Source organism: Dermacentor albipictus, chromosome 9 (assembly GCF_038994185.2).
Source record: "Dermacentor albipictus isolate Rhodes 1998 colony chromosome 9, USDA_Dalb.pri_finalv2, whole genome shotgun sequence".
In the NCBI taxonomy this organism is placed as follows: Eukaryota; Metazoa; Arthropoda; class Arachnida; order Ixodida; family Ixodidae; genus Dermacentor; species Dermacentor albipictus.
Window position 1 is genome coordinate 21087053 of NC_091829.1, and position 129477 is coordinate 21216529.

General features: G+C 48.2%; 5 protein-coding genes and 1 pseudogene across 6 annotated transcripts; 3 read left to right on the top strand and 3 right to left on the bottom strand.

Annotated features, from left to right (window-relative positions):
- Positions 1-3775: 3775 nt before the first annotated feature.
- Positions 3776-22634, top strand: LOC139049422 (phospholipid scramblase 3-like). The gene is made up of 5 exons (XM_070524737.1): positions 3776-3893; positions 7999-8552; positions 11465-11685; positions 16261-16590; positions 21931-22634. The coding sequence occupies exons 2-5, from the start codon at positions 8093-8095 to the stop codon at positions 22021-22023; spliced, it is 1104 nt and encodes a 367-aa protein (XP_070380838.1). The 5' UTR covers positions 3776-3893; positions 7999-8092; the 3' UTR covers positions 22024-22634.
- Positions 22635-28979: 6345 nt separating this feature from the next.
- Positions 28980-50669, top strand: LOC135917345 (phospholipid scramblase 2-like). Its single transcript, XM_070524738.1, has 5 exons — positions 28980-29110; positions 35959-36521; positions 42586-42806; positions 47163-47492; positions 50448-50669. Exons 2-5 carry the CDS (start codon positions 36053-36055, stop codon positions 50520-50522), a joined length of 1095 nt encoding a protein of 364 aa, XP_070380839.1. The 5' UTR covers positions 28980-29110; positions 35959-36052; the 3' UTR covers positions 50523-50669.
- An 842-nt stretch (positions 50670-51511) lies between these two features.
- Positions 51512-56623, bottom strand: LOC135917347 (sentrin-specific protease 1-like; annotated as a pseudogene).
- A 2522-nt stretch (positions 56624-59145) lies between these two features.
- On the top strand, positions 59146-66061 carry LOC135917300 (uncharacterized). 2 transcript variants are annotated; one of them, XM_065450856.2, is made up of 4 exons: positions 59146-59525; positions 61688-61759; positions 62813-63106; positions 65512-66061. In XM_065450856.2, exons 2-4 carry the CDS (start codon positions 61702-61704, stop codon positions 65817-65819), a joined length of 660 nt encoding a protein of 219 aa, XP_065306928.2. In that variant the 5' UTR covers positions 59146-59525; positions 61688-61701; the 3' UTR covers positions 65820-66061. The 2 variants fall into 2 exon arrangements, with proteins under 2 accessions (XP_065306928.2, XP_070381545.1); XM_070525444.1 differs by lacking the exon at positions 59146-59525 and having other exon boundaries at positions 61598-61759.
- A 7795-nt stretch (positions 66062-73856) lies between these two features.
- Positions 73857-84485, bottom strand: LOC135917319 (uncharacterized). The gene is made up of 6 exons (XM_065450889.2): positions 84180-84485; positions 83947-84069; positions 80904-81069; positions 77084-77261; positions 76255-76545; positions 73857-74605 (listed from the first exon to the last, which is right to left on the bottom strand). Exons 1-6 carry the CDS (start codon positions 84187-84189, stop codon positions 74102-74104), a joined length of 1272 nt encoding a protein of 423 aa, XP_065306961.2. The 5' UTR covers positions 84190-84485; the 3' UTR covers positions 73857-74101.
- A 17040-nt stretch (positions 84486-101525) lies between these two features.
- Positions 101526-109435, bottom strand: LOC135917318 (uncharacterized). The gene is made up of 3 exons (XM_065450888.2): positions 108996-109435; positions 103694-107623; positions 101526-101907 (listed from the first exon to the last, which is right to left on the bottom strand). The coding sequence occupies exons 1-3, from the start codon at positions 109353-109355 to the stop codon at positions 101791-101793; spliced, it is 4407 nt and encodes a 1468-aa protein (XP_065306960.2). The 5' UTR covers positions 109356-109435; the 3' UTR covers positions 101526-101790.
- Between the last annotated feature and the right edge of the window lie 20042 nt (positions 109436-129477).

The following is a 129477-nucleotide window of genomic DNA, read 5'->3' on the forward strand; positions in this document are numbered from 1 at the left end:
GAAGACGGCGCGCACCCTCCCCACCTTACACCATTGCGCGAGCGAGAACAAGCCATCCCCCTCTGCTCACCCTCGCACGCTTTCACTCGCCCCTACAGCATCCAGCGAGCGCCCACGGTGTTCCCGAACTTGGATTCTATAGAGAACATCACGGCGACGGCGACACCGATATCGGCGGCTGAAGGGCGCCTGGAGTTTCCATATAAACGCTGCCACAATAAAAAAAAAAGCTGATTCGATGTCGTAACACTCAATATGTAGCGACAAGAGCAGTGCGCGTTGCAGCTATGCCTCGCAAGCTTAGCAACAGACGCTTCGGTTAGCGCTTAAGCAATCGGGTAATGATCTGCGAAATGTACATTGCAGCAGTATTAACGCGACAGCGTTAAGGAGCTCGTGTCGCAGAAAAGCCGGTGTCGTCGGCGTCGTCGGCGTTGGCCGTGAGCGATAAATCGCAGCAGGCACTTCATGAATAAAAACAACTTGCAAGATGGGCTGGGTGGGAATCGAACCAGGGTCTCCGGAGTGTGAGACGGAGGCGCTACCACTCAGCCACGAGCTCGATGCTTCAAAGCGGTACAAAAGCGTCTCTAGAGGATGCGGTGTTGCCTTAGAAACGAGCTGTTTCTAAGGCTCAGGCGTGCGTCGCTTGCTCAGGCGCACATTTCGTTGCCGCGCTGAACGCGGCACTGCTCGACGCCCACCGCGTCCGATGCGGGGCGCGTAGTCGCTGCGCCGTAGCCCACTGTCTTACAACCCAAGGCGGCACGACGGGAACGCTGTCGCGTTCCACTCTTGAAGGCGAAGCTTAAGCGTCCTCCAATTTTTTTTGTTGGGGTGCTGTTTTCTGGTGGTCCAGTGCAAAGAGTTACTCGCATCGCCGTAATTAAGCTGCGAGATCGCCTGCGCATTCTTAAATTTATGCGAAGCAATGTACGTTACCAAGAAGCCCGTTCACCTATTAAGACAGATTCACCATTGTCACTGCAAAAAGTTCTTTAAAATTATTTGCACCTCCTCACAGAAGAGTTTATTAGTGAATAGAATTAATTTTTGGAGGTTAAATAGTCAGATATATATATACATAGCGTTGTCCCGAGTGAATGGTCATCGTTCCAGCCGAGCCCAAGTTGTCATCAACGATGTCGACATCTGCTAATCTAACACATTCTCGTTCTTACTTCGAAAACAGACAAATATAATGAAAACATTTCATTTTTTGCTTCTATACTTACAGGTAGTCCACTTAATTTGGGTTCAGACTCACGGAGGATTACATCAGAATGAAATGGCGGATTCGCTTTCCAAAGCTTTCCTCGATTGTCCGGTAGTTTCGGTTTTGCCGGTTACTGAGTAGGTCTCTTCAGCAAGATGCAGAAAATTCCGACTTTCGTCAAGCGTATACGAAACAAGCAATACTATAGAATTTTGATTTCCAGCATATGCAGTTAGTTAAAATGCAGCTCCATATATGAGATTGCGATGCCACATTTACTGGTTAAATTTTCATTTGCACATGGCTCATCTGACGCTGTCCTCTGTTTTTCACTTCTGTTTTAAAATGCAGACAAAAGACCATTTCTTTCTGTTTTGTCGATTTTAGGTACAACGAAAAAAATTAAATTATGGGGTTTTACGTGCCAAAACCACTTTCTGATTATGAGGCACGCCGTAGTGGAGGGCTCCGGAAATTTCGACTACCTGTGGTTCTTTAACGTGCACCTAAATCTGAGTACACGGGTGTTTTCGCATTTCGCCCCCATCGAAATGCGGCCGCCGTGGCCGGGATTCAATCCCGCGACCTCGTGCTCAGCAGCCCAACACCATAGCCACTGAGCAACCGCGGCGGGTGGTACAACGAAAGAATACTTCTCAGGGCACCGTTTCACCAACTCACTCGACACGATTGATTTTCCCAATTAACGATGATGGTGATTCACTTCACATGACAAATACCCACTTCAGTATATTGGCCACGAAACGCTTGGTCCAATTAAAGATTGTCCTTTCTACCGGGGATTCTGCTCTGGACTTCAGCTACAGGAGTCTCGCCTTATGTAATTTCAGTGGGAACAGAGAAATATCGGCGCGATAAGTCGATATTATCTTCATCCTCCCTAGAAAATTGTTGACGCACTTACGAGTTTCATTTCATTCATTTGCAAACAATCCTGCGTAATTCATATAGTGTTTTTATTCCTCAGCACTTACATCGCCCTGTACATCTGCCTTGATTCTCATTTTACTTTTGGTATGGCGGTCCTAGGCCAATCCATCTTTGTAGGTACGTGCCATAGTTTCGAAATCGACAAGCGGGCAGGGAAGCTGCGTTTCGTGGGCTGGTGTCAGTGGGGATGCAACACTGCTATCAACATAATACTCACTCGACAAGTGTCATGCCAATCTCAAAAGGTAGTATCATGTACACCACGTATATCCACGCGACGGAGAAAGCTACCTGCCACGTGCTTGTGAGTGAGTGAGTGAAAGTGAGTGAAAGTGAGTGAGTGAAAGTGAGTGAAAGTGAGTGAGTGAGTGAGTGAGTGAGTGAGTGAGTGAGTGAGTGAGTGAGTGAGTGAGTGAGTGAGTGAGTGAGTGAGTGAGTGAGTGAGTGAGTGAGTGAGTGAGTGAGTGAGTGAGTGAGTGAGTGAGTGAGTGAGTGAGTGAGTGAGTGAGTGAGTGAGTGAGTGAGTGAACTTTTTTTGGGTACAGCAAAACGCGGTAAAACGCGCACCCGGCTAATCCCACGACGAGACTGACAGATCTAGCCTGCCTGCCCGATCGCGGGCGTGCTGGACAGCCAAAATTTGGTCCTCAAAGACGGGACTTCGCAGGAGCGCGTCCAACCTTTCCTTGGTGAACTTCCGGCCCAGCGACCCGCACTCCCAGAACATATGAGGCAAAGTAGCAACCTCACCACAGGCCACGCAAGAACAATTAACAGCGTACATCTGGGGATATACGCTGTTAAGGGACGCCGTATTTGGCTAGGAGTTCGTGTGCAAGAGCCTGAGCGTGAGCGCCTGCGGTCTGCTTAGCTTGGAGTGAGGCGGCTGGAAAACCGTTCTCCCTAAGTAAAAGAATTTACTAAAGTTCATTGTGCGTGATAGGAGCGTCTCTGTGTCCGGGGAAGAGAGTGTCCGGGAAGAGAGAGAGAGAGACGTGCTTGTGCCCTTCGCTACTGGTGCTTGAGTTACATCTGCCCGTGTGGTCTGCCTTTTAGTGTTGTTCCTGTGCCTAGCTGCGCGTTCCCAGCTGATGATGATGATGTTGATGATGATGATGATGGCCTGATGTTATGGCTCATACCCACACTGGGGGATTGGCCAAGAATTGCGTGCTGAAACGTTCACCTATTCTTTTTGAAGTGCCACTTATTCGATGATAAAAAAATATATATAACGAAAGAGAGATAAGAAAACATACAAAAACAAATAAAATACAAGACAAAAGTTAAAAAGTTAATCGTTTTGTTGACTGTATGTAACTGCAAACGGCATCAAATACGTCCCTGTGGCTGACCCCCATAACTGACGCACCGAAAGATAGTATGATTTCTGGTGATAACATTAACCCTAATTTTTGCGAACGGAAGTTCTAGATGTCTTTTTCTTAACAATTTGTACCGTCGACATACCAAAAAATAATGATCTAGTGATTCTGTTTCTTGACAGTATGCACACAGAGGTCCGATTATGGCTTCGTTCTCCCACGGCGTGGGTGCGTGCCATGCCCAAGGATCGTCGCCCCCATCGCCATCATCGCACCTCGCGGTGGCACGGGCTCGCGCGGTACGTGCCCGGCAGCTCGCCCCGAACGCGGCCACCGGCGGACCAGTCCTGACGACGACCTGCAGCTGCAGCCCGAAGAGACCCGCTGTGCGAGCCGTTGGGGTGAGTGGAGCTTCTTCAATAATTTGGCTGCGCACAGGCCGCCGCAGTGATGCTCGGCATCGCCGATTCAGAGCCTAGACATCCATCCGAGACGGAATGCCCAGTGGTTCAGGCTCGTCGGACGTTCAGGCCGAAAGCGGACATCGCTCACCGTAAAGCGCAATAACCTCGAAGAAGCCCTTTAAGGCCCACGTCTTTCCCAGGAGGCGTGGGGCTTTAAACGCAATCGCCTGTTTTAAGGCCGTTTGCACGTTTTGCAGACTAAGAAACATCCCTGCCTTCTCTCTTTATATTTTCCTCCCCCTGTAAAAAACGTTTTACACAAGTTAGAATGATCGAACTCCATTTTTTACATCTCGGCACATGGCGAACACCGTAAGGCCAGCTATTTCGTCCATATTTCATTTTTCTCTTTCTACTGCCCTCGCCCCCTCACTCCTTGGGCCCTTCAACCCCTCAGTCCCTCTTCGATGCAGAGCAAATAAAATGCACGCGACTTTACAAACGCTACAAAAAAATATCTGCGTTCCATTAGAGCCCTCGCTTACCGTCACTTCAGCAATTGTCCATTGTCTCATGGCCTCGACTTTGGGCTTCAGTCCATGGCGTGTTCGCTCTGCCACGCATTACTTCCTCGGTGACGCAAAAGTACTGCCGAGGTAATTTGATAGTTATTTGGTTTCTCTGTTGAATTCCAATGCAAACCCTGAGTATTTAAGCAAACCCCTTGCCTGCATGGGCCAATTTACGGTGGTGCTGAAAAGCTTGTAGTCAAGCGAAATTTGCAGCACTGTGGTAGTTGCACGGCTCCTTAGCCAATATGAAGGCCGAATAGAACTCGAGAGTTAGTCTGGTCGATATTGCTCATATTCGATGGTGAAATGGACGCCGACAAAAACGAAAAAGAAAACAATTTTCACGTAACGACTATTTTCCTTTATTTGTGGCTCGAGTAAAGCGTCACCTATCATCCAGACTACTGATACCCACTGAACTGCAATGACGGCAAGATCCCTCCTGTTCATGCCCGCTGTTAGTGCCTTAAATTCACACGCACACATAACCGCCGCCCCCCCCCCCTTTTCGTCAGTTTTCCCCCTTATGGGAGCCGAAACGATGTTGTTTAATTGTGTTTATGTTTTCGGTCGACGTTCGCTCTACCTTGGACTATGAGCAATCCCGACCAGACGAGTTTTCGTCAAGCCCTTGACTTCGTTAACAAGAGAGGCGTTCATCCGCGTCGTCTGCTATATTCTAGTCGTCTGCTATATTCGCGGTATACGACATGCGTGCGCAAAGCTCCAAACACGTCAATATCTCTAACGTATCACGCACAAAGCAAAAACGAGACTTTCTAATTAAGCCATAATTCGGACGGTAACGTCCGAGACTGAATTCAGCCGAGTATACATTGTCAGTGTACACGTCCAGCTTTGGGCAGTATTGCAAACGACATGAGATGGAGGACAGAACTTAAACGACCGGGTATCTAGCACGACAACACTAAGAACCTGGCAAACGAAAACGTTGACACGAGTAAGTTTGCCTTAGTCGCGTGCAGGCCCTGCCTTTCGCAAACCAAGAAGGACAACATTTTAGTGGTTTAGGCTGCAACGATCAATCTTATAAACTGTCAGTGTGTAGCCTCGGGCATCCATCCAATCGCTAGAGTTATTTTTACTGTATTTTACAATGAACGCATTCCCTTTCACCCCAGTCTACCTTTAGGAGATAACCCACTTGTAGGAACTTCATCTGTTTTTAGTTTTTTGAAACACGCAGCGATCCTAAACGAAATATATCACAGAACTACTAATTCTAAAATTTCTTAACCCAGTTTTTTCAGGCATCTTATGATGCACCGTACCCATTTTCTGAGTCCTGAGAAGAAAGCTGAGGTCGCCATTTGATTTGTCGGGCTCCTCAGAGTCCTTGTCCGGACAAGGACTTTCGCTGAGGATACCCAATTTTTGAAATAAATTATACCATGTGTTTGGCGCATGATAGCCTGAGTTGCTTATGCGCTGTAAAACTCAATACAATACAATATATTTGGCAGCTGCGTCTCTCCTTTGTGCAATGCACCCGTGTTACGTGCCCTATAAGGGGTCTCCAGCCGCAGGAATGTTTCGACTTTCAATAATGGCAGAGATAGAAATATTTGAAAAGTGCCGCGACCGAATGACTTCACGAGGTGAGCATCACTCCACGAGCATAGACACTCCCTCCACTTCCCCGTCTAGCCTCCGCAAGCGAAATTGCTTACCTGCGTTCTGCCACATTGGAGGCGGACGGTCGCGTGACGAATACGTCACGGGCCTCGCCTTCCCTCTCTCACGCGCACGTTTTAGCTGAGTGGTGCACTTCCGGTGGCGGTCTCGCGCGCTGGTTGTCGCCTTCACTACTTTCGCTGTGCACAAGAATTCGCCGGTATAGCGGTACAAGTCAGAGCCACCATCACGAGCACTGAAGCAGACGCGAAAGCATGAAAGAGCATGATTGCGGCGCTGGAATGCCGTCGAATAAGACGTAGTTTCGTTCTCTGCGTGCACGACTGCACGACGTGACAAAGCAGCCGAAATGGAAGTGCACATCTCTTGCTACCGTAGAAGTGGAAAACAAGAAAGATATTCCAGAACTTTTTGTTGGGTTAGTTGGTGCATGTTACTGAAGTACTAAAACGCCAAACAGACGACACAAGCGCTCGTCCGTGTCTCTTCTTGTGTCGTCTGCTTCGCGCTTTAGTACTTCAGGAAAAACAAGAACACGCCAAGATTCGGTTTGCATGTTTTGTTATTTCTCTGAACATTAATCAGTCGAGTGAAGCAACCGATTTAAAAAAATTGCAGACGCTGGCTTGAATAATTCTCGCTGTCACTGTGAGTGACGTCACAGCACTGCCAGCTAAGTAGGCGCACATGCGCTACCGACGTCGACGCTGCGGCTGGGAGCGGGGTGCGCGCGTGGAGAAGGGCAAACGGCGTTTCGTTTTGAAATTTGAACCCTTTCCGCGACGCCTGGGGATGTAACGCTTAGCAGCCACGATCGTTAGCGCGCATTGTACGCCCTGTGCTTGTGATCTGAAAATGGCCAGACCTGGTGAGGTGTCCTTTAAAGGCACAGACAATCGCTCGATCCATGAATCGAGATGAGCCCGCTGATGGAAGGATTGCCTATCGACTTTTCTAAAACGAGCCCCGATTTTCTCATTAAACGTGTATTTACATCTTAATCGTTTCACTAAACGTGTCGAAAAATAATCCTTGGCGCAACACGTAGCAGAATGAAGATGCACAAGTGACCACTCACGTGACCTAAGACTAAGTCACGCGGTTCCTGATTTTTATATGACTATTGAGACACAGTACACTTTTTTGTCATTATAAGTACGTTTTTCTAACTTAACAACGCGTAGAGAAGCGCTCGCTTGTTTTGAGTAGAGAAGTAGAGAAGCATTCACCTTCGTGATGGACGAGTTGGTTCGGCTCGAGTATCGACAGAATATTGAAGACGGGGACGAGCCAGCCGTGACCTGGGCGTGTACTTTGGCATAAGCACAGCATAAATGTAAGAAAGGTCTGTACAGCAACGCTAACCTATTGTACAAGTTTTTATTTTCGAAATGGCGTGAACAGGTCGAAACATAGGTGGTTCACCACAGTTTCGCTGACTCCTATGAAAGCAGAACGATGGGCGGCATTCACAATTTTCGAGTCGTGCTATTGGTATTGCTCTCGCTTCGCAGCGTAGCTGGAGGAGTGAGAGCTGGCTGCTCCAAGTCGAAAAATTCTGCTTGCAAAATATCCACGCGCTTTTGGAAGTAACCCCTGCAGGTGTAAACATTCGCTGCGCCAGATGAAAAGAAGCTGGGTCCCAAACAGTCGTCCGTCCCTTTAAAAGACACGATGGTGGGAGAGGGGAAACGGGCATACAGATTAACTCAGTAAGTATGAAGTTATACCCAAGTGTTAAATATATATGTAACTGTCTCCCTTACACGCGCAGCGTTACACGCTCTCACGGCCAAAGCAAATGACCGCTCGGCATGGACCGAGAATGCTTCCCCACGTATACTCTTCTCACGGCGCGCGCTTTCACGTCGCAGGCATACCGCGACTGAGGAGTCTGCGAAGGAGCTGCCAAGGCGCTCTCACCCGCTGCCGCGCTTTCTCGAAAAGAAAGGAGGCGTCACACCCGCGATGCCATCACGGCAGGCCTCAAAGCCGGCATCACAGCCGAAATCGCGGCCGACGTCACCGCCAGCACAACCGGCGGTACCACGGCCGGCACCATCGCCAATACCTCCGCCGGTACCACGGCCGGCACCACCGCGGGCACCACTACCCGCTCCGGCACCGGCAGCAGCACCTGGAGGATCGCCGGCGCCGAAGCCCACGGCGACCGTGCCAAATACCGCAATGGCCGGAACGCCCACAACCGGAATGCCCGAAGCCAGAATGCCAGTGGCCGGTATGCCGATGGCCGGAATGCCGGTGGCTGGCAGCTACATGGATGCGCTGCGCCCACCCTACGTCCAAATGCCGACCCCGGGATTGGCGCCACCGGCCGTGCCGATCATCCCGTGCTGCCCCAGGGGTCTGGAATACCTGGTCCAGATCGATCACCTGCTTGTTCACCAAGCTGTACAGCTCATGGAAGGTACGTGTCACTCCCCGCTGCGGCTGATTGCAGGAGAGAGACGTGTAGACTTCAGCGGAAACGGCGCAAGATGACCAGGCGTGAGGGAGACTATAGACAACCGCGCTGACTAACAAGCCAAGTTTTCATTCTTTCAACAGCATGTATAGATTGAGCGGAGGAAGCGGGCGGAAAGGGTGGAAAACGTTTAATTGGGGAGATTTAAAAAGCACGGTCACATTGTACAAGGCTGAAAAACCCCCGCTCCCCGCTCTTCTTCGGAAAAACGTCCAACGGCTCTCAGGGTTGCTTGACCTGGTCTCCGAATACATCTATGTTTAGAGCTGAAGCTCACAATAGGTATGCCACTTTGCAAGGAAAGCGCGGGAACACGTCAAGGGAGTATGCGTGAACGTAAAACAATGCAATCTCTCCGATTAGAACGACTTTTCCTTCGGAAGGAGTGGAATGGCACGGAAATTTTACACCACTGTTGTGGATGTGGAGGGTGTCAGAGGTTAGCCGTGCGCGCTCGTCATTGCAATTTGAAAATACGGCACACTCTAAAAAAAAAAAAAAGTTGCTCACGGCCACTTTCAAGGCAATGCAATGACAGGTGGCTAGCTATCTCTTCCTAGCTTACTGACCTCATTAGAGTGTTTGCGCACGAGCTCATTCAGACAACGCCTCGTTTGTCCGACATAGAAACGTCCGCATGAAAGACGAATCCGGTAGACGTTACAACCACTTTTAGAAACTGCCGTCCGCCCCCCCTCCCCTATCCTATGCATTCTTCCGCAACTTTTTTTTATTGTCGGTGTCGCCATCGGCTTTTCGGCACAGGCTACCAAGAAAATTTGGGGCAGTGAATTAACAGCAGCCTAACGCTTGATCTCTTGAGTGAGATGTGATATAATCTGATGATTATCAGATCTAATAATAATGATATATACTGTTATGATTTGTTGTTTCGTTTTTTGACTCCTTTGTTACTTGCGAGAGATTATCTATTGGTCGCCTTGGTGCCTTACTTCACACTTGAATTAAAGAAAATTATGGGGTTTTTATGTGCCAACACCACTTTCTGATTATGAGGCACGCCGTAGTGGAGGACTCCGGAAATTTCGACCACCTGGGGTTCTTTAACGTGCACCTAAATCTAAGTACAAGGGTGTTTTCGCATTTGGCCCCCATCGAAATGCGGCCGCCGTGGCCGGGATTCGATCCCGCGAAGCTTTAATTCCTCGATTCTAGAAACATACTACACAAATGCCAGCTGTTGCCTTGAATAATTCTCGATGTGTCACCACGAGCGACGTCACACTGCGGACACGACTACGTAGGCGCAGGGGCACGACTACGTCACCGTCCGGCTTGAAGCAAGGCGGCCGCGTGAATGGAAAGCAGCGTTCGGTGTGAAATTTCATATCCTTCGGCGGCGAGTAGCGATGTAACACTTTACAGACACGGTCGTTAGAGCGCAGTATATGCTCCGCGCTTGTCAGCTCAAAACGGCCAGACCTGGCGAGGGGCCCTTTAAGAGAGATCGCGCGAAGGAAGACGAAACCGGGCATGTGGACTTGGCACGAGCTCGTTGGTGGCTGCGCTGCTCTTATAAACAAATAGTAATTAATGTTTTGTCTGTGTCTTTCAGCACGTAACAATATGGTTCGATCACTGGCAGCACGACTCTTCGGGGCCCTTAGATCCTGCTTTTGATTCTTGGGCGCGGCCATGTTGGGCTATTGAACGAACAGTTTCCCAGTTTTGTGCAAATTGACGTCGAATAACATCGCCGTGGAAGATTGAGCGCATTTCTAACATGATTTCGTAATGAAATAATGAAGGAAAAGCTATGAGTGCCGAACTTCTGCACATGTGATACCGCGCCAATTAGTCAGGCCACTACCTCACTAGCAGCAGATATTCAATGTACGCAGCATTCCACGTACGAGTGGTTCGTGTTTGTCGACACCGGGGGAGGAAAAAGCCGAAAAATAGGCCAGCTTTAACACTCAGCAGTATGCTTTGTCTTACATAGGCGTTGTAAACAAGTTCTATATGTGCTCTTTCCCCCAGCTTAAACTAACACGGATGAAAATGCGGGACTGTTTCCTCAAGCGTTCTCTGCCGTTCGCCCTTTACCTTCGTAGCCCTCCCTGCATTGCAACAAAAAGTTGTCAAGGGGGATCGGGTTGTCAAACCTGCTTTACGAATTTAACTCCAACTGTGCTCGGCAAAACAAGTAACTCTCAAGACGATGATAGTATCGAGCACACTCGTCGATCGTCGAAAATTTTCTCTGTGGACCACAAAGCTTCGCCAATTCACACACCGCTCAGTGAACCTTCCAGTGTATTCGCATTGCGCTCGAGCAAGTTATAAAATCTGCACCACCATATTCGCGTCGTCCATGTAACCAGCTCACAGAAGGCTCAGCTGCACCATAGGCAAGGGACAGGTCGAGCGACAACATTCGGGAAAGTTCCGATACAGAAAGGCGCGCCTTCCACTGAGGGTTATGACGTCGAACATTCGTTAACCAGTGACAGACACCCTATATTGCAGGAAAGGATAAGTACACGTGTCAGTACGGTCTCTTCCTTTACGCTTTGAAATGGCGAGTGACTGCACTAATTACATCCTTAAGGCAGCTGACCGGACGAAAGTCCACGGGGTGCACAGTTGCGTTCCCGCACCCCGCCCCTCGCACCCGCACCTCCACCAGTACCCCACACCTCCACCAGAAATGTTACGTGTGGAAAGACACAGACGACAGATGCTATTTACACGCTATTTACACTGGAGCCAGGTAGCCAAGCTGACACTCGCTCGTGCCAAGGGCACCAACCAACTTCTTCGTCGTTCTCGCGGCGGCTCGGTCTCTTGAGCATCGCTAAATGATATCGTAATAATATATTCAACTCGCGCAGTGGTGACGTCGTGGGAGATGCAAAACAAGTACGTCGTGAAGAACACCATGGGCCAATTCGTCTTCATGGCGATCGAGGAGAGCGGCTGTTGTCAACGCCAATGCTGCGGCAACATCCGATCGTTCCAGATGACGCTGCTCGACTACCGCAACGTCCAGGTGCTGCGGCTGTTCCGGCCACTTCGCTGCGAGTGCAGCTGCCTCTGTTGTTGCTGCCTCCAGGCACGTATACATCGGCCGACCCATACCGCGAGGCTGGAGTTCGATCGTACATATAACGCATACGCCGTTCCGAAATCGGAAACTTGTTTCATTGCGTACCCACAATGTACTCTCGAACTCCGTGGGCGTCGCATCAATAACCACTGCAATTATCCGTGAAACCCCTACCCCCACCGCAAAAGCATAATAATGTTGATGATTTAATGGCATCCCCTTGGAAACGGGCGTGACAAAGTCACCTAGCCTGCTTGATTTAATGAGGCATGTTATACATGTTTTCATCTAGCATTTCTTTATACATATCCTTAACCTTTCTTTTTCTTTTTTTTTCTTTCTGCTTCAAAATGCCCCTTGCAGCGCAGAGATCCGGTCGCATCAACCTCTTACCTGCTTTTTTTTTTTTTGTCCGCCAATACTCTAAATCTCTCTTACTTAGCTCGACTGCTGACCGGTTGACGCTTCCGTCCACTTTAAACCCAAGCGCTTCTGGAAAGTGTTCGTTACCTACGGTAAGCATTGCAGAGAGTGCAGCGCTTACCTTTCTGCTAGCGTGTAACAGTCCAAAGGGAGGCAGATAGAATGGCAGAGAGGAGGGTGGGGAGAGGAGGCAGAGAAGGGGTGGAAACGAAGCTGTCGGGAAACGAGTGAACAGCCTTGGCACTCTTCGCTCCCAGCTCCCATACTTGGGGGGATGGGGGAGATGAAAAAGGCAACGTAAGAAGATAAGGAAACGCTACTACTAAATTTAGGTGGAAGATGCGGTGCGTTTTCAGCATTTTCTGGGAAACAAACACCGTGCAAATTTGTCAAGCGGACAACTCACGCAGCGCGTGTAGACGTAAAGGCGCACTAAAGCACCTAGGCGACACTTCAAAAGTGGCCGCACATCAAATCAACACTTCCGTGCCCGCCACAGTGGCTCTGCAGCTATGGCGTTGCTCGAGATCGCGGATTCGATTCCGATCGCAGCAGCCACATTTGGATGAGAGTGAAATAGTAAAGTGCTCTTGTACTGTTTCGTTGCGCGTTAAAGATCTCCAGGGGGTCTAAATTCACTCGGAGGAGGGCGCCACTACGGCGTGCTTCATTATGCGATGGTGGTTAGGGTACGTGCAGCTTCATAATACAAATGAAGTTCAAAACTTCTGACACGATGCGATGTGCCGTGTGAGGCAATGAGATTCCAACCTCGTATCAGGCAATGAACAATGGCGCACAACTACGCCTCAAGCAAACACGTCTCGGTGCGTGTTTTGTTCACTGCGCAGCACAACAGCAGTGGTGCACGCAAGGTGACGATTCCACACCAACCCACCGCTCTCGTATTGCACTAAACGCTGAAGAAAAATAAACATTCGCCGTCAACATCATCGCTAATTATCGTCAAACAAATGCAAACAGCACGGACAGCTTCGCCTACATCGATTCTCACAGTGCTTGGGATCCATATGATGATGTTTATAGAACATTATGTCAATCCATGCTATGCTATTTCGTGCCATGTTATTTCTGTACCCGGAGTGGTCGCTTAGTGGCTAGAGCTTTGTGCTCTTGGACCAGACCAGACTGGTTCGATCCCCACTGCGGTGGCCGCGTATTCATAAGAGCGAAATGGGTGAGCGTTCGCGTACTTCATTTAGGAGCACGCCGATAATCCATAGGCGCTTAAAATTCATGCGCAGTGTACCAAAATATAGCGCACCCCGGAATGTGATTGTTGTGTGTTTAAATGCACCTGCGCAAACACCTACGCACACACACACTCCAGTGGACGCACGAATTCACGCATTCTTCACCGCCCCCCCCCTCCACACACACACACAAAGAAAGAAAGAAACAAACAAACATAAATCTTGTTCGAGCAGGCAAGTATCAACCCCGTATTTCAACTGTGACAACAATCAGACATGGCTTCAAGTAACATGCAAGGTATATATACCTGGGGCTAAGCTTCCATTTAGGTCCACACGTTCAAAACATGGCGGTTCCTAGGCGGTTCATGGGGATTACCGCCATCTTATGACTAGGGAACACTTCCGGCGGAAGAAAAAAATAATGTCGCTCCATATCCGTTAAAAACACACGCGACGCCATTTTGTTATCAAAGGCCCGAATTTCCATTTGGAGACCTGCCATTAGAGCTGTATATTCAGATGCACCGCCATCCGACTTGATGGCTGTTTCGAGATATCAGCGCGAAAAGCGTTGCAACAAAGAGGTCAGCCGTATGGGTGTCGAAATCGCACCCCTGCACAGAAGATGCTTTCTTTTCGGAGGCCGACGAAATCTTTGGGCGTTGAGTGCTCGTTCTATCGTCGAACGCCAAGCCTGTCGGCCAGGGTCTGAATTTCCAAACCTCCCAAACGAGGGCAAAACCCTCACGCTCTGTAATGGAATAATTGCGCTCAGCGGCTGATAGCAGGCGGCTAGCGTAGGCGATGACACAGTCATGGCCACGTTGGCGTTAGGCTAGTACTGTACCAAATCCATGGCCACTTGCATCGGTGTGGATCTCAGTAGGCGCTGCAGGATCAAAGTGGGCATCTTTTGGAGGAGTGGTGAGCAGGCTGGTGAGGTGCGAGAACGCAGAAGCCTCTTCAGGGCACCATGAAAAAGGCACGTCTTGCCTCAAAAGCTCAGTAAGTGACCTGGCTATGGCCGCAAAGTTCTTTACGAAGCAGCAGAGGTACGAGCAGAGCCCGAAAGCTGCGGACATGCTTTGAGAAACTGGGAAGTTCCTGACTGCACATATATTTTTTTTTCGGGCCTGGTTGTGCACCATTAGTGTCTACAAGAGGGCCAAGCACCATGATTTGGTGGTGGCCAAACTGACATTTGGAAGAGTTCAGCTGCAGTCTGGCCTGACAGAAAACGTCGAGGACGGCTGAGAGGCGCGCCATATGAGTCTCTAAAGTTAATTATTGGTGAAGAAACGATAACGTCGTTCAAGTGGCATAAACACGCGGACCCTTTGAAACCGCTGATCAGAGAGTCCGATCATGCGCTCAAAGGGGGCTGGAGCGTAACAAAGTCCGAACGGGATGAGCTTGAATTGGTAAATGCAATCAGGTGTTACAAATGGCGCCTTGTCACGGTTCACGTTGTTCACACCCACCTGCCAGTACCCGGAGCGTAAGTCGGTTGAGGAGCAATAGCGGGCACCATGCTGGCATTCAAGAGCATCGTCAATGCGTGGCAGAGGGTACACGTCCTTTTACGTAATTATCTTAAGATGCCGTAATCCACACAGAATCTCCGTGTGCAGTGCTTGATTAACGCGATAGGTGATGCTCAAGGACTGCAAGATTGCTTGATGATGTTCTTGGCGAGCATCTTGTCACCATGAATAATTTGACGCTCACAGGCGGACACTCGATATGGAGGCCCATGAATAGGAATCGCATCAGCCGGTATTTATGCGATGAGTCACGCCTGTGGCCGAGGGACGGGACCTAATGTCGAAAACCTCGAGGTATGAAAGCAGAACGAAGTGGAGTTCTTCAATCTGCTACGGTGTTAAGTCAGAAGTGATCGTCGACTTAATGGCGCTGTCACGGCAAGTATATGATTGCTGATGAGCCGAAAAGCTAAAAGTGGCCACCGTGAAATCTTACGCTTCATGTCCATCCAATGCGCAAATGAAGGCGAGCGAGATGACTTGCGGCAGCACTTGCGGTGCCAATCTGAAATTCGCAACCGGAAGGCAGATGCAGTTCGCCACTGTAGACAGGTACGGTTTGCGGTACTGTGACACCGTGGGTGACGAAGGTGTCAGCGATGTAGGCCAAAACGTAGTCGCCGTCAGGAATTAGCGGAGCCGACACGAAGTCTACGTAAATCAAGGCCTGCGGTGGCAAGCGGCCGTACTTGCTGGAATAGAGGCGGCTGAGAGGTGGGTCAGTGGGGTCCAGAAGAGGAAGATCAGCACGGAGGGTGCTGGCTGAACAGTCGATAAGGGCGGAGTGCGCGGCAAGGAAGTCGACGCCGAGGATCACTTCCTGCAGGCATTTGGCAAGGACGGAGAATAGAACTGTCTGGCGAACAGCGGGGCAAACGCTGGTAATGCAAATTCCAACAACGGCAGCTGTTCCGCCATCGGTGACCCGGGCGACTTGAGTCATCGCACGTGTCAGAATTTTTTTTAGCTTTCCGCCAAAATGAGCACTCATGATAGAAAGGTGTGCCCTGGTGTTGATGAGACCAGTGACTTGCACACCGTCGATCTGTATATCCAGGATCTGCTTGGTCTAAGGATCGTCAAAAGAGGATTTTCGGTCGGTTGAAGCAATGCAGCGCCATTTCTTGGAGCTGCATTGCTTAAAGTAGGTAAAGACAAGGCATTGCTTAGTTGTCCGTCTGGGAGCGCCGTAGAAAAGTCAGGGAGCATGGTCGGCGGGTTGTTATCGTGGCCAGTTGTTCCCACTTTTTTATATTTTCCCTTTATTCATTACTTAGATTTGCTTGCAGCTTTACTTTTTCTAACAATATGTGTGCGCCAGCTCACGCACGTTAGGGTTGTTTTTGGGCACGTGAAATGAATAACTACTACTACTATTATTTTTTCCTTGGGCGCAGGAAATGGACGTGCGCGATGCTTCCATGACCATGATGGGCTTCGTCCGGATGGAGTGCACGATCATATTCCCCAACTTCTCGGTGCTGGACAGCCAAGGGAACGTTGTCCTGCTGATCAAGGGCCCCTGCTGCACAACATCCATCTGTTGCGAAGACGTGGTCTTCGATATCCTAGCCAGGGACGGCGTCACCAAGCTGGGCGGGATAACGAAGACCTATACCGGATTTATCCGGGAGGCCGGCACCGACGCCGACAACTTCACGGTCACCTTCCCCTTGGATTTGGACGTGAAGATAAAGGCCGTGCTGCTCGGTGCGGTCTTTCTCATTGTAAGTGGTTGATTGACTGATTCTGGATTCTTGTTGCGATGGTGGGCTTATAGTGTTGATAACCTGGGGATTCTTTCCTAGCACTGAAAGCTAAGTACACGAGCCTTCATGCATTTAGCCTCCATCGATTTGCGGCCACCGCTGCCGTGCAATCGAATCGGCTACTTCGTGTTGAGCAGTGGAAAGCCACAGCAAATCGGTGGCTCCTGCGGGTAACTGCGGGTGGACGGCAGCAAGGCTCACACTCACACACACCAGATCAATGGAGCTTAACAGCGGGCGATACAACGCACTGAGAACAACATTGCTGGCAAAGGGCTGTCCCCCTGCTGCGACAGCGTTGTCGGTAGTTCACTTTCGAGGAGACAATTACTTTAGGGATGTTTCGAGCGACTACAGCACAATGCTCGTGGCAGCGAATAGGGCACAGCGTTCCTGGCACAGTGCCAAGGACTCGCCGTCTTGGCACAGTGCCGCGATACGCGTTCGGCTACAAGTGGACCCACGCATCGAAGTCTGTAGTGGCGCTGAAATCTCCCGAAAGTGAGAGCAATCTCCAAAAGCCAACGACCGAGAATGCCGTCCTATAGTGCTCGTACAGGATTCTGCGGTATCACTATGCCAGCTATACTGCAATCATTCGAGAGTTTCCGCTGGCTAGCTGCCGTTATACGCAAGGAAACTTGAAGGATTACACTGTGAATTCCTACTTTCCCTGGAAACGCATTCAAATAAACTCGCCTTCCCGTTACCTGTTGCTCGCCCACTAGGCTGATGACCATATGAGTATGCCTGTTAGACCGTTAAGATTAGGAGCATCAAAATGAAAAAAAATTGGAGGCTTATCAAGGTCAAGCCCAGTGGATGCGAAGTTAGCGTATCCTTAGCGTTTGGAGGCATCTTGACCGCATACACGCCCGGCGCAAAGACGCTGGCGCGGTTGCGGGCACAGAGACTGACGCGACGGCGGGCGCGCGCCGCTTCAACCCTGGCGTGACGTCACATATCACGTGATGCAGCGATGGTGGCGCCGCCGCCGCGTCGCGCACGACGGCGCGAACCGAAGCGTGGAGGCCTCCGCCGGGCGACGTCCGACGGCGCGATATGAGGCCACATCTGCAGCCGGTGTGACGTCATCACGTGACGTCACATCATGGGATATCACTTCAGAGTCAATGGTGGCCACCGCCGGGAGGCGACCGACGGCGCGATATGAGGCCCCATCTGCAGCCGGTGTGACGTCATCACGTGACGTCATGTCACGTGACCCCACTTCAGGGTCAATGGTGGCCACCGCCGGGCGTCGCGCGCAGGCCCGAAACCTACGTTAATATGCTTCGCATAAAAAAATGTGCGAAGTACGGGAGACCGGTCACAGGGTAGAACTCTACATGTATAGAATTATAGAATTGTACATGTATAGAATGCCGGTGGCAGACCACCGGCAGTTGCACTTCGCTCCTCAAAGAGGCAGGACACGTGTCGAGTAATCTTCCTAAACAACACATCGTAATTTGGTGAACGCGGTTTAAATCCGCGAACTGAAAAAAAGGTGCGTCGTGATGCTAACGCATTTATATCGCGTTTACCGCAAAAATCGCTATAGAACTTTGTGAAACAGCGTTGTGGCGCGTGCCTCCAAGGAAAATACAGCAAATATATGAACAAGCCAGGCGCATTTACGCCGCCATCGTCGTCAACGTGAATTTCCGCATAATTACCGTGGCCGCACGCCGTAGGCTGCAGGTGCGAGTGAAAACCGATGATGGTGGCTTGTTCTGGCGCCTGCAAGGGTGGATGGCGGGGACGCCGTCTTCCACCCCGCCAAGGCAACGAAAGCGTGTGTGTGTGGGGGGGGGGGGGGGGTGTATAACAGCTGCATATGGTGGGGCTAAGACAGTGCTACTTTGAAAGCAAAGTACTATGAGTACTGAGTGTAGGTACGCCGAAAGCCGATAGCTTTGGCTGCGCTGTGTTCGCGCCGCTTAGTTCTCTTTAAAGCGAGAGGCAGCACGAAGGTCCATTCGCTCGCTGCCGCGCTTCCTCACGCCAGCGTTTTGACAGCGAGTGTCCGCGTCCATCGAGTGTGACGTGTTTGTTTGCGGTGCGCGCACGACTTTAAGCTTTCTAATTTCGTAAGAGAATGTTGACGAGCTTTTGTGGCGCGTAAAACTACTATTGTTACGTCGTATAGCAGTCTATTAATTTGCCGCCTAATAGTTAAACACATTTATACACTAAGATAGATTGTACAATATCAAAAGTTAAATTTAGTAAAATTCTGGCGTTTCACGTGCCAAACCCACGATTTGATCGTGAGGCACGCCGCAGTGGGGGGTAATTTTCCCCACCTGCCTTTCCTGAACGTGGATCCAATGCATGGTACACGGGCGTTTCTGCATTTTACGCCCAACCGAAACGCGGTCGGGATTCGGTCCGGCGACCTCGCGCGCAGCAGCGCGACACCATAGCCGCTAAGCCACCCACTGCGGTTCTCGTATACATTGCGCTGCTTATGCTACAGCTGTCTTAGCCTCTGCACCACAGAACCATTCGCGCCTCCTCTATTGCCCACAACAGTCAAGACCTCGGAAAGGCTGAATGCGTCCGCATTCATCGCTTTACAGACACCGCGACATTGTTTCTCAGTGGGTAAATTTCTACCCTCGCACCGACAGAGACGTCCGCTTGACCACGTTGTTACCGCACGATCCCCTACCGCTCCCCCCCCCTTCAAGCGTACGTTTGGTCACATGACCTCCAGCACTGGACGTGCGAGTAGATAGCGCACATCGAGGCCAACGTGCATGCAGGCGTGCCCTCGCACGCTTTCCCTCGCACCCACAGCATATGGAACATCACGGCGGCGGCGAAAACTTACTTGAAGTGTCCGTAAATTGCTATCGCAATAAAACTGAGAGAAAAGAATACGCAGGATCTTATAAGCTCCCTAGATTAGTATGTAGCACTGTAATGTTAGGCATAATCTCGACCACTGATGCGAGTTGCAGTGCGGGTTGAGTTGCCGTGCCCTATGCAGCTCTATTGCTGTATAACAGTTACACGACCACTGGATGCGCGGCCCACGCACCGAGCGTTGGAGATCACGTGACACTCCGCTGATGCAAGGGCGAGCCGAACGAAGCGATTCTAGAAGTGAGGAGGCTGGAATGTTAACGGTCGCGTGATCCGATTGGTGTCGGAGGCGCGCCAGAGTGAACTGGTGAAGGGAGCGGCAGCGCGGAACGCTCGCTTCAAGAGGAGTACCCGCGCTCCCTTCTGCCGTCGCTCTTCACCACGCCAGCGTTGCCAGCCGACGTTATGAAAGCACGACTGTTGGGAGGCGAATGCTTACTGTAGTTTTCACTTCGAGTAAAGCTACGAGCCGTAGTATTTATGGCTTACCCCCAGTGCCAAGAAGACACTACAGTGCCTGAAAGGGTGCAATTTCCTACAGTAGTAACGACATGATAACTTCTTTCGCGATACATGAATCATTTACCATCGGCCACAAAAAACAAGGCAATAATGATATTATTAGCAGAACGTCTATGAAAAAACCTGTAAACAATGTTCAAAACTATAAATCGAATAACTATGGACTTCAAAAAGAACACTGGCAGAACCTTTTGTCCTTGCAATGCTGTTTTACTGTATCACGCTATACACTCTTGCGACAAATTTTAACTAATAGTGCATAAATAACCCAATCTGCCACCTTTCGGTGAACGTACCATAGTTCAGAAAACGTGCTACCAACGTCAACGCCGCCATTCGCAATGCAGAGTAACGTGAGTGCTGCATACACATCCTAGCGCGTTGCCGCTGTTTGCATTTCTGCGACGACAGTGACAATGCGCAATTGAAGCATTGAGGCCATCGACGTGACAACTGTGAGGACAACAAGGATTCGTTCATTCGCGCGGCCGGCAGGCGCTGAATTTATCACATGCCAAATAATAAATAATATTTGGGCTTTTACGAGCCAAAACCACTTTCTGATTATGAGGCACGCCGTAGTGGAGGACTCCGGAAATTCTGACCACCTGGGGTTCTTTAACGTGCACCTAAATCTAAGCACACGGGTGTTTTCGCATTTCGCCCCCATCGAAATGCGGCCGCCGTGGCCGGGATTTGATCCCGCGACCTCGTGCTCAGCAGCCCAACACCATAGCCACTGAGCAACCACGGCGCGTGTTATCACATGCCAGTTTCTGTTTCAGTGTTGAGCGAAAACGAAGCACATGTATCGTATTTGTACTCGAATGTCAATAATATAACATTTATTGACCACTCGCCCATACAAGGCGGGCAGCGTTACTTGTAACACTTGCACTTATCTTTTTTCGTTTTATGTAACGACGAAATTTCCATAAACCTTGTTGGCTGAACAGAAATATAGGATTGTTGAGTTTTACCCGAAAATATGAAATAACCTGAATTATCAAGGCAATGTAGACTGCCTCCTTATCAAGGGTATTCCAGTGAACGATACAGTGGGTACGGTTGCGAGTACTATAGAGAAATAAAAAGTTTAAGCAGACGGGCAAGAATTTCAGCGTCGAGCCACTAAAATGGCGGAACACATTCCCACAGTACCATAATAAAATGGCTGACTTGTTAAAAAAACTTCCATTAGGTATTTCTTATAAAGTTAGACGAATGAGAATGACGGATCTCTGCACCTGAACATTTTGCAATAGTTCCTCTAAAGACTGCTTACACTTGAACAACCTGCGATTACAATGGAAATAGAAAAGCTGTGGCTGCGAAGCGAAACCGAACGTCATTTTTTTTAACTCGCTCGCTCACCTGCTATGGAGCTGCATCCACCTTGAGTAGAAGCGTAGCGAACGAACAAGCTGCACCAAGTACCGAAATTTCGCGACGTCATTGTCCCACGTGACTACCGCGTTCGTCATGACGTCACAAGACATGTGCACCTCGTCGGAAACGAAAGCGACACTGGTCCGCAGAAAAATTCTTAGTTCACTCCTCTAGGCGGGTCGGCTGTTGCATTTTGTACATAAGTGAGACATGACGTGAATAATGAGTAGGTACTAGTTTCTGGTACCTGTGTCACATAGGGCACGTTTGATCACGATCGAGGGCGACAGAAATCGAATTTTTCCATCGCAATTGACTTCGCAACTTCAGGAAGGGGGCCGATCGCGATAGGGAAATTCGATTCGGAGGACTTGATAACAATAAATACTGCTTTGTGTGACACCGGTGTTGAGTCGATGCCTGATGTGCATCTGATATTTTGCAAAAGAAGCCCTCGACCGCTCAGATTCGAACAAACCCACTAACTCGACGTGGTTTTATGGCTCTGCGCAGGACTACATATACTTCGAGAATTCAAGTGCTCCTCCCTCCCTGGATTGCTGCCTGAATTGCTTCTGCGAGTGCTTGAAAGTTATTCTGCGCTGATCACCGATTTCGATATGCGTCCCCAAAGACGGCCGGGCTGCCCAGGAAGGCCGCAACCATGGCGTACTTCGAGGCCTTTGCCCAGTCGACGGCATGTTTGCGAACAATGCCCTTACAGTACATTTCCGTCTATTCCTGTATACCTCGCCAAAAGGATGGCTATTGTTTTACGATATTATCGCGAGTTTCTTGCGAGACATTTATGCTTGCAGCATATTGGTGCGTGTGATTTTCTTCTGGAATAAGTCGTTTGCCATGCATCTTATCGCACAAGAACCGGAAGAGCACGTTTACAAGGCCCGCGTTATTTTGCGTGAATCCTGTTGTCTGTGATATGTCTGAAGACGGGCAATACCTGCCGGCTGCACTGCGCTCGCACAGGAAGTGTAAAATAAGCAAAGCCTGGTTATGGCGCGCATGTCCCCGTATAGTGAAGACACGGCTATAGCGAAGAGCAAACTTGGTTTCTCTAAACATCGTCACCAGCAGTCCGTCTTTTTTTCTACAGATGTCTCCACCTGTCCCCATCCTGCGTCATCCCAGCCCCTGTTCTGAACCTGCAGATTTCCTCGACTTGTCACTGCATCTTATCGCCTACCAACCTCGACTATATGTCGTTCTTCCATTGGACACTCGCTATATGCTACATTAAAGGGAAGCTGAACGGTTTTCCAGAAAAAATGAGTGAGCATGTGTACATAATGGTTTTCAACCCTCCGAATTCGAATATCGTATCGAAATTGAGCGAAAGAAAGCGCAAATATATTTTATTTCGACGAAAAGTGCAGCAGCGGACACGCCCAGCTCGCGCGTCTCGTTTCCGCCTGTGATTGGTCGCGCGACCCGTGACGTCAACTTTAGCGACCGACCGCTGCCGCTCCACGTGAAGCGCGGTGCCAGGTAGTTTGATGCCGTAATGGAAAATTAAGAGGTAATAGAAAATTGAGAGAGACTTCGTTTTTCTGAAGAGTTCGGCGTTGCTCCCTACATGTACGAGCCGATTGCAAAGAGCCGGCCTCTCGAAGAAGCAAACGATGCTGGTGCGAGCAGTGCTTTCGACGAGAACGAAAGCGAAGTCTTGGGATCTCCTCGTGTTGGAAATGCTCTTTGGTGAGTATGTTTTTTGCAAAGCGATCTAGTGATCTCGCCGATCTTTCGCCGATCTAGTGAGCTCGTTTCCGGTCAACCAACTGCAGTGTTGTGTTCCTGCATACCTCCTCGTGGAACGTAAGCGGGGATGCGATCGTCGGCATTTGTGCGCTGTCCAAAGCTGTCGGCAACCTACAAAGACGGTTCAAACGCGTGAAAAGCTTCCCGATTCATGCATTACGTGTAGTGACCTTCATCTGTGCGCCATCCGCACACTACTCGTAACCGACGTCGTAAAGGCGGCGAATTCCGTCGGCTACGTGAGACGGTCGGTTTCTCGCTGTGCGCGAGAGACGGGGGGAGCGTAGCGTCCTGGCGTGCGCCGGCTTTCCAGCGCATGCAAACTCTACATTTGCACTGCGTTATGGTAGCTGCGTGCAGGCTGTTTTACAACACACGTGCAAATAGATAATTCGCGGCGCTTTGCGACGAAACCTACGTCGAGGGCGGGAAATAAACATGCACCTTCCGTTCAGCATGCTAACATGAAGGAGCTCACAGTACATCAAAATCCAGGTTTGGGCGACTTCGTGTATTCATAAGGCCTTCCAACACCAGTTATCATCAGTCAGGCCGCGCTCGTGCCGTCTTTGTTTTCATTGCTCCGATCTTTTCGCGCTGCGTTTAGAAAGCCTGCTAAAGGAAATTCTGGTGATAATCGTCGTCACGGAAGTGGTTGGAGCACAGCAGTGCTGTTCTTGAGAGCTTGAAATTCTTTCGCTTTACAGCAGCCTCCCACTTCCTTAAAAGCTTCTTGTCTTGCGGGAAGCAATGGAAGACAACATCGTCGCGGCCGCTGGTGTTCGTGCAACCGTAGGCTGCACAGAAAGACGGCATGATCGGCCCACCACATCAGTTGATGCTGCGCACGTTGACCACCACTCTATATACACACAGACGCACCAACAAAGAAATGCAGGGTCGATCGAAGCAGATTACGATGGCACGCACGCAGAAACAAGCACGGTCAGGCACGGTCGCGCAGGCTGCGAAGGAGCAAAACACTAAAGTTGACGTCACAACACCGCGGTTTCCGGTCTCCGCTCGCATCGTCAGCGTCAGCAGCAGCGCGCGGCATTCGACGGGGGGCGGAGCTACAGCGCAATTTCAACCGACGATTACGTCGCTCCTATTTGAAAAAAAACCCCCAAATTTGACCTACATGGTTTATAAGGTTCCCGCATCCGTATATGAGCGTCTTATTAAATTCGACAGACTCTTCAGCTTCCCTTTAATGCGTCAACGCTTTACCCGAGCCCTCAGTCTGACGTTCGCACGAGATGAAACTCGCCATAGAGTCGTGATAACGGTCGAACAAAACCACTCGGCCTAAACCCCAGTCGAAAGCCAGGAAACGTGTAATTGAGAACTCAAGATGAGGACTGGAACAGAGGATGAGAGTGCAACAAACTTCCAAACGAAGCTTTTCGAAGGCAGCTGTATGGCTACAGAGTTCAGAGGAAGCTGTATGTTTGTCTTAGCGGCCGTGGCGACTCGGGAGGTGAGGCTGACCAGTGTGTCGTGAAAACGCGCGAATGAAACCGCTCCGTCGATATTCTGGTCAAAAGCCCGCAAACGTGTGTGTGTGTGTGTGTGTGTGTGTGTGTGTGTGTGTGTGTGTGTGTGTGTGTGTGTGCGCGTGCGCGCGTGCGTGCGTGCGTGCGTGCGTGCGTGCGTGCGTGCGTGCGTGCAAACGAGGACCAGAACAGATGAGGATGTAACAAACTTTGCAAAAGAAGCGTTCCGATGGCGGCTATGTGGCTACAGAGTGCTTGTGCTGAGCCCATGGTCGCAGGTTCGAGGACTGGACACTCCGAAAGCACCCCTACGATTTGGTGATGAAAAAAAAACAAACTGGAAGACCAAATTGTGGCCGATGACCACGAAATGCGAAGCCTTCGTGATTTGAGCAGAATGCTTGTACCGTATGGATTATGTAAATAATTCCTCTCTAGCGTGTGGCTCATATCCACTATAGGTTGTGAGCGAGCGCTTCTGCAAAGACTATACACTACAGGGGTTATATTCACAAGACAATGTATTTAATGCCAAGATGAAGGTAAAATTAAGTGGCCCATGTGTACGCAGATACTCAGTTCGGCCGGCATTGGCACCCACCGCTTTTCTGTACCTCACAACGTGACCTTGAAACACAGAATTCTGAGGCTTTCGCCTCAAAACAATAGTTTCAACGTCAAAATATAAGCAGGTGCGAGGAGTCTCTCAAGGAGGAAATATACCTTCCCCGGTACTGTTGACTATTTTGATGCGCTCTGTGTTTGTATATCGAGAGGCTCATGTTCATGTCTACGCAGACCACATTGCATTCTTTGCGTCCGCGAGCGATATACATGCATTCCGTCTGTGAAATTCTACGTAGTTTTGTTCTCTTGAGCCATGGCTAGATGGCTGTATTATACGCCTTTAAATGAGAATAAGTGTGCCCTACTTGCATTTTGTTTATCAATTCACATTTATGTTTCCGTCGTATATCTTTAAAGTGCAATATTCCTCAAGTGGACTCCTTAAAACTCTTGGGAGTGATACAGATATAAAAACTCGCCGTTTCGCCAGGAAGGTGAAACGTCAATTGCGACAGCAAATTAGTATCCAGCTATAAGAAGTAACGATAGCACTTTTAACGGCTGTATGGTCTCGTAAACATTCGCCTAGTAACTGAACTAACAAGCATGGTGCCACTCGAGCACCGGCAAACGTCAACAAGATCTCGCTCGATGAGCGCGCACATTCACAGAACACTGGCGTTAGAAAGAGCGGCAGCAGTAGCGAGCGAACAGACCTTCGCGTTGCCTCTCACTTCAACGCCAAGTACGCGGCGAGAACTTAGCGCACACGACGCTACATGAACCCTGGGCGCACGTAGACTCTGTACCCATAGCAGATGGCTTTCCAGATAGGGCATGCGTAGCCGTGCGGCTGACACTACTTATGGCAAATAGCTTGCCAGATAGGACCCTCGCGTTCGCACCATACGCAGCCGCCAACGGAGTAGAGCGCGCCGCCTCCCCTCCCCCACTCTAAACACACATACCCTCGGTGCTTCACGCGCGGTGGGAGAGGGCGCGCACCCTCCCCACCTTACACCATTGCGCGAGCGAGAACAAGCCATCCCCCTCTGCTCACCCTCGCACGCTTTCACTCGCCCTTACAGCATCCAGCGCGCGCCCACGGTGTTCTCGCACTTGGATTCTATAGAGAACATCACGGCGACGGCGACACCGGCATCGGCGGCTGAAGGGCGCCTGGAGTTTCCATATAAACGCTGCCCCAATAAAAAAAAAGCTCATTCGATGTCGTAACACTCAATATGTAGCGACAAGAGCAGTGCGCGTTGCAGCTGTGCCTCGCAAGCTTAGCAACAGACGCTTCGGTTAGCGCTTATAAGCAATTGGGTAATGATCTGCGAAATGTACATTGCAGCAGTATTTTGTTGGCGTGCTGTTTTCTGGTGGTCCAGTGCAAAGAGTTACTCGCATCGCCGTAATAAAAAAAACTGCGAGATCGCCTGGGCATTCTTAAATTTATGCGAAGCAATGTACGTTACCAAGAAGCCCGTTCACCCATTAAGACAGATTCACCATTGTCACTGCAAAAAGTTCTTTAAAATTATTTGCACCTCCTCATAGAAGAGTTTTTCAGTGAATCAAATTATTTTGGAGGGTAAATAGTCACATATATAGGCGTAGCGCTGTCCCGAGTGAATTGCCATCGTTCCAGCAGAGCCCAAGTTGTCATCAACGATGCTGACATCTGCTAATCTAACACATTCACTATCCGTGTGCTCATCTCGATCTTACTTCGAGAACAGACAAATATATTGAGGACGTTTCATTTTTTGCTTTTTCCATATTTACAGGTAGTCCACTTAATTTGGGTTCAGACTCACAGAGGATTACATCTGAATGAAATGGCGGACTCGCTTTCCAAAGCTTTCCTGGATTGTCCGGTAGTTTCGGTTTTGCCGGTTACTGAGTAGGTGGTCTCTTAAGCAAGATGCAGAAAATTCCGCCTGTGTAAAGCGTAAACGAAACAAGCAATACTATTGAATTTTGACTTCCAGCATATGCAGTTAGTTATTATGCAGCTCCATATATGAGATTGCGATGCCACATTCCCTGGTTAAATTTTCATTTGCACATGGCTCATCTGACGCAGTCCTCTGTTTGTCACTTCTGTTTTAAAATGCAGACAAAAGACCATTTCTTTCTATTTTCTCGATTTTAGGTACAACGAAAGAATACTTCTCAGGGCACCGTTTCACCAACTCACTCGACACGATTGACTTTCCCAATTAACGATGATGGTGATGTACTTCACATGACAAATACCCACTTCGGTATATTGGCCACGAAACGCTTGGTCCAATTAAAGTAAAATTGTCCTTTCTACCGGGGATTCTGCTCTGGGCTTCAGCTACAGGAGCCTCGCCATATGTAATTTCGCTGGCAACACAGAAATATCAGCGCAATAAATCGATATTATCTCAATCCTCTCTAGAAAATTGTTGACGCACTTTCGAGTTTCATTGCATTCATTTTCAAACAATCCAGCGTAATTCATATAGTGTTTTTATTCCCCAGCACTTATATCGCCCTGTATATCTGCCTCGATTCTCATTTTAGTTTTGGTCTGGCGGTCCTTGGCCAATCCATCTATGTAGGTACGTGCCATAGTTTCGAAACTGCCAAGCGGGTAGGCAAGCTGCGTTGCCTAGGCTGGTGTCAGTGGGGATGCAACATTGCTATCAACATAATACTCGCTCGACAAGTGTCATGCCGATCCCAAAAGGTAGTATCATATACACCACGTATATCCACGTGACGGAGAAAGCTACCTGCCACGTGCTTGTGAGTGAGTGAGTGAGTGAGTGAGTGAGTGAGTGAGTGAGTGAGTGAGTGAGTGAGTGAGTGAGTGAGTGAGTGAGTGAGTGAGTGAGTGAGTGAGTGAGTGAGTGAGTGAGTGAGTGAGTGAGTGAGTGAGTGAGTGAGTGAGTGAGTGAGTGAGTGAGTGAGTGAGTGAGTGAGTGAGTGAGTGAGTGAGTGAGTGAGTGAGTGAGTGAGTGAGCGAGCGAGCGAGCGAGCGAGCGAGTGAGTGAGTGAGTGAGTGAGTGAGTGAGTGAGTGAGTGAGTGAGTGAGTGAGCGAGCGAGCAAAGTTTTATTGGGTACAGCAAAACGCGGTAAAACGCGCACCCGGCTAATCCCACGACGGGACTGACAGATCTAGCCTGCCTGCCCGATCGCGGGCGTGCCGGACAGCCAAAATTTGGTCCTCAAAGACCGGACTTCGCAGGAGCGCGCCCAACCCTTCCTTGGTGAACTTCCGGCCCAGCGACCCGCACTCCCAGAACATATGAGGCAAAGTAGCAACCTCACCACAGGCCACGCAAGAACAATTAACAGCGTATATCTCGGGATATACGCTGTTAAGGGACGCCGCATTTGGCTAGGAGTTCGTGTGCATGAGTCTGAGCGTGAGCGCCTGCGGTCTGCTTAGCTTGGAGTGAGGCGGCTGGAAAACCGTTCTCTCTAAGTAAAAGAATTTAGTAAGTTCATTGTGCGTGATATGAGCGTCTCTGTGTCCGGGAAGAGAGTGTCCGGAAAGAGAGAGAGAGAGAGACGTGCTTGTGCCCTTCGCTACGGGTGCTTGAGTTACATCTGCCCGTGTTGTCTGCCTTCTAGTTTTGTTCCTGTGCGTAGCTGCGCGTTCCCAGCTCCGATTGTGGCTTCGTTCTCCAATGGCGTGGGTGCGTGCCATGCCCAAGGATCGTCGCCCCCATCGCCATCATCGCACCTCGCGCTGGCACGAGCTCGCGCGGTACGTGCCCGACAGCTCGCCCCGAACGCGGCCGCCGGCGGACCAGTCCTGACGACGACCTGCAGCTGCAGCACGAAGAGACCCGCTGTGCGAGCCGTTGGGGTGAGTGGAGCTTCTTCAATAATTTGGCTGCGCACAGGCCGCCGCAGTGAAGCACGGTATCGCCCATTGAGAGCCTGGACATCCATCCGAGACAGAATGCCCAGTGGTTCAGGCTCGTCGGACGTTCAAGCCGAAAGCGGACATCGCTCACCGTAAAGCGCAATAACCTCGAAGAAGCCCTTTAAGGCCCACGTCTTTCCCAGGAGGCGTGGGGCTTTAAGCTTAATTGCCTATTTTAAGGCCGTTTGCACGTTTTGCAGACTCTTAAGAAACGTCTCTGGCTTCTCTCCTTATATTTTCCTCCCCCTCTAAAAATGTTTTACACAAGTTAGAATGATCGAACTTCATTTTTTACATCTGGGCACATGGCGAACACCGTAAGGCCAGCTATTTCGTCCATATTTCATTTTTCTCTTTCTACTGCCCTCGCCCTCTCTCTCCTTGGGCCCTTCAACCCCTCAGTCCTTCTTCGATGCATAAAATGTACGCGACTTTACAAACGCTAGAAAAAATATCTGCGTTCCATTAGAGCCCTCGCTTACCCTCACTTCAGCAACTGTCCTTTGTCTCGTGGCCTCGACTTTGGGAGTCAGTCCATGGCGTGTTCGCTCTGCCACGCATTACTTCCTCGGTGACGCAAAAGGACTGCCGAGGTAACTTGATAGTTATTTGGTTTCTCTGTTGAATTCCAATGCAAACACGGAGTATTTAACCAAACCCCTTTGCTGCAAGGGCCAATTTACGGCGGTGGTGAAGAGCTTGTGCTCTATCTCAAGTGAAATTTGTAGCACTGTGGAAGTTGCACGGCTCCTTAGCCAATACGAAGGCCGAATGGAATTCGAGAGGTATAGTCTGGTCGGGATTGCTCATATTCGATGGTGAAACAGACGTCGACCAAAAACGAAACAGAAAACAATTTTAACGTAACGACTATTTTCCTCAATTTGTGGCTCGAGTAAAGCGTAGCCTACCATCCAGACTACTGATACCCGCTGAACCGCAATGACGGCAACCTCCCTTCCGTTCATGCCCGCTGTTAGCGCCATGAATCCACACGTATACATAACCGCCCCGCCCCCCCCCCTTTTTTTTTATCAGTTTTCCCCCTTATATGGGAGCCGAAACGATGTTGTTTAATTGTGTTTATGTTTTCGGTCGACGTCCGCTTTACCGTTGCACTCTTAAAACGGTTGCACCCTTTGGGGTGCATATTTGTCCCACAACAGTAATCGTCATCTGCCTTGCTTGCGTTTCCTTACCTGAAAACTCGGCGCTCTCTGCTTTCCTGTCGAGAATGCTGCGTCACGCTGATAAGGCGCATGCCGTTCGTGTCTGGAAAGTACCGGGCTCGCAGCGTTAAAGAAAGGAAACGCGGGCAGCACGGATGACGATTATTGTTGTGGGACAAGATACGCCCCAAAGGGTGTAAATTTTTCTAAGAGTGTGACTATGAGCAATCCCGACCAGACTAGCTTTCGTCAAACCCTTGACTTCGTTAACAAGAGAGGTGTTCATCCGCGTCGTCTGCTATATTCGCGGTATACGACATGCGTGCGCAAAGCTCCAAACACGTCAGTATCTCTAACGTAGCACGCAGAAAGCAAAAACGAAACTTTCTAATTAAGCCGTAATTCGGACGGTAACGTCCGAGACTGAATTCAGCCGAGTATACATTGTCAGTGTACGCCTCCAGCTTAGGGCAGTATTGCAAACGACATGAGATGGAGGACACAACTTAAACGACCGGGTATACAGCGCGAAAACACTGAGAACCTGGCAAACTAAAACGTTGACACGAGTAAGTTTGCCTTAGTCCCGCGCATGCGCTGCCTTTCGCTAACCAAGAAGGAAAAGATTTTAGTGGTTTAGGTTCAGAAGAACTTCAGTTTGGCCTAGTTGGTATTTACTGCAAATCATATTGACCGCAAAAAAGACGGGGACATATAGGAAGAAAACACATTTGTTTTCTTCCTATGTCCCCGTCTTTTTTGCGGTCAATATGATTTGTGGTTTAGGTTCAATCCAATCCAATCCAATCCGGGCATCCATCCAATCGCTAGAGTTATTTTACTGTGTTTTACATTGAACGCATTCCCTTTCACCCCAGCTGGTCTACCTTTAGGAGATAACCCACTTGTAGGAACTGCATCTGTCTTTAGTTTTTTGAAAGACGCAGCGATCCTAAACGAAATATATCACAGAACTACTTATTCTAAAATTTCTTACCCAGTTTTTTCACTCATCTTATGATGCCCCTCACCCATTTTCTCAGTCCTGAGAAGAAGGCTGAGATCTCCATTTGATTTGTTGGGCTCCTCAGAGTCCTTGTCCGGACAAGGACTTTCGCTGAGGATACCCAATTTTTGAAATAAATTATACCATGTGTTTGGCGCATGATAGCCTGAGTTGCTTATGCGCCATAAAACCCAATACAAAACAATATATTTGGCAGCTGCGTCTCTCCTTTGTGCAATGCACCCGCGAGAAGCACACCCACACGTGGTTTCCAGAATATGCGAGTTCTTCATCGTGGCCGACCATGCCGCAGGCGTAGCCATAAATATCTTGTGACCAGACACGACGAGTGTTAATGCTGTTAATCAAATATGGATTGCGAAGGATTTTTAACGCCAGTGTACTTAATATTGTAGAAATTGTCAAGGACTGGTACGTGCGTATTATGTTAGTATTAAGAAACTATACATGCTTCAGCTTCTTCCTAATTTTCCGAGCAATTGAACGGAGGCAGGTGCCGTATCCTTCAACGTTTCCAAAAGCGGTCGCGCTTCCATGGAGCTGCAGCGGCTGGGAATACACCTGCTTACAGTGAAGCCCAAAAACCTTCCGGTTTTATTCCCGAGTACACACACAGACACATTGAATGCTACCTGAGGTGTAGCTATCTGTTTGTTGCAGTAGAAAAGTCAACAGCTATGTTTCGCCGCCTACATGCGAAATATATACACGATGTCGCAACTATATTTAGCCAGAGTTTAAAAATACGCGAATGCCACGTATCTGGGCCGAACCAATGCAATGTTGTTTGCCTTCGCTTGGTGATGCACAAATTGTATATATTTTTGTTTCATTCCGCCTAATTAGATAGTCCTAATTAAACAACTTCTCAAACATAAAAATTATATGAAAGGTGTCAATGAGAAAAAATTTTAGAGGGACGTGAAAAACTCCCGATACAGGTTTCTGTTGCTCAATACGTGCTGCATAAAACAGTTTGTCAAGAGATTGAAAGACGCCCGCGAAATACACGCAAAATTGCCGCGCCACTGGCCGCACGAGGCACTTCGCATGTTGCCTGGTTGCGCGCCATTGTTCATTACAGCCCGCGAGAAGCTTAGCAATATCATTGCCTCACACGGTGCAACGCGTAGAGGCAGAAGTGCTAAACTTTTAATTACGGGGCTTTCGTGCCGACCCCACAATCTCATTACGAGGCGCGCGCGGCAGTGGGTGTCACCAAGGAATCTTAAACGCGCACTTAAATCCGAGTACAAGAGCGTTATCTGCAAAAATTAATCTGCAGAAAACTAAAGTAATGTTTAACAGTCTCGGAAGAGAACAGCAATTTAAAATAGGCAGTGAGGCACTCGAAGTCGTAAGGGAATACATTTACTTAGGGCAGGTAGTGACGGCAGATCCGGATCATGAGACGGAAATAATCAGAAGAATAAGAATGGGCTGGGGTGCGTTTGGCAGGCATTCTCAGATCATGAACAGCAGGTTGCCATTATCCCTCAAGAGAAAAGTATATAATAGCTGTGTCTTACCAGTACTCACCTACGGGGCAGAAACCTGGAGGCTTACGAAAAGGGTTCTACTCAAATTGAGGACGACGCAACGAGCTATGGAAAGAAGAATGATAGGTGTAACGTTAAGGGATAAGAAAAGAGCAGATTGGGTGAGGGAACAAACGAGTTAATGACATCTTAACTGAAATCAAGAAAAAGAAATGGGCGTGGGCAGGACATGTAATGAGGAGGGAAGATAACCGATGGTCATTAAGGGTTACGGACTGGATCCCAAGGGAAGGGAAGCGTAGCAGGGGACGGCAGAAAGTTAGGTGGGCGGATGAGATAAAGAAGTTTGCAGGGACGGCATGGCCACAATTAGTACATGACCGGGGTTGTTGGAGAAGTATGGGAGAGGCCTTTGCCCTGCAGTGGGCGTAACCAGGCTGATGATGATGATGATGATGACAAGAGTGTTCTTGCATTTCGCCCCTGTCCGAATGCGGCTGGCGAGGTCGTGATCGAACCCCCGACCTCGAGCAATGCCATCACCGCAAAACAATCGCGACGGGTGCAAAAGTGTTCATCTGAAGAGCGGCCGCTTCCCTGGCGTCGCCTAGACGCTGTGGTGCTTTAATGCGCGCTTTGCATCCGCACACCCTACGTCAGTTGTCCCCTTACCGGGCTACGAGCCATTGCTGATGATGATAGATGCATGCTTCGAGCTTGTTCTTTATCGAAACGTATACGCTGTTACGTACGTTGCATGCGTGATTCCAATGAATATGTGCACTATTCACTTCACTGTGTTGAGTGCTTGTAGCCTCTGCATTACAAGGGGGAAGAGCCATTGCATTTTTGCTTGCCTAGGTGGTACAGACATTGCTGGTGAGATTTTGTTCTTCGAGGACAGCGCATGAAAAATGCCGACCACCGAGAGCCTAACAGCTTCGCTGTAAAAGACGAAGAAAGAGGGGGAAAAAAAAAAGCTTCGCTTGAAAGAGCCCCTCACTAGGCCACGTAGGCAATTTCGGTTATAGCCAGGAAGTTGTTACGTGCCCTATGAGGGGTCTCCAGGAACAGGAATTTTTCGACTTTAATTATTGGCCGAGATAGCAATATTTGGAAAGTGCCGCGACCGAATGACTTCACGAGGTGAGCATCACACCACGAGCATAGACACTCCCTCCACTTCCCCGTCTAGCCTCCGCAAGCGAAATTGCTTACCTGCGTTCTGCCACATTGGAGGCGGAGGATCGCGTGACGAATACGTCACGGGCCCCGCCTTCTCTCTTCTCTCTCTCACGCGTGCGTTTTAGCTGAGTGGTGCACTTCCGGTGGCGGTCTCGCGCGCTGGTTGTCGCCTTCACTACATTCGCTGGGCACGAGAATTCGCCGGCATAGCGGTACAAGTCAGAGCCACCATCACGAGCACTGAGGCAGACGCGAGAGCATGAAAGAGCATGAAAGAGCATGACTGCGGGGCTGGAATGCCGTAAAATAAGACGTATATATTTCGTTCTCTGCGTGCACGACTGCACGACGTGACAAAGCAGCCGAAATGGAAGTGCACATCTCTTGCTACCGTAGAAGTGGAAAACAAGAAAGATATTCCAGAACTTTTTGTTGGGTTAGTTGGTGCATGTTACTGAAGTACTAAAACGCCAAACAGACGACACAAGCGCTCGTCCGTGTCTCTTCTTGTGTCGTCTGCTTCGCGCTTTAGTACTTCAGGAAAAACAAGAACACGCCAAGATTCGGTTTGCATGTTTTGTTATTTCTCTGAACATTAATCAGTCGAGTGAAGCAACCGATTTAAAAAAATTGCAGACGCTGGCTTGAATAATTCTCGCTGTCACTGTGAGTGACGTCACAGCACTGCCAGCTAAGTAGGCGCACATGCGCTACCGACGTCGACGCTGCGGCTGGGAGCGGGGTGCGCGCGTGGAGAAGGGCAAACGGCGTTTCGTTTTGAAATTTGAACCCTTTACGCGACGCCTGGGGATGTAACGCTTAGCAGCCACGATCGTTAGCGCGCATTGTACGCCCTGTGCTTGTCATCTTAAAATGGCCAGAGCTGGTGAGGTGTCCTTTAAAGGCACAGACAATCGCTCGATCCATGAATCGAGATGAGCCCGCTGATGGAAGGATTGCCTATCGACTTTTCTAAAACGAGCCCCGATTTTCTCATTAAACGTGTATTTACATCTTAATCGTTTCACTAAACGTGTCGAAAAATAATCCTTGGCGCAACACGTAGCAGAATGAAGATGCACAAGTGACCACTCACGTGACGTACCTAAGACTAAGTCACGCGGTTCCTGATTTTAATATGACTATTGAGACACAGTACACTTTTTTGTCATTGTAAGTACGTTTTTTTAACTTACAACGTGCACAGAAGCGTTCGTTTGTTTTGAGTAGAGAAGTAGCGGTGCATTCACCTTCGTGATGGACGAGTTGGTTCGGCTCGAGTATCGACAGAATATTGAAGACGGGGACGAGCCAGCCGTGACCTGGGCGTGTACTTTGGCATAAGCACAGCATAAATGTAAGAAAGGTCTGTACAGCAACGCTAACCTATTGTACCAGTTTTTATCTTCGAAATGGCGTGAAAAGGTCGAAATATAGGTGGTTCACCACAGTTTCGCTCACTCCTATGAAAGCAGAATGATGGGCGGCCTTCACAATTTTCGAGTCGTGCTATTGGTATTGCTCTCGCTTCGCAGCGTAGCTGGTACAGTGAGAGCTGGCCGCTCAAGTCGAAAAATTCTGCTTGCAAAATATCCACGCGCTTTTGGAAGGAACCCCTGCAGGTGTAAACAATCGTTGCGCCATATAAAAAGAAGCTGGGTCCTTACAAACAGTCGTCCGTCCCTTTAAAAGACACGATGGTGGGAGAGGGGAAACGGGCATACAGATTAACTCACTAAATATGAAGTTATACTCAAGTGTTAAATATATATGTAACTGCCTCCCTTCAACGCTGAGCGTCACACGCTCTCACGGCCAAAGTAAATGACCACTCGGCATGAGGTATAGGTATGGACCGAGAATGCTTCCCCGCGTAGTCTTCTCACGGCGCGCGCTTTCACGTCGCAGGCATACCGCGACTGAGGAGTCTGAGAAGGAGCTGCCAAGGCGCCCTCACCCGCTGCCGCGCTTTCTCGAAAAGGAAGGAGGCGTCACACCCGCGATGGCATCACGGCAGGCCTCAAAGCCGGCATCACAGCCGAAATCGCAGCCGACGTCATCGCCAGCACAACCGGCGGTACCACGGCCGGCACCACCGCGGGCACCACTACCTGCTCCGGCACCGGCAGCCGCACCCGGAGGATCGCCGGCGCCCAGGCCCACGGCGACCGTGCCAAATACCGCAATGGCCGGAACGCACACAACCGGAATGCCCGAAGCCAGAATGCCAGTGGCCGGTATGCCGATCGCCGGAATGCCGGTGGCCGGAATGCCGATGGCCGGAATGCCGGTGGCCGGAATGCCCGTGGCTGGCAGCTACATGGATGCGCTGCGCCCACCCTACGTCCAAATGCCGACCCCGGGATTGGCGCCACCGGCCGTGCCGATCGTCCCGTGCTGCCCCAGCGGTCTCGAATACCTGGTCCAGATCGACCACCTGCTTGTTCACCAAGCTATAGAGCTCATGGAAGGTACGTGTCACTCCCCGCTGCGGCTGATTGCCGGGGAGGGACGTGTAGACTTCAGCGGAAACGGCGCAAAATGACCGGGCGTGAAGGAGACTATAGACAACCGCACTGACTAACAAACCAAGTGTTCATTCCACGAATACTTGGTTTAGCGCAAAACAACAGACACAAGAAAGACGACTGGACAAGGCGCTAAGTGTTCATTCAGGCGATAAGTGTTCATTCTTTTAACAGCGTGTATAGGTATGCCACTTCGCAAGGAAAGCGCGGGCACACGTCACGGGAGCATGCGTGAACGTAAAACAACAATGCAACCTCTCCGATTAGAACGGATTTTCCTTCGGGAAGGAGTGGAATGGCAAGGAAATCTTACACCACTGTTCTGGATGTGGAGGGTAACACAGCTTAGCCGTGAGTGCTCGTCATTGCAATTTGACAATGCAGCACAATCTACAAAAAAAAAAAAGTTGCTCACGACCACTTTCAACGCAATGCAATGACAGGTGGCTAGCTACCTCTTTCTTCCTTGCTTACTGACCTCATTAGTGTGTTCGCGCACGAGCTCATTCAGACAACGCCTCGTTTGTCCGACACGGAAACGTCCGCATGAAAGACGAATCCGGTAAAGGTTACAACCACACTTAGACCACAGCGGAGAGCGTGGTCAACGGGCTTTTATACTTGCCTTTGTTGTTTAATGCAAAAAAAAAGCTTTAATGCCTTAAAAGACACAAAACAGATTCATGTCGTCGATCGCTGGCACGCGGCCCGAATGCTATCGATTGCTTCGGCTGAGCTTCCGCTACGTCACGATCACGTGACGGTGAGTAGCCAATAAGCAGTTCAGGAGAGAAGAGAAAATGGTCGCGCGGTAGATACCAAGCTCCATTGACCTAACGCAAGTGCTGTACACGGAGCCCGTAACCCGGGGATCCGTAAGCGGAAATGTCTTTAAGCACAATCTACAACTCTCTAATACGCAATTGGGAACCTAACCCATACGCAACCTAACCACTTAAATATCGCGCAACCTTCGCACTTGGCAACTTGTTATAGGTTTTGTGAGGCCACTGCTTTGGGTATCATAGCGACTTTGAACATATCTCGGAGGTGACAAACGGATACATTGTTATATTGCAACAATGTTGTCCACAGCTCAATGCACTTTTTATTCTTATGAAGATGACGGTGTTGACGGTGAGAGTATGCTCCCATCCCGCGTAACAAAGAGCGCAACCAATCACAGAAATTTGCTGATGATACATGCGACGCCCAACTGTTTCGCATACAAGAAGAAACTAGTGCAAACACTAGGTATCGCAAGTAAATATTGTTGCGATACAACAGGCGCTTAGGAGACATGGCACGAAGGAAGACGGACAAATGGGCTTGACGCGAGCTGGTTTCCATTTTGCTCACTAAGCTGCACTGATCTTGTAGATACATAGCAATTAGTTCCTTTGTCTGTGTCTCTCGGCGCGTAATATTTTGATGCAGATACTTAAACCACGCCCCATAGCAAATTTTCGTTACACGCTGAAAGTTGCTGCGTGTCGTCCAGGCAGCGTTATGCTGCAAGAAATGTTCAAATCGGCTCATTATTAGCCGAGATATAAATATTTCACTGCCGCGAAGCCATTAATCCAGGAGGCGAGCTCCACTGCCAAGCGAGACACTCTCTCCCTCCACAAGCGCGATTCCTTCCCTGCGTCCTCCCAAACGGGAGCTCGAGGATCACGTGACGCGTACGTCACGGACCCCGCCTTCATTTATTTTTCTCCTCACTTTTTTTTTTTGCGGCGCGGCGCACTTCCGCTGACGGCGTCGCGCGCGAGCTGTTGCGATTAGACAGTTTTAGTATAGCGTACGCTATTCCATTGCGTACGCTAAAAAATAGCGGGTCGTCACTGCGCATGCGCTGAACGCTAAACGAAATAGCGGGTATAGCGGGCGTACGCAACGCAAACGAGTTAGCGTTAGCGTTTTTGCGGGGTTTGCGGGAAACATGGCGGCGATCCCGGCTGCCCACTTCGAATTGAATTTGGCATTGCTTTCGTAAAATGCACTTCGTTCGTAGCAAATGACTGTGTAAACGGCTTTCGCTTAGTCTCAGGTCGCTTCGACGACAGAGTATTATGGATAACTTCGTGGTGTTTTCGAGATCGCTTCTCGTTTCGAACGAGCCGAAGCCTAACGAAAGAAACGTTTGAGATGTCAGCGCCACATATCGCTACAGGCGCGAAATAGCCGCAACGACGGAATATGGCCTCAGAGATCCGAAGATATCGTCGGCCAACTAAAATTGTAGAAAACGTGCGCCGCTTAGCGTACGCTATTTTATAGCGTATAGCGTACGCTATAGTTGCGTACGCTAAACTAAAACTCTCTATTTATTTATTTATTTATTTATTTATTTATTTATTTATTTATTAATACCTCAAGGGTCCAAAATAGGACATTACATGAGGGGTGGGCATGTAAAAGGCGGGATTGATGATGTGGAAATTAGAAGGATGAGTCGGAACACTCAATGGCAGATCGAAAGCGTGCTGCATCGCGGATGAGTGCAGTTTGTCTGGGAAGGCCATTCCAGTCTCGGGCAGTTCGGACGAAGAATGACTGCAGGAACGTAGTGGTGCGGGCTTGTGGTGGGATTACGGAGTTCGGATGGCCTGTTCGACGAACACGATGAGCCAGCTGAACCAGCTGGCTGTCAGGAGGTATGGAATAAAAAAACTTGTGATAGAGGCATAGGCGAGAGATGAGACGACGAGAGGCAAGAGGCGATAGGTCTAGTTTAGATTTTAGGGATGAAACGCTAGTGTGATATGAGTAATCTGAAAGAATAAATCTAGCAGCACGGTTTTGAACGCTTTCAAGGGCTTTAGTGAGATTAGTTTGGTAAGGGTCAAAGATAGCACATGCATATTCAAGTTTTGGTCGCACAAGCGTTTTATAGGCAACTGATTTCACGGGTGGTTGTGCCATGAAGAGATTACGGCGAAGATAGCCAAGAATTTTGTTAGCTGAATTAATTATGTGGCTTACGTGATTTGTCCAAGACAAATCTTTGGATAGGTGAATTCCTAAGTACTTGAAGGAGTCGGTAGTAGATATAGTGCAGTTGTTAATCTTGTAGGCAGGGGGAATGTAGTTAGGTCGACGATGGAATGAAACATGTACAGTCTTACTAATGTTTAGGGACATGAGCCATGTAGCACACCAGTCTTGAATACGAAAGAGGTCCTCCTGAAGAGTAGAGACGTCTGCGATGGTTTTGATATTGCGGTACAGGACACAATCATCAGCGAAAAGACGTATTGCAGAGGTTACAGCGAATCGCAGGTCATTAATGTAGATTAAAAATAGGAGTGGCCCAAGAACAGTGCCCTGAGGTACACCAGATAGAACGGAGGAAACGGAAGATGTAAGGTTGTTAGCACATACAAACTGTGTTCGGTTAGTTAAAAAACACTGGATCCAGTTAAGAACAAGTGGGTGGATGTTTAGGCGTGATAATTTTAGTAGAAGGCGAGAATGTGGAACCTTATCGAAAGCCTTTTCAAAATCTAAAAACAGGGCGTCAGTCGGAATGTTAGAGTCGAGGTTTAAATGAATATCATGAATAAATAAAGCTAACTGCGTTTCACATGAGTGATCTTTCCTGAAGCCATGTTGATTAGGGTGAAAGAACTAAAAACTCGTTTAAAGAACTAAATTGTCTCGTTTCGCGCAGCGCATGAATTTGCGCGCTCTTCAGGAGGACACCTGACTAACGGTATAAGTCTTTGCTGCACGGACACTGAAACATACGTAAGCGGATCACAGAGCATGATTCCGCGCTGGAACACGGTAGACAATGACAAAGTTTCCATGTCTCCGCGCGCGGGTGCACGACGTGGGCACAGGCAGACGAAACGGAAGTACACTGTCGTCCTTTATGAAAGGGAACACGCGAGCGCGTGGCATCCGCTCTGCGATGGCTGCCTGCAGCACCATCAACCGAGAGCTTAAGAAACCACGTCCGCTTTTGGCGTCATCTGTTGGCAAACAAAATAACGAGTCATGGCCGGTGGACAAGCGCTGCTAGATTACGCTCCCTCTTCACTCGCGCAACGGGCGATGGCTGTAGCGCGTCGTCTGCCGCCAACAAATCGAGCGTGGTGCACAAGCACGGTCGTTATTTTGTTTGCCAATAGATGACGCCAAAAGCGGACGCGCTTTCTTTAGCTGTAGGTTGATGGCACTGTAGGCAGCCGCCGCAGAGCGCAGGCCACGCGCTCGCGTGTTCCCTTTCATAAAGGACGACCGTGTACATCTCTCTTGCTGCGGTGCAAAGTAAAACAATAACACGAGGACATTCTTTTTGTGTGTTTTATCATTCCTCTAAGCTTTAATTCAAAAAATTGAAATTACGGGGTTTTACGTGCCAAAACCACTTTCTGATTATGAGGCACGCCGTAGTGGAGCTAGGACTCCGGAAATTTCGACCACCTGGGGGTTCTTTAACGTGCACCTAAATCTAAGTACGTGGGTGTTTTCGCATTTCGCCCCCATCGAAATGCGGCCGCCGTGGCCGGGATTGGATCCCGCGAAGCTTTGGTTCCTCGATTCTAGAAACATACTACACAAATGCCAGCTGTTGCCTTGAATAATTATCGATGTCACCACGAGCGACGTCACACTGCGGACACGACTACGTAGGCGCAGGGGCACGACTACGTCACCGTCCGGCTTGAAGCGTGGCGGCCGCGTGAATGCAAAACGGCGTTCGGTGTGAAATTTCATATCCTTCCGCGGCGGGTAGCGATGCAGACACGGTCGTTATAGCGCAGTATATGCTCCGCGCTTGTCAGCTCCAAATGGCCAGACCTGGTGAGGGGCCCTTTAAGTGAGATCGCGCGAAGGAAGACGAAACCGGGCATGTGGACTTGGCAGGAGCTCGTTGGTGGCTGCGCTGCTCTCGTAAACAAATAGTAATTAGTGTTTTGTTTGTCTTTCAGTACGTAACAATATGATTTGATCACTGGCAACACGACTCTTCGGCGCCCTTAGATCCTATATTTGCTTCTTAGGCGCGGCCATGTTGGCCATGTCGGCCATGTTTGTCAACACTGGGGGAAGAAAAAGCCTCAAAATAGGCGAACTTCAACACTCAGCAGTGTGCTTTGTCTTAGATAGGCGTTGTAAATAAGTTCTATATGTGTTCTTTCCCCAGCTAAAGCTAACACGGATGAAAATGCGCGACTCTTTCCTCAAGCGCTCTCTCTCCTTCGCCCTTTACCTTCGTAGCCTTCCCTGCATTGCAACAAAAAGTTGTCAAGGGAGATCCAGTCGTCAAAACTGCTTTACGAATTTAACTCCAACTGTGCTCGGCAAAACAAGTAACTCTCAAGACGATGACAGTATCGAGCACACTCGTCGATCGTCGAAAACCTCTGCGGACCACAAAGCGTCGCCAATTCACACAGCGCTCAGTGAACCTTCCAGTGTAATCGCATTGCGCTCGCGCAAGTTATAAAATCTGCACCACCATATTCGTGTCGTCCATGTAACAAGCTTACCGAAGGCTCAGTTGCACCATAGGCAAGGGACAGGATGAGCGACAACATTCGGGAAAGTTCCGATACAGAAAGGCGCGCCTTCCACTGAGCGTTATAACGTCGAACATTTGTTAACTAGTGACAGCCACCCTATTACAGGAAAGGATAAGTACACGTGTCAGTACAGTCTCTTCCTTTACGCTTTGAGATGGCGAGTGACTGCACCAATTACATTCTTAAGACAGCTGACCGGACGAAAGTCCACGGGGTGCACAGTTGCGTTCCCGCACCCCGCACCTCACAACCGCACCCGCACCTCCACCAGTACCCCACACCTCCACCAGAAATGTTACGTGTGGAAAGACACAGACGAAATACGCTATTTACACGCTATTTACACTGCAGCCAGGTAGCCAGGCTGGCACTCGCTCGTGCCAAGGGCACCAACCAACTTCTTCGTCCGCGCGGCGGCTCGGTCTCTTGAGCATCGCTCGATGATATCGTAATGTATTCAACTCGCGCAGTGATGACGTCGTGGGAGATGCAAAACAGCTACGTCGTCAAGAACACCATGGGCCAATTCGTCTTCACGGCGAAGGAGGAGAGCGGCTGTCTGCAACGCCAATGCTGCGCCAACATCCGACCGTTTGAGATGACGCTGCTCGACTACCGCAACGTCCAAGCGCTGCGGCTGTTCCGGCCACTTCGCTGCGACAGCAGCTGCCTCGGTTTTTGCTGCCTCCAGGCACGTATCTATCGGCCAACCCTTACCGCGAGGCTTAGAGTTCGATCGTACGAATAGCGCTTACGCCGTTCCGAAATCGGAAACTTGTTTCATTGCGTACCCACCCACAACGTCCTCTCGAACTCCGTGGGCGTCACAACAATAATCTCTGCAATTATCCGTGAACTCCCACACCCCCCGCAAAAGCATGATGATGATGATTTAATGGCATCCCCTTGGAAACGGGCATGACAAAGTGACCTAGCCTGCTTGATTTAATCAGGTATGTTAGACATGTTTTCATGTAGCATTTCTTTATACATATCCTTAAGCTTTCTTTTCTTTTTCTTTTTGCTTTGTAATGCACCTTGCAGCGCAGAGATCCGGTCGCATCAACCTCTTACCTGCTTTATTTTTTTTTTTGTCCGCCAATACTCTAAATCTCTCTCGCTTATCTCGACTGCTGACCGGTTGACGCTTCCGTCCACTTTAAACCCAAGCCCTTCTGGAAGGTGTTCGTTACCTACGGTAAGCATTGCAGAGACTGCAGCGCTTACCTTTCTGCTAGCGTGTAACAGTCCAAAGGGAGGCAGATAGAATGGTAAGAGAGGAGGTGGGGAGAGGAGGCAGAGAAGGGGTGGAAACGAAGCTGTCGGGAAACGAGTGAAACAGCCTTGGCGCTCTTCGTTCCCAGCTCCCATACATGGGGGGAAGGGGGAGGGGGGAGATGGAGGCCGACGAAATCTTTGGGCGTTGAGTGGTGGTTCTATCGTCGAACGCCAAGCCTGTCGGCCAGCGCAGTCGCACGAAAACTACTCACTACTTTTGACTGAACGGGCTCAGAAGCGATGGATCTACGAGACCTGCTCTCGATAGATGACATAAGTGTTCTGTAGCACTACCCCCGGCGGCAGAAGCACCGTCCCAGAGCACTAAAGGGAGTCGTCAGAAGCACGGTGGTAAATCTTTAGCCTTGATACATGCACGACGTCACCGGACGGAATGGAACTGACCAGGGCAATTTAGCAGATAACAGGTGTCACCTGGCACAGTACACGGTTGGGTCCTCTGTACTGGGAAAGACGATTTAACGAGAGGCCCACGCGGCGAGAAGGGGGCCAAGGAATCACAAGCGCACCAGGAGGGAAAGTCACTTCGCGGTGCGAAACCTCATGGCGACGTCTCTGGTTGCTTTGTGACGTCGTAAGCAGAGGGCGGGCGAGCTGACGGGCGTGGTCAGCCCGCGCGATGGCCTCACGGGTGTACTCAGTAGTGCAGGCGGCAGATAGCGGGAACACGGTGTCGAGAGGTGAAGTCGGTTCGCGCGCGTACTATAGAAAGAACGTCAAAAATCGAGCGGTATCCTGACGAGAACGCAAAAAGTTACGCAGGGAAGAGCAAGGTCCCAACCAAGGTGGTCCGGCGAAACATCCATAGCGAGCGTGCCCGTGAGGGTGCGGTTCAAGCGTCCAGTTAATATGTCGTCTAACGCGGACTAATGGCTCTGGGTACGTCGATTGATTACAGGCGGCGTTGACATGATTCGCAAGTGGTGACGTAACGGCAGAAGGAGCGTGCAAGGCCTGGCCAAAAAAAAAAAATGACGTAGTCTATAATCGCGAGATACGCCAAAATGACGTATCTCGTAGTCGCGAGACACGCCAAGCTGTCCGGCAGTGGGCGCATTGTGAAGTTCAGTGCTGACACTCCGTCATAAGTTTCTAGGCACGACAATAAAGAGGTCAGGTTCATCAGGTTGGCAAATGCGAGGGGTATAGGACACCCTCATGAATTGCAATGTTGCGGGCTGATGCGTCATTAGGCGATGATTCTAGGCGACTGATGATTTCTCTGAATGAAGGGTCGCGCTCTTTTTCTTCACTTATGAGAATCTGGTCCGACGAGGAAGAAAGAGTTGTTCGTGTCCTCACCTGCGTTCTCAATGTTGTCCACCGGAGGATACCCGGACAAGCAATCTTCATCCAGATGCAAGCAGCCGGATTTGCAGGCGACATATGAAAATTTTTGTAGGCGCCGGGCCCAGCAACCAAGCCATCCGGAAGGATCTCAGAGAGACCAACCAGCACAGAGGGTGGCGGTCGGTAACTAAAGTGTGTGTTCCGTTTATATTGTGCCTTAATTTCCCAACCGCCCAAACGAGGGCCAAACAATTGCGCTGTGTAATGGAACAATTGCGCTCAGCTGCTGATTGCAGGCGGCTAGCGTAGGCCATGACACGGTCATGGCCAAGTTGGCGTTGGGCTAGTACTGCACCGAATCCATGGCCACTTGCATCGGTGCGGATCTCGGTAGGCGCAGAAGGATCAAAGTGGGCAACTTTTGGAGGAGTCGTGAGCAGGCTGATGAGGTGCGAGAACGCAGAAGCCTCTTCAGGGCACCATGAAAAAGGCACGTCTTGCCTCAAAAGCTCAGCAAGCGACCTGGCTATGTCCGCAAAGTTCTTGACGAAGCGGAAGAAGTATGAGCAGAGCCCGAAAGCTGCGGACATGCTTTGAGAAACTGGGAAGTTCCTGACTGCACATATTTTTTTTCCGGGTCTGGTTGTGCACCATTAGTGTCTACAAGAGGGCCAAGCACCGTGATTTGGTGGTGGCCAAACTGACATTTGGAAGAGTTCAGCTGCAGTCTGGCCTGACAGAAAACGTCGAGGACGGCTGAGAGGCGCGCCATATGAGTCTCTAAAGTTAATTATTGGTGAAGAAACGATAACGTCGTTCAAGTGGCATAAACACGCGGACCCTTTGAAACCGCTGATCAGAGAGTCCCATCAAGCGCTCAAAGGGGGCTGGAGCGTAACAAAGTCCGAACGGGATGAGCTTGAATTGGTAAATGCAATCAGGTAATACAAATGGCGCCTTTTCACGGTTCATGCTGTCCACACCAACCTGCCAGTACCCGGAGTCGGTGGAGTCGGTGGAGGAGCAATAGCGGGCACCATCCTGGCATTCAAGAGCATCGTCAATGCGTGGCAGAGGGTACACGTCCTCTTTCGTAATTATGTTAAGCTGCCGATAATCCACACAGAATCTCCGTGTGCAGTCTTTCTTGTCTGACTAGATGCCCAGGGACTTCAATATTGCTCGATGATGTTCTTGGCGAGCATCTTGTCAACTTCACTGAATAATTTGACGCTCACAGGCGGACATTCGACATGGGCGCCTATGAATAGGAATCGCATCGCCGGTATTTATGCGATGAGTCACGCCTTTGGCTTGAGCCAAGGGACGGCCCCCAATGTCGAGAACGTCGAGGTGTGAAAGCAGAACGAAGTGGAGTTCTTCAATCTGCTACGGTGTTAAGTCAGAAGTGATCGTCGACTTAATGGCGCTGTCACGGCAAGTATATATGACTGCTGATGAGCCGAAAAGCTAAAAGTGGTCACCGTGAAATCTTCTGCTTCGTGTCCATCCAATGCGCAAATGAAGGCGAGTGAGATGCCTTGTGGCAGCACTTGCGGTGCCAATCTGAAATTCACAACCGGAAGGCAGATGCAGTTCGCCACTATAGACAGAACGGTTTGCGGTACTGTGACACCGTGGGTGAGGAAGGTGTCAGCGATGGAGGCCAAAACGTAGTCGCCGTCAGGAATTAGCGGAGCCGACACGAAGTCTGCGTAAATCAAGGCCTCCGGTGGCAAGCGGCCGTACTTGCTGGAAGAGAGGCGGCTCAGAGCTTGGTCAGTGGGGTCCAGAAGAGGAATTGTCAACACGGAGTGTGCTGGCTGAACAGTCGATAAGGGCGGAGTGCGCGGCAAGGAAGTCGACGCCGAGGATCACTTCCTGCAGGCATTTGGCAAGGACAGAGAATAGAACTGTCTGGCGATCAGCGGGGCAAACGCGGGTGATGCACATTCCAACAACGGCAGCTGTTCCGCCATCGGTGACCTGGGCGACTTGAGTCATCGCACGTGTCAGAATGTTTTTTTAGCTTTCCGCGAAAATGAGCACTCATGATAGAAAGGTGTGCCCCGGTGTTGATGAGAGCAGTGCCTTGCACACTACAGAGTGTAGTGTGCAATCTGTAGATCCAGGATCTGCTTGGTCTAAGGATCGTCAAAAGAGGATTTTCGGTCGGTTGAAGCAATGCAGCGCCATTTCTGAATGAGGTACAGACAAGGCATTGCTTAGTTGTCCGTCTGGGAGCGCCGTATAGAAAAGTCGGGGAGCATGGTCGGCGCCTTGTCATCGTGCCCAGTTGTTCCAACTTTTTATATTTTCCCTTTATTCAGTACTTAGATTTGCTTGCAGCTTTACTTTTTCTAACAATATGTGTGCGCCAGCTCACGCACGTTAGGGTTGTTTATGGGCACGTGAAATGAATAACTACTACTACTATTATTTTTTTCCTTCGGCGCAGGTAATGGACGTGCGCGATGCTTCCATGGCCATGATGGGCTCCCTCCGGATGGAGTGCTCGATCATATTCCCGAACTTCTCGGTGCTGGACAGCCAGGGGAACGTCGTCATGCTGATCAAGGGCCCCTTCTGTACATCGTCCATCTGTTGCGAAGACGTGGTCTTTGAAATCCTAACCACGGACGGCGTCACCAAGCTGGGCGCGATAACGAAGAACTACACCGGATTGTGTAGGGAGGCCTTCACCGACGCCGACAACTTCACGGTCACCTTCCCCTTGGATTTGGACGTGAAGATAAAGGCCGTGCTGCTCGGTGCGGTCTTTCTCATTGTAAGTGGTTGATTCACTGATTCTGGATTCTTGGCGCGATGGTGGGCTTATAGTGTTGATAACCTGGGGATTCTTTCCTAGCACTGAAACCTAAGTACACGAGCCTTCTTGCATTTAGCCTCCATCGATTTGCGGCCACCGCTGCCGTGCAATCGAATCCGCTACTTCGTGCTGAGCAGCGGACAGCCACAGCGAATCGGTGGCTCCTGCGGGTAACTGCGGGTGGACGGCAGCAAGGCTCACACTCACGCCAGATCAATGGAGCTTAGCAGCAGGCAAACGACAGCACTCGTACGACACTGCTGGCAAAGGGCTGTCCCACTGCAGCGACAGCATTGTTGGTAGTTCACTTTCGAGGAGGCAATTGCTTTCGGGATTTTTCGAGTGACTACAGCGCAATGCGCGTGGGAGGGAATGGGACACAGCGTTCCTGGCACAGTGCCAAGGACTCGCCGTCTTGGCACAGTGCCAGGATACGCGTTCGGCTATAAGTGGACCCACGCATCGAAGTCTGCAGTGGCGCCGAAATCTCGCGAAAGTGAGAGTAATGTCCAAAAGCCAACGACCGAGAAAGCCGTGCTATAGTGCTCGTACAGGTCTTTGCGGTATCACTATGCCAGCTACAGCAATCACTTGCGATTTTCCGCTGGTTGCCCTTACGCAAGGAAACTTGAAGAATCACTCTGAATTCAGTCAAATAAACTAGCCTTCCCGTTACCTGTTGCTCGCCCACTAGGCTGATGACCATATGAGTATGCCTGTTAGTGCGTTAAGATTAGGAGCATCAAAATGAAAAAAAAAAGTGTGAAGTACGGGAGACCGGTCACAGGGTAGAACTGTACATGTATAAAATTGGCAGTGGTCTGCTCCAAACCACCGGCAGTTGCACTTCGCTCCTCGAAGAGGCAGGACACGTGTCGAGTAATCTTCCTAAACAACACATTGTAATTTGGTGAACGCGGTTTAAATCCGCGAACTGAAAGAGGTGCGTCATGATGCTAACGCATATATAGCACGTTTACCGCAAAAATCGCTATAGAACTTTTTGAAACAGCCTTGTGGCGCGTGTCTCCAAGGTAAACACAGCAAATATATGAACAATCCAGGCGCATTTACGTCGTCGTCGTCAACGTGAATTACCGCATAATTACCGTGGCCGCACGCCGTAGGCTGCAGGTGCGAGTGAAAACCGATGACGGTGGCTTGATCTCGCGCCCGCAAGGATGGATGGCGGGGACGCCATCTTCCACCCCGCCAGGGCACCGAAGAGAGGGGGGGGGAGGGGGCGTGTATAACAGCTGCATATCGTGCGGCTAAGACAGTGCTATTTTGAAAGCAAACTACGATGAGTACTGAGTGCAGGTATACGCCGAGTGCCGATAGCTTTGGCTGCGCTGTGTTCGCGCCGCTTAGTTCTCTTTAAAGCGAGAGGCAGGACGAAGGTCCATTCGCTCGCTGCTGCTGCCGCGCTTCCTCACGCCAGCGTTTTGACAGCGAGTGTCCGCATCCATCGAGTGAGACGTGTTTGTTTGCGGTGCACGCACGACTTTAAGCTTGCTCATTTCGTAAGAGAATGTTTACGAGCTTTTGTGGCGGGTAAAACTACTATTGTTACTTCATATCATCATCATCATCAGCAGCAGCAGCAGCAGCAGCAGCAGCAGCAGCAGCAGCAGCAGCAGCAGCAGCAGCCTGGTTACGCCAACTGCAGGGCAAAGGCCTCTCCCATACATCAACTACTGCAGAAGGGCAGCGGATTGGGCGAGTTGGTGTTCCATGGTAACAGTAAAATTCAAACAGCGCTAGACGACAGGACCAGAAAAAGGAGGAGACAAACACGGCGCTTCGAGAAACACGGCGGTTCGGGTTTTGCCTTTGTCAGCATAGGGCATATCTTGGCCAACTTACACGGTGCTCTTAGGGTGCACAGCGTGTCCCACAACCTTCAGAAGGTTGCGCAAAGGGACAGTGTTAATCTTCTCTTCAGTGCACTGTGTAAGTTGGCCAAGATACGCCCTACGCTGACGATGGCAAAACCCGAACCATGCTCTAATAAACATGCAGCGCAATACACGGAGTGCAAAAGTAACGTCGTATATGAGATACGCCTAAGTTGCCAACAGGTTTATATCGGTCAATCCGGAGGGTGTTTCAATGAAAGGGCGCGTGAGCACAATTGGGCCGTAAATAACAATGCGGGGGGCCAGCTGGCTGAACCCTGTAAACGTCACAATCGGCGTCCGTATCTTCGTGACACCAGGTTTCTGGCACGTCCTAGAGATAGACTAGAACGGGAGATATTAAAACCTTTCTACATTGCAAAGGCCGAGGGAACGTGCATTAGCTGCCCTTCGGTGACATTTACCGAAAAACAGATAGCTTTTCTAATGAGATAGAGTGGTCGTGATGTCACGGTGGTGCTGTTCTCGGTTGTATATACGTAAAATCCTGTTTCTTCAAAAAAAAAAAAAACATTTGGTTCGAAGTAGCCCTCTCCGTCGTACATGTTCCTCTTTTAGTCTGTGTCTTCGTAGCGCTCTTCAACATATGCACCTCGTCGGAAATAAAAGCGACGCTGGTCCGCAGAAAAATTCTTAGCACACTCCTTTAAACGTTCGGCTGTTGCAATTTGTACATGTGTAAGACATCACGTCAATAATGAATGGGTACTAGTTTCTGGTACCGGTGTCGCATAGGGCACTGCTGATCACGATCGAGTGCGATCGAAATCGAAGTTTTCCATCGCGATTCACTTCTTTTCGCTACAGTAGGAAGGGGGCCGATCGCGGTAGGGAAATTCGATTCGGAGAGGACTTGATAACAATGAATGCTGCTTTGTGTTACACCGGTGTTGTCGATGCCCGATGTGCATCTCCGATATTTTGCGAAAAAGCCCTCGACCACTCAGATTCGAACAAACCCACTAACTCGACGTGGTTTTATGATTCTGCGCAGGACTACATATACTTCGAGAGTACAACGCGCCGGGACTACGGGAGACGGTCCCGATACAGGACATTCAACCAATGAAAAAAATCGCCGATTTTCGTTATGCGTCCCCAAAGACGGCCGGGCTGCCCAGAAGGGCCGCAACCATGGCATACATCGAGGCCTTTGGGCAGTCGACGGCATGTTTGCGAACAATGCCCTTTTAGTACACTTCCGTCTATTCCTGTACCTCGCCAAAAGGATGGCTATTGTTTTACGATTTTACCACGAGTTTCTTGCGCGACATTTATGCTTGCAGCTTATTGTTTCGTGTGATGATCTTCTGGAATAAGTCGTTTGCCACGCATCTTATCGCACAAGAACCGGAAGGGCATGTTTACAAGGCCCGCGTTATTTTGCATGAACCCTGTTGTCTCTCATATGTCTGAAGACGGGCGATACCTGCCGGCTGCACTGCGCTCGCACAGGAAGTGCAAAATAAGCAAAGCCTGGTTATGGCGTACATGTCCCCGTTTAGTGAAGACACGGCTATAGCGAAGAGCAAACTTGGTTGCTCTGAACATCGTCACCAGCAGCCCGGCCTTTTTTCTACAGATGTCTCCACCTATCCCCATCCTGCGTCATCCCAGCCCATGCATTCTAAAGCTGCAGATTTCCTCGCCTTGTCACTGCATCTTATCGCCTACGAACCTCGACTATATGTTGTTCTTCCATTGGATACTCGTTATATGCTACAATATTGAGTCAACGCTTTATCCGAGCCCTTCCATCTGACGTTCGCACGAGATGAAGCTCACCATAGAGTCGTGAAAACGCCCTCCCCCCCCCCCCCCAAAAAAAACCGCTCGGGCTAAACCCGAGTCGAAAGCCAGGAAACATGAAATTGAGAAATCGAGATGAGGACTGGAACTGAGGATGACAGCAACAAATTTCCAAAAGAAGCTTTTCGAAGGATATATTTGTCTTAGTGGCCGTGGCGGCTCAGTAAGAGCGTGCAACCACAGTGCAAAAGCCAGCGGCATTCACTACGTTTCAATGGCGCAGCAGCAGATGGACAAACGAAGACGAGCTCCGACTTTCAATTGAAATTTATTTTCAAATAGGTAAATATATATGCACTAATATACACGTGTAAAAGCGTAAACCATCGATAATAGAAATAAAACTACATAAGCAATAAAACCATAAAATCTATAAAACTATAAAACACTAAAATCCGCGTGAACAAAGGGTGGAGGCTGCATGCAATCAGCAACGTGTCTGCCAGGCCACACACTATAGTTTGTCTTTCAGAGAGAAAACGTTTAATATAATCTTCCGAGGGAGCGGCGGCGAGCGTCAGTGATCCATCAACTTACCCGACAAGATCTCAAAGGCAATTCTATGTGTCAACGGCCGAATGTCGCGGGCGGAACAATTGAACGGTACGCCCATCTCGACGCATTTCGCATAGACACACATAAACACACCGCAATCGTGAGCGGACGCTGCCGTTTGTCTCTGTGCTCTTTCCTCGGGTATGCCATCAACACCTGGCAGCAGTTCCAGCTCTCGTGACTCATCGATCCGTACAAAACGGCCGGTTTGTTATGTTGAGAACGGCGATTGACCAGTGGTCGAAGTCGTGGATGGGCACGAGCACCGAGTTAAGCGTACCCGTCCAGTGGCGTACGGCGTCGGTGCGCCACTGGACGTCAATCGCCGTTCTCAACATAACAAACCGGTGCGTGGTCAGCGCATGAACGCGGAGACCGTCTGGAACTTCCGCGGAGACCGTCTGGAACTTCCGCGGAGACCGTCTGGAACTTCCGCGGAGACCGTCTGGAACTTCCGCGGAGACCGTCTGGCACGCTCGGCCCACAAGCCCCGTGTTGAAGTCAGTGACGACGTCATTCGGCCAGTTCGTGCCGGGCACGGTTCTCAGGTCCCCGCGAGTGACTGTAGACCGAACTCCGCACGACCACACGATGCTTGTCACCTCGCCCGCGCTCCCTCTGAAGGCGGCTCCGAATCCACTCGTCATCCATGGTCACTGCAACGGTTACCACCGGCAGCTCTTATAACCATCAAAACCGTGATTACGCAGCAACATGGCAGCGCCCCATGCAAGCTCATACCACCCGCTTCAATCCCATTTAGCGCTTGCTACTGGCTCTCTGCCCAGACAGCAACAAATAAATGGCAAAATCTTAAAACAAAGGATTCGGTATGTGTTGTCGGTATTATTGAGATCAACTGTTTTGACGCTGCTAGGACTACAGAGTCATTGCCGATCAGAAAAAAGTAGTTTGATTTGATTCCTGCGCTATAGGAAATCTTTTACAGCAAAGCTGTATATGGCTAGGGTTTCGTGCATTTTTGGTCTGTCAATGAAAACTATCATCATCAATGGTCCATACCCCCGTAAGCAAGCCAAAAATTGCAACGGCTCATAGCCCCATAAGGCAGAGGCTACAAGCACTCAGCAAAACGAAGGCAACAGTGCTTCTATCCTTACCAATCACGCATACAACACACTGAACGGCATGTCGAAAACTCGCCAATGGCTCATTGCCCTAGAAGCAACAATGCAATGGCTCATAGCCCTGTAAGGTTCGTGGCTACTCACTTTGCGTGGGTTAGTTGCGATGACACTACCCCTGTGGTCGTTGTCGGTGAATTCATTGTGGATGTGTCGAGACCGGAAAGGTAGTTGTTTAGGCGTTTCGTGTTGCAGATGTATCGCTTGCGATTCCACACCGATGCGGCCCACCCGACAACCCAGCGGCGTACGTGCATTTGTCCAAAATTCTGTGTCACCTTTGTGTCGTGTTCTAAACACCTTCGCCGGTCGCCCACCCTCACACAGTAGAATGGTTCACGATTTTTTGGCACAGGCTGGGTAGATAAATGGCCCGACTCATAGCACACTTCCTTTTCAGTGCAAGGCCGTAATGTCCCAATATGTGCATACTGGAGATCGCTTTCACAGACAGGCAATCACAGATACAGAGATAGCGTAAGGCATAGAGAGTCAAAGAACTAAAGATGACACTTGCAAAATTTCAAGGTTGTTGGGTGATTAGCATAGTAACAAGAAGCCACAAACTGAGCATTTCCGGCCCAGTAAGCCATGCACTTCACCGCGAAGCAGTAATCCTCAGCATTAATTTCACAAAGACAGTTGTTTGATGCCTAATACGTCCTTAAAAGAAGTTATTGTGGTTATCGTGTCGCTGTTTTCATATCGCCTCCATCATTCCATTCACAGATTTAAGCTATGGGGTGTTACGTGCCAAAACCATGATATGATTACAGGGCACGCTGTAGTGGGGACGACTCCGAAATAACTTGGACCACCATGGGTTCTTTTACATGCACCTGAATCAAAGTACACAGGTGTTTTCGCATTTCGCAAACATATGTCGTGTTCTTTGCTTCATTTAACTTTTCATTCCGTCTAATTAGATCATTAGTTTTCATTAACTATTTAACTTCTTTAATATTATAATTATATAAAACGTGTAAATGAGAAAATTGCAGAGCAGCATGAATGTATGCGCTCCCGCTTCTTTATCGCCCGGAAAAACACGTAGCACGTATTGAGCAACAGAAAGCTGTATCGGGAGTTTTTCATGTGGCTGCACAATTTACCCATTGACATCTTTCATCCATTTATAATGTTTGAAAAGTTTATTAATTAACACTAATTATCCAACTAGGCCGAACGCAAAAATTTATATATCTCCAAGCAACTGCAAACGAACTTACATTGGTTCTGACAGATACAAGGCATTTGCGTATTTTTAAATCTTGCTGCATGATCGTGGGGGTACCCTTTATATGTTCCGACAAAACTACGGGCAAAAAAAAAAAAATCTGACCATACAATTTATTGTGGCGAGCATGACTTTTTTGCTGTGCCTGTCAGTATAACCAGTCAAATATCGAGCAGCTAATAACGAAATTAGCAACAACAAACTACTGCGCAGCCAAGCGCTCCCACGTGACCCCTTTGGCGACAGCCAGGCAGTGACCGGGTACGCTGCGGCAGCCGTGGTGGCCGCACTTCCTGGTAATCGAAAATGGTTTGTAGAATAGCTATCGTATATAGTAAATTACTCGGGGGCTCTGAGATTTACCAGTATTTCTTCTCGGGCTTATAATAAGCCTAAGACGTTCATTAAACAAAAAGAAAAACGATATTCACATGTAAGTAATCAACGTAACTTAGGCTTGGACCAGCGTGAGCTTTACGTGTCGCAAGCGATAACGATCGCTGACGAAAACCGCGCAGCCAACGCCTGCGTCTAAGTCCCGGAACATTTCAGGCGGCAACGCACCAGAGGTAGGGTGGCTAGAATTCTAGCCACCCTATATCAGAGGCTCCATCCTGGGCAGTGCGCCATTTTATGCGTTGCATATTGCAATCACTCAGTTCAGCCCTTGGGCGCGGCCGGGCAGCCACCATTGACCTTTAGCGCAACCACGTGACGTGACGTCACGCCAGCCGGAGGAAAAGCCGGGCCCCAACTCGCGCAATATGCAACGCATTCTTGGCTTAACCAAGCTAAGCCTGGCCAGTTTTTCTTCACGTTATGACGTAAACGTGATGCGCACAAAATGGCGCCGACTTGATTTCGTAACGCGACGCAAACTTGACGCTTTGCCTAAGAAACTGAAACGGAGGCAACTACACCCTATAACCTTCTCGATAACGCGAAACAGTTTTCCCGAGTAAAGATTAAGCGGGTAGCTAAAGGCGTGCGATTTAGTCGAAAACGCCTCTCGTCTGCGTCGTCTGCTTCAACGCGCTTGGTTTCTTGCCTCGAAACAGCATAAGCGACCGACCAGCGGTGACGGTTCTAGGCCGTGTTATCGTTATCTCGCGAAACGCAAGTGACTCAGCCCGACTTGGCCGGATGAGAAGCGGTCTTAATATCACCGATAACGATGCGCGCGACACAGGTGGGATCTTGCACGACGCAAGCACCGGCTCTGCCATCTCTTGTTCACTTCCCTGGTTACTCGCACCACGTTATGACCTTTAAGCTGCCGCCTTGCATTATATATATTTTTTTCTTTATAAATTAGAAATCCGCAGTATCGTAACTTTTTATGCGAGAAGTTATATTCATCTTAATTACAGTACGAATACAGCAATAAAAAGTATGACCACCGCAAAAGATTTGTAATGTTCGACCTATGTTATTTCAAATAAACGCTCTTAAATAACGAAGGTTCACAACACCAATGACAACCCCGCACGAGAGCGATAGAAATTATATGAGCGCTTATTATGCACATATGTTTTTTGACATTTCTAAGCCTATACATTAAAATGAGGGATAGCAAGCAGAATGGGGCCACCATGGTAAACTAGCCCAATGAGGACGGAAAGTGGCTGAAGGAGACCCAAGGCGAGGTGCTGCGCCACTTGTGCGTTAATTACGTATGCACATGCAGCCTACGCTGCATATTAACGCGTTGGTTACGCCGCGCCAGGCGCCGCACAAATTAAGCCGAACCACCTTGAACGGTAACTGTCGAAGATATATGCGTAGCACTATAAGGCGGACGGCGCGGCGAGTGTTTGGCCATATTTTTTAAGCTTTGGCTAGAGTTCGCTGAAAAGCCCCGTAATAGCGAACCATTCTTTGTTCCATGCAGATCTCTCAGAACTCTCCCCAACCTTACGGAATAGTGATTGTCATTGCTACTACTACCATTACTACTATTGCTACTACTACTATACTGCTACGGCCGCATGCTGCTGCCACTAACCATCACCACCGCGGCACTTTGAGGACTCGCGAAAAGTCCCGAACTTCGTTCGTGACCACAGTAAGGAACACTAAAGGACGCTGTGACATATACCGCGCCTATTAATGCATGCATATATAGCCCTTCAACCTTATACTATTCCCCTTCGTTTCGTGGCACAGACGCGGCACTGTGTCGAAGAGCTGTGCGCTTACCTCGTGCCGTGGAACCAGTCCGCCCGCGGAAGGAACCGGCAGGAACAGCGCCGTCGAGCCCGTGCAGCCGGCAGTCAATTCAACCAGACGGTCCAGTCAAAAACTCGACGCGGTCGGCGCCGCAACCAAATAAGCCACAGCAGCCATGGGCCGCAAGCGTGTGCAGAGGAAACGTGCGCAGCGGAAACTTTCCAGCAGCCTCTGGTAGCGTCACTGACGGCCGTGTCCGCGTACGCCAAGGGAATGACGGGAACGTGATTGCCGACAAGCTACTTGATGACGCCGGCGGCAACGCGTGCCGTGTTTCTGGGGCCGCGTAATCTCGGACGATCGCTTTCCGGGGTATACGCACCTCGTAAGATATTACATGACTGGCACCGGTCGCATCGGCGCCTCCGCGGTGGGCGACAGCATTCAATGGCCGCGGCGACAGGAACTCCAGGAACGGCTTTTGCCGGCCGATGCGACCGCTGCTTGCGCAGGAAGGAATACAGTAACATGATTTTGGCTTCTAGCGCGAAGTGAAACAAGGACACAGAAAGGACCAGACACCTTGTTTCACTTCGCGCTAGAAGCCAAAATCATGTTACCGTACCAACTCGCCCAACTGTCTATCCTTTTGCAAGGAATACAGGTTGGAAAGGGCATTCGAATGGGGGGACACACGTGGATAGCGTCTGCTCGTGTTCGAATTATAGGCGACGACAAATACTAAGATCTACTGCACGCATCTCACGGCTAGTTATGACAGAAGGCTGGTTGATGATCCATAACGCTAACTTCGCAGCGCGCGGAAACCAGACAAGAAGATGAAACATGTGACACCTGTGGGCTGCCTGGTCATAGAGAAAGGAATATTGACAAATACTACAAATACTCTCCCCTACCTTACGGAATAGTGTCATTGCTCCTACTACTACTACTACTACTACTACTACTACTACTGTACTGCTACGGCTGCATGCTGCTGCCACTAACCATCACCACCGCGGCACTTTCGAGGTCTCGTGAAAAGTCCCGAACTTCGTTCGTGACCACAATAAGGAACACTAAAGGACGCTATGAGATGTGCCGCGCCTATTGATGCATGCATACAGCCCCCTTCAACCTTATACTATTCCCCTTCGTTTCGTGGCACAGACGCGGCACTGTGGCGAAGAGCTGTCCGCTTACCTCGTGCCGTGGAACCAGTCCGGTGAGTCCTCGAGGCACGTTCGCCCGTGTGGAAACAATTTTAAATCTGGCGCAAGTTTTTTTAGGTAAGCGTCGTCAAGCTTGCGGCAAGAAATGTACAGTCAACCACGAAAACGTTACGGAACACGGGATCTCAGAAAAACGTTCAATTTGCGAGCCTGCCTGTAACGGTATAGTCAGTGAAACCGAACGTCACAATGTTGTTCACGTATACTGGTACAGAGGCTGTAAATGCGAATAGTGGGCTGAGTTGGGAGGCTGCGCAGTTATTCAGCTTGTAATAAGATTTCGTGTTCCGTAAAGGTTAGTGTCTGACGCTCCACTTACTTTTTTTAACAAAACGCCGTCTTAAGAGGTCCAGGACAAATTAAACTTAAAAAGCAATGTATTTAGTCGCACAATTAAGGGGGGGGGGGGGGCACCTGGATACTGGTACCATCCTCCGAATTCCTCCTAAGTGTGGTATGTCATTGCGAGCTCAGAAGTTCACATTCGTAAATCACAAGTTGGTGCCCAGAATAGATTAGTCGAGTCCTTTTACTTCAGCGTCAAGAGAAAGCAAATTACAAGAGCGATGTAGTGGGACGCAAGTAAGAAACCATCTCAAGGCCTCACCAAGGCTTGCGCCTCGTTTACACTTGCCACAGTAGCAGACTGCGAAGGCTAGCATAATTACACAAGCCGAACGCTATGCACTGAAATGTTAACTAGTCGACTGAATTGGAATTTTCAATTTCTCGTGCAAGCAATGTCTGCCTCTTCCAGTAATCCAATTGTTTATCGTGTTGTATTGCAGAACTGCGCGAAATCTTTTTTTTTCATCTTTATTCTTTTGTTCACAATGACTATCTGTGAAGTGTGTACGAAATGGTTGTGGACACTTCAAGACCCGCATATACAGTTCACACGCAAAACTATAAGGATTGTGATGTGTACTCTATTCGCCAGTAATTTATCTTTCCGTTGAAATTGACTGTCCCGCGTTTGGCTGTAAATTGTTAAATGGCTTAAATGTTTCGCTTTACCAGCAGTCATCCTTCGCTTCTTTAACAACTTAACGTTGTAGAGAAGCCGGTGAGATATCGTGCTCGTTCCACTGCGCGATCCATAATAAGTCAGTGAACGTGTAGAAGTGCGCTGCAAAACATTTAGTGGGGAAGTTTCTATTAACGATATTTCTTTAATTCTCATTTCGCTCGTTAACATTCCAGAACGTCCAGTTGTCGCAATCTATTTATTTTTATTATTTTATTTAGTACATACTGCAGACCACATTGTGGTCCTTGCAGGACGGGCAGACATCGAGTACAAGGCATATACAAGATACGTTCGTATACATCCATAAAATATACAGACTTTACAATGATATATTGCTCACAGAAACATTTCGTGAAAAAGATCAAAACACAATGCCTAAATCAATTAATGGTGCAAACAGAACGATGTAAAAAAAAAAGGCAAGGGAATTGCACATCAAAGGCACATCACATTGCACATCAAAGGCTAGAAATATGCCTTGAAACATCTCACTTTTACGCGAACCATTTTTTGAACAGACCCTGCGTCCGGATCGGGAGTCAAGGCGAGTGCCGGGGGACGGCTTACGCCAACGGGGAGGCCTTCGTCGTTCGGGCGAGACCATTGTTTGATCGCCGTCACACGAAAGCAGCCTCGAGCGAGCATCTCTGCTGACGCGTGTCACCGGCCGCTTGTGTGTGTGTGCACGCGCTCACCGCCCGGTATATACGCGCTGCGACGACAGTCCTCCACGGCCTCGCATGGGTCACATTGTAGCGGGCGATACAACAGCGCAGGCGGTTCGGTTTTGACCCCGTTTAGACGCTCTCCTGCAGGAAGCTGTATAGACCCTCTTCTGCGAGTCTGCTATCTCCGAAGACGCCAGTTTGTCACGCAAAGCGACGACTCGGTGTAGGTAAGTACGTGCGTGCGAATCTATTTTGTGAATGCGTAGCCTACCTACCACGGGTTGCGGGGAACCCGAAACCATGTAGAGCGCTGCCAGAACGCGTCGAGTCAAAACAAGTTCAAGCAGACCAGCTCTTCGCACGCGATCACAGCCCACGATCCCGGCGGTACAGGTAGACGTCGACTTTCTCCGAGGACATTTCAGCTCTAAATAATTCATTCGCGTAGACAACACAACAGCCGTCGCACATTAGCAGCCATTGATATTAAATTAGGCAAGGTACATGCTTGAGCTACTGTACGTATTCACATGTTCTCTCTCTTGTTTACTGACAACACCATGACGCTCAGTGGCATGAAAGCGAGATTAAGGTTCGGAGATAGATTTCGTCATCAGACTTCGCCTATCATCGGTGCCGTCATCCTACCACGTATCTTAAGCCAAACTAAAGACACTGCATTTTTTGAAAGATACGATTGTGACATAAGCGCGAACGAGCCCGCCACACGGAGCACATGAGTGTTGTACACGTACGTTCTCAGCTCATTCACTTGCGTTGCAGTCGCACCTTAAAGGATGTGATAGTAACTGGAACAGGCCAACATCCTTCTAAGGGCATTTTGATTGACAGAGCTTCGCGAAACTTTGAAATTAAGCGCCTCAGCAGTAGTCACAGTTTTCTACGTCACACGAGCCGCATGTTCTGCGTGGCGCATTTGCAGGTGTCAGTGCTCGCTGGCTTTGAATAAAAGGTAAGAGAGAAACACAGTACCCTGCTCTCAACCACAGAACGTGAGAAAACTTTTGCTATATAGAACGCTCTGACGACATTTACACGCAAATGTTAAACAAAAATGTTTAAATGCAACATGGCTTCTTAATTCCGAACTTGGGAAGGTATTTTGTTACACTTTCGGTTAGAGGTTTCGTCACGTGATATGAAAAGTACGCACGTAAGGTTTGAGCTCTGGCTTACAAGTTTCATTCGAGCAGAAAAAAAAACGTGACGTTTATGAGGTTTCGTAAATGCGTTGAACGCCTTTGCTAAATTTAGCAATATCCAATTCGCCGGTTATCTGCAGTTGAGTAAAGAACAAAAGGCGGCACTTCCATGCCTTCGATAATCTGTTCATAACTCGGCTGCTTGAAATACCAAGATACCACGAGAATCTTTGCGGCCGATACAGACCAATGAATTAGCCAGACGGAAGGTGTACCGTCATAATTTTAAATGATGGATGTCAAATAAATTTCTTTTATTCTTTTCTCGTTAAATAAATTTTTTGCACATTCTCTCTCGGAAGCACATAGTTCTTAGCAGTCTAGGGAGGGAAATTCAAGGCTTCTGGAGAACTTCCAACGCCTTGGCCAGGAATTTTCGAGGAATAAAAGCAACACTATACACGTTTGACGGCTCAAATGCAAAACGCTGCCGTCAACCATGCGGAAACTTTCCTTCAATGCACACAAAACAAAAAGGTACATATATAAAAAAAGAAAAGGATTAGAGACCTAACAAACATCAGCACTCAACTAAGCTCCCAACCGGACAGAATTTGACTTTTCGATTGCACGAAATTTATACCCACATGTCCCAGAAAAATCTAGTGAGCTTAGTCATAAATGTGTTACAAGGTTTCTTAGGCGGTGCACTAAATTTATGGGTTCTCAAGACCACGAAAATGTGCTTTTTGTTCAAGCGAGTTTTCAAGATTTTTTCGGACGGCTACAAACCTTGCGAGTATTGCTATGGTAAGCAAGTTTAGCAACAACAAAAAAAAACATACTGTTCGTGCAATTGACCATTCTTCCTCGTAATTTTCCTACCGTCCCTGCAATGCAATTCATCCAGAACTTGGCCATTTTGTGGCTGTAAGCATGGTAATTAGACCTCATGGCATTTGTGATCAATAAACGCAACATGTGGAGCCTTTTCTGTTTCCTTTCAGCACACTATCCGCGTCGTATAAGTTTCCAAAGCGTAGCATCATTAAAAAAGAAACAATACTTTCACAGGCTGGTATTCGTATTTACAGTCTGTACTACTACATGCGAACACCGTGTTGTACGGCTTTACTTGCTATCCGGTAACAAAATGGTGGACAATTCAACGTTTCCTCAAATCCTGCGGTCCATGAACATCTGACGCCTGCCGTAAATCATTTCAGACATCGCGGTGACGATGAAGGGACCAAGCAAGGCGGCGTGGGTGGTCCTTGGCCTGGCGACGATTGCACAATGTGCGTATAGTTATCAGTTTAAGCTTCCTACGGTGTATGCAAAAAGGCGGGTGTCAAAGTGCACTGTGTGATATTGGCAAAATCTGACGAGGTGGACACGTACGTTATGTGTCGTATAAGATACTTAATCTTTCCTCTCTTCATTTCTAGTTGTTGTTTCTTGAAATATTGGTATCGATGTAATAAAATTACACTTGCAAATTTTACTTGCATGCTTAATACAAACGACCCTGCGAGTCCACGCACGGAACCAGATATCAACCATTGCGCCATTCGGGTCGACATATTTAAGGTTCTGATAGTGACTGAAGTACTAAAGCGCCGAACAGACGACACAAGAAGAGACACGGACGAGCGCTCGTCCGTCTCTCTTTTGTGTCGTCTGTTCGGCGCTTTAGTACACCGGTAGCATGCACCAACTAGCCCAACAAAAAGTTCTGCTGGAATAACTGATAGTGATGTTTCACTTTCGACGTCGCAAGAAATCTGAATGAACCCTTGTTCTGTTTTCAACCACGTGTTCACGCACCCCCATGCTACTCACGCTTGTCTTCCTTCCCTGCTAAACTTAGCGGGCAAAGTCAGTGGGGCAAAAATGGAAGCTGTCCAGGACCTATACATGTTAGTAAACAACTTTTTTAACGCCACTTCAACATTATCCTTCGTTGCACGTCCTTTTTCAACAAACAGAAGGAGCTAGGTGCGTCGGAATGTCGCGTATATAGCGCTTATAATTCTACACTCTTAGAAAAATTTACACCCTTTGGGGCGTATCTTGTCCCACAACGATAATAGTCATCCGTGCTGCCCGCATTTCCTTTCTTTAACGCTGCGAGCCCGGTACTTTCCAGTCACGAACGGCATGCGCGTTATCAAGTGTGACGCAGCATTCTCGACAGGAAAGTAGCGAGCGCCGAGTCATAGACTCTCTCTCTCTATGGCCGAGTTTTCAAGAAAGGAAACGCAAGCAAGGCAGATGACCATTATCGTTGTGGGACAAATATACACCCCAAAGGGTGCAACCGTTTTAAGAGTGTAACGTACGTAGCGCAGGCTTCGGCTGGAAGCACGACCTGTCGCGGCCCGTGCGAGACGACTGCTGCCGGGACCCGGACAAGTGCTGTCCCTACGGCTACCGGTGCGACATGCGGTACCGCAACTGCGTCCGCATCGCCGGCGACGAGAGGCCCGTCTACGCTTCCTCCTACTCGTCGAGCTCGCGGACGCAGCCCATCACCAACTACGCGACCGGCACGCGCGGCTACCACTCGACCTCGTACGCCGCGGGACGCTACGGAGTGCCGGACCAGGGGTTCGCGCTCTCGCAGAACAACTTCCTGCGATCGGGTACGACAGCGCGTTTGTGTCGCGTGTCTCAAGGTGCGCCCCCTCGTCAGGCGCCCTATTGAACATTTCGACTGTACATCGAAGTGCAGAAGAGCGCAGCGTTTTACCGCAAGGATTTTACGAATGAGTTCACTATTAGAGGAGGTAGGATAAATTGAAATGTCGCGCTTCTACGGGGGGCCAGGAGGCGACCTTCTGTGCAAGCGCATAGACTCTCTCTCTCTCCTGCCTATAGTAGCGTTCTCAAATAACTGCATCTGCTTTGACCCATATTTGGAGCCGAGGAATCGGGTCACGGTCACGTCGCAAGCCCTGCTTCCTTTTTTTTTTCTCTCTCTCTCTCTTTTTTTTTTGCTGCGCGGTGTTCTCTCAGTGGCGGTGTTTTTGCGCGTTGTTTGTCAAGGTCACGTGCCACAGTCGGTGACGTTGGCGGGCAGTGCGTCTTGCATGCGCCACCCCCCCCCCCCCCCATTCGTCTCAGCCGTGAAGTAAAATGACACCTTTCGAACCATGTCGTGTCGTCTGCTTCCGGTTGTCTCGAAGCCAGCGCGCGAAGCCTCTCCAAGCTCCACCGCCAACCGCCTGGCCGTCGACCCCCCGCGACAGCTATCCAATCAGCGTGTATTGCGAGCGTTCTGCCGCAGCGCCGAGCGTGTCAGGTAATTGCGGTAACCGCAGGCGAGCTGAACGTTTTGACAAGTGGGCGGAGGCGTAAGGCTCTAGCGTAAAACGTCAGCGGCTTGCACGGTGCAGCTACCTGGTGGAACAGAGCTTAACTAGCCAAACACAGAGCTACTTATTGCTCTAACCAGGGGTAAACCTTTCAAAAATGTACAAAGGAAGTGTGCTCGTGCCGAAAGTTTACACCAGCAGCAAAGTAGAATACATTTGCTTACTGCCATTTTAGCTCAGTGTTTGGTTGACAAACACCTGGCAGGCCCGTTCACGCTTGCGCCTCCACTCATCCGGTAAAACGCCCAGTCCACTTGCGCTTGCATTTACCTGAATACAGGACACGCTAACATTTTCTAGTGACCCGTCCACGGCGGCCGCATTCCGATGGGGGCGAAATGCGAAAACGCCCGTGTACTTAGACTTAGGCATACGTTAAGGTACCCCAAGTGGTCCACATTTCCGGAGTCCCCCACATCCGCGTGTCTCATAATCAGAAAGTGGTTTTGGCACTTAAAACCGCATAATTTTTTTGAAAATACTTTCTATTCTGACAGTAATCCTCTGATGTGAAGTGACGGCCGCAAACGCGTAGATGCTGGCACCAACGGGATACCGACAGCCCGATGCACTATAGCCTTGCTAAGGGACACGATGTCGCAGCATCACATGTCGCCGATCGCTAGATTTGCAGCCTACAAAGTAACAAGGGCGATCCCTGGTGCTCGCGAAAAGGAAGCTCGAAACCGACGTTGACGGCGCAGTTCGCGTCAGCACAGAGAACGTTGCAACACAAGCAGACGGCACTTGCGTTGTGCCGGGAGCGCTTGCGTGCAGTGATAAATTGTCGTCGCGTAGTCTCTTTCTGTTACTTTTTTTTAAGAAACAAATTAATCAATATTCCAACTTTTACGAACAACATTTGTTCACCATAAAGATGAACAACTTCTCGATGACGCGACCTGGGCAGCCAATCGGATAGCTGGCCCAACTGACGTCAATTGGGCTAAGTACGTCAACTGGGAGGGTGCGGCTGAAAACTCACGGGAGCGGCGCCATTGCGATCGGCAGCGACGCATATTTTTAAAGCCTTATAATAAATTACACACTTTACGCGGAGCGCTCAAATGCATCACTTGATCAGAAGGTCCTACCCTAACGACTCATACATGTGTAGAAAAAAAAAGTTTCAGGGTCCCTTTAAAGTGCCTCTCGCACGATGTGCAGGCTTGTCGACTTTTCAAAAAGCAACGAAATATACTCGCTAATATACTTTTGTCCGCAGGCACGGTACCAGCAAGCGGCCCGGAAAGTCTGAAGCAGATCATGACGCATGATAGACAACCTTTGCATGAAAGTAGTGAATGCCCCGAACCAGCATTGTCTGCTTCAAGAAAGTATTCATACAGACAAGAATATCAGAATAGGATTGCAAGCAGCAGGCGAAGAAAAGCCTCAACACAGTGCCAATGTCTTAACAAGGGGCTGTCTAACTTGTAGTTAATATCTGCAGTCTTCTGTGTAAAGAACTTCCCTTATTAAAACATTAGGCACCACACTGAGGCTTCCCTTGTTCACTTACTAATGATTATAAGTTCAGAATATAGTAGCATTTATTGGGCCCAGCATGCTTTCACAATTTCCTTCCCAAACTCATCTCTATGCCTCTCATTGCACTAAATGGGATAGAGTAAAAGGAACAATTTGGTACATTCTACTGCATTTCTTCACAGAAAACTGCCCCACTGGGACATACTGCTGGGACATTGACACCTGTTGCCTCATCCAGCATGGCTACAACAGCCTCTGGACGCGAGTGGAGTCCACCTGCTGCACGCGTTACAACAGCCCCAACTGCCAAAGGGTTCGCGGCTGCAGAGTGACCATTGGTGACCAGCGTTACAAGTCTTATCGGGAGACCTTCACTCGCAGGCCGACCTACTACGGAGCAGCACACCCAATGGCTGTTCCACCAGCTGCAACTGTCTGGGCACTTGCCATTTTGCTTCGCTGCGTTGGGCTGTATACCTTCAAAATGTGACAAATAAATTATGGGGGGCAGTGGGAGAAATCAACCATTCCAAAAGCCACATTGCACAGCAGCACCACTTCATGCCCAGAGAAATCTCATGTTTATCTTTGGGACTGTTATTCCCATTATCACCATTAGGTTATCACTATTCCGATTATCACTTGTTAGGCTTGCTTACTTGCTGAACCTAAAAAGGGCATGATCTGACTGACTGATTTTAATTCCTCAAAGGTGCATATAGCTGTACGAAACACAGTGGCAGACCACTGTGAATCGCTTTCAGTTACCCTTGATGGGACACACCAAGACGTTTTTAACATGTGCCAGGTGCTTTCAAGGGAGTGTTCTCCATTCCACCTCTGTTAGACTGTAGGCACTGGAGCCATATTTAAACCATTGTCATCATGTTCTGCAGCATAACTCTGGAGCGACTGATTGGATGCAGGGAGTCCTGACTGCCTCCTGCTCGAACCACTGAGCCTAAACAGGGCCCCTGTGAATTCTGAGCCGCACCTGAAATCTTCCCTTGCTGACCATACAGCATTACGAAAATTCAATTTTTATTTGAAAGGTCAGAGAATCTTTCTTGAAAAAGCATCCAGTTTAGTGTGCAAGACCCTCGTGTTTAGTTCTGCAAGGCAGAGTATGAGTACATGTTGCTGGGCTAGTCGCCTCATACTGCTGAGTAGACCATAAATATGATTGCTTTGGCGCAAACAAGGAAGGATGGAAGGGAACAAGGGGAGCACCAATTTTTTGGAATACGTACATGCAGGCGCAACATAAAAAAACAGATTAAATCGCGCAACACTTCAATCACAGCCGGCTATCAAAACACCTTCTCTCGGCATGCAAAAGTAAAACTGATGTGTCGCTAATGCAAGACGAACCTCGCTCTTTAATATGAAACGACTCTAACAATTCACGTGCCATGTTGCGCTCCCCTTGTTCCCTTCCGTCCTTCCTTGTTTGCACCAAAGCGATCATATTTATGGTCCACTCAGAGTACGAGTAGCTTGCCAGGACTTCCCTCCTGTATTTCCTCCATTTTGGAAGCATGTTTACATATCACACATGCAAATGCATGCAGAGTTAGGAGAAGAAATGTCTTTTCAAGGTACACAAAACAGGAAAATAATTTGAGCTGTATTATTAAACTCCTCTTGAAGAGTACCAAACAATGACAATCTTATGACGAGAAGAGGCATGGTATGCCAAAAGATCCAAAGCCACAAAGTTGATGGCGACACCACCTTGAAGTTCTCGCACCAATTTGCCACAACATCGATTTTGATGGCATCTGCTCAAGCCTGGTAAAATTTTATCAGTAAAGATTAACTACATTGTACTTAAAAAGTTTGCTTCAAGAATTGATCCACGATGAAAATATGAAAATTACTTTGAAATATCATCATTGATGTAGCGGAAAACCTGCATTGGCGCAGAATTCCAGAAAATCAACTCATAACCACTAATTAAAGAAAATAGAGTTTGGAAGGATGATTTATTAGTTACAACTGACTTAGTGTATTTCTTTAGCTTCTTTTTAAGAAATCTAGCTTGGGAGCTCATATCTAAGAGCATAGCTAATCTAAATATATCTAAAAACACATCTAATGCAATAAAATTATTGCAATATACACAGCTCTCAAACCTATCACTAATTTGTGAATGGGACATTTGCAAAACTATTAAAAGCACTGTAACAATTTCACGTGGGCTGTAAACTGAATTACAAATATTCATGAAAGATGCTCTCCAAATATGGAATATTTTTCCACGTGTAAACCAAATTAACTATAAAGTCTCTGCGGAACCTATTTGGTAAAATAAAAAAATCAAGCTTATACGTAACATTATTTGACACACGTAATAATAATACCATTTGCAATTGAATCTCCCGACTACTGAGAAGTTTCAACTTCTAATTACTTTTGACAACTGAGGAGATTAAAGGATTCAGTTCAAGAACTACACTATTTTGTTGGATTTATGACTTTGTAAACTTCGTGGTTAAATTTTTTTATGAAACGCTCATTTCTGGCATTTTTTGATGATATGAGGTCCTAAATAATGATTCTGCTTGATACAACTGCTAGAATTTAACTTTCGCTTTCAAATGCAACAAATGTAATTCAAATCAGTCAAGCAGTTGTCTTACGAAAAGCATTTCTGCTTTTTACATGTACCTGAACATCATGTGTGGGGTCTTACAGCACAAGGGTCACATATGGCCAAAGAGCATCATGACACAAAATGACGTGTTGTCAAGGAATTCTGAATGAAATGGAAAAATTGAGTGCTAATGGTAGCAGTAATACTGGTGTAAAAATGCCTAAAAATCTATCGCTGTAAATAGTGCTAAATCGATACCTATTAAAGCAATGACAATGGCCGCTGCGATTAGGACAAATAGAATTTCATTAATAGTTGATGAAATAAACATATCAGTGAAAGCAGTAACAGTGCTCCAAGAGTGCCCTTAAAGGCAAGGGCTGGTAGATACGTGCTACAAATATCCTGACCAAAGGATTCTCCAAATGTTTGTTTCGGCTAAAAGGTTAGAACAGTTTACAAGTAAAAACACAGTTCATTACTCAGAAAACATACTGGATGCAGGGGGATGTGGCCGCAATATACAGAAGGGAAAAACATTTTCCTCTCTGCTTTTATAGCAGGGCATTGAAGAAGATTAATAACTGTTAGAGTATTGCCACACTTACATGTCAGAGGACTGCTTCCCGTAATGACATAAGAGCATGTACCATAACTGTGTCCTATTCTTTATATGCAAGCAATAACTTCCTTATATTGTGCTATTTTCTCCAATATCCAGTGCCATAGTTCAGGTTTTATCAAGTGTAGTTTATTGGATACATGGGTATTCGATTGTTTCTACCAGTGCTTCTTCAATGTATGCTGTATGGTTTATAATTTAGTGTCTGACTGGAATGGGTATGCTTGTGCTGGTGTATCTAAAAGCTCGTCAGGAGCTTCATTGCCTTTTACGCCTGTGGCCAAGTACCCAGCATAGGGCAGTAACTTATTTACCCATATAAGCTGAGCACAGCAATGCCTATAGTTTGTCAAAGACAGTGCTGTTTTTGTACACTCATTAGGCCTTGAAGTACACTCATCGAGTTCGTGAACACAATAACCCTAGTGAAATTTGTTTGTTTTATGCGCTTAACTGCAGAGAGTGTTGTGTATGCCTCCTCCGTAAAAATATTTGTATGTGAATTCAATGTACCAGATTTTAAGAACAATGGTCCTGGAGCCATGTAAGCAACACTAGCAGCAGACTTCGAAGCATATGTATAAAATTCAGCACAGGAATACTTCTCCTGAAGATGTGTGAAAATGTGAATATGTGTGCCTCAGGTGCTTGTTTTGATACAATTACCAAAGGAGATATCACACTGGAAAGCCTGCCACACCAAAGGTGGTGGAAGCTGAGTAGGAAGGATTAGGACATTCTCTAGAAGAGGGACGCCTGTTACTCCTGACAGTGCATCCAACCGGAGGGACAGAGGAGGCCTAGTGGCTGGGCGGTTATAGAACTGCCTGACAATGCACACGTCGTGAATATTAGAATGACATGGATGGATGCTGCTGAATATTTGATTTAACCTTCAGGGCGTAGAAGAAACTTAAATATGTCCTTTGGAGATGTAGAGACCATTTGTTGGATTCAACATACAGGCTTTCTACAGGACTATTCCTGAAGGCACATGTAGCAAGACAGATATCGAAGTGGTGAATGGAATCTAGCATCTTCAAAGCACTAGGCATAGCAGAGTTATACCTAGACTGGCTTCGTAGCCAAGGTGCGAACATATGGGACTTTTGTACAAGCTAAAGAGGCAAGTTCTGTTACTTCCCCAAGATGTGTGTGACAAGAGCTTCAGTAGATTCATTGTCTTCAGGCACTTTACTTTCATATATATTAAGTGTGGGATGAAAGTTAACTTAGAGTCTGAAACAAGGTCTAAAAATTTATGGTCGTGGCTCATAGATAGCTGTTCTCCATTAAGATCAATAATGGGGTATGGTAGAATACAGTATGTTTCTCTTATTCAAGAAAAGGACACATACCTTTTCGGGGATTCGGCTTGAATCCATTCTCATCTGCCCAATTTAGAATAGAAAATTTATTAAAGCCGAAGCTGTACTTGTAACTCGCAGATAGTGAGATTACAAGATCTGTAACTGATTTGCACATCATGCACATACATAGAATAAAGCATTGTATGTGGTATGACAGTATGCAGAGAATTCATTTTTACAATGAAAAGGGTACAGCTTAGCACAGCGCTTTGTGGTACACCAGTCTCCTGTACAAGTGGATGAGATAGGACATTGCCAACTCTAACACAAATTGCGTGGTTAGACAGGTAACTTTGGATGACATTAAGCAAATTGCCTCGAATTCCCCTTTTAGCCAGATCATGGAGAATTCTGAAACGCCACGTGGTGTCCTATGCCTTCTCCATATCAGTAAATACTGACAAAAAAAGTGTTTACGCAGAAAGGCACAGTGAACATTCGTCTCGATGAGGACAAGGTAATTGTGGATCTACCTGCCCTGAAACTACACTGCTGGGGGCCTAATATTTTGTTACATTACAGAAAATGAAGGAGGCACTGGTTAACCATTTTTGCAAATAGTTTACACGAACAACTTGTCAGGGCTACAGGTCTATAAATGCTGGCCAAAGTCGTGTCCTTGCCATCTTTTACTACTGGAATGATTATTGCTTCTTTCCAGGTGGGATGAATGTAGCAGGCAGAGAACATGGAGTTAAAGAGTGACAGTAGTGTTTTATGGGTTTCAGAGTAAGTGGTTGATCATTTCATACAGTATTCCGTCACTTCCTGGAGCGGACTTGTTACAACAATTTAGCCTGAAACTCCACCATGTTAAATGGATGGTTGTATACTCCATTGGCTGTGCCTTTCCAACCCAGAGGCAGTCACTCTCCCTGTTGCTGGTATGATGGGATGTAATGGAAACATGCTCCAAGTGCGCACCTAGAGCATCAACCTGGTCGCAAGGGTGTCTCCCTGTGTATTTACTAATGGCAGAGAATGAGCTTGCCGGCCTTCTTTGTTCACCCTGTTCCAGTCTTTTCGTACGTCAGTATAATAATTAATGCTGGATATATATCTGCCAGCTTTCCCTTTTGGCATGGCGGCACGTCCCTCTACCCTCAGACTTTATTTTCTTGAATATGATCAGGTTCTCCTTAGTTGGAGAGTTGCGAAGGTGACTCCAAGCCTTATTTTGATTTCTGTGAGCTTTCTTACACTCATCATTCCACCGGGGAACATGTAATTTAGAGGGCAGTCCATTCATTTCAGGGATACATACTGATGCAGCAGCAACTACAACTGCTATCAAATATGCCACTGCATCATCAATAGAATGAGTACTGATGTCATCCCAGGTCATATGTGCCTGCTCTCTGTATCGCTTCTAGTCAGCACAGCCGACTTTCTACCGGAGCAGATGTGGACAGCACTCGTCACATCAGTTGTTAATTTTATGACAACGGGGAAATGGTCACACCTGTAGTGCTTAAATTTATAATGAGAGCGTTTTGTTTGCCACACTGTGGAATGTGGACTCATCCTTATTTAGTAAGCATGCACCTGTGGAGAAGTTTTCTAATAAGTGTCCTTTCGTATCACGAGAATCTTCCCAGAGGGTGTGACGCACATTTCTATCTCCTACTACAATGTAGGACTCGGAAAGTTCTGCGCTAAACCTTTGGAATTCTGTTTTGGAAAGTTGTTTGCTGGAAGGGATGTACGTATAAAGAACTAATTGTGACTGACTTATCAAACAGCATGGTTCTGATTGCAACTGCCTCAAGAGGCGTTTGCGGCTTTAAATGGTGACAGGTGACACCCTTATCTACTATTATGGCCTCTTTAGAGGTGCTTCAGTGGTGCGCCATTGATGGCGTAACCTCCATCAGCTCCCTCAGGCCCAACTCAGGCGGCCGCCGAAGGATGTGATGCTGCCCCTCTGCACATCACATCAGTGTAAGACGGATTGGTCCAATTGCGGTCAACAGAAAAACGCTTGAGCACTTCTTGGAAGGAAACATTTGCTTTCACCTTGCGTTCGATCATTTCTTTTTCTTATTTCTGATCGCGAACAGGTGGGTGGTCTCCATCACATTTGGCAGAGTGGGTTGCAGAAGCGCAGATGTCTGAGGAATGGTATTTCGATGCACATTTTGCACAAGTAGCGCACTCTTGGCAGCTCTGAGACCCATGCCCAAAACACTGACACTTGACCCATCGGTGCAGATTGGGAATGTACGGTTGTACGCGTAGCTCTTGATTGAATCAGGGAGGTTGCTTACTGCAAACGTAATGAATACATGCTTGGTTGGAATTTCCTTGTCATCATGCCTTAACTTTATCCTTTGCACCTGTACCACATTCTGGTCTTGCCATTCTTCTAATAGCTCGCTTTCACTAAGTTCAAGGAGGTAATCATTAGTGATGACACCGCACACAGCATTCATTGACCTGTGGGGGCCCTTTGAGACAGGAATATCACCAAATGCAAAGAGTTTTGGCAATTTGTTGTATTGAAGCTTGTCACAAACTTCCAGAAGCAGGTTGCCGTTCCCCATCTTAGTTACTTTGCAACTTGAGCCGACTGCTTCTATCAGATATTTGCGAGAATAAATTGGGATATTGCACGAACTGTCTTGGTTTCATGTTGACTGTGCATTATGTTGTATCTGGGAAATGTTTTATGAAGAAGCTTCCCGTTTTAACGCTGCACGCCCTCTTCAGGGAGTGGGGGGAAACAAAGCCTTACATGATATTATTGACAGAAATGCACAACGCCCACCTCGGGGCCCAACCAGGGTATGTCACAGGACTAGAAATTTTGTATTCTGCGTATTCCAACACTACATTGCCACTATGACCTAATGTAGGCATACCGAGGACTGGATATATTACACAAATTTAACCCTTGCCGCCTGGAAAATCGAAAGTTAAAAGTGAATAGAAGACAGGAAAGGTGGAAGAGCGAGAGAGAAATGAGGATGATGATATGGGCTTTGGTGCAAGGGCCACGGATGGCCAAAGAGCACCAAACAGAGAAAGATGCAGATTGAAGGGGAAGACAGGAAAACGTAACTGCTGATTTCCTCCAGGTGGGTCAGTACGGAGGCGCCTTCAATGTGAAGCAGAGGCTAAAGAGGTGTGCTGCCTCTTTAGGTTCGCACACCCGGCTTACAGGTCCGAACTGCGAGGATCCCCCTTTCCCTGGACACGGCTGAGCTTCGCACAGCCACACACAGGAGGAGCAAACCCTCATGTCCTCGGGTATGTGGTGTCGCAAAACACCAAACGTCTGTGGGGAACAGAAGTGTACTTGCAGACCCTAGTGGTCAGAGGGAACCCTAAACCCAGTGGCGCCTTTCGATTCCTCTAACCTAGCATTGTCTATTACATACCCCTTTCTTTAGCACACCCTTCTTCATGTATTTGAACAGCGCAATAGAGTTTGACCCAAGCTAAATCTTTCTCTGAAGACCTCCAGGTTAGAACTTGAATTCTTCCCACAACCTCAAATATCTTCTGAAGTCAGGCCATGTATATGCACAAGCTGTCGGGTTTGAAGTCACTCAGAGCCGTTTCGCAAAAATTAACACTTGCAAGGCCTCCTTAACAATCCCCATTATGCCAAAATGAAGCACAAATGGCCAAAACCAAATTGTGGCATCCTCTGTACATAATTACTTGTTAGAACACTTCTCCAGAAGGTTGAGGACGCACACAGACCCACTGGTTTTACAAGGTAAAGAAGATAACTGTGCACAGCTCATGGAGGGAAGTGGGGCACATGTCAAAGAACAGAATTTCCTCACATGACATTTCTTCCTCATGCACTTTCCTACAACCAGGAAGTGAAATGTGGCCACCAGAAAAGCACATGACCTGCTTCATTTTTACTTCATCCATGCTTCATACTGGTTTTATGGCAAACACACCAGCAAAGGCAGACAGGTTCAATAAACTATTGGTTTATTGGCTTGCAAGACCATTCACAATTGGCTTTACAAGTTTTCCTCAATACATGCTCTCTGCCTCAAGAGCCTATCAGAATGGTACGCTTGATCATTTCAGAAAACAGAGTCCGTTGCGGAATAATCTTACAACGGGGAACCATAAGTTAAAACATCACTTGTAGATAGGGCTTACAAAATGTACAAAGGCAAACAACTGCTGTTCCGGGGAGATCGCGCAGACTTCTTTCGCTATTTATCATAAGCTTTCACTATAGATTCGAGTAGCCGCAAGAATGGATCTTTGCAGTGCCCAACACCATTCATTGACAGCCACCAAAACCAGTCCAGGTGACCCTGGAGTGCATTGGGGTCTTTTGAGCAGCTAATCAACATCAGTTTTGAACGCACCCGCCTCCACAAGCAGAGAATCTTTTGGGTGTTGCAAAAAGAATTCTGCCTCTTTGACCCCGATTTTGTGGTAGCACCATCGTTCTGGGAGCCATCGTCATGGACTAGGCGCATTGGACCATCCTCATCTTCAGCTGCTTCAATGTGGCTGAATACCTTGCCGCCAGTCGAGACGATTTTGGTTTCAGGAAGCACCCCTTTTGCGACAATCTGAGCGATACAGTCGGGTTCGTCATTGTCAATGTGCAAGAGCCGAAGTTCCCCCGTTGATTCAGCCAGTAGACCTAAGATCAAAATTGGATAGTCACTGCTTGAGCTCTTGAACTTCAGCTTGAAGACGCCAACCTGTACATAAAAGTTTCAATTGGCGATAGCCATCTTATTATACGCACTGCATTGTTTTTCCCTTCAACTCTTTCCCTACCATGGGGAAAATAGTTTGTAGGTTACGCCAGATTTTTTTTCTGAAGGAACTGCAGCATTAAATATTTTATGTAATACATAAACAAAAAGCAAAATTAATGCCCTTTTCGTGCATAAAAATTTTATTAACATAAAGAAGATAAATATTGCCAGAATTAAGATTGTGGGATAACACTGAACAAAGTTCGTAAAGACATGCTTGCATCTACTATGAAAAATATGTTTAAAAAAAGATATACAAAATGTATAGCTGTCTAATAAGCACTGTCTCTGAAAAAAATCAATACTTTTCATTGAACAGGTATGCCACTACAAAAATTTAACTGCAAGAACTACAGTTGGTTGCTGTTGGTTGCTACGGCGGCTGATGTTCCGCGCTGCATTATGTCGTCATTCTCAGAGTCTAAGTCCGTCGAAAAGGCAGAATTCTCAGACTCGCTGGTGCTCGATCCACCAATAATATGAGCTGCAGACGTGGTGGAATCAAGAGATCTGCTATTTTTCGAAGCATGTGCGCTGCTCCCAGAGGCAGCCATTCTTGCTTCTTACTCCGACGATCACGAAACCTCAGAGCGTGTTAAAAAGTTAGTGCATCTTGCAAAAAAAATTGAACGGCTTAGAAAAACAAAAATACAGTTCTCCTCTTTCACGTAGGATGGCAAAGTGTGTCCATAACGGTGTGAAAGGTCTCAAAAGTGGGATTTCAAACATTCAAAAACAGGCAGCCCTTTTTGCTTTCTGCTTTGATAATTGCGAAACTTCAAAGCAAGTGTAAAAATCACTGCCTGGCAGAAAAAAAGCAAGCTGCTTAGAAAATAAAAATAGAGTTCTCCTCCTTCACGTCCGATAGTGCAGTGTGTCCGTGAGCACTGTGGAAGGTGTCGAAAGCAGCTTTTCAAACCACCGTTAGCAGGCTAACGATGCACAATGGGTGCAGTAAGGAAAGAGTTGAAGGGACACTAAAGGCAAATAGCAAGTCGATGTGGACTGCTATAATACCATTCCAGAAACCTTGCAGCCCTTGTTTCGTGCCAAGATTTCATTTATGAGAAAATTATGTCTAAAAGCTCTGCGTACCTTTAGCACAATTTAAATCAGCCCCTGAGTGACGTTGCATGCCCATTACTGCCATGGCTGAGTAAAACGGCAGCTGACAGAGAGTGCTACAGTCTTTCGTGCACAACGCCAATACGTGGCCATGGATAAACCGAGCAAAGATTGGATTTGCAGCTGCAGCTCCTCTCGGCCAAGTGGCGTGGTCCGTTCGGGAATCCCGCAACATCACATGGACATGGCATTCTCTGCTAAGTGCAGTTTGTGCAAGTTTCGCGAGTAAGCAAAGCCAGCGCAGCACTACACGATGACGAAACTACTGAAAGTGCAGGAAGTGCAGAGTGAGAAAAACATCACCTCTCTATACCTGTGCAATTCATATGAGAGCTAAATCTCAGAATGCAGAGAGAGAGCAGAAGCAGCCCACTTATCCCACTTACGTGGGAGGAGCCTCTGCAGCATTTACCTGCCACACAGCTCACAGCCAAATTGAAAAATACTTCACGTAGTGACCTCACCTGCACCCTTTCCGAACTCCCACCCATGCGGGGGTGGCCAGAGAGGCTCCGCGAGACGGCCTGACGCACCCGCTGTCTCCAGTAGATGATGGTCGGGGTTCTCACAGCATATCCAAGCTCTGTCGTTTTGGCGACTGTCAGGTCTTTAGCCATGCAGTACACTATCCATAGAATCTCGCATTTTGAAAGCCTCACGTTTGGACGGCCTCTGCAGTCCATCTGGCAGAAGAATGATGCTGGTGACGCAGCAGACTTCTGAGCCCAAGGTGTAGGGCCATTCAGCTGCGAGATCTGGATGCCAAGGCAAAGGGAGCAGTGTGACAACAATATTCGGGGACAATGCATCTGCACTTCATCTGTTAAAGATGCAATGGACCAGCTCTGTGTGCCGTCAATTCCATGCACTCAGTCAACTCTGCGCACTCTGCTGACCAAGGCTCGTCAAAAGTGGCACAACTGTGAACACAGCTTGCATTCACTTGCTGCCCGCAACAAGGTGACCCTGGTGCAGTTGCTATGACAACATGGCAGTTTGGTCCCCAAGTCCCAGTGTTCCTTTGCAAAGAATGCATGGGACTTCCACCACCCTTCCTCCAATGCAGACAATCTGTTGCCTCTCCTAATATTTCCTTCCTCCACACCCACTGATTACCTTCTCTTGAGATGCTTAACCAGCACCTGTAGAAGCTTCGTAGAACAATCTGCAATTTCTAAAATCTCCGTATTACTGTGACAGAGAACCAGTTCTCGTTTCTTACTGGCTAACATGATATGTAGCTTTCACTGGACAGCACAAAATTGGCGAGATGAAACATAGAACGGCATTCACCTGCTTTCGACAATTACTGCAGCGATAGGCGGGGCGACCATCCTTGACACCTTTTCGTACGAAAGTCGTGATGCAACCTTTGCAATCTGGCAGCAGAGGGTTAAACTTGAGCACTGAGCAGATGCCCCAAACCTGGCTTGCTGTGCAAGGTCGACCCATGCGCCTTGGATGTGTCAGGCTGAACAGCAAAATCATTATACAGTTAAACCTTGATATAATGAACTTCAATATAATGAAATTCTCGATATAAGAAAGTATTTAACTTTTCACAACCTCTTGTCCATAGAACACCATGTATTTAGAACCTCAATATAACGAAGTATGTTTGCACGCAATTTCAATATGGTGAAATTTCACTGCTGCCGCAAAGAAATGTCGTGACAATAGACAGTTTTAATACTGCGCCATGACGATACGTGTGCAGCATGCAAGCGCTTTGCACAACGTAGCAGCGTGTGTCACGTCAGGGCTTTTAGTACTGGGAAATGCCTACGTACATAAGTGTTCAAGCGCTGTTAGATGCCAGGCACGTCAGTGTGCATTGGCTGCATCCACCAGTGCATCGAATTATCAGTCGACCTAAAGAAGCTGTTGTTCTCGCCAACGTGACGTAACGTGTGCGTGCATTGACGCTACGTCCGACTCTATTTAGGCCTCTAAAAGATGCTATATTTAATATGGATACAGTGCATGAATCATAAGAAAAATAAAAATTGAGTACTGGCTTTCTTAGACTGGCACGGTCATTTGCGACGAACTGTGCCAAAAGGAGATCGAGCCTTCTGCGCAAACAGCGCACACTGAACACTTTCTTTAAAACAAAGTTCCTATCTTTTGCTAGGGATTCCCACCGCGCAAGATCCTGGAGTGAGTTCTGCACATTCACTTCACGCAGCAAAACCAAATCGTAGGCCATTGAACCTTTCGCTGGTCACCTTTGACGCAGCCATTTTGCAAAACTCTTTTGCCTCGCGCTCTCTTGAACAAACGAGAACCCCGACATCAGCATGCAAGGCTCCCCACGTACGCACACAAGAATCGGATGTGTGCGTACGCGGCGGCCACGTACGAAGATCCTGTCGCACCCTGCTCACTGTATGCTTTAGGTGCAAGGGCAGGGGATGGAGGGTCAGACAAAAATGATGGTGGCTTCACGAGTGCCACGTCCTCGCACAAGCAAAGCAGAAGAGTGGGAGGGGAGGTCACTCTCCGAAACGCGATCAAATGCGCGCGATGGGGCGGTACGAGGGTAAGTTGGTGCACGTCTCGACGTGGCTGCACATGGCTGTAAGCGCCGTTAAGCGCACATGTAGCCGCGCACCCTGCTTTAGAAGTAATTTCCCGCTTGTGCAAGGAATGCACGTGCCGAGACGGCGCGGCACAATGTAAGCTGTCTTACCGCATGTTTAGTATTGGGGGTTGCGTAATCTCGAGCTTCGGTAACCCGCTAAAGCGAGAGGCAGACGAAGCATTCGCTCCATGTTGCCGGCGCTTATTCTGCCAGCGTCGTCCCTCATCGAAGTGCTGCCGCCGTGGCTGGGATTCGATCCCACGACCCCCATACTTAGCAGCCCAACACCATAGCCACTAAGAAACCACGGCAAGTAGGATATCGCCGACGTACGTGGCATGAAGCCGTATCATTTGTCGCCGACTCCCAAACGTATCAAAATGAATTGTTTTCTAATTGAAATTTGCTTTTTCGATTTCCCGATAATTCTGACAATTTTGCGGCCCCTTGATGCATTAAGAAAAATCAATCGGAAACTGTACTTATTTGCATAAAAGGTTGAATTTAAATAAAACGAAATTTCTATATGAGAAGCAATTTGCCGATTTTACCGACTTCTTAACTGTAATAAGGAGAGGTAAAATTAACACTGAGTGAGCTACACGACTGACAATTTTGGCCACAATGCAACGAAACTGCCCCTTACATTAATTCCACTTACACACAAACTGCACTTTCTTTTCAGAATCAGAATCAGAATTTCTTGTTAAAGTTGGGTCAAATTACAAGTATTTAGTATGCAGGAGAAGGTCCCATAGTCAAAGACTGTATCGGGACCTCCTGTACAAGAATAGTTATGACAACTGACATCTCAAAGCAACAGTAGCATATAATAAGGCATCATACAAGCAACAGGAAATGAAGGTTAACAGTGCAAAATAGAGAATTTATTAACAATCTGCAAGAATAGAGAACACACTTAAAGGTTTGACTGTCCCATGTAGTACACCACAATGCCAGTGCACACACAGTCAAGCACCATCACATTAACACAAAGAAAACGAATTTCTGATAGCTTTTGTGTATTGACTAGTTTGGTCATTTTTAATTTTAGCATGTGGTGTTTATGATTCTTTCTGCACCATCTGTATTCATGTGCAAGTTCTATAACATAGAAGTTTGGCTACGACTGCAGCACTCCCGCTTGTTTCAGTTTCTTAAGCCGCAAGAACATGTTTGCAATTTTTCAGTGACATCAGCAACTGACGGACACTTGCAAACAACCGCTCTCAGTCAGATTTAACTCTTATAAACAAATGCATGCTGCTAGCACAGTGAGAAGATGATTGTACTGCAAAAGAAAGAGTAAGGTTAACTGCCATAGATGACGACAGTTGCAAACAATATTCTTACAAGTGGCACTCTTTATAAGCAAATGCTACTACACTGTACAGTCACGTGCAATATAATCTGCAACACCAGTGCCCATGGTCAAAGGGGTTCCAAGACTGTACGGCTGTGCAGATAGAGGGTAAATTCCAGACCTAACACAGCTTCAATTAGTGGTACTCATTAAACCGCTATTCCGCATGTCAGAGCTGCCGCGCTACCCTGGAGCCTCTTCGACCACAAACAAGGCTGTTGCAAGTCGTATAGCACACGACTGACTGTACACCCGGCCACAAAATATTACGGACCATGAAAATTGAGAAAAAGCTGAATTTCTCCGCAACCTCACAACGCAGCCTGGTATTTGCATTTCAGGCATCGGCTAGAACATGTTAAGAACGTTTTGGAAATTTGGAAAGGCTGCTTGGAAATTTACCGTTTTGTGCGATCCCGTGGTCCGTAAACTTTCGTGGCCGGGTGTACATGGCAGACAACTGTCTATTGCAAAATGTTGTTTCACTATTTTTCCTGACAACCAACTGACAACTAACCAGGTTAAATGATACAGCTAATAAATTATGCAGTTCAACGTCACAAAACTGCTCAGTATCTTACCAGGGACGCTACATAGGAGCTCTCCGGATTAATTTTGACCACCCGAGATTCACTCAAAGCACGGAACATGAGCATTTTTGCATTCTGTGCCCATCAGAATGCAGTCAACGGGGTCAGAAATCAAACCCACAACCTTGTGCTTTACAGCAGAACATCATAGCCACTGCGCTACCAGAATGGGTAAAGATCTGGGGCTGCAACCACACTTTAACTACGAACATATTATGAAGAATGTTAGGCGTAACGTTAAGAGACAGGAAGAGAGTGGTGTGGGTCAGAGAGCAAACGGGAATACCCATTATTTTAATTGACATTAAGAGAAAGAAATGGAGCTGGGAAGGCCAGGAATCTGTAGTATGGATAACAGGCGAATCATAAGGGCTACAGAATGGGTGCCAAGAGAAGGGAAGCGCAGTCAACGATGGCAGGAAACTAGGCGGGGCGATTAAATTAGAAAATTCACAGGTGCAAATTGGAATCAGTTGGCGCAGGACAGAGGTAATTGAAGATCTCAGGGAGAGGCTTTTGTCCTGCAGGGGACATAAAATAGGCTGATGATAATGATGATATTATGAGCCCACTCACAGAGCTGCTGATGGAGGAGGAGGTGGTGTAATGCCAAGGCCATATTCACAGAGGAAAGCTTCAAGACGTGTTGGGTCGGCAAGAATTTCACACAATTCCATGACGGTCGGGTCACAGCGCACCAAACTTGATGCCTTATGTTTCTTCGGTTTCTTTGCTCCATCAGCTGCCGAGAACATGACATGTCTGTCAAACAGTGGACCCAACCCTACAACACAGGACTCGACAAGAAAGGTAAGTGCACACAAAAAGAACAAGCATGCACTCACAACTTAAGAAGCCTACAAATTAAGGATGCATGCCTCCAGCCATGAACAAGGCTCTTAAAAGCACACTGACACATATTTATGAAGTTCTATAAACTGTACTACATACTTCTAACAAATAGAAGGATGACATTTCGCAAGTATGAAGGCTGGGAAACACTATGCCAGGCGTTCTATTTTTAAACCATGTACAGAATATTCAATGACTACCTGTGGTAGATAGCACAATTCTAACTTTGGCCTGGATTACACAAAGAGGTAGACATTACTTGCATGGAAAGTGGAAATGCATAATTGACTAATTAACAAAAATTAACCCATTCACTTCTTTATACTTACTTTACAGCTATGTGGCACTTTACATATTTACACACTTAGAACAAACTTTCAGGATGACACCAGCTTCCTTTCTTTTACTGGTGAAAGGGCGATGACACCAGTTTCAAAATATTCAGTCACAAATGTGATGAAATACATCAACATTCTAGTTACTCTTGTACTTCAATGCATAACACGATGCTTTGTTAAAAAAGTAAGTAGAAAAATAGTGCATTTTCACCACAAGTTTGCTGGCGCATATCTCAAAATCTTTGCCATCCTCAGAATTTGTTCCAGAAGGGTATGCTTTGCAATTTCACCAGGTACAATAAGTAAATTGCAGTATATGCTGTAAACTATTTAGTTAGAAATGTAACTGATTGTAATTCATTGATTATGCATATCGATTTCTCATGCTATCTGCCACCTAATGTATTCCAGCAAAAGCACTAGAATTATGTTAGTTTGAAAAGGCAATTTTTTTTTAAATTTTGTATAGTATTAAAAAAAACTTAGCTTAATACTAACAAGTTGGTTTCTGAATTCCTGGCCTGGCGTCATTCTCGTGACGTCATGACGTGCAGCTTAATTTGTCTACACCGTGCAGCAATAGGGTTAAGTGAGATGACATTGCACATCAAAAATAAGCAAGAGCACTGTGCACATTTCTTCTGACTGTGCAAGTTCATGGCAGCCACAGCAACTGCAAAAACGGATTGAGCCAGTGTAACAAAAAGCTGTGATGCATCCACCTTCCCATTATTAAAATCAAAACTCGCCCACAGAAACATAGATTATAGCGATATAGGGTGCCCTGGTGTACGCCAATATTTTTTATGGGGTTTCAAGGGTTGAACCATCATTTAGTAAAGACAAAGGAAAAAATTAAATTAAAAAAAAAGCAGACAAGCTGGAAATGTGCCATACTTTCTTTAAAGCAGTTATGGCTGGTTGTCACCATATAACAATGTATAAGCAAAATAAAAAACAAATCCTGCAGAAACATCTCTGGGAGTTGTCTCAGTATGCAGAAGCATTGTGCCATTTGCTCATCTCCAAGCAGCCCAGTGGCAACACAAACTGGTGCCGACAGTGGTGCAAATAGCATTTATGATGCAAGCAAAGTACTGCAGGTCATGGCACCAGGTGTGCTGATGACAATTCAATCATTATAAGCCGTGATCGCTCTTCAGCGCCTTATCCATCCGCGTCGAACCATTATGAACTGTAACCAAACGTGCTCAAGCGGCGGTTTAGTACGCACCACCGCATGGGCCGCACCTTGAAAGTGATCTGCAATGCCGACAAAGAGTGCCAGCTGCTCATAGCTTCATGCGCTGTGTTCTCGCCTCTTACTTAGTGTCGGAGAGAGACATGTGGGCCCGTATCTTGAAAGCGATTTGCGAAAGTGCCAGAGTGAAGCGTGTGCTGAGAGCTCTACGAGTGCTGTGTTCTCACCGCTTCGTTGGCACTGAAGCAAGACGCAGTGCAAAGGTGAATTCACTCGCTGCTGCCGGCACTAACTCGAAAGCGGTCCTCTTACGGGACGGACGGTTTTGCTTACACGTTTAAACTTGTGCAAATCCCAAGCACTCTGGGAGGGTGTACATGAAGCGTTTGTGAGCCAGCAAGGCAAGATAGAGCGTTATAACAAGGGCAGTGCTGCAGATTTCAGTGATTTCAGTGATTTCAGGACTTCCAGCTAGAAGATGTGCGTGTTAATTTTTTTGAAGTCAATTGTTGCAAATGCAATGCAGCTAATGCACCAGACGTCTCAAAGTGCTGTATTGCAGGAGAGAATGCTTTAATCCTACTTTTTAGGCATGTGTTCATGGCCTAATGGTAACAGCATTGGACTTCTGTGCTAGGGGTAGAGGATTGAAGCCAACCATGGGTAACATACTTTTTTTATTGAGCAAGCACAATTCACTTGCACGTCAATGCGCTCGCAAGCATTCAATAGCGATTAGAAACGCACACCAAAGCTGGGAGAAGAGGCTAAGAACATATCGCTTTAATAATGCCAAAGCCGTTAGAAAAGTGAACTGGCAGAAGCACAAGGGTATGATGAGCTGCACACGTATAACCTATGCACCTAACAGTGCTACAAAGGAGGAAACCAAAATTTTGATACGTTGCGTCGCACGTACTGTTTCTGCAGAGTTCTTGGGCAAGCATTTGCGAACGCAAACGTATAGACAAAAGTCATTGGAACACGGGAGATGTGGCCGAACTGCACCCCAGCGCCCTCTAGCCTGGCCTATGCAATAACGGCCTGCTTGTCTTAGCACGTAGGCAGCACTATAATGAAGAACAGTGTAGACAAAACATTTGTTGCATTAGATCGGCTCTCTGACCACATCGACGGGATGATTATGTTTTTGACACTCTACAAGTGCTGAATGTGTAACACGAGCACACCGGCAGTCACCAAATCGGCTATCAAATTACGCATGTACCTTGTTCAGATGCAGCGTGCACGACATGATCGCCGTTGACAGTCCCGGAGCCAAGTTCTCTTTTTATGTTGAGTGGCTGAGGCGATTCATGTTCTTTCGTGATGTCGAGTAGTGGAGTGTAGTCTGAAACAGCGATAGACAGACGTTCCAGTACATCAGCGAACCGAACGGCGAAATCGTTTGAGCAATTTACGCTACAAATGCGGTAATGAAATACGCGAGCGCTTGCTTACCATGATCCATGGAGTTTCAGTTGCCTGGCTTTCACAGACGGCCAGCTTGTCAACTTCGGGAATCTCGCAAACAACTGCGGCAAACGCTCGGCGTTGTCACCCTCGAATTGCGGGTTCCTATTCTCCTGACAGAAGAAACTCCACTGAACACCGCGGCAACAAAAACTGCAGGGTTCGCGTTTAACTACAACGCGTAAACGCAAGCAACAGAACGCACGCGCGTTTTTGCGAAACAAACTTTCAAAGACTACGGATCGGCTCGACTTGATTGTACACGCGCTCGACTGTTAAAACAATGACTCCGTTACTAGATGCCAGCCGCGTTACAGTGTACTAGATAGGGGCAGCACAGAACACCTATACAAACTTACAGAAGGGAAACTGTACCTTCCACAGTGCTACGAAAATAAGCGTAGCGGTGGCGTCGTAAACTAAAGTATGCGACCACCGGTGGCGCTGTACAACAGGAATAAGCTGTGCAAGGGGCTGGACTAGTTTTGAAGTGAGGGAAGCTCGCAGTAAAATTGAGTATGAAGAACGGCTGAGGAATATGGAGGAAAGTAAATGGGCTGGGAGAGTGTTCAGGTATCTGTACAGGCAAAACATTGATTCACAGTGGAGGAAAAGAACTAGGAAGCTTACCAGCAAGTATGCGGCCTGTGGGGTGGGCAACACAGCAACAAAGAAGGTCAAGCGGAAAGTCAGAGAGGCTGAATTAATCTCATGGGTGGCGGCAATGGAAAAGAAACCTGCCATGAGTAACTACTTAAGGGGAAAAAACGAAATTAGGAAAGAAACCATTTATGATAACTCAAAGGGAAGCTCATTACTTTTCGAAGCGAGATCGGGATGCCTTAGAACACGCACGTATAAAGCGAGATATAAGAAGAAAGAAGAAGCATGTGCTTGCTGCGGTAAAGCTAGGGAAACGACGGAGCATATTTTATTAGAATGTGAAGACATATATCCAGCGGTCGATTTAGGCACCACTGGCCTCCTTGAAGCCCTTGGGTTCAGCGGGAGAAGTGGAAAAGCAAACAGGTCCGCAATAGACATCAGTAAGAGGCGATTGGAGGATTGGTGGAAGAAAAGTAGGGAAACGACAAAGGACGGAGACGTACAAAAGCACAGTTCGCAATAGGGTATCAGAAAATTTGGACGTGGTAGTTCATAGTGTGTTTTTTTTTCTCATGGGTTAACCTAGGTAGGATATTAGGCAGCATAGTAGCAAGAGCTTGGTGGCGCAAGCCACCGCCCCGTTCCAAAGGGGACGCTCATAACATCCATCCATCCATCCGGAAACGGCGTTTTGCACACGCTTTACCAGGTGTTCTGTGGCTTTACTGGGTTTCTGGCTGCTGCGCCTCCATCGTGCTCCCGCCAGTTTGGTTGCTGTGTGACAAACGTAGCGCCTACGTGTATATGTAGGCGCTACGTTTGCCACACAGCAACCAAACTGGCGGGAGCGCGATCGCGGCGCAGCAGAATATATGCAGCGCTGAGTCATATCGAGTTAAGGCACACTCTGAACTGACTTTGAAGGGCATCCCGAGCGGTTTTTCGTTTATTACGCCGCCGTTACCCCGAGTTGTGCCGCCGCGCTCCAGCTGTTGCATTTCGTGTAGGGCTACTGACAGAATGCGCTTTCCAGGTGGCACGATGGCCTCGACTGGAATAAACGCACATGACACCAAAGATTGAGTAAGCCTGAAAATATTTTATTTGCATTTTACAAGTACAAACAGAAAGCACACGTCTACGCATCCACACAAACGCGGTTACATAGTCAAGAACATAATCAAGAAATGGCTCATTAATAAGGGTAGCACAAACGCACAAGAAAGAAGACCTAAGCTACAAAACGTACGGTTGGCTGCTAAGTATAATAATTTCCCTGTCACCGCGTGTCACTTTTATACAGCATCTTTACAGCACTACCAGGCCAGGTAGTTTGGCCGAAAGAACGCAACAGCTTACGGCCGTCAGCTGCCTCTTCCTTACGGGTGTCATAATTATCCTAATCTCCGCATCAACGTCGTGCAAGTCCGCATACAGGCATCTGTATCTGAACCATATGTGCCAGCTTAATACATGTGTAGTGAAATTATGATAACCACTCCGTCTTATCAAACGTATTGGTTTTGCAAATGCGCATTACAGCTGACGGAACGACATACTGTAAGTGAAGCACAAGAGAACAAGAACAAAAGGAGGGTACAAAACTTGAAGAAATGAAGAATTAGTAGGCGTACAGCAAACAAGCGATGACGGAGAACACACAATAATGATGCATCGGGTGTTCTGTGACATCGGTTTGCGTACTTACGGTGTTATGGAGATCAACGGCATAAAAACGTACCTTCAAGCGTACTCCCTCAACCTCCGCCGCATTGATAATCAACGCCTAAACAAAATGAGGCACTATTTTTTGCTGAGAGTAGACCTCTTTACAGCAAGTCTACGTAATGACTCGCAGACGAAACCAGCATGCTTTCGAAAATGTTTTACCGGTTTTACCGCCGCAGCATTCGAACGCCAACGGCCAGGAAACACATCGATATCAATAGGCTGTCGGCTGTCGGTGCTTAATCAAGTACAAAAGTCTTGACGCTATGACTAAACAGCAACTTCAACAATCAAATTAAAAAAAAAAATCAACTGCCTATTTGCCTGAGGTAACAAAACATCCTTAGACGCCTCGATTGTTTATGTCAAGGGTTTGTGTAAAGTAAAAAATTCAGTATGTTCAGCGCCCCTAGCAGAGAAAGCACAAATTAAAGTATTCGACCAAATTACAGTAGCTCCACTTGCGCGCTTACGCTGAAACGCGCCTTGATTGATTTTTCGCCCTCTGTGGCCATTTGTTGAACTTGAGAGTGTACGGGGCCTGGGGGCAGTGTGTTCAGGCGGCGCAGCGCGCCACGCACCGCTTTGAAGCCGGGAGCGTAGACAGGTCCCGGATGTATGCGGCGGCGCTGCAGTCGCACGGGCTGTACGGACGCGTTCTCCGTGTGCTGCGTTCTGTGGTGTTGCGGCCAGTTGCAGCGTGCTTGCCGTGTGTTTGCTCTGAAGGGCTCTGAAGGCATTCCTCGAGTTTCTGTCTCGTTGGGAGTCATGCAAAATGATTGCCATTTGTTGGGCGTGTTGGTAGACTGACTTGGAAAGCATATTTAGCGCCAGTGAACTAGGACAGAAGGGAAACGACACCACAATGCGCTAACTTCAACTTGATTGTCAGGAAACACCCGCCTATTAAACTGTGCATGGGTTCAATAGGGGGGTGTTTCCTGAAAATCAAGTTGTTGAAGTTATCGCATTGTGGCGTCGTCTCCCTTCTGTCCCTGTTCGCTGGCGCTAAATATGCTTTCCATTGCAAAAGGACTTTGCGGCTTGAGCCAGTCGACGGCAGATGGGCTCCGTGTGATATTGTGCAGCACTTTGGCTCTTTTAGAATACTTGGAAGGAGAGGGTTTTAAATACCTGTTGACATCTAGACTAAGCCAATAAAAGTTGGAGAACTTCTTATGAAGTAGTCGTGCGGATCCAACGATCACCCAACGCTTTTGTTGTGAATTGCCTTTTTATATCTTGGCGAAGGCAATGCAAACAGGGAACACAGAGGTCAGTAAACATTTGGCATCGCTACTTCACTCACCTGATAATTTTGACAAGGAAGGGGACGTTGCGTCACAATTGACGAGTTAGTTGAAGCTGGAAATCTTACGTTGGTAGAGCAAAGGCTAAACAATACTCCGGCAGAGCACCGGGCTTATGTGGAGGAAAGGAGCGGTGACCACCTCATCGGTTATATATGGCAGGGTATGTCGCGCAGAAATTTTTTGCTCGCAAGAAATGTGAGGACTGCCGCTCTCTTCTTTTGCAGAACTCTAGTGTCAGCAGCAGTCTCAAAATTCACGCAATTTGTGAAAGGGGAGGATTGCTGTATCCGTCCAAGTTGCTTTTAGAAGCACTAAAGAAACTTGAGGGAATATATTTACAACCTTCTTCCGCAAAGAGGAGCTTTGCAACGACAGGATAGTTGATGTCATGATTCTAGTGAAAGCTTTAAATTTGGCTGTGTCATATATGCTGCAAATTACATGCTGATGATTTCACATCAGCAGTTGTGCGTTTTTATGTCCTAACAAGGCTGCACTTTTACGTAAAAAGTGTTAATCAGTGAAGAGAAGTAGGACGAAAAAAGAAATTGCACTTTAAAGTTAGCTATACTGTTCTTAGCAGGCTGGTGCAACATATGTATGCTGACCCTTCTTTGTCTTTTTAATCTGAATGCACAACTTTTTCTGGTGCATTCAAAAAACTAATTTTGTTATATATAATTAAAAATTAATGAAGTAATTTATTTGCGCATAATAATTCCGCTGTAGGTCTCCATTGTTTGGGCGGGAATGTACTTGCACTGATTTTCTGTGTTTAGGCATACTGTGTGTAGTTTTGCAGAGATGCCTTTTACTTAGTGTCTTTCCTACCTGTTTTATTCCTTCCATAGAAATGTAGGATATCGGTGTGTCTCATACTTGCACATGAGCCTGACGTTCAGGAACACTTCATGATGTAAATAAAAAAAAATCACGAATAAACTTATGTATTACAAAGACGGCGCCGAATAAAACACACGATGAAGGGGCACATGAGACAGCACGTAGGCGCACTAAGAACTGCATGTGAGTTAGTGCGCCTACGTGCTGTCTCATGTCCCCCTTCTTCGTGTGTTGTTTTATTCGGCGCCGTCTTTGTAATCATGCTTAACCAACTAGCCCACCAACACATGCTCAGAAACTTATGTAGTTGCGGGGGGCTCGCGAAACAGAACGAGGGACAAATGTTTATCGCGAAAGAAGGTAAATGCCAAGCAGGGAAGCTCTTTGGCTTTGGGATATGTACGTGCATGTAGTTTTGCCTTCTCTTCTACAACAGTGGCTGAGGAACTAAGCGCTTGACGTTGGGTCGCGGATGCCGCGGCCGCTTTTTTATGAGTGCCGCGAACCGCAAATGAAAATGTGTGCACCTGGAACCCGAGTTGGTTTAAATCAATTCGATGTCCTTTACTACGGCGTTATTTGTAGCCGACTTTTCCGTTCGAATAATTTCTGGTTACGTGGCAACGTGGCCCCCCAAAAATTTAACGGCTAGCCACAACTTCTGTGTCTGCAAAAACCTTTGCTGTCAGGTTAATAAATCCGTCTAATGGGCGTTGAGATGCGCTAGGAGTGCACATACAATTCATCTCTTATATGTAGTGAGTTTCGGGGATGCATCTTAACATCCGCCGAGCATTTACACGTCTATTTGATTGCGACAGAAAACGATTATCAAAATATCAGCGTGCAGCGCTGGCACTGCGCCGTACGTTCCGTACATGGATGGATGGATGGATGTTATGAGCGTCCCCTTTGGAACGGGGCGGTGGCTTGCGCCACCAAGCTCTTGCTACTATGCTGCCTAATATCCTACCTAGGTTAACCCATGAGAAAAAAAAACACACTATGAACTACCACGTCCAAATTTTCTGATACCCTATTGCGAACTGTGCTTTTGTACGTCTCCGTCCTTTGTCGTTTCCCTACTTTTCTTCCACCAATCCTCCAATCGCCTCTTACTGATGTCTATTGCGGACCTGTTTACAGCCCATGTTCCTACAGCGCCATCTCGTGCTATCTACATGAAGCGCCTCAGCGGCGGGCGCTTCCTGAACACACTGCCCCTATTCTAGTACACTGTAGCCGCGTGAGCCGAGGTGCTGGTTTATGCCCCTCTCCTCTTTACTCATCCACACCCGGGTCGGCTCCGAGCGCTAGCTGCGGTGGCCGCTGCAAACCTAAATCACGCAGTCCTGCCTCCGAGATTTTGACGGCGTCTTTTGCGATCTCGGAGGCTGGACCCGCGGTCTCTCGTCAAGCCATTGGTCGAGCGCGCGCCAGCCTAGTAATCGTCACTTCCTCCGCAACAGGGAAGTGGGTCGGCTGCGGGCGCCGTCTCTCCGCGACTACCCTGAACTACAAGAACCTCCACTACAATGGGAAGACTAGCAACGCGGCAGGCATAGTAAAGGAGGCATTGGTCAAACGATGGTGACCGTGACGTATTTCTGGCTGCTGAAATCGCCTTTAGCGCTTGCAGACGGCAAAAGCTTGGCCTTCAAGACGTATTTCTGTTATCAAGGGACAACGCCACTCCAAGAGGGAGCCATGGCAGCCATGGCATCGCTGGCACAGAAACTGTACGATCGCTGGTGTGCGGATTAAGACGCTGTACTTTAGTCACATATTTACTTTCATGCAAACGCACACGCGTAGAATTCGGAGCGCGGCTAAGGTGCACTCTGAAACAAAATTACACCCTTTTGATCGTATCCTGCCACACAATAAGTGTAATTTATCTTGTCCGCATTCCCTTTCTTTAACGTTGCCATATAGTGAGGGTATCCCGGTGCTTCCCAGTAACGAACGGCATGCGTTATCAGCATGACATAGCATTCCCGACCGAAAAGTAGCGGGCGCTAAAATTCATGTAAGGTATAAAATGACGTCTCGACTTTGTCCGCTTTCAGTGATCTAATGGATGCCGTTTACGGAACCGCGATCTCTGTTCTTGATGCAGAGCTATGAATTTGTAAACCTCGTGTTTCTATTTCATGTTTACAAATTGCAACAAATGTCACTAAAATCGGCCCAGGCGTTATTTCAGAAAAACTTTTTCTCGTTTTACGCTATTTGAATAGGCCGCGTCGGAGTTGAGCCCGAGCTACAGCCTCCTCTTAAGAGGCATTCATTAAATTACTTGACATTCTCATTTGAACGCGTTGTTACTTATTGTTTTCTCCCACCAAAGTTCGTGTGTTGGACTCCCATCAAAATTTGAGGGTGCGACTCTTAAATAAGGTAGTCGGTTCGGGCGCGCTAATTAAATATATGCTATTTAACTACGTAATAATTAACTACGCCTTAACACCACACAACTGGTAGCGGAAGTTGTGCGTTCGTTTCCCACTGGCGACAAGTTATCCTTTCGTCCGCTTTCATTTTTCTTTTCTTCATTATTCTTTACATTTCAATTTCAGCTAATATTCCCGATGTTTTCCATGGCTTCGTTGTCTGTTGGCTCTACGTGGTCATGACTAACAAAATCGAGTCCCTTTGTTCCCCTTCTCTCGTTTACGTGTAGTAGTGATAACTTGCAAATTCAGAGCAAGCTCCACCCACATAAACAGTCTCTTCCGCTCACCTTCCGTGCGAGGCTAAACAGCAAGTAAAAGCTGGTTGTTTTAAGCTAAAACATTACCTTTAATTGGCCGATTGACATCGCAGGACCACCCTTAAAACTTGACCTAGGCGTTCAGATATTATCCGTCAGGGAAAATGCAAACCCAGCTTCCTGGCGCTTCTGTGCAAATTTTGTTCGGGTTGGGCAGCGTACGTTAATCTTTTATTTTTAGGCTGTCACCGACGATAGAGATCGGGCTGTAAAAAGCACGCCCTCTTATTTGGGTATTGTAGCACTGCAAATGGGAAATTGCCCATATGCTTTACAATGTGTTTTTGCGCGTACCAGGCCGTCGCATTTGAGGGCGCGGCATGCGCTACAAAAATGAATCGGTGGTCGCTCAATGTTGTGCTTAGGAATGAGCTCCGACGAATGGGCGTACAAAACAATGACCAGGACAAACAAGGGTAAAACACAGAGGGACACACGTATTACCGGATGACCACTGTCGACTATACTATATCACTTTCGCCTCATGTAGCATACGGCACGCTGTACGATTCGAGCGGTTTTGCTCAATCCGCCAGTCAGCACACACTGAAAGGGATACATCTCCGAAAGTAATCGTCCGAGAATACGCCCCCAGAGAGAAACCACAAATAGTTTCACACTTAGATCGGACTCAATTTTACCATGTATATCCCCCATTCCACAAACACACACAATTTCTTTTTTCGATAGTTGTTTATAAGTTTTAGTTCTGAAAAAAAAAAGAAAAAAATCATGAAAGCTCATGGTCATTGGTGCGGGCATTGGGCCTTTTGAATACGGCTGGAGGGAGTACAACAAGTATCAAATATATTTAGACGAAGCAGGTAATGGTTCCAATAGGACATCTGCCAACTGAACTGGAGGTCAATCAGAGAGCTGTTGGCAGATAGGCACTGCGTGCTCATGCGAAAAACTGCAAATGGAGCAGTACAAGCAGATATGTGCAGGACGTTCTTTTAGGTTCCGGAGGGGCAGAGAAATCTGCTTCAAAAGACTGCCGAATAAAACGAATGAAAGTAAACACGGCGCTAGGCTTCTCTTTTTTTTTTTTTTTGGGGGGGGGGGGGGTACGCGGTAATGAAAACAGATTTACAGTGGACTCCGCGGACACCGCGGAAGGCCAAGCGACAACAAAAAGTATTCTGCGATCCTGAACGGCTGTTTCAGAACAGGGGCGCAGCCAGTGGTGCTGGCCGAGCTTCAGCACCTCCCAGCGCCGCCAGGTCTGCACGAACGCTCGTGGAGTACTTTGCACGGCCTCCGAGGTCACCTGCGTAGTTTTGCGGGCAGACCTTAGCGCCGAGCTCAGAGGCCATGTATACGATCCCTTCAACTGGCGTCGTCGAATTCGGCAAGAGCTATAGAATGCGGCGGCGCTGTTATCGAGGCACCTTCGGAAGAGCCGTAAACAATCCTGCTGTGGTAGCATAACACAATAAAACTCTCTCGGCAGTTTGCTTGAAATTGCGGCCTTATACCCTAATCACCGATGCATGACAAGCGGCCATTCGGTGGCTCCGTTGCGCTAACGCGACACCATAGTTAAAAAAAAAAAAACACGGGCACACTACGGCTAATCGGGACAATTGACAGCCGCATCCAGCGGACGAGACTACTCTCACAAATAGTGTAGTGCATCCCGAAAATGGCCGTGGCCATTTTTTAGGGAGACAGGTGAGTCGGTAGGGAAGAGTGGCGTGAATTCGGGAGTGTCCCTGACAAATCGGGCGACTTGACAGGTAATGAAATTTTATTTTCCAGAGCGAAGTGAAACGAAGGGACAGAGGGCAAAAAAAAAAAAGCTGTCGCAGCAACAAGATTAAGACCCAGGGGGTCTATCCCAGAAGTGGTATTCACAAGTGGATAACACTGTCAGCCCGATGCAACAAAATTATGAATGTAGAACTTTTTTTCTTCTTTTCTCTCCAGCAACAACGTTCAAATTTCGGCAGGCAAATATTCCCACGTACGTTGCAGTGGCGTTGCTTATACGTACGCCGTGTACGCATGCATCGCAGCGCATTCTAGAGTAATCACTCGTGGTCGCGTACATTTTAAAGAATGAAAATCTCATAATCATGATTATGATAACCCATGATCTGATAAGGCACGCCATAGTGGTTGGGGGGGGGGGTATTTTAGCATCCTAGAGTAACGCACATATTGAAAGAAAGGAAATGCTTTATACAGAGGTTTTATGAAAGTCGCAGCAACGAACAATCACACACAGCATAGCGACAATGAAATAGACATTATATAAGAAACAGCACAATTGAATACAATGAAATTTTTACAATGAAATCTTGGCCGAAACAACAAGAGCACCGCTATATGAAGAAACCGCGAAGGGAAGGGAAGGGAAAGGAGGGGGGGGGTAAAACGTACGTCCCGCACCTAGCGAGTTGTTCTTGCATTAGCACCCCAGAAGGTTTTGGCTTTCGTTGCTGTGAAAAAGAAACGCGTAAATAAATAAAAAAAAGTGAGGTAGAATCTCGCACCATCAATGCAGCAGTACGCGTGAAATCAATGAGAGATGTACGGAAACGAGCTTTAAAGTATCAGTAAAGAGAACTTGCTCGAAGTACGATGCTAAACCACCCTTCCACAATATTTAAGAAAGCAACCGAGAAGGGGTTCGGCGAGCGAAAGCAAAAAAAAAAAAAAAAGGCGGGCGGCGAGGCAGCATTGAAGTTGGCTCATTGACTCGCCTTGAAGTTAAGAGCCGTCGGAGTCTTCTCGGGTTTAGTCAATTTCTTATTCACAAAGTTCAACTACACTGCTCTCTGAAGAGCCAATTAAAGACTGAATTCAGCAAGTCCAATGTTTTAGTTGGTGTTTATTCATGACCAGCTGTTACTCACCTACCACTCAAATTAAAAAAAAAAGGACCTTTGAAATCCGCGACCTCACACTGAAGTCCGGGGTGGTATTCAAACATTAAAAATTTCACGTTTCTATAGGTTATCCTGTCATAGCGTGTACCTCAAATCAGCACAAATAAGATCACTGAAAGAATACCCAACGCGCAGCTTTCTTTTATTTTAGGAAAGCTGTCATTTGTTTTAGAATTTAGAAAATACTAATTGGGCAGCGGTTACTTCTACAGTTATAAGATTCTCAGCGGGAAGGGGTCTTCGAATAGTGTTATTGAATAAACGTGATTATGATGTTCTGTGCCTTCGGTTGATCCAGCGTTGTCAAGAATGGCGAGTTGCGCAACAAGATTGCCACCTTGCCACCCGACTACGACAAGGGGTGCAAGACGCGCACCTCTCCCTCTCCGTCGCTGCAGCTGGGAGGCGTTCAAAGAAGCGGCCTTTGCGCTGGAACCCGCTTCCTTCCTCCAGCCCCATCGACATTGTGACGGGACGAGTTCGGTGCGTGGACAATGATTCTAGAGTTCCCCAACGCGGAGCTGATTTGACACGCCTGGTCAAGCTGCCGTGGGGACGACGTATTTTTGTGCTTCTCACGGTTCGGAGTGGCTCGGAACAATGAGCGACGCTCGATCGGCAACGATAGTTTCCCGGAACGGCACCCCGTGCGGTTGCCTCTGTGTACAGAGCGTGGTTGCCTTTGTGTACGTAAACTGATCTTCAGAGCAGCTGCGAGTTGGTGATGTGAAAACGAAGAGTCGCCGCGTCGTAGGACCGGCGGATCGAGTGTATAAAAACTGTGGTTGTGCGAATGCTGAGGACACACTCTTCTTGAGCAGTCATGTTAGACTGAGACACTTCTCTTGAGCAGTCATGTTAGACTGAGACACTTCTCTTGAGCAGTCATGTTAGACTGAGACACTTCTCTTGAGCAGTCATGTTAGACTGAGTCACTTCTCTCATGCAGTCATGTTGGACTGTTACTGTTTTTCTCAAGCAGTCATGTTAGACTGAGTTAATTTCTGTAAATAAACCCTTTTTCCTCGTTCTCGATGAGAAGCAGTTCTTCACTTCATCAACGATCTCAGCGTAAATAAGTTGGACGACGGCATGGGCCAGCTACCTTCGAATTCATGCCGTACTCCAATCTTGGCAAAGGACCACGGACGATGGGATTGAGCCCCCAGTCCTGACAACTGGCTGACAGCGGTGAGATGGACTTTGCGACATGGTGCTGTATCTGCGGTGAGTGCTTGGTTTTTGCTTTGACTCTCTAGGCTTCATTTTGTGGTTGTTCTGTTTAGAACAGTAAGGAAGCTAGATTGTTGTGTGTTAGCTAGGTTGTGTTTTCCTAGCTAGATTTAGAGAGCAGAATCAAGGCAGTAAAGCAGCGGTCATGGAGTTAAGGACATTGCTGAGAGACGAGTTGTTGATTGTTGGTGAGGAACTGGGCCTAGATGTACGCAAGGAAATGCTCAAATCGGAATTATTGGAGCTAATTTCCAATCAGGCCAGTGAGCAAGATATTGAAATGGGATTGGAACTTCTCAAAAAGAGAGAGAAACGGGAAAAAGAAAGAGAAGAACGGGACAGAGAAAACCGAGAGAGAGAGGAACGCGATAAAGATCGCGAGTTTCAGTTAAGGAAAATGGAACTTGAACTTGAAAGCAAACGTTTGGAGTTGCCTCAAGGAAGTGAAGGCGCTCTGGGTCGATCAAGTGAGGCAGAATCGTACCGCATGGACAGGCTATTAAAGCCATTTGAGGTCGGGACCGACATAGGCTTGTTCCTAAGCAATTTTGAAAGGACTTGCGAGAAGATGAACTTCGGCCCGAGTACATGGCCACAGCGGTTGCTGTCTATGTTGCCGTGTGAGGCGGCGGAAGTAATCGCCAGACTGAGTGTGCAGGATGCATATGATTATGCAAAAGTTAAGGCTAGTCTCCTGAAGAAATACCGCCTTTCAGCCGAAGCTTTTCGGCAAAGGTTTAGGAGCACAGGCAAGAAAGATAGCGAGGGCTATCCGGAGTTTGCATATAGCTTAAAGGCCAACCTAGTCGAGTGGCTTAAAAGCGCGGAAGCGTACGACAGCAGAGACATGATCATTGAATGCATGTGTCTAGAGCAGTTTTACAAAACCATCCCCCAAGCTGTGAAACTGTGGGTGCAAGACAGAGGTAATGTAAACACTGTGGAAAGGGCGGCTGAATTAGCCGAAGAGTACGCAACCCGTAGAAAGTTGAACGCCGAGGAGGGAAACTGGGACGGTCGAAATGGACCGCGGAAACCATTTCCGTTCAAAAAGGGTGCGCAAACTAGACGATCCGAGCCTGTAGACATGGCGGAAAAGCCCGCAGAAAAGAGCGAGGAGAAACTTAACGGAGAAACCGCACAAAAAGAACAGAAAAGAAAATTCAAATCTTTTAGACCAATTCGCTGTTACAAATGCCACAAACTGGGACATATAGCTGTAAACTGCGAGAAGTCTAGCGTAGTTTTTTCCTACGTGGAGGAAAAAGATGAGAATATGGAACTTTTAAGTCCATATCTCCACGACCTGCAAGTTAATGGAAAACCATGCCGAGTGCTAAGAGACAGTGCCGCCACGCTGGACATTGTCCATCCGTCTTACGTGATGGTAGATGACTTCACCGGAGAAGTAGCATGGATAAAACAGGTTGTAGAAGAACACAGCGTGTGTCTGCCCATGGCCAAAGTCAAAATCAGTGGACCATTCGGGGAGCTAGAGACTGAGGCTGCAGTTTCCAAATTTTTGTCACTGCAGTATCCCTACATCTTTTCGAATCGTTCGAATCAGTTACTGCGTGACAGAGGGCTCAAACTGGGAGAGGGCATAGTACAGGCATTGACCAAAGGCCAAGCTCGTAAGATCGCGGCGCTTTCGGCTGAAAATGCTCAAGCTCCTCCAGCTGAAGCAGAAAAGGGCATAGCTTCAATACCCGAATCCGAGCTAGGCCCGAGGGACAAAAGAACAGTTGAGGAGAGCCTGCCAGTTGACCAGCTCAATGAGAGCGTAGCAATAGAGTGTCAGAGTTCTAGCCTGCAGGAAGAGCAAGCAGACGCGCTCACAAGCGAGACAGGGTCGTTATTATCACCGGCCTCAAAGAACTTTGATCAACTCTTACGCGTGGATAGAGAGTCACTGGCAGCTGAGCAAAAGAATGATGAGAGCTTAGCTAAATTACGTGACACAGCTAAAGAAGGCATTGCTAGGCGCAACGTAACGATACATGAGAGAGGAGGATTGTTGTATCGGCATTACAGAGATCGAAAGGGTAGGATTTTAGATCAGTTAGTCATACCTACTAAGTATAGGGAGGACCTTTTGAGTCTTTGTCATGGAAATGGGTGGTCCGGCCACCTAGGCATAAACAAATCAAAGGAAAGATTGCTTATGGAATACTACTGGCCTGGCTGTTTCAAAGATGTAGAAAACTTTGTAAGATCATGCGACGCCTGCCAGCGTTCTGGTAAACCAGGAGAGACTTGGAAAGCTCCACTGAAGGTAGTGCCCTTAATAACAGAGCCTTTCAGACGACTTATTGTAATAGACACGGTAGGGCCTCTTCCAAAAACAAAATCAGGCTACAGGTACTTGTTTACCATGCTGTGTCCGGCCACCAAGTTTCCAGAAGCAATCCCTTTGAAAGAGCTCAGCTCCACCGAAGTAGTAGACGCGCTTTTGACAGTATTTGCACGAGTTGGGTTTCCAGCCGAAATTCAGGCAGATCAAGGGTCAGTATTCACGAGCGCACTGACTTCCACATTCTTGCAAAAGTGCGGGGTAAAGTTAATTCACAGTTCTGTCTATCACCCTCAGTCAAACAGTGTAGAGAGGTGGCATTCGGTGCTTAAGCGAGTTTTGCGTGCGCTCTGTTACGAGCACAAGGAGGACTGGGAGAACTGTCTGCCGGCAACTTTGTTTGCTTTGCGAACGGTTCCACATGAAGCGACAGGGTTCTCACCAGCAGAACTAGTGTATGGGAGGACACTCCGTTCTCCACTGAGAATGTTAAGAGAGATGTGGGAGGAAAGAGGGGAGAGTCCAACCGTGGTTGAATACGTGCTAAATTTACTGGAACGGCTAAGCGCAACCCAAGAACTAGTCGGAAAGAACATGGCACTAGCTCAAAAGAACGCCAAATTCTATTACGACAGGAATGCGAGGCTTCGTACGTTTAACGCCGGAGACCAGGTAATGATCCTCAAACTTTCAAGAAAGAACAAGCTTGAAGTTCACTGGGACGGGCCCGTTAAAGTGTTGCACAAACTTTCAGAAACTAACTATGCTTTGAGAATGCCCGGTCGCAGGAAGGAAGTGAGGATATATCACTGTAATTTGATGAAGCCGTATGTAGAGCGGAGCGGAGTCGTTAACTATACTGTCAAAGAGCCGGATGGCATTGGTACCAAGTTTAAGGAGGATAGGGCAACCTCCAACTCTGAAATCGGCCTAGAAGAAGTAGTAGAACACTCGGTAAGCTCGCATGCTCTAAGACCCGAGCAGCTAGATGAGCTAAAAGGGGTGTTAGGGGAATATCTCGACAGATTCAGCGATCGGCCGGGTAGAACCGAACTGATAACGCATGAAATTGAGCTGACCTCTACCGAACCAGTAAGATCAAAACCTTACAGGGTGTCTCCAAGACAGAGAGAGATTATGGAGGCAGAGATACAGCGCATGCTAGAGTTGGGAGTTATTGAGCCCGCTGAGAGTGACTACACGTCACCGCTAATACTCGTAGAAACCCCTAACAAGGACCCTCGTCCGTGTGTTGACTACAGGAAGTTAAATGCCATCACTAGGGATCAGCTGTACCCGATACCCAACATTGAGGAACGAATTGAAAAAGTTAGCGCTGCTAAATACATTTCAACTATAGATCTCGTGCGGGGGTACTGGCAAGTTCCCCTTTCAGAAAGTGCCAGCCGCTATGCCGCATTCATCTCGCCTGTAGGCACTTTTCGCCCTCTCGCACTCAGCTTCGGGCTGAAGAACGCGCCGTTTAGCTTCTCTAAGTTAATGGATATTGTCCTAAAAGACTTGCAGGAGTTCGCCTTACCTTATCTTGATGATGTAGCCATTTTTTCGGACAGCTGGGAACAACACGTATCGCACCTCAAACAGGTGTTCTCACGGTTGAGGGAAGCCGGCTTAACGATGAAAGCGGAAAAGTGTAGGTTTGGTTGTTCGCAGGTTACTTATCTGGGCCATGTTGTCGGTCAGGGCATGAGACGGCCGGCTGAGCTGAAAATAGCGACGATTGGAGATTTTTTTCAGCCGCGCCCGAAAACGGACCTTCGTTCATTTTTGGGACTTGTGGGGTACTATCAGCGGTACATTCCGAATTACTCGCAATTGGCAAGTCCATTAACGGACGCCCTCCGAAAGGGAGCACCGAGTAACGTACACTGGGATAAGGACAAAGAGAACGCTTTCCAAAGTTTGAAAACGCTATTGGTTTCTCGGCCTGTGCTTCGCGCGCCAGACTACACAAAGGAATTCATAGTTCAATGCGACGCAAGCGACAGAGGTATGGGTGTGGTACTTAGTCAGGTCGGCGACGATAACGAGGAGCATCCTATCCTCTACGCCAGCCGTAAACTAAATGTAAGAGAGGAAGCCTACAGCGCTTCAGAGAAGGAATGCGCTTGTTTGGTTTGGGCCGCCCCGAAGTTGTCGTGTTACTTGTACGGAGCGAAGTTCATCTTCGAGACCGACCACTGTCCTCTGACGTGGCTCAATCAAATGTCACACAAAAACGGCCGCTTGCTCCGATGGAGCCTCACTCTCCAAGAGTACAACTTCTCCGTTAGATATAAGAAGGGAAAGTTGCATAGCAATGCGGATGGTTTGAGCAGGCTAATTTGAATTCTGCGTTTGAGGATCCCGCCTAAATTTTGGGGTTACTAGTGTTAGCTTTTCTTTAGGCGAAGAAAATCCCCTCTCATTCAGCAGAATTCCCTCCATTAATTGCTGAATTTGTCAGCAGGAATTTGCTTCAGAAATTGGCATAGTGAAATGCAGCATTTTTTTTTGTTTCTGCACTTATGTTGTTGTTGTTTTTTTGAAGCCTAGCGAGTCTAAAGTGAGAGCCAATGCGCGTCATCTCGGCGCAGAGCCGTGTTGTGGGGTTCATTTTGCAGTTGCCTGTCCTTGTTGGATGTTTTGGGGCGGTGACATCAATGCACAAGTGGTCGCTGCGAGCCAAGACATCAATGCCCCCCTGACCAGCAGCCGTTCTCTTCCTGCCTAGCGGTTGTCAGCGCTAGACAGTCGAGACTTTTCGGGCCATGGAGGCGCTGTCAAGAATGGCGAGTTGCGCAACAAGATTGCCACCTTGCCACCCGACTACGACAAGGGGTGCAAGACGCGCACCTCTCCCTCTCCGTCGCTGCAGCTGGGAGGCGTTCAAAGAAGCGGCCTTTGCGCTGGAACCCGCTTCCTTCCTCCAGCCCCATCGACATTGTGACGGGACGAGTTCGGTGCGTGGACAATGATTCTAGAGTTCCCCAACGCGGAGCTGATTTGACACGCCTGGTCAAGCTGCCGTGGGGACGACGTATTTTTGTGCTTCTCACGGTTCGGAGTGGCTCGGAACAATGAGCGACGCTCGATCGGCAACGATAGTTTCCCGGAACGGCACCCCGTGCGGTTGCCTCTGTGTACAGAGCGTGGTTGCCTTTGTGTACGTAAACTGATCTTCAGAGCAGCTGCGAGTTGGTGATGTGAAAACGAAGAGTCGCCGCGTCGTAGGACCGGCGGATCGAGTGTATAAAAACTGTGGTTGTGCGAATGCTGAGGACACACTCTTCTTGAGCAGTCATGTTAGACTGAGACACTTCTCTTGAGCAGTCATGTTAGACTGAGACACTTCTCTTGAGCAGTCATGTTAGACTGAGACACTTCTCTTGAGCAGTCATGTTAGACTGAGTCACTTCTCTCATGCAGTCATGTTGGACTGTTACTCTTTTTCTCAAGCAGTCATGTTAGACTGAGTTAATTTCTGTAAATAAACCCTTTTTCCTCGTTCTCGATGAGAAGCAGTTCTTCACTTCATCAACGATCTCAGCGTAAATAAGTTGGACGACGGCATGGGCCAGCTACCTTCGAATTCATGCCGTACTCCAATCTTGGCAAAGGACCACGGACGATGGGATTGAGCCCCCAATCCTGACAGCGTGTGCACTCGAATGTATTGGTGATATGATATTTCACATCGCAAGAGACTGTTACAATACGGTCTGTTACAATAATGCTAATTGTATGATAGGAAAATGATGAAACAAAAGAAAGGAGTGCATTGGGGAAGATAAGATAATGAAGATAAAATGTAAAAGGAACAAAGAGTGAAAACATGACTAAAATCACAAATTGAAACGATGACACGTCACTTAGCGCCGCCCGGCCAGGGACAAATCTAAAATCACAGTAAGTGTCACTTTTCCCAGTGCGTTGGCAGAGTGCAGGATTCAAAATAAACGACGCCTCCAACAGAATGTCGCTCGTATGCAAAGCCCGGGAAGGTCGAAAGTGCATCGTCTGCATTGGTGACCTGCATGTGCAGCAATAGAGACAGAAAAAAAAAGAAAGTTACGCAGGACCCATCAAAGGTGCGCGACGAAAACAAGCGAACAGCGTTCCGAAACCACCGATCGAAATATCTGAGAAATTATAGTTGACGCTAGGTTTCCTTTCGTTCTTTTTGCGTGTCATTGCGGCCTCCCGCTGACGCAGATCTTCGCGTCGCTATTCCGACGTCTGCTCAATTCACGCCACAGACGTCGCAGCCGCATACTGGACCACCGCTTTGCCAGCTGACAAGGACAGGGTTCATCCTCATCCGGCATGACGTGGCGCCTCCCCAACCAATCAGCGACGTCCGGCGCCAACGCCCCCCCGCCCCCGGCGCCCTATTTTCAGTTCACTGGCTTCGCCTTCCGTAAGAGACCTGGGGGGGGGGGGGGGGGGTGTATTCTGTAAGAGTCCACATAGTGGACTGTCCATTTCAGCCACTGCTGATTGGATGCAGCTGTACAAGAGAGGAGGAGACGAGAGGCCCTAGCCAATCAGCAGTGGCCGAAATGGACAGCCCACTAGGTGGACTCTTACAGAATACCGCCCCCGTCCTTCTCCCTACGGCTCCTTCCTCGTATCATTCCACCAGAGGAGAAACAGCAAGGACAGCTATTCGCCGAACAAAAAACAGAAATAAAACCCAACATGACTATCAAAACGCTGAGCACACGTAGCAGATACGCAGCAAAGACATGCATAGCAGCGATTCCGTCTGAAAACGGCAGAGTTTTAAAATAATGCGAAAGAGAGCAATCAGACAAGGAGTGCAGGAGTGGGTGCAACACTATTCCTGCAGCATATAAAATGAATATTTCCAACTTCTACAAAGGCTGACTGCCCCGCAAAGCTCCGCAGGCGTCTAAGAATCCTCGCCGGCAGACCTAGTAGTGCATATACCGGGTATTCCTGCGAAGAATAACCAATTGTTTAAATATCATCAGTGACAGGTAGCGCAATTCGAATCCTTGAGCTGGATTGCCCAAGGGAAGGAAAGGGGGCGGGGGGGACATGATTTGCACGAAAAATCTGACTGCATAACTGACTAAATAAGAAGGATGTATTAAGTTTTTCACTAAGTATTCAGTTTTATTAAGTTTTGCCGCAAAGTAGTTAGTTTTTAAAGATCACCGACGATTACGACGTGTTCCACGGACGAAATGTCTCTCACTTTGGGTACAACTACACGCAGAAGTTATATGCCTAGACCTAATATCAGAACACGCTTCCGAACAATTATTTCACGCGCGATTTCTAAGGGTAAAAAAGTAGCATTTGTGCACACCCCAAACATGCCACCGCGATCACTAAAACCTCATTCACATTAGGCCAACGCGACACCGATCTAGATCTGCCGACTGTCGGCGACAGCGTTTTTTTCTGCGTGTCGGCGCCTCTGTCACACGGCACCGATGCCGAGCTCTCCGCCGACAGTCGGCAAATTGTCGGCATCGGGGCAGTGTGACACAGGCGCCGACACGAGGGAAAAAACTGTCGCCAGTCGGCAGACCGAAATCGGTGTCGTGTTGGCCTAGTGTGAACGAGCCTTAAGCGTCTGCAGCAGACGACAGGGACACAACACAGCAGCAAAATGGCGCTCGCTGTGTGTTTTCTGTGTCAACGCGTACTTTTTGAGCCATACATATGTTGCAACTGTGTGCCCGTCAGCCTAACCCACTGTATACTACTGCCAAAGAGCTCGTCGGTAGGCTGTATTGTGTAGATATTAAAGTAACATGAAACTAGAACGTATGTTGCACACTCACCGGTTGGATACTTGACATGGCGGCCACGTTGTGTACAGGCGGATGAAACTCGGCGAACGGGAGGGGCATGTGGTTGAGCTGAGGCAGATAAAGGTAGGACTGTAACGGCACTTGGTTGCATACCGGCGGATCAAGGCAGCGGGACTGTAACGGCACTTGGTTGCATAACGGCGGATCAAGGCAGGAGTTCTTCACGGACACTTGGTTGCATACAGGCTGATCAAGGTACGATGACTTGGTGGGCCCTTGTTTGCATACAGGCTGCTCAAGGTACGAGGACTTGATGGGCCCTTGGTTGCATACAGGCTGATCAAGGTACGAGGACTTGGTGGGCCCTTGGTTGCATACAGGCTGATCAAGGTACGAGGACTTGACGGGCCCTTGGTTGCATACAGGCTGATCAAGGTACGAGGACTTGACGGGCACTTGGTTGCATACAGGCTGATCAAGGTACGAGGACTTGGCGGGCACTTGGTTGCATACAGGCTGATCAAGGTACGAGGACTTGACGGGCACTTGGTTGCATACAGGCTGATCAAGGTACGAGGACTTGACGGGCACTTGGTTGCATACAGGCTGATCAAGGTACGAGGACTTGACGGGCACTTGGTTGCATACAGGCTGATCAAGGTACGAGGACTTGACGGGCACTTGGTTGCATACAGGCTGATCAAGGTACGAGGACTTGACGGGCACTTGGTTGCATACAAGCTGATAAAGGTACGAGGACTTGGCGGCCATTTGGTTGCATACAGGCTGATCAAGGTACGAGGACTTGGCGGCCACTTGGTTGCATACAGACTGATCAAGGTACGAGGACTTGGCGGGCACTTGGTTGCAGACAGACTGATCAAGGTACGAGGACTTGGCGGGCACTTGGTTGCAGACAGACTGATCAAGGTACGAGGACTTGGCGGGCACTTGGTTGCAGACCGGCGGATCAAAGCAGGGGGACTGTAACGGCACTTGGTTGCCTAACGGCGGATCAAGGCAGGAGTACTTCACGGACACTTGGTTGCATACAGGCTGATCAAGGTACGATGACTTGGTGGGCCCTTGGTTGCATACAGGCTGATCAAGGTACGAGGACTTGACGGGCACTTGGTTGCATACAGGCTGATCAAGGTACGAGGACTTGACGGCCACTTGGTTGCATACAGGCTGATCAAGGTACGAGGACTTGGCGGCCGCTTGGTTGCATACGGGCTGATCAAGGTACGAGGGCTTGGCGGCCACTTGGTTGCATACGGGCTGATCAAGGTACGAGGACTTGGCGGGCGCTTGGTTGCATACAGGCGGATCAAGGTACGAGGACTTGGCGGGCGCTTGGTTGCATACAGGCGGATCAAGGTACGAGGACTTGGCGGGCACGTGGTTGTATGCAGGCGTAGCACTATGGAAGGACTTGGCGGGCACGTGGTTGCATGCAGGCGTAGCACGATGGGAGGACTTGGCGGCCACGTGGTTGTATGCAGGCGTACCACGATGTGAGGACTTGGCGGCCACGTGGTTGTATGCAGGCGTACCACGATGTGAGGACTTGGCGGGCACGTGGTTGTATGCAGGCGTACCACGACGGGCGGACTTGGCGGGCACGTGGTTGTATGCAGGCGTACCACGATGTGAGGAGTTGGCGGCCACGTGGTTGTATGCAGGCGTACCACGATGTGAGGACTTGGCGGGCACGTGGTTGTATGCAGGCGTACCACGATGGGCGGACTTGGCGGGCACGTGGTTGTATGCAGGCGTACCACGATGGGTGGAGTTGGCGGGCACGTGGTTGTATGCAGGCGTACCACGATGGGAGGACTTGGTGAGCACGTGGTTGTATGCAGGAGGATCACGATGGGAGGACTTGGCGAGCACGTGGTTGTATGCAGGAGGATCACGATGGGAGGACTTGGAGAGCACGTGGTTGTGTAAAGGTGAAAGAAGGTGAGAGGACTGGACGGATACTTGGTTGGGTACAGACGGAACAAGGTACGAGGACTTAGCGGGTATTTGGTTGCCTATGGTCGGATCAAGGTACGATGACTTGTCAGGCACCTGCTTGCATACAGGAGGATTAAGATACGAGGACTTGGCGGGCGCTTGGTTGCATACAGGCGGATCAAGATACGAGGACTTGGGGGGCACTTGGTTGCGTACAGGTGGATCAACATACGAGGACTTGGCGGGCGCTTGGTTGCGTACAGGCGCATCAAAGTACGAGGACTTGGCGGGAGCTTGGTTGAATGCAGGGGGATCACGATGGGAGGACTTTGCGGGCACGTGATTGTGTAAAGGTGAAAGGTGAGTGGATGGGACGGGCACTTGGTTGCGTACAGGCGGATCAAGGTACGAGGCCTTGACGGGCACGTGAGGGTATCCAGAAGGGTCACGATGGGAGGACTTGGCGGGCACGTGCTTGTGTAAAGGTGAAAGGTGAGAGGATTGGACGGGCACTTGGTTGCGTACAGGCGGATCAAGGTACGAGGCCTTGACGGGCACGTAAGGGTATCCAGAAGGGTCACGATGGGAGGACTTGGCGGGCACGTGGTTGTGTAAAGGTGAAAGATGGTGAGAGAACCGGAAGGGCACGTCGTTGTATGCAGGCGGATCAACGTTGGAGGAGCAGACGGGCACGTCGTTGTATGCAGGCGGATCACAATGGGAGGACTTGGCGGGCACGTAGTTGTGTAAAGGTGAACGAAGGTGAGAGGTCTGGACGGGCACTTCGTTGCGTACAGACCGATCAAGATCCGAGGACTGGACGGGCACATGGTTGCTTACAGACGGACCGAGGTCGGAGGACCGGACGGGCACTTGGTTGCGTACAGACGGATCAAGGTCAGAGGACCAAATGGGAACGTGGTTGTATGCAGGCGGATCAACGTAGGAGGACCAGACGGGCACGTGGTCGCATGCAGGCGGATCACAATGGGAGGACTTGGCGGGCACGTGGTTGCGTACACACTGATCAAGTTTCGAGGACTGGGCGGGCACTCGGTTGCGTACAGACGGATCAACGTCGGATGACCGGACGGGCACGTCGTTGTATGCAGGCGGATCACAATGGGAGGACTTGGCGGGCACGTAGTTGTGTAAAGGTGAACGAAGGTGAGAGGTCTGGACGGGCACTTCGTTGCGTACAGACCGATCAAGATCCGAGGACTGGACGGGCACATGGTTGCTTACAGACGGACCGAGGTCGGAGGACCGGACGGGCACTTGGTTGCGTACAGACGGATCAAGGTCAGAGGACCAAATGGGAACGTGGTCGTATGCAGGCGGATCACAATGGGAGGACTTGGCGGGCACGTGGTTGCGTACACACTGATCAAGATCCGAGGACTGGGCGGGCACTAGGTTGCGTACAGACGGATCAACGTCGGATGACCGGACGGGCACGTCGTTGTATGCAGGCGGATCAACGTCGGAGGACCAGACGGGCACGTCGTTGTATGCAGGCGGATCAACGTCGGAGGACCAGACGGGCACGTCGTTGTATGCAGGCGGATCACAAAGGGAGGACTTGGCGGGCACATGGTTATGTAAAGGTGAAAGAAGGTGAGATGACTGGACTGGCACTTGGTTGCGTACAGACGGATAAAGGCCGGAGGACGGGACGGGCACTTGGTTGCGTACAGACGGATCAATGTCGGAGGACTGGACGGGCACTTCGTTACATGCAGACAGATCAAGGTCGGCCGACTGGACGGGCACTTCGTTACATGCAGACAGATCAAGGTCGGACGACTGGACGGGCACTTGGTTAAATGCAGACGGATCAAGGTCGGAGGACCAGACGGGCACTTGGTTACTTGCAGACGGATCAAGGTCGGAGGACCACACGGGCACTTGGTTACATGCAGACGGATCAAGGTCGGAGGACCAGACGGGCACGCGGTTGTATGCAGACGGATCAAGGTCGGAGGACTGTCCGGCGAGCTGAAAGCAAGTACATCAAGTGGGTGGCAACATGGCACTTAATGCTGAAAACGCTGCCCATGCATGAGCAAAGGCATGCTAAACCGTGACGACGTGCCACCTAGCAACCGACAATTACGCAATCGAAAATGTTGCTTTTTTTAAAAGGCAACAAGCTTGCACGTCGTGTGAGAGGCACTTAATATGGATCGCGAAACGAATTTCTACAAACGTACTGAGTCGTTAGGGCAGGTAGTGCGGATCATCAAGTGAAGCATTTGAGCGCTCTACGTGAAGCGTGTAACGTATTTTTTTTTTAAGGTTTAAAACCAAGGTTTAAAAAATCTTCATCGCAGCCGATCGCCGCGGCGCCACTCCCCCGAGTTTGCAGTCGTCCCCTCACAATCCGCCTTTCTCATTTTCCGGTGCTGCCCTCTGCCGCGCGGCGCTGAAAGCATTTTGGAAGGGTGCCGGGGCTTTGGCCGGTTGATTTGTGTGCCTGCGCTCACGTTGAGTGCGCGTCTTTTGTGCGCCTCGTGGATCATTAAAATAATGGCTTCTTCGGGGCAGTATGGTTTTCTTGAATGCCATGCAGCACTCACCGACCTCTGGGTTAGCAGGCGTTTGTGCGCTGTTCTGCAAACAGTGCAGCCGATAAGGGCACGCTTAGTTCCATTTGCCGACACGGCTGCCTTGTCGAGTTTGTTGTCACCAATTTCTGCACACGGAGCTCGCTTTTTGCATTCTTTTTACACATTATCATTCAAGGAGAGTTCGAGCGCAGCCTTCCGTGTCGGATTTGTCAAAGCGGTGCACTTGTTTACGTCTACATATATAGCCGCAAATCTTTGTTAGCGTCAAAGATTGTGGAAAAGGTGCACCGCCAACATGAAATAATGTGAAAATGTAGCAAAACATTCATATCTGCGCAAATGTGCCGTGTCATTCCAGCCTGAGACGAGCCGAACGTTGTGAACGGCCGAACCACTTGAACAACGGTGACTGCGACCCAGATACATCCGGGTCGCTAATTTATTACCGACTCTCGCTTCCCTCCAACTCAATCATACTTGCAGTTTGCGCGCATGCCGTAAAGCATTAATAGAGAAAACTGTGCTCGCATGCACGGTTTCTTTTTTTTTTCACTTAGTACAGAAAACTTCGCATACATCGATTCCCACAGCGCGCGGGATCTGCATATCTTTTTTCCCCCTCTCGTAGTCCTACCTCGCGTTGTACAGATAATGAGCTATATTACCACCGACTATCGCTTTCCCAGACCTAACCTGCAATACGTTCACCTTGCGCACCTGCAACGGTTAGCACGTACATACGGAAGTAACAATATTCAAAGCAACGTCAAAGTCGTCGTACCTCAGCTGCACACACTTACCGGACAGGTGGGTGGAAAGTCGCTCACGCGGCTGTCCAAAGGCGGAAGAAGGCTGGCGCGCTCATCTCCCGTCCGGGGTACTTTGGCGGAACGCTGACAGTGCTCGGGCACGTCGTCGCAAAGTTCGAACAGCTGCTGCAGATGGCACCCGATGTAATCGCCGGTGCCTCGCTCAATGTCCACGCAGTTGACAGTCGATTCTCGCGTTCCAGGTGACGAGCCGGGCACCATTCCACGCAGATTCCCGCACATCGCTTGCAGTTCGAGGTTCTCTGGGCCTTGAAGACGTTCGGCCATGGTTAAAGGTTCTTCTTCGTCGCTTGTCCGATGCTGCTGCTTCGGGCGCCGCGAGCGCTTCATAATTCCAGGGTGCGAATCGCAAGAGCCACCAAAGCACTGTCGTGCGACCGATGCGACGGACGTGCTATCTTTTGCGACCCAAGTAAAGGAAGCACGGCATATATGCACGTGGGGAGGTGAAAAATATGTTTTTTCGTGGAAGGGGAGCAAGGAATGGGGGAAAGGGTATATCACAACGCCCAATCGCTTAAACGCCCACTGGATGATGACGTCGTCGGTTAGGCATTCTCGAAGAAACGGACCCTTCTTTTTACCAGCGGAGCTGTTCTAAGTCGAGCCTTCGCCGTCCAGTGTTATGCAGGGGTGTGGGTGGGAGGATGTGATCGGGATGAGCGGATTAACCAGAGCGCGCGAGGGGGGAAGGGGGAGGGAAAAATTATGGGGTTTTACGTGCCAAAACCACATTCTGATTATGAGGCACGCCGTAGTGGGGGACTCCGGAAATTTCGACCACCTGGGGTTCTTTAACGTGCACCTAAATCTAAGTACACGGGTGTTCTCGCATTTTGCCCCCATGGAAATGCGGCCGCCGTGGCCGGGATTCGAACCCGCGACCTCGTGCTCAGCAGCCTAACACCATAGCCACTGAGCAACCACGGCGGGTAAGGGGGAGGGAAGGGCATAGGAGCAGGTGTCTCGCCGGCGCGCGCCCTTTCGGCCCTCCCCATTTCATCCCTCCTATATCCTCTACTCCCTCTCCCGCCTCCTCCCTGATGGCGCCGAGCCGTGCTCCCACAAGGGCTGCAGAAGATAGCGGCAACCTTTCCCTTCCCCGCAACGAACCACTTCTCTCGCCCCATAGATTGCAATTAGGCGTGACACTCCTCCCCCCACCCCTGCGCCCGCAAAAGCATTGCAGAAGCGGCCACGCTTGCCTCCGTCACTCACGCACAACAATAGAGTTTTAGATTAGGGGACGCGAGAGCTAACGGCGACGGTACTGCGCGTGCGCAGTACAGCCCCCCTAGTTCTTGCGCACGCAAGCCGCTTGCGTCCCCTAAACTAAAAATCTTTAGTAACGACAGTCCGGAGGGGAAGTGTAATGTTAGAAAAGGAACAGAGAGAGGGGATGCAAGGAATGGGTACAACCTGATCCCGTACCGACACAGTCAGAAAACGGGTGATTAATCTTACGCAAACTTCACTTAACATTAGAAAGTTTGAGAATAGGGGCTCCAACAGTTATGGGCCCCAAAGAGCTTTGCGGCTGTTAGCGTTGGGGCACGCAAAAGTGAAGTTTCACAATAGGGCTTTGTGTTTGCTGATAACATCTTGCGTTGACACTACGGCGTCAAAAAAAGCTATTAGAAAAAATTGAACAAAATGTACCATTTTATGATAATAATAGTAATTTTGACTTTCGTGTTTAAGGATTTAATTACAATTTAGAGGTTCTTCTATCAGCAGCAAACAATTTGTTGAGCTTAGTTCTACCAACTTCACGTGCCTTCACCAGCCAAGTCGCGTTAGGCCTACGAGCCTTGGAATCCGCATTCGAATTCGGAATCAGCGGCGTCTAATGAATCAATCTTCATAACACACGCTATATTATACTTGAGAGAAAGCGATAACCGCAGTCACTTCTCCTAGCTTGCGAACTTCACGCGTTACCACGAATCGAGCCCAGTCTGGTGCTACGTTAGAGCCGTCGCTTCGATCGGTGCTGCCATGTTTGCTTACGCAAATCTTTTGGGGCAGCCTTGGGGACTACCGCTAAATCAGTGAAATAGCGTGCCCGACGCAAAACCCAAACGCAGTTTGCGTCTCGCGCATGCGCAGTGGCTTCGACGTTATTTCTTTGGGGCCCCTATCCTAAAGCTCGACTAATCTTATCCTTCGTTCGTGGCAGTGCAACAAACATGAGACTGGAGAAAGAAAATGCGTCGTCAGAAGCCATTGCTCATTCGGTCTCTACGGCATGTCTTTCTAAGTTCTGTATTCTACGATGACAAGCACAAGTGGTGCAGGCGAGGTAATTACATTTAACGTCACGTCACGATTATCGTATGTCGTCAAACGCCTCAGACACCGTCAGTGAACGTAAACAGCGCAGAAAGCTCCAGCTACACCGATTCCCACAGTACGTAAAATCTGCTTTTTTTATTGGTAACCTACCACATTAGAGTAGCTGTTAGAGTAGCAGTATTGTGTACAGGATAACATCGGTTTGTCCTACACTGTCAGATGAAAAGCTGGAGACGGTGACCTTTTTTACTTGCGGTAGCGAACCACGTAGTCTGTGCATGACGAACAGTGTCAGTGAATGTCCAGTCCATGTCCAGTGAATCACTATGCCTCACAGAATCCTTTTCGACGTAGAAGACGTCATTCCACCCTATATGTAAACCACGCCAGCCCGAAAGTAACCACCGGTAACAGCAACCGCATTCAGTCGGTCAAGTGAACTTGGCGGCGAAATGTGTCAGCTCACAGAGGACGCTGCAAGCGCAATACGGCTGCGCGCCGAACTAAATGATACCCGCTGTGGTTTCTCGTGGGCCACGGCGTTACGCTGCTAAGCACGAGGTCGCCAGATCGAATATCGGCCGCGGCGGTCGCATTTCAATGAGGGCTAAATGCAGGAACACCTTTGCACCGGGCCTTGGGCTACGGTACAGAACTCCAGGTGGCAAAAATTAATCCGGTGTCCCCCCACTACGGTGTGCTGCATAATCATATCGTGGTTCCGGCATGTAAAAACCCAGCATTTACCACAGAATTTGTTTTACAGTGGATCTGTTAGAACCTCTCCGGGTTTCTCTTGGCGTATGCAGCTTCGCCGAGCTGAGGGAGCGAAAGCTGAGAGTGACGCATAGCGACGCAGCGGGGACGCAGATGTTGTGACGTCATTGCTCTCGGATAAAAATCCGCGCGCTTGCTTCGGCGGTCCTTTCTCGCAGTGGACAAAAAATTATGTGTGGCTCCGCTATCGCAAACACCAGAGACCAGTGGCGCTGGAGGAAGCCCAGAAAGTGTGCGGTTTGGCACTATACTTTACTGGCCTTCCCCCAGCTCCGCTGGTCTCTAGTGTTTGCGATAGGAGAGCCACGCATAATTTTTTTAATTAAATGGTCTTATATCCACCAGTCTCAGCAACGCCATCTAAGCCGCTTTGTTCTTGCGAATGTTGTTTACTTGTAAGGCATACCAACTCAATTGGCTTGCAAATTTGGCGCTATGAAGTCACGTGTTACTTGTATCGGAACTTCGCGCCAGGTGCCGCCACCGTTCAGAGAGTTCTACACATTGCATAAAAGGGTCGCCTTAGAGCTTCTAAAACCATAGAGTTTCCTACAAAAATTTATGCCTAAAACAGACCCGTTACAGTTGGAGCATTTCGATATTCTGTCGTAGTGCCAGGTGACACTTTTAGCCAATTCAATTTGAACTCAATTGGCCCACTCAATTTGAACATCAAGGAAAGCTCTGCATGACAGCAGCGCGGAATGTAGATGTACTGGCACTTGACCACTTTGGGGCTACAATAAATATGAAGTGGTGCAGCAACGGTACCAAAGATAACATTTGCGAACGTCATTCTGTGGGAAGTCAAAGCGATCTTGTTCGGGCAGAAAGGTAACAAATTTAAAGGGCGGTCGGCAGATTGGCATTGAGGGCCCACGGTAAAACCACGTGTGAGGCAGTTCCAGGTGACATGGGTTGCAGTTAGTTTAATACGGGCGGTAGAAATAAACGTTGGGCGGTAGCACGTGGCCTTCGAGATCTCATCGGAGCGCCTCTCGCACCGCTGCGGTCTTGAAGGCCACGTTAGCGTTACTTGCCTCATACCTTCCCCGATAGGTGACGCCACTGTCTAAATGGTGCTAAAGGACACCATGCAATCTAAACATGCGTTATGATAAGGTGTTCTAGACTGGCGCGCTTCTCTATTCTCTGGTGGCGCCAAACATACATGGAGAGGATTTAGTGGTGCCAGACGGCGCTTGTATACGCCGATGCAAAAGTGGTCCAGAGGTCAATAATGTGGTCAGCCAAACAGAGTAATTAGAAATGCGAGTAGAGACGACCCGGAGTCATCAAATGAAATAGAAACTGAGACTTAGTTGCGTGCAAAAAAAAAACGGGAGGAGGGGGGGGGGAGGGAATCGACGTGATTTACAAATAATGCAAGCAAGAAACTAGGAAAGAAAGTTTGCACGATAACTCAAAGGGTCCGAAGCGGCTGGCTTAAGAAAACGAAAAACAAACGGGAGCAAATCAATATTCATTCAATAATTCCATCACTTTTATTTCGCAAATTTTTTACACGTCGGGATATGAAGGAAGGAGGTGGCACAGTCATACACTGGATTGCGACCTCTTATACCAAGCAAACGTGCAAAATTACATTGACAGCAACAGTGACAAGCGAGCGAATGCAATCACAAAAACACCCGATTATCAGAAGCCAATACAGAAAAACGAAAACATTATACATCGCAACTGTATTGTAATGCAAAACTAAGTGCACAAAAGACAAAAAAAAAAACAGAATTTAAACGAACTCATGTAGTACACTATAACAGTAGAAATAGCAAAGTAAACTGAACACTATACATTGTGACATACATGAATCGTGTAACAAAAAAAAATTGTTTTCAGTTGATTCGATCTATGAGCTTTCTACAGTTTAATTACAAATAGTAATGTATTCCACAATGATATGTCCATGAAGTGAACAACAGGATTTGTCAACAGGATGGGGGCGCGTACGTACGTCAGCTGCTGATTGGATGCAGCTGCACGAGCGAGGAGGATAAGAGCGACCCCGGCCAATCGGCCGAAATGGACAGTCCACTAAGTGGACTCTAGTTGCATATGAACTTAATATATGCTCGACTGCGGTGGTCACCGGTGGCGCCGTATGCCACTGCTCTGTACCACACGGAATTGGGATGAAAATTTTATCGATGAGGGAAAAAAATGGCGGGAGGGAGCGGTGCAGGGTGGGCCCCTATTCCAAGACTCCAGTGGCCGCCGAGATCCCGCCGAGCTTGATCCAGGAGGCCCTTCTGGGCCTCGAGGTCAGCAAGAGCGAGGATGGCCTCCCAGGGCTCCCTTACTAAGGTAGAGTACCAAAGGTGAGTTAATAGTATGAGGTATTTTGTCGCACTCCCATGTTACGTGAGCCATTGAAGGCCAGGACCCGCACCACGGGCAATAGTTATTGTACAAGGTTGGGTTTAGTTGATGGTATCTACCTAAATGTGGGTAAGCACGCGTCTGTATTCTGTATTTCTGCGCCTCCTCCACACAGGGATGTTCACTCTGAGTCGTCAACATACTACCATCATAAAGGGGAGAGTAGGTTGTCTTGGCGGTGACCAGAAAAAGACGACAAGGTTGGTGGCGTGGAGGTAAGGGGGGAAAAAAAAGCACAGGGAAGCGAAAATTACACGTCGCGCTTATTTGATAGCGGCAAACCAAAACATTTAAGTACAAGGCGCAGTATCGAAAGAAAAAGAAAACGGAAAGAAACGATGGACAAATTCGCCACTATCCCTTTTCCGAGACTTCCATCCCCCATCCAACTATTTACCAATCAACCTGGCGCTTAGTGAGCCTGACATGCGTGTAACGCACGTGCACGGACACGCTCCATCACGACTGATTTCTTAGTCTATTTCAACACGTCATGCGTGACGTCACGCCACCCGCACGCGGTTGTGTGCGTAGGCGTTGACGACTCGCTTCGCGAGCACGAAAGCGCTGCGAGAAAGTCGGCTAACGGGAGCCGAAAAAAAGAAAATGGATTCCCGCAGTCAAACTTTCTAGTTCGTCGCCAGGTATATTCATTTCGTCAACGCCGTTCTCGGCGGTCGAAAATTTGAAAGCGCACAGCCTCCACCATGCAACGATACGCGAAGGAACCAAAAAAAAAGAATATGACATGCACAACGGTATAAATGAGACAGAAAGACGGCGGTACGGGTGGATGATAGACTGGAGAAAGTCCTCGTCTCTCTATACTATGCATGTATACATAGCCATATTAATTATGTATACGTACATCTAAGTGCACGACCACTTTTTCTTAGTTTTTCTGCCACCCACGTCTAAATGCACGGCCGGTATCGCTACCGCAACCTACAGTTCAGCCACGCATCGCCAAAACCACTAAGCTACCGCGGTCCAGACAGCCGAGTTGTACGACCACCACCACCTTTTTTTCGAGTTCATTTGCGCAGCCGTGCACCACTTAAATCGGATGCGAAGAAGATATTGAAAGCAACGATCACTTTCCAGATACCTGATGCGGCATTAAGTGAGCGTAGCGATGTTTTTTCGCTGCTCCCCAATAAACAGACGTTTCGCCAATTCCTAGCAAGGCTATCAGTAGGGCCTTGAATGCGAACGGCGAGGATCGCTAAAGGTCGTGCACATACATACTCGCACCGCAGCTCGTGTATCGCCGCACGCCGGATTCCCGCGCGAACGCGTTATCGTGCAATTATTTCCGCATTCTTCGCTCTAAGATTGGCTCGCTGACAGGGATTCACTACGTAGCCGCGCAAATGTGGCCGTTTTTGGCTTGGTCGCTTGCGCATGCTCAGATATGCTGGCGCGCGACAAATAAACCGCTTCCTCTACGGCGCTTCACTCGCATACCGGATTCTTGACTGTTGCCTTCTTGGCGGTGAATGATGCACCGCGCTGAATTGTAAACGTCTTTCGCTGCTCGTAACGGCAGCACCCCATCATTCTTTGCATTCTTCGCGTAGAGTCATTAACCGTAGGTTGGAGCCCTGTAGTGTATATACTTTGCAACACGACGCGTTTTTTCCCCCTAAAGATCGTCGGTGGCCGATCGCACATCTACTTCTTAAAATTGGATTACTCGAAGCGACGGTCATGCACTGGAAATCAAAACGTGTAATTAAAACTAAGACAATATTCGCTAATTAAACTCTCAAAGTAATCTCTTTGGGCACATATTGCAACTTAGGAACCGGGGCCAGTGAGTTTGCGCGCGGCGTATCGAATTAAGAAGTGACTCCGAGGCTGGCACCAGCTTCGAGATACGTATACACACGCCTTCCGAAACTGTGCGACGAAACACACTGTCGTTACCTGCAAATGAAGAACGGGGAATTTGACGCCGCTTAAGGAAAAACTTGAATTACGTTTCACGAGCGCGTGCCTGTAGTTGAGAACTGACCGGCTTCAACTTCGTCAATCACAGCACGCGGTCTGAAGTGATGAGCGAACTTAATAAAACTTTTCTTATTACCTACGTATTCAAATAGAGTTTACGCGATTAATGCGTGCCTCCTCAAGTAAGAAAACGAACGTGCTTTTAAAGTAGCGTTGGCTACAGCGAGATTTATTGTTCCAAACTGCTGAACCACTAACACAGTATCTTATAGTAACACAGCAGAGCTTCTACGTCCTTCGTGTTTTTAGCGCTTTAAGTTTTTATTACAATGCATTACCAACTAGCCCACCTAACCATCCTTTTACAGTAGAGCTTTACTATGTCGACCACAAATAATTTCTGGAATGTTTTAGGACCAAATAAAACAAGTACATCGCATAGAGAAATTCCTACAGATCTAGTCCTTCTAAATAAATTTTTGTAATGGCACTGCTGCATAGTGTGAGGTAGGGGGTAGTAGGTATAGACGCAGAGAGAATTCGCAGCGACAACTCACTCTAGTAACCTCAGTATACGTCGTATGCAGGTTTGTGAAAGGCATCGCAGACGTAACATGGTGGGTCATGCTCAAAATCCACAAATACGAGAGATCATACTTACAGCCAGCCGAACGTCCTTACAACGAACGCCATTTAACACAAATACGTATAATGAAGACCTGAATATAATGAATGCAAAAACGTAATCGGGGTCAGTTTCCCATCTTTTACAGTCCAATGTGTTACGAGTCAGTCATTTGATGTTCTCAACAGATGCTAAGTTCGCTGCTTAACCCACTCTCCCCTTTATGCCAACCTATGGGCAGAAAATTATCAACACGCCAAACAAATGGCAATGCTGAGATAAGCATGCATCGAAGGTACAAAATGCAACTAATGATTCAGCAAAGAATTATTTATTTTCTATCAAGGCCAAAGCATTACAAAGAGGAGTGGGTATGTTATGTTAAACAACAATAATAAGATAATCGTGAGAAGAAGGGGAACCGAGGGGCTCGATTTTGTTAATCATGACCACATAAAGCCAACAGACAACGAAGCCAAGGAAAGCACCGGGGAAATTAACTGTGGTTGAAATTGTAATGTAGGAAATAATGTAGAAAAGTGAAAATGAAAGTGGACGAAAACACGTCTTGTCGCCGGTGGGAACCGAACCCACAACCTCCCATGCCACAATGGAGTGCTTTTGCAAATATCCATGAGCAATGGCTATCTTGAAAGCCCTGACGGCAATGATCGTGGCTATGGAGCTCAAGCTTGTTTTAATAATACGTCAGATGTTCTCATGATCAGGGTTTCCCCGGTGATTAACCACATTACGCCTTCGAATTTCGTGATCTCACCAACACCACCTATAATTAATGTTCTGTCACTCTTCACTGAGCTTCCGTTCTATTACTGCAATAAATCATGAGCTATCTGCTTCTACGCATTGCATGACTTGCCCAAACCCTTTCACATAATCTCAGCTGTCCAAAATCATTGAGGCATTAAATGCATCAACTATGCAGGTGGGCTCCAAATAACCTATTTAAGTAAACGTATGACACCTGATCACCCAAACGGACAACAGAATTCTGGGCGGTCGCATAGGGTAAGCGATGCAGCTTTCCAATGTTCTGAAAAGCGTCGATACGGATAACTTAACCGATCATCATATCTTCAAATTGCATCAGTGTGCTTTTACCTATCGCTGGACGTATTGCCAGAAGTGCAGTTTTCTCAGCTCATCAGTCCATAGGACTACAAGATAGGTTGTTTTATACGGTTAATCGGCAATAAGAGACAAAGAGTGCATACTAAGACCATAGGCTGTCGCATGAAAACACACGCCAACTTTCTGCAGGCTTTTAAGGAATAAATTTTTCCAATGATACCCCAGCTGAAGAAAAGTGCGAGCTTGCGGTGGGACGGGGCTATATATAGGCACATATGTGACACGATTTTCGTTGGTTGGTTCTGAAAACCGCGTCTACGCTTACTCCAAACGGTGACGGTACAGGACTTCAGTATACCGGGAAATCTACAACCACGCGTTAAGTGCGGAACGTGCTTCTTTTTCATTCGGGGATTACCCATGCAGCGCTGCCCTTAACGAGAAGTCCTTTGAAAACAAACAACTTCCTGCGAACTGACACCGTACATATAGAAACGGTGCCGCTTCGTACCAAGGACCTCTGGTCATCGATGCCCTTCGTCTTATTTTCCTGTGCGTATAAACTTCCCACCATTTACGCAACCAGGAACGGTGCTTGCGCAGAGGCGTGCAAGCACGTGCGAATGGAACGGAATCTCTCAACATTCTTCAATTATGTAGCGCCATCGTGCGCGGGTACACGTGTTTGAAAGGCAAGGCAATATGGAGACTGATAAAATGTAGGGCCTCGACTCTTTTTCTACAGTACTGCAAACATTGATTCTCATTTCACGCAAATTACCTCTGCAGCATACAAACATACTCACACATGCACAGTGCACGATAGACACGGAAGATAAACGAAAGAAAAAGTAGGATGCGGTGGCACAGAGATCACGTGATTGGTCACGTGATCGAACTGTCCGTAGAAGGCCATACAACAGGCTTCAGCGCAATAAAAGACGACGGACGAGAGGACAGACAGCGCTGGGCAGAGCGCTAACTTCAGTTGATGCGATTATAGTGCTCGCATAGCGCGCCACATTTATACTGAAGACGTCACCAACGCGACGAATTCGCCACGGTCACGTATTCTTTAAACACAGATGCTTAAAGTGACGCCTGCTGAAACTAACGCTCAGTCAGGTGTCCTTGCCCCGCCTCGTCCGTAGTCTTATTGCGCTGAAGTTTTCCACGCGTTGGTTTCGAAAAATACACCTTCACTAGCCGTGCCCGCAGAACAACATTTACCGCAAGTGCGAGTTAATTTCTTGCTAAACAAGAAAAAGCAAGCCGCTCAGAGACTGTCGTTCTGCTGCCGAGTACATGGTCGAGGGTTCGACTCCCGGAGGCGGCGGCATTGCGATAAAAGGGCAGAGTGCCAAAAAAACGCACACACACTCTTTGAATGCACGTTGACGAAAAGCCAGAGGTTGTCAAAATTAATCGTTAGGCGTCCGTCACGGCGTCTCCCACAGCCCACGTGTGCTACTTTGGGAGGCTAAGCCTAAAGGCCCCTCCATCCCCGCGCTCCAGCACCGCTTTTTGGAGAAAACGTGTATGCAGCGGCTTTAGCTAAACCCAGTTCAATCGATCATCCAGACGAGCACTCGACGCAGTCACTTCTACAGCCTTCTTTTTTTCCTTTGCGACGTTAAACCGGGTCAATCAATCATCCAACCGATCGCCCCCCCCCCCCCCCCATTATAATAAATTAACGCAGAAAGTTGGGCTAGTTGGCGTTGATGCGTTTGCTTTGACATAGTGAATAGCGCGAACAAGACTCCGGAATAAAGGTGCCACTGGACAAAGCGACGAACAAGACTACGGAAAAAAAAAGGTGGGACAGGACAGAGCGCAAAAGCATTTGCGACAGGACAGAGCGCTTTTCGTAGCCTTGTTCGAGCTATTAACTATGGCACAGCAAACAATAAATAAAAAACGTTGCTTGCGCGTCTAACTTTGCGCATAACCCCTGGGAGATGCGCAGTCGATCGGGGCACATGCATGCTAAACGTCGAGACGAAAAAAAAAAACGAAAAACTCAGCGTCCTTCTCATAGGATATAGCAGCGCGGAAATCAAGTGAGCATTAGACTGAGTGAGGAAAGTTTTAATAGGACCGGTAAATACTGGTAAACATTTACGGAGATACGTGTTAAGGGAACACAGCTCAATTTTCGGGGTGTCCATCGCAGATATCGTCGTCGTTGTCATGGTTGCTTATACCACGCGAGGTCACTTAAAAACCAAACATGTGTCCCCGCGCCTGCGAGGTATGAGCCGTCTCCTAGATGTCGTGCCTCACTCTTCGTCGTGCCGTTGCTTAGATGTTATCGTGGTGTCACAGGACTACAGAAGACTACAGAGGATTACAGAGGACTACAGAGGACTATAGCAAGACGGTGAAGACGACAGCCCAGCGACAAAGACAACAGCCGGATGACAACAACGAAAGGCGGAAGAACAACGAATACAGCAGGGGCGTCTCATACAGGATCCCTTTCGACCACACTGTGCAACTTTCGCGTGGCGTATATTGCACGGCGTGTTGACATGATTTGAGCGGTTATGCTCAACCAGCCCTCATCTACTTAGGGCAGGTAGTGACGGCGGATCCGGATCATGAGACTGAAATAATCAGAAGAATAAGAATGAGCTGGGGTGCGTTTGGCAGGCATTCTCAGATCATGAACAGCAGGTTGCCATTATCCCTCAAGAGGAAAGTCTATAACAGCTGTGTCTTACCAGTACTCACGTACGGGGCAGAAACCTGGAGGCTTACGAAAAGGGTTCTACTTAAATTGAGGACGACGCAACGAGCTATGGAAAGAAGAATGATAGGTGTAACGTTAAGGGATAAGAAAAGAGCAGATTGGGTGAGGGAACAAACGCGAATTAATGATATCTTGGTTGAAGTCAAGAAAAAGAAATGGGCATGGGCAGGACATGTAATGAGGAGGGAAGATAACCGATGGTCATTAAGGGTTACGGACTGGATCCCAAGGGAAGGGAAGCGTAGCAGGGGGCGGCAGAAAGTTAGGTGGGCGGATGAGATTAAGAAGTTCGCAGGGGTGACATGGGCACAATCAGTACATGACCGGGGTAGTTGAAGAAGTATGGGAGAGGCCTTTGCCCTGCAGTGGCCGTAACCAGGCTGATGCTGATGCTGATGATGCTCAACCAGCCAATTGCAACTCAACCTGCAGTTTCGCTCAAGCGAGCCAATGTCAGCGCGCACTGAAAGTTGTGTCTCCGAAAAGCGATCGTCCGAGACAATTAACGGTGAGAGCATTTAAGACAGGGACGAGGGCATGACGACAGCACGATAACGACAACCGCACGGTCACAAAACGACGGCCATCATCGTCACGGAGCGGTGTCATGTGGCAACCTTTAGTGTCACTCAAGCTTCCCTCTTAAGAAGCGTTTTTTTTTTCGTTTTTTTTTTCGGCTAAGCTGTTAAGGGCTGTTTCGCAGCAGTTTTCGTGCACCGGTGAAGGCCATCGTGCGGCGACGTTTTCCTCTTAATATTTTTTTTTATTCGGAAATCCGTAATTATCGTTTCTCACGCCGCGTTTTACAGACCCCGCGTTGTAGGTCAGCCAGGAGTTTGTGCGGATGCTACGGTGAAAGTTGACGGGGTGGCAAAGCAACGCAACCAGCTGCATGGCAGCTCCGAAACGGCCGTACGGCGACCAGGGCGGGCGTCGGAGATGAATCGGCACTATATGTAAGGTCAATCAGCAAACAGACCCCTATAGTATACTTTCGAAGGGTGTCACAATTCGCGTACCAACAGCTTCACTGTCCTTGATGTTGTGCAGTTGCCCAGATTTGCATACAGGTCCGTTCGACTCGCCTGCGACTGTGAACCAGTTCAGGACGGTTCACGGGAAGTTGAGGAAGTTGAGAATTTGAGAGAATTCACGGAAGTTGAGAGTTGAGGGAAGTTGAGAGGTACGCAGCTCGATTTCTTCGGTGAAAGCACAACGCGACACTCGAAACGAATGACAAGGTGCAAACGCGGTGCAGGCGTGTTTTCTTTTTTTCGACTAATGTGCACGGAGTGCGAAAGCTCGAGAAGTGCTGAAGTGCTCATATGATTGCCTTTTGAGGCGTAAATACACCCGCGTTTGCGCAGACACAGCAGACGACCATAAGCGGGGTGTTAAGAGCACTTGCGTATACGTGCGCTGTGTCGTCGTCTGCAGCGCTGTGTCGTCGTCTGCTGCGCTGTGTCGTCGTCTGCTGCGCTGCTGTTTCGCACCTGTACGTCTGCACCAAGTCGGCACCGACGGGAAAATCGTCAACCAGGCCTGCACCTGTCCTGCACTGCACTTTTCGAAACGAACGGCGTGGTTCAGCGGGTGCCATTGTGCTGCACCGCTGAAACGAACGGCAGTGTCCAGCAGCACCCCGTGAACTGGTTCAGGTGGTGCAGGCGAATCGAACGTATAGTCAACCACAAAATTTTACGGAGCACAATATCTGAAGAAAAAATGCTGAATATCAGCGCGACCTCCCAACGCAGCCTAGTATTCGCATTCACAGCCTCTATATAGCAGCATATGTGAACAGCATTGCGATGTTCGGTTTAACTGACTACTGTTACAGGCTGCCCGAAAATTGAATGTTTTCCGAGATCCCGTGGTCCATAAACTTTCGTGGTTGACTGTACCTTACATCTGCGACGGGCTCTCTCTCTCCCTCTCTCTCTTTCTCTCTCTCTGAAGGCCTTGTTATCAGCCTCAACGAGAGAGCTTTGGTGACTATACAAACGCGCATGATCAAGCGGTGTCCCGTACTTTCACGAAGCGGCGGCGTCATCCGTTTACCGCTACGCCGAGCTTCACCGCAGGCGTAGGTACAAGGGGTGCGCGAGTACCTTTCCAAACTGTAGGTGCGTGCGAGGACCCAGCGGTGCGGAAAAGCGCAGCGACGCATGCGAGCCTGCTCGCGGTTTCTCGCCGCTCGAGCGGTTGCTGAATATTTCATCGCCAGCATGACGCGTCGCGAGAGGGTGCAGAAAGCGATGCGTCGCGTTGGAGCGCCTAGCGTGACCGTTAGATGCGCTAAAGTGCAGCGACCTTTTACACCACACCTGGCTCTCCTGAAGGCAGACGTTTCGGCTGCTTGACATAAGTACCGGCTGCGACCCAAGCAAGAACAGTGTTCCGGGCCGAATGTTTTTTGTCTGTTTGTTTTTTGGTGACAGCAACCCCCCTCCTCCCCCCTTCCCCTCAACCTGCTCATTCCTCTTCCATGCATAGACCTAGCGCTATCATATTTCATAAACATTTATTCAATCAAGTTTAGGCATCCTTGTTCTCTTGGGAAAAGGAAAAGTACAGTAGACTCCCGTTCATTCGAACTCGCTTAATTCGGCTTTTCGTTTAATTCGAACAAACTGGTTAGACGCGCTAAAGTGCAGCGACCTTTCACACCGCACCTGGTTCTCTTGAAGGCAGACGTTTCGGCTGCTTGACATAAGTACCGGCTGCGACCCAAGCAAGAACAGTGTTCCGGGCCGAATGTTTTTCGTCTGTTTTTTGGTGACAGCAACCCCTCTCCTCCCTTCCCCTCAACCTGCTCCTTCCTCTTCCATGCATAGGCCTAGCGCTATCATATTTCGTAAACATTTATTCAGTCAAGTTTAGACATCCTTGTTCTCTTGGGAAAAGCAAAAGTACAGCCGACTCCCGTTCATTCGAACTCGCTTAATTCGGCTTTTCGTTTAATTCGAACAAACTGGAATGCCCCAGTGAGAAGCCATTCATTGCTACGAAAGGAAGACTCGTTTAGTCCAAACGCGAAAACCTGCCACTTCGGTTAATTCGACCCCTATCTGGCGCCACATCAGGATCGCACCAGTCACTAAAAGTTCGAAATTACAATAGATTAAGCAGACGGCGTAACTGATTCGCTAGACGGTGGCGGCAGCAACCTATCCTGGGGTGATGATGGCGAATCGCGCTGTGCCCAGGGTCTTTTTTTTTGAGAATTTTGTCGGTACCGACGACATTGCTGAGGTCTAGCTGTGGGTCTAGCTGTAACTATGACATATATAGTTGTTGTAACGATGTAATGTAGTACTGAACGACATATTGAAGATTGGAATTCGTTCATTTTGCCGACTTTTGTTATTTCGATCTTTCGGATAATTCGACCAAATCTCGCGGTCCAACAAGGGTCCAATTAACGGAAGTCGACTGCACCACCCGTTTGGAAATCACTGTTGGAAATTCGACGAACAGGAATGACACGAAAACACAACTGTCAAGAGAAACTGTTACATTCGTTGTTAGACGTCATAGTGTAACTACAAGCCACCTGCGAGCTCGAACTGCGCCGATTATACACACGTACGTCGTACAGAGCAATTTCGCCACTCTCACTGCCAGGCTGCGAAGCGTACGCAATCTTCGCCGCTTCTCTACGCTGTAGCTGCGCTCGGATGAGCGGTAAACCTGAGCGACCTGAAGTGCCGAGACTGCATATCCGAGCGGTGAGAGTTTTACCGGTAAGTTACGTTGCTCTGATAATTTTCTGTAGGCGCGCCACCATTCCCAGTTTCGCGAGGCTCCCTTCAAGTACAGCGCGGTTCTCGACCTGAACAAGGATCTCTAAGCTTGCACAATCCGTCTAGCAGCGTAGGCATTCACTGTTCGCCTTTTCCCGTGGTGACGAGCGCGCAAAAGAGAGGTGGAGTATAGAGTGCGCATATTCCATACATAGACTATTGAAGATGAGGCCATTGGGACACTCATACCGTATTTGCAATATCGTACCGCGACGCCCCCTCCCCTCACCCCCCATATTGTAACACGCAGTTACGTTACCACCCAAATATAAAAAAAAATAACTTGGTGTCCGTCCTTCCACGCACATCAAGTGAAAAAAAAACCCGAGTCTGACGCGTAACGTGTAGAAACGATCTTATGGAACATACAAAAGAACACAGACGCACACGTCGCTTAATCTTAACGGCAAGTCGCTGTCTAAATCCGAAGACAGTTCCTTTTCGCTGTCTGCCGACCACAGAAAATCGGATCGGATCGGAAAACATTTATTGGGATCTAGAAAAGAGATCTTCGCGGCTTCAGATGGCCTCTTCCATCTTCTGATGGAATCTTCTGTCTGCAATCACAGGGTTGTTGCCATATAGTCCAAGGCTCCACTGAGTATGGCCAACCCGCGAGCTCGCTCTATACTAGGCGCTTTTGGCCGTTCAAGCTTACGCTGGAAAGCATACTCTCCCACTGTTCCGCACTCGGCTTTTTAATTTTATAGCTAGTTGGGGACTCAATATTTTGACAGGCCCATGATATGTGGTACAGCGGGTTTCTCTCCGCAGCATGGACACTTAGCCTCATACTGTGTAGGGAAAATTTTACTGAGAAGGTTTAGATTCGGGAAAGTACCCGTCTGCAGTTGTCGCCATGCAACAGCATCCTCGCCTGCTCCACCACAGAAAATCATCTCCAGTTCCACATAATGCATCACACATTCCTTTGTCGCTGCAAATTGCCGACGCACGTCTCGGGAACGCCTAAACACACGCTACCCTGCCCGGTTATACCTGTTCTTCTGCCAGAAGGATAACCGTGCGCTTGAAGTATGTCTCGTAAAGAAAACGTATTTTCTTTTTTTTTTTTTCATCCTGTCACTACGAGAAGGCCACCCACCTTCGGGCTCAAGAAAAGAAACCTGGTCAAATAGTAAAGTTTATTCTTTATCTCTTTCTCTCTGTCACTGGACTAACACCGAGAAGGGCGGCTGAGCAAAAGCGGTACGACAGGCGTACAGCAAACTGGAAAATGGCGAACGCAAACCAAGGCGTAGAACAACGATGTCCGTTCGATGGCAGTGTGGCTAGCTACTTTGCAATAAGCTTTTTTTTTTAAGTGTGTATCGATATTGTTTTTGATTTTGAGCAGAGATAGCTGTGACTGTAAGGCGCACGTGAATTTGATCGCACTTCTTATTCAAAAAAAAAAATTATAAATAAATAAACATGCGCGTTAGAATCGTGCAAATACGGTATTCACTATCTAATATGGTCCAGTATGGTCATTTGTGAACATTTATGTAATCCATATGCATGGTATTTTACCGTTATACAGGGTGTTTTTGTTTTGTAGTGGAGTAGCTCTAGACAAGTCTGTTTCTCTTTATATTTATACCCAACAAAAAATCTTCGCTCAGCATGGCAGCGCCTTTCGGACGCAGCCCCTATAACGCTAACATGGAGCGTATGCGTCAGAAGCCGTTGAACCTGGATCAGGTATTGATCGCAGGATGCACACAAGGCATAGCACAAGGGCATCTTTTTCTTATTTTCTTTAAGTACTCCCCGATCGTAATGCGGCTACAACGGACAGCAATCGAACCGGCGACCTACAGTGTTCAGCAGCAGGACGCCATAGTGCCACATAGAAAGGTGGTTTCAAGGTATCTTCCTTTTTTTTTTCTGTGCAAAAATTGTTTCGTAGCTGAGGAAATCAGGTGGTGCTCCAAAGCGTGCCTAGCATTCGCAAAGGGCAATGAACAAGAGGGGAAAGTCGAGTTGGTGCTTGCACACATACGGTTGTTGGAAGACATCAGTTTCGATGCAAAAAAAGAAGCGCTCGTCTGCCTCCGAGGTCAGCTCCCATTTTCCTTTGCTGCGTACAGCACATACAAATAGCAAGAATAAGTCAAGCATGCAAACAAACAAGCAAAAAAAAAACTTAGCGACGTGCGCTTCAAAGTACGCCCGAGTTCGATACCCTGGTCGTGACCAACATTCTTTTTTTCCTCGGTTAAACGATCAGTCAGTGAAGGTCGTGGCTTACTTTCGCAAAGACGGCTCTGCATCACCGATTTCGACGAAGGAATTTCGAGCTATATACGTACACTGTGTCCGACTCATCGAGCGAGACGTCTTGAGTTACTCGCAGTGGCCAACTTAGACACGGCTCGAAACGGGCATATCTTGGCATTTGTGCCCCTAAGAATTTTCTGAAGTCTTCCGCAGTGCAGGTCGATTTGAACAACGACCGCTGAATGTGTGCTTCTTACAAATTATTTTTATGAGCACGTTCAGCTACCACAGCATCACGCCTTTGCTACTGCTCTTACCATTCATTGCTGTTTGCATTTACGAATACGATATTTGAGGCCGATAAAATGCAAATGACGATCCGAACCAAACACTGGTCTAGTAACGGCGATACCGAAATGGAGAGATGCGAATTGAATAATATTCTAACGGACTCCGACTCACAACATAAATCTTTCAGAGAATGGCGTAATTGCGTTGATCGGCTTCTGGTCCACTGATTTGAAACTCAGCGAGGACATATCGTCCACTCTCCTATACAACCCACTTGTCAGTCATTCCATATCAGTGCTGACTAAACAAAAATTAACTATTCGAAGAAATACAGAAGTCTTAAACGGCTCTTTCTTTTTTTTTTCGAAGCGAATAGTTATCGACGAAAATAGGGCACCAAGAAGTACACGTCCTCTGGCCACGATACGCGCAACGATAAAACGTGCAAGCACTGGTCTACGCTTACGCAGAATATCACCCAAATTGGGCTCCACATCACATTTATGGAATGCAGTGGAATGAAACGTGTTTTGGGGAGGCATGACCGCTTTCCATGCAACTGTCTTTAAAAGGGGGGAAGCCATATGCTGTGTACTTAATACTTGATTACATAGCGGCCACGACGAGGCATACACTGGACACAGCGTCGCCGCTTCGAATAAGTCGGAAATGCATTACAGGTGTGGGCTGCTTCAGCCACAAGCTCACCAGCGCCGACCTGTGCTCGAAGGAGCTGTACAGTGCTTCTTACAAAGCGCTTGGCACGGAGTCGGTAGATGAAAGAGCACCCTGACAACCACGAGGAAGTGTGAGACTACGATTATCTATCATTAACTTCAGTAGCTGTGAGAAAGGCTACGGTGATAATGACCCATCAAGTGGAGTGAGATAATACCAAGAAGGAAGTTGAGGAGGAAGTGAGCCCGCTACACTACCGGCATGGGAAATGCCTCACCTCAACTGGGTGTCCAACCTCTCTCATCCACGAGCCGAAAGGGAAACCCCCATAGCGCTTCTACTGAACACGTAAAATGTTTTGACTGCACAGAACGAGACTTGTGGGCGATGGCAGTTTAGAAGATGGTCACTTTTTTCGAGGGCCTGTCTGTCAGAGAAGCTAAGGTTCGTCGTGTTCAACTATCAGAAGGTACGGTATAGGCTGGAGCAGTTTGCCGACGTGGATCCAACTCGAGGAATTGTCCGCCGACAATTGTAAGGTTGCGTGGCAGTTGAGAACATGGTGAATCCTCTCGAGGACCTGCCTGTCAGAAAGTTGAGGTTCGTATGTGCCCCGATCTGGCAGAAGTCAAATTTGAAGGTGATGTTTGAGGACATGGACCGTTCTCTCAGGAGGGCGTCTTTGAACGGCTGCATGCTAGTTGAGAGCATGGTCAATTATCTCGAGGATCTGATCTGTCTATAACAAAAACGTTGAGGTTCGTTGTGTTCATCTGGAAGAAGGTACACGCTCAAGGTAGTGTTCGAAAACAAGGACAGTCACCTCGACAGTCATCCTTCAACAATAAAATGCTGCTTGGCAACAGATAACATCACCAGTTCTCTCAAGGACCCGCTTAAAAAATGTGTTCATCGTGTTCACTGATTGGAAGTGCGATGGTGCTGTTTTCGGAAATGGTAGGTCCTCTCGAGGTGTGGTCCGTGAACAATGAAAGAGGTCGCAAGGCTGCTGAAACCATGGTCCATCTTCTCAAGGACCTGTCTATCAAAAAAAAAAAAAGTTAGCATTCATTGTGCTCATCAGGCAGAAGGTGCGATTTCAAGGTGCTGTTTGAGGACAGTACCCTCGAGGGGTTTACAGACAACGATATGGCGCTTCAAAACATAGTGAATTCTTTGAGGACCTGTCTGTAACAAAAACTAAGGTTCATCGTGCTCATTTGCTCGAAGGTACCCTCTTGAAGAGTTGTCTGGCAGAAAGTACGACTTGAAGGTGCTGTTTCCGGATATGGGCGGTCCTCTTGAAGAGTTGTCCATTATTAATGATAACGGTGCAAGGCAGTTGAGAACAGCGTTCTACTGTCTCAAATACTTGACTCAGGAAAAAAAAAAACCTTAAGGCTTTACACTACGCTTGCTGCCAAACTGGTTTTTAACTCGCAGAATTATTCTTTCTAAATTTATTGTTACGTTTGTGTTATTCGCTGCGGCTGTTGGACAAGATCCCAGCTCGGCAAGGCAAGCGGGCTAGAAAACTGACGAAAGAGGAGTGTTGAG

Coding starts and splice junctions, on each gene's coding strand:
- LOC135917345 (XM_070524738.1), top strand. CDS start 36,053: ATGGCATCACGGCAGGCCTCAAAGCCGGCATCACAGCCGAAATCGCAG. Junction 36,522..42,585: donor AGCTATAGAGCTCATGGAAG/GTACGTGTCACT, acceptor CAACTCGCGCAG/TGATGACGTCGTGGGAGATG. Junction 47,493..50,447: donor TCGGTGCGGTCTTTCTCATT/GTAAGTGGTTGA, acceptor GATTCTGCGCAG/GACTACATATACTTCGAGAG.
- LOC139049422 (XM_070524737.1), top strand. CDS start 8,093: ATGCCATCACGGCAGGCCTCAAAGCCGGCATCACAGCCGAAATCGCGG. Junction 11,686..16,260: donor TCTGTTGTTGCTGCCTCCAG/GCACGTATACAT, acceptor CCTTGGGCGCAG/GAAATGGACGTGCGCGATGC. Junction 16,591..21,930: donor TCGGTGCGGTCTTTCTCATT/GTAAGTGGTTGA, acceptor GGCTCTGCGCAG/GACTACATATACTTCGAGAA.
- LOC135917300 (XM_065450856.2), top strand. CDS start 61,702: ATGAAGGGACCAAGCAAGGCGGCGTGGGTGGTCCTTGGCCTGGCGACG. Junction 61,760..62,812: donor CCTGGCGACGATTGCACAAT/GTGCGTATAGTT, acceptor TACGTAGCGCAG/GCTTCGGCTGGAAGCACGAC. Junction 63,107..65,511: donor GAACAACTTCCTGCGATCGG/GTACGACAGCGC, acceptor ATTTCTTCACAG/AAAACTGCCCCACTGGGACA.
- LOC135917319 (XM_065450889.2), bottom strand. Junction 77,262..80,903: donor CCTCCTCCATCAGCAGCTCT/GTGAGTGGGCTC, acceptor TTTGCTGTTCAG/CCTGACACATCCAAGGCGCA. Junction 74,606..76,254: donor GGAGTTCGGAAAGGGTGCAG/GTGAGGTCACTA, acceptor TTTTATGTACAG/GTTGGCGTCTTCAAGCTGAA.
- LOC135917318 (XM_065450888.2), bottom strand. CDS start 109,355: ATGAAGCGCTCGCGGCGCCCGAAGCAGCAGCATCGGACAAGCGACGAA. Junction 107,624..108,995: donor ACTTTCCACCCACCTGTCCG/GTAAGTGTGTGC, acceptor ACTTGCTTTCAG/CTCGCCGGACAGTCCTCCGA. Junction 101,908..103,693: donor CCATGTCAAGTATCCAACCG/GTGAGTGTGCAA, acceptor CTGCACATGCAG/GTCACCAATGCAGACGATGC.